The sequence below is a fragment of the Sturnira hondurensis genome, unplaced genomic scaffold, assembly GCF_014824575.4.
Source record: "Sturnira hondurensis isolate 20B ecotype Veracruz unplaced genomic scaffold, ASM1482457v3 Scaffold0014854, whole genome shotgun sequence".
Classification (NCBI taxonomy): Eukaryota; Metazoa; Chordata; class Mammalia; order Chiroptera; family Phyllostomidae; genus Sturnira; species Sturnira hondurensis.
The window spans coordinates 5,185,872-5,330,050 of NW_028087485.1; the positions used below are offsets into that span (position 1 = coordinate 5,185,872).

At 45.4% G+C, this 144,179-nt stretch overlaps 1 protein-coding gene and 1 non-coding gene across 2 annotated transcripts; one reads left to right on the forward strand and one right to left on the reverse strand.

Moving 5' to 3' along the window:
• Positions 1-378: 378 nt before the first annotated feature.
• Positions 379-51,963, forward strand: XPNPEP1 (X-prolyl aminopeptidase 1). Its single transcript, XM_037063974.1, has 21 exons — positions 379-522; positions 6,304-6,392; positions 12,607-12,731; positions 25,123-25,186; positions 26,369-26,473; positions 29,494-29,586; positions 29,901-30,044; positions 31,694-31,789; positions 33,984-34,065; positions 35,518-35,728; positions 37,282-37,371; positions 37,971-38,021; positions 39,185-39,243; positions 39,367-39,444; positions 41,282-41,353; positions 43,119-43,179; positions 44,885-44,954; positions 45,884-46,057; positions 46,705-46,781; positions 47,984-48,082; positions 51,406-51,963. Exons 1-21 carry the CDS (start codon positions 491-493, stop codon positions 51,532-51,534), a joined length of 2,001 nt encoding a protein of 666 aa, XP_036919869.1. The 5' UTR covers positions 379-490; the 3' UTR covers positions 51,535-51,963.
• Positions 51,964-100,764: 48,801 nt separating this feature from the next.
• Positions 100,765-100,868, reverse strand: LOC118999555 (U6 spliceosomal RNA). The gene has a single exon (XR_005069134.1). It is a non-coding gene; the product is annotated as a U6 spliceosomal RNA (small nuclear RNA).
• Between the last annotated feature and the right edge of the window lie 43,311 nt (positions 100,869-144,179).

The following is a 144,179-nucleotide window of genomic DNA, read 5'->3' on the forward strand; positions in this document are numbered from 1 at the left end:
CATTAAGTTTGGAGTGCCTAGGAGCCATTCAAGTGGCGTGGGCAGCTGGATTTTAAAGCTGTCTAGAGAAGTAATTTGGGTACAACTCTAAAACCCCCGGAAGTAAGACCCTGCAGAGATGGCTCCACAACTGGCCACGTGCCCCTCCTCTTGTTCCTCCTTGGAGGGCGGCTCTTCCCTGCCGCAGCTATTTCAGCTGACAAAGCCCCTTTTTTTCTTCCTTGGGGAATGGTGGGAAAAAACGAGCAGAAATGACGCACGACAACGTGATGTCCACCACCTACTTCTTAGCGCTGATAGAAACACCCGCGTAATGGGCGGGGCCAGGGCTGGGAGGGGCCACGGCACTCACGCACGCTACAGACAGGGGCGTGGCCAGCCCGCGCACGCCTACTGCTGGCTCAGTCGAGGCCTCCCTCCTTCCATCCCTTCCGCGGGTGATCAGCTGGTCTGTGCACCCCTTACGTGGATTGGGGCACGTCACCGCCGAATGGCAGCCTCCAGAAAGGCACCGCGAGTAAGGTGAGGAGACTGCCAGGGACCCGGCGTCCGGGCAGCGCGCGGGCCCCCCCGGGCCCGAGTGCACGTGTGTCAGTCCAGAGGGCCGGGACGAGCTGGTCTAGAGCGGTGGGCGGCCAGCTACCATAAGACTAAGGCCGGGGCTTGCTGGAGCCCCCGCTGGGGGAGGGAGCTGTGCAGCGGACAAGTTCCGGTTTGTTTCTACCTGGCGGAGGGCTACCCTAGGCTTTCAGAGCCGGAGTCCGGTACCGGGAAGAGTGTGTCCGCTGAGCTGCTGTGTTCGGCCAGGGGGCGGTGGCTGTCCTTGCCTCTGGCCCTGCAGGAAGGCCACGCTATTGCTGGAAGTTGATGTCCCCTGCCTCCTCCAGTGAGCCTCTGTCCTAGCCCCTGTACCCTGGGAAAATAATCCTCAAATTACGATCCTAACAGTACTGACACATACAATTCGTTTTACCGATGTTTCACCGTAACAAAGATAGGAAAACTCAAGGCCTCTCTAACCCAAATGGTTTCAGAGGCAACACTTTGGCATAATCTCTAGGAAACTCCCATCAGTAACCTGTCCTATCTTCTCCTGGTATGTATAGCAAGGCTAGAAGGATAATCCTCCAGTTTCACGTTAAATTCATTTCCGCCTGTTCTGTCCCCTCCCCCACAACAGCCCGGGTATACTCATCTAACAAAATGGGAGACTGAGAGACACATTCAGAGTTCACAAGGGCCAGAAGCCAAATTCCCTGGAGATCCACAGGCAGTCAGCTATCTTCCATTTGAAATTTGAATGAACATGCTTGGTAGACAGTATGGACAGGCTCACTTGCCGAACACACACTATGGTTTGTGTTCTTGTTTGTAAATGGACAGATCCCAAGCCGACCTTGATTTGGACTTGGCCTTGGCCTTGCTACAGCACATTAGGTATGAGAACCATGCCTGCCTTGTGGAAGGGTGAGGTGTGGCAAACCTGCATGTGGAAGGAGCTGCTTGTATGTTAAATGCTGGAAATGGGATCAGGCAAGTGAATAATGATGAGTTAGGTCCAAGGCAGAGAAGTAGCCTTTGAAGACCAAGGTGGTCTTTGCTGGGTTCATAGAATCCCAACATTTTAGGACACAGGTGTCCTTCAGCATCAGCTGATAGAGCCTCTTTACTTTACACAAGAGGCCACTGAGAGGCTGAGAGAAGGGTGTCTCCGTGGCAGAATTTGAGTTCCACGCAATGTAAAAACGACTCGGTTTAGATGATGAAAATTGAACTCAAATTGACTTAGGTAAAAAGGGGTTGAGCTGGCTTCTAGTGCAGCCGAGTCCAGTAGACTAACCCTGGCATCAGACTTCCCTCTCTTTCGAATCTCTTGGCTCTGATTTCTTAGTGTTGGCTGCATTGATAGGCAGCTTTCCTTACGGCAGGTAAGAACAATTCTAGGCTGACAGCCCCAGCAGAAATAGAGCCTTTTTACTTAATGGTGGGAGAGAAATCTCAGATCTGATTCTCCCTGGGTTGATTTGATCCTTTTGACCATCCCTGAACCAGTGATTGTGGCTGGAGGGATGGGTTGATTAGGCCTGAGTCCCAGAACTTTGAGGGTGATTCATCTCAACTCAGGGCTGAAAATGGAGAAGAGATAGTCTCAAAAGAAAAACCAAGGTGTTCTCTTCAAAAGAGAAAGAGATGGATTCTGGGTAGGCAAAGACAAGTCTGCCACTAATCCACCCTTGAACTTGTTTCATTCCATCCTTACCTCACCTTACAAGGGGTGATTGAGCATCTCAGTGGTCTTTGTTTTGCCTCCTCCTGAGCGGTAGATTTCTCATCTTGGGCTGGGGGAAGAGGGAACGTAAGAAGTACCTTGTAGGGGCCATGTGCCATGGCCACCTTATGCAGAGACTGAACAGGAAGATCTCTACATGCTTCCTTCCCCTTAACCCACCTCTGGTACTGGTGTTGAGAAGGTGTCCCCTGAAGAAGTCCTGGGAACAGGAAGGGCACTGAGTTTACTCGGGAACTCTGGATTCTAGTTCTAGACTAGTCCTGTGATGAAATAGCTGTGAGGCCTTAAGCATGTTATTTGATCTCATTTTTGGATATTATGAACAATATTGTTAAGAACATTTGCATACAAGGTTTCATGTGGACTTATGTTTTCCATTTCCACACTTAAGAGTGGAATTGCTGGGTCATAGGGTAACTCTGTGTTTAACTGTTTGAACTCCGGGCCACATCCCCACCTGCAATGTCCGAGGGTTCTAATTTTTCCATGTCCTTGCCCTTACTTGTCATTGTTTTTTTCCTTCCAAGTGGATATGAAGTATCTCATTGTAGTTTTGACTTGCATTTCCCAAATGTATAACGTTGTTGAAAGTCTTTTCATGTGCTTACTGGCCATTTCTATATCTTAGACATTTAGAGCCTTTGACCATTTGTCTTTTTTAAAAATTGAGTTGTAATAGATCTTCATATATACTGTATACTAGACTCTTACCAGATATATGAGTTGCAATTTTTTTCTCATTTTATGGATTGTCTTTCACTTTCTGTTTTTTAAAAATGTTTTTTTTATTGTTGTTCAGGTACAGTTGTCCCCATTACTCTCCCCAGCCCAACCCACCCCCCACCTCCTGTATTCGCTCTCTCAGTGGTATGCTTTGAACTGTAAAATGGTATGCTTTCATTTAGTGACATCTAGTACATCTGTTTCTTCTGTTGCTTGTGCTTTTCATGTCATATCTAAGAAATCATTGCGTAATCCAAGATCAGACAGATTTATGCCTGTTTTCTTCTAAGAAAACATTTTTGGGATTTTTTTGAGTTAATTTTTGTGTGTGGTGTAAGGGCATAGATTATAATCTTCCTAGTGGATGTGAAGTGGTGTCTTTATTTTTTTGCATAAGTATGTCCAGTTGTCCCAGCCTCATTTGTTTTTCTCCATTGAGTGGTTTTGGCATTGTTGTCAAAAATTCATTGACAGGACGCATGGGCATGGACAACAGTTGTGATTGTGGTAGGGGTAGAAGGGGACTAAACGATAGTGGGAAAAAATTCAGTACAAAATTTAACAAATAAAAATTAAAGCAATGAAAAAATTGACAGTAAATGTGAGGGTCTGTTTCTGAACTCTCAATTCCACTTCGTTTGTCTGTAAGTCTGTCTTTGTGCCAGAACTACCCTGTCTTGATGACTACAGTTTTATTACAGGTTGGAAATCAGGAAGGGTGACTCATCCAAGTTTGCTCTTTTTCAAGATTGTTTTGACTTCTGGATTCCTCGCATATCCATATGAATTTTAGGGTCTGCTTGTTAATTTCTGCATAGAAACTAACTAGAAACCTAGATTACTATGGGAAGTTTTGCCATTTTAACAATATTAAGTCTTCCAATCCATGAACATAGAATGGCTTTCCATCTATTAAGGTCTTCTTTAATTTCTTTCAGCAATGTTTTGTAGAATGTTTCTTTCAGAATGTAAGTTTTGCGTGTCTTTTATTATATTTATTCCTAGGTATTTATTTTTTATTCTATTGTAAATGAAGTTTTCTTAATTTCATTTTTGGAGTGTATATTTCAAGTATATATAAATACATTGGAATTTTGTATGTTGGTTTTGTATCCTGCATTCTTGATGAACTTACTAGCTCTAATTGGTTTTTGTGGGTTCTTTAGGGATTACCTATATCCAACATAATGCCATTTGCAAATAGGTAGTTTTACTTCCTCTTTTCTAAGATAGGTGCTTTTTTATAACGTAGACTAGTACAACGTAGACCAGAAGTGGCAAGAATGGACACATCCGTCTTGTTTCTGATCTTAGGGAGAAAGCATTCAGACTAACATTAGGGATGGTGTTAGCCATGGGTTTTGTAATGTTTTTGACCAGGTTGAGGAATTTCTCTTCTGGTTTATTGAGTACTTTTATCATGAGAGGGTGTTGGATTTTGTCGTACTTTTTCTGTCTCTATGGAGGTTATCATGTTTTTCTTTATTTTTTTGAGACTTTGTATTATATTATTATTATTTTTTTGTATGTTGAACTGATCTTGTGTTTCTGGAATAAACTCCGCTTGGTGATGGTGTCAGGTCTTTTTTTCTATGTCACTGGATGCGCTTTGCTAATATTTTTGAGGGTGTTTGCATTTATATTTATAAGAAATATCGAGGTGTCTTATTTTGAAATGAAAGAATATGTGGTTCCCCCAGGAAAGAACACCTCATTGTTTCCAATGCAATTAGAGAGCAGCAATCTGAGAGCAGGCCTGGAGTGGCCGGTGAAGATGTCTGGGGTTCTGGTTCTGGCTGTGTGGTGGACTGAGCTAATGCGGACCCCTTTCCCTCCATCAACACATAAAAATGGGGTAAAATTATAACAAAACTACCTTTAAGCTCATAGCTGAATAAGATATAAATGTATAAAGATATAGGCTCCTTTCCGTAGCCTATAAAAGGCTCCTTGTTGCTTCTCTGATCTTGTCTCCCAACCACTTACTTCCATGTTTCCAACACACTGGCCTCCTTGCTTTCCCTCCAGTACACCAGGCGCACTCCTGCCTTAGGGCTTTTCTTTGTACGTGCTGTTTCACTTCTGAAATGTTCCTGCCCTAGACATCCACATGGCTTGAGCCCTCACTTTTTTTTTTAGTTCTCTGATAAAATGTCATCTGTTAGCAAAGAGGCCTTGCCTGGCAACCGCATATCCAATAACCTTTCCCCTTACCTCTGTGACCCTTTGTTCTCTTTGTCCCATTTTAGTTTTTCTCATAGAACACATACTTACTACCTGATAAACTTGATTCTTGTTTTATGTCTGTTGCCTTTCCTTTCCTATCCTTCCTCCCAATAACTTCTCTCCCTCCCCACCCCCATGTAAACTTCTCAAGGTGAGAAACGTTGTTGTATATTTTGTTTGCTGTAGTGTCTAGAATAGGGCCTAGATTATAGAAGATTCTCAGTAAATATTTGACTGAATGGACTTGAAAAAGAAACCCTCAGGTACCAGAAATAACAGTGGAGCTTAAAGCCTGAAGTTTTGGGGAGCTAAACTGTTCAGCTTTGGAGAGCTCAGCTAAGCTGAGCCTTGGGGAGTTTATCAGACACTACAGGCCTTCATATTGGGGTCCAGGGTGTCAGACTGCCCCCCATATGGGGGCATGAGGTAGTGTGCAGATCTCCTAGCTAAGAAGTTAAAATGAACGTTAGTCTCAGAAGAAAACAACAGTGACAATAATGCTTGTGCAATCCAGGACATATTTCATTCTCATCGATAAAATAGTCTCTACTGAAGATAAGCTCCTACTGAAAGATTGCAAAATCCACAAGGAATGACCCTCCAGGAGGGAGCCAGTAGACTCAGCAAACTTGAGGATTACTGTCCCCAGACCTTCTAGTGGTAATTCTGGAATGAATTATAAAATTAAGGCCCCCAAATAATTAAAGCTAAGAGAAGGAAAAGAAACCATAGTGAAAGAATAGGACACCATGAAGAAAGAACGGGCACATTTGAAAAAGAACCAAGAATTTGTGCACGTGACAAAGTCATTGCAAATCTTTTTATCCTAGTTAAACAGAAGGTGAGACATAGCTGAAGAATATTCATGAACTACAGGCTAGGTGTGAGAAGGCCTACCTGTCATGGTAATGCTTTGTCTGCAGGTTTTATGTGAGGCTTTTGTTTACTTCGTTATTGCTGCCAGGGCAGGGGTTCTTTGGACGCACTAAGGGAAGTTGCTCACTGAGTCTTGCCACGTTTACTGAGGTCAAAGTCTGTAATCCCCTGTTCTTTCTCTTCCTAAGGGCAAGTCACCGGGATTTTCAGCTGAAAAATTTAAGAATAATCGAACCTAACGAGGTGACATACTCAGGAGACACAGGTGTGGAAACAGGTAATGATTTTGCCTATTCTTGGATGGAGCATCTCAAAAGGGTTTAGGTCCTCTTGCCTCACCCTCAGGGCGGAAGAAAAGAGAAGGTAAGGCGTAGGTAATTGATCACGGCTGGCAGTAGGAGGGCACACGTCTGGGAATTAAAAACCATTTCATCTCTTGGGTTCCTGGGTAGTTAAGTATTTAGTACTTTTTTTTAGGGTAGTTAAGTTAGAGAGTTAAAGTTACTGCAGTTACCTTTTTGGGGGTAGTTATGGTGGTGATAGGTTATTATCGAAAAAGTCCTACTCTGGTTTTTGTCATCTCTAATGTAATCCTTTACTGACTGCCCTAGAGGTTAAGTTTTCAGTTTTTATCATATGATTATGAAATGAGAAAGTTTGTAATATACAGGGTGGGACAAAAGCAGGCTTACAGTTGTGAGTATGTGAAATGCAGAGTTTATTCTTGTATTATTTACTAATTATTGTATTATTTTCCATATGAACAATTGTAAACCGCCTTTTACCCCAGTCTGTATTATTATGCTTCATAAATTGAATGTACATTCAGGGAAATCTTTTTTAGGAAGATTTCTGGAACTGTATCTTCTCCCCAGAACTGGTTAGTTGTGTTGTTAGGTCGCCAGAAACCTGAATTCTGAAAAGTGATGCATTTCTGTATTTTTAGCCCTTGTCAGCCAGTGCTTTTCCACGGCCTACCCGGGAGAACCACAGTGTTTCCGTTTAGCTGAGTGAAAAATCAGTCCCTTGAAGCACGCAAGATACCATGACTAATCTCTCTTTGGAAGATCAGTGCTATAATTGTACTGATCCTGTATGCAACACATTTTGGGCCATATTAGGAGGGAGGAGATGAAGAAAGAAGGAATGTGAAAACGGGAGGGAAAGAGAGGGAAAAAGTGACAGAGCCATCAGGGTCAGAGGTTGAAGAGAGCTGCTCGTTCTTTTTATTATAGAAGAAGAAACAGAGGTTCAGGGAGTTCAGTAGTCTGAGGTTGCAGATTCCCGCTGGAAACCAGAACCCCCTTGTTTTGATGCCATTGGTCTTAGACTGCTTTAAGAGAGACTCTGTTACGGTCCCCCGGATGATATGCTGTAATAGAATGTGAACTTGGGGATTAGGTAGACCTGGGTCGTGGTTCCTAATATCCCGGTGACTTGGGCACGTCTGGTGTTGTAACTCTCATACCTTTACCTGAAAAATGGGAATAGTGAAACCTCCCTTGGAGGATCATTGTGAGAATTAACCACTAATGTGTGTAAAACCCTTGGCCCTTGCTTAGTGGTGAGACAGAGAAGCAGCCAACCACCTCTAAAGCTGTTGAGGCTGGAGGAGGAGCGTCTCATCTGTGCACGTGTTAAGATGCTGAAATTGGAGAAAACCAGCCCCTTCTATTCTTAGGACAAAGCGTGTAGGAATCCCAGCTGGTGCAGATCCAGATCCAGATTCAAATCGCATTTCTTGAGCTCCTCCAGTGTACCGTATGCTGTGCATGTTGCTTTCATACGTGTTGTCATGGTACGTTCTTCTAGCCACCCAGTGAGGTGAAGGTGAAGAGGGTGTGCTTTTCATGTACTTTCAAGGAGTGAAAAGCCTTGTTTGTGGTCGAGGTTGAAGGTTTAGGAACTGATTTTTAAAAGCAGACCCATATATGCAAGAGACTTTTAAATGAGTCATTCACTTTAAAGCATGATTTAAAAATACCTGGCAGTGCATGGGCTAATGTTACATCATGGACTAGGTTTGTTGCTCTTGGCTTTCCACTTCCCCGCACACCCTGATTAGCTCTTGGCAGCTTCTGACATTTCTGAAAAGTAATGGGGTGTGGAATGAACAGATGCTCTAATACAGCGTCTTCTAAGGTCCTAGCTGTCTTTCACTGAAGGTTAATTGCTGTTAATTATACGGAGTCTAAAAGATCATGGACACAAAGTTGCGATATTCACTTAAACATCTTTGAGTGAGCATACGGATGTGTCAGGTGCTGGGCCAGATAATGGATTCAGAGGTGAGGATGACACAGGCCCTCTTTGAGGAGAAGCAGTAGGTTCACCTGTCACACCATTTATCACCTTGCTGTCATAGTTAGTTCATTGTGCATCTAACTCTAATAATTGTAAGCAGATAACATTGACTATGTGCCAGGCACTGTTTGTAAGTGCTTTATATATAGTAACCCATTTAATCCTTATACAAATTGTGCTGTGAAGATCACCAGCCATGCCTTTCATCTTCCCCTCCTTGATTACCTTTTCAGCTGCTGCCACCTCAGTGGCTGGGTCGTATAATTGCATCAGCTTTGTCCCTTCCTCATCTAGCTGCTCATCCACTCAAGTTATGTCCAAGACCTGTGGTCCTTGTGGCCACAGCTGTGTCGACACCTTGCTCATTGTATCTGTTTCAGGGGTAGGTGCTTGCATTGCCCCAGCACATTGTTTCAGCCACTGCCTGTTGCTGTTGCCTCTGATGGTTTGCAGTTTGTAATCGAGGGTTTTGTACTTGTCCCTGGTTCTGTTGACTTTATTGATGGAATTAATGACTGATAATGTTGACATGTTCTTTAGTCAACATGACAAACACCCAGTCAGTGCCATCAAAGTCCTTAAGCCAGAATGTGCTCGAATAGAAAGCAGATTCTATAAAGAAATTAATGATCTTAAAAGAAAATATACTGGCTTCTCTCATGTATTTGCTTTTTAGAATTCCAGATGCCCAGGCTGTACGCCAGACCAATTAAATCAGAAGTTCCCCAGGTAGTTCTAATATGCAGTCAAAGGTTGAAATACTGCTCCAGAGGCAGTCTACATTTGTACTGGAGTCTAAGAATGTTCAGTTACTCAGAAAGATGGTTCGGAAACAAGTTAAGTCTATTTTGAAGCTCCGGAAAGGTGTCATAATGTGGTTTTCAGATGCTGGCAAGCTTAGGAAGTCGCAACAGGCTTCGTCTGGGACTCAGTGGAGGTGCTGACACACAAACTTTGATCAGGCCAGATACTTCTGCTCCCTCCTTTTCAGGTAGGCGAGGAATTATTGGCTCAGGACATCAGATCAAAGGGAAGGATGCCCCCTGAAGAGCGTTAGAAACAGTTTATAATATAATGAAAGGGACTGGCCGTGTTTGAATGTAAACAGGCCCGTCTGCAGGGACTCTCTCTTCGAGTGCTGTCGTCCTTCTGAGACTCCTTTGGTGGAGCCCCTAGGCCTGTGGCTAAAGCTGCCCCCTCGCCGCAGATTGGGAATGAGGCACTTCTCCAGTGAGTCCCATCCGTGTGGTACCTTAGAGAGGATTCTTTTGGTGATGATATATTGACTAATATATGGACACCCAGGTGCTGCTGACGAAGGAAAAAAAGCAGGTGAAAAAGTTAAAAAAAAATAAAAAGGATGTACCCCTAGTGGGTACAAGCCACGGTGAGTCAGGGTGTTCGTTTTTGAAGGTAACCTGGGGTATAATTGCTTCAGTGTAACACTGTTACTTGGAGCATTGCGCGCCAAACAGTGGTTGGTTGTTAAGTAAAACATGGTTTATCTGTTTAAAAAATGGGTTGGCAAAACCCAAAACACTGACAACACCAAACACTGGCAAGGATGTGGAAAAATGGGAATTTTTATTTATTAACAGTGGGGCTGCAAAACGGTATGGCCAGGTAGGAAGACAATTTGATGGTTTCTTATAAAACCAAGTATACTCTTTATAGCGATCATGCTCCTTGGTGTTTACCCAAAGAAGCTGAAAACTTATGTCCACACGAAACCTGCACACAGATGTTTATGGCAGCTTTATTCATAATGGCCAAAACTTGGAAGCAACCAGGATGCCTACAGTAGGTGAATTGATAAACTGGGGCATAGATGAGACCGTGGATTATCATTTAGCACTGAAAGGAAACGAGCTATTGAGCCATGAGGAGGCATGGAGGAACCTTGAGCGCTATTACTGCTCAGCGAAAGGAGCCAACCTGAAAAGGTTATCTGCTGCATGATTCCAGCTGCGTGACTTCCTGGGGAAGGTAAAACTGTGGAGGGAGTGAAGAGATGTGTTGCCAGGGGCTGCGGGAGGCAGGGATGGAGAGACTGAGCGGAGTGCACTTTTAGGGCAGTGGAAGCTATTCAGCCATTCTGTATGACTCTGTAAATATGGGTATATGTCACTATACATTTGTCAGACCCCATAGCATGTACCACGAGTGAACTGGGTCAAGTCAAGTCAAGGGTCAAGTCAAGGAACATGTGTGAAGGACCCATGGACAAAGACAATGGGGGGAGGACTGAATGTGGGAGGTGGGGGTGGGCAGGGCAGGGGAGAGTAATGGGAGAAAATGGGGACAACTGTAATTGAATACCAATGAAAAATTATTAAAAAATTGTGAACTTTGGGGGATAATGGTGTGCTAGTGTAGGTTAACCAGCTGTATGAAATGTGCCACTCTGGTGGAGACCTTGTTAGTGGGGAGGCTGTGTGTGTGTGGGGGGGCAGGGTGTTTGTGGGAACTCTTTGCCTTCTGCTCAGTGTTGCTAAGAATCTGTACCCACCCTGGCTGGTGTAGCTCAGTGGATTGAGTGCGGGCCTGTGAACCACACGATCGAGGTTCAATTCCCAGTTAGGGCACATGCCTGGGTTGCAGGCCAGTTCCCGGTTCTCAGCAGGGGACACATGAGAGGCAACCATACATTGATATTTCTCTCCTTCTCTCCTTCCCTTCCCCTCTAAAGATAAACAAATTTTAAAAAATCTTAAAAAAAAAGAATCTGTGCCCGTGCTAAAAAAATAAAATTTATTTAGAAATGAGTTGGAAAACTTATTCTACTTTGAATTCTAATAGTATATATAGCTTTATGCCAGTATATGGCATGTAGTAAAATATGTATGATTATTGTTCTATAATTGGCTTTTTGTGAAGTTGTTTCGTTATTTTAGCCATGGGACTGCAGCTATGATACAGTTACCTATATATCTAGTCATATATCCATAGCTGTCACATAGTATGATTTATCAGAACTGTTTACGGACAGCAATATTTGTAGAGAAAAGGTTTTCAGAAGCACCAACTACAGTACTTTTTAAGTCAGCTTGCATCACCTGTGCCCTCGTCGCATAGTTTCTCACACTCACCAGGAGGAAAGCTCTTTGGATTTTGACTGCTTAGAAATTAGTAAAAGTTTAAGGATTTCTAGTAGGACTCCATTTAATGTCTCTGACTTTTTAAAGAACGATTTTTGTGTTTCTGTTTCTGTTTTGTATTTTTCAGAGCTGGGTGACTCCAGCTCTAGTTTTGGGGGGATGGTAGGCTCCTCAGGACCCCTGAGAGGTGCAGCTTGCAAACCCTGGGCCTCCTCTGCTCCCACCACATTTTACAGAGGAGAACACAGGGTCCTGAGGCCCCGTTCTCCTTCCCCCGGGCTGGACACCAAGTTGGTAGCAGGTGTTCACTAGAACACACAGCTTCAGTCTTTCGACTTCTGGTGGACCGACCTTCCTCTTCCACGTCTGTGGTTAGCTACCTAACAAATAATAAACGATACCTCTTCTAAGCAAACTTAAGCAGTAAAATACAAGAAGAAGAAAATAAAAATCCCCTTACCCAAAGGTAACCACTATCCACATGTTGGCTAGTGGCCCTATATAATCTTTGCATATATACATACAGAATTTTAAATAAGTAAGAACAATCTGTACATGTTCTTTTGTAATTTGTTTATAATCACCCACCAGTGTTATTAGTATCTCTGCAAATTAAAAAATACAGGGTCTATATCATTTTTTTTTGATATATGTGATTTTTGTTTCATAGTGTACTGTTGTATGTATGGTAATTCATTGAACTGATCATGCATCCCCCACATTTTTTTTCTGTAAACAAGGAGAAAGATCTACATCTTGGTGGACTTGTTCATTATCTCCCTAGTGTAAAATCCTAGAAGTAAAAGGGGTAACCAATTAATTTGGAAATTAGTATTAGTAGTAGTTCAAGTTTTCTAGCCACAAATGGCTGTTCGGAAGTGATATTTAATAAGTGTAAACCTCAGAGTTTTTGGCAGCCTTGGTTTCGGTTTAATGGTGGGGTGGTCAGTGTGAAGGTGCTCCGGGGGTGGGACGTCCATAGTGAGCGCTTCTCCGGGGCCCTGTGTGAGTTGTCGTTGAGTAGTCATTGAGTAGTCATTGAGTTGCGTGCGCAGGCTGGTTTCAGAGCAAACTCTCCTGTCGTTGCAGGCGGCAGGATGCCTCCAAAGGTGACTTCAGAGCTGCTGCGGCAGCTGAGACAAGCCATGAGGAACCTGGAGTACGTGATGGAACCGATCCAGGCCTACATCATCCCATCGGGAGATGCCCACCAGGTACTGAGTGGAGACGGGCTGGTGATGGAACTCACCAGTCCCTCCTCTCCTTTCATTCTTTTTCTCCCTTAGACCCAGTGTATTGATCAGATTGTAGTTGGAAAAGCACTGGAAAAGTTAGTGCTTTTCAGAAACTGTGGCAAGTTCCCTAGCAAAAGCCCAGGAAAATGAAAAGCAATAGTGGGCAATATGGGTGGTGTTTTGAAAGTCTTTAGTTGCAGGTAACTGAAACCAACTTGACATACTTGAGCAGTAAACATGCTTTGTAGGAGTTCAGGGTCAGGGCCGCTGCACTGGCACAGCTCCAGGTTGTGAATGATGCTCTCAGTCGTACAATGTCAAGGGTTCAGGTTTGGCATCTTGTGGACCTGAGGGTGGGAATGTAGCTGTCCCTCAAGGAGAACTGGGATGGAAGGGGTTCAACTGTTGCTGCAGATCAGTTTCTTTCTTATGCAACAAGGTAGATAGTAAAAATATGTTGCCACCCAAGTTCCCACACTTGTATCTTTTTATCTTTTACTTTCAAGATACCAGGTTGAGCTAGAGCTTGGTGTTTATCCTTGGTCCGTGTGTGTGTGTGTGTGTGTGTGTGTGTGTGTGTGTGTGTAAGAGAGAGAGAGAGAGTGTGTGATGGCATATGGCACAGATGTGACTGATGAGGCCCACTGGGATGGTGGGCGTGGCAGGTAAGAGTATTTCTGTATTTGAGCAAAGTTCCCGAAGATGCCCACGTTAGCTGGCCTCCTTTCTGCCGCTCCCCAAAGTTGCCGGACCAAATGGTTGGCACAGTATCAGGCCAGTACTAACGTGGGCACAACATCCAGACTGGATCCTTGCCTGGAGACTTGACCTTTCTTGGCTTAACGTTGTTCACCTCTTTAATTTTTTAAGTGTACAGTACAGTAGGGTTAACGCTCTGCACGTGGTTGTGCAATAGACTTCTAGAACTTCTTTCTCAAAACTCTGTACCCGTTGAACAACTTCCACCTCCCCCACAATCATATTCTAGGCTCTGAGAGTTTGACTGCTTACCTCATAGAAGTGGAATCACGAAGTACTGGTTTTGTGTGTGTGTGTGTGTGTGTGAGAGAGAGACCAGCTTACTTCACTTAGCATAATGTCTTCAGCTTTTATCCTGGTTGTAGCTGATGACAGGATTTGCTTCTTTTTTAAGGCTGAATAATATTACATTGTATTTATGTATACAGTATTACATTTTCTTTATCCATTCATCTGTTACTGAACATATAGGTGGCTCTTACCTCTTGGCTCTTGGGAATAATTCTGCAATGAACATGGGTATGTTCTCTCCAAGATCCTGTCTTTAATTCTTTTGGTTATATACCCAGAAGTGGGATTGCTGGATTATATAGTAATTCTAATTTTAGTTTTTTTGAGGAACCCGCATACTGTGTACATTTTACATTCCTACCAACATTCTTAGCATTTTCTCCACTCTTAGCAACACTTGTGATTTGCTGGGATCTTTTTGGATACTGACATCTTAACGGGTCCGAGGTGATATCTCATTGTGGTTTTGACTTGCATTTTCCTGATGATTAATGATGTTGGGCATGTTTTCATGTGCTTGTTTGCCATTTGTGTATCTTCTGTAGAGATATGTGTATTCAAGTCCTTTGCCCATTTGAATAGTTTCTTAACTGCAGGATTCTCAGGGACTTCAATATATTCTTGTGCATTATGTAACTCTAAGGATGGGATGAAGTATTCAGCATTTTTCAGACTTCAGTGTCTGTGGAATTCCCGCAGCTGTCTCACGGGTGGCCTTAGCAGGCTCTTGTTCCACGTTGACCCACAATAGCACTTCTCCTATCATGATGGGCTGGAACTTGCTTCTCAAAGAGGTGAGAGGAAGAGGAGGTCAGTGTGTGGAGAGGCCACAGAAGTGGAGGGTTTTGCACGTAAGAGTAGATGAGGGGGGGAGGTGAGAGAATACGAGGTATGAGTACAGGAGAAGTAGAAGACTGAGCTGGAAAGGGGTTGGTGCCAGGGGAGGAAGCTGGGTACATTAGTGTTAAATTTAGTAGACACTGGGGAGGTGAGGAGAGACTGGTGAGGTTTAGGGTGGGGTTGGTTGTGGAGTTCTTCCATTTACCTCTGTTCTCTGGAGTAGATGAGTAAGATTCACCATCTTTGTAGGAACCAAAGTCTTATCTTTTTTGTCTCTTTTTAAAGATTTTATTTATGTATTTTAGAGAGGGAAAGGGAGGAAGAGAGAGAGAAATATCAGTGTGTGGTAGCTTCTCTCAAGGCCTCCATGGGGGACCTGGCCCACAACCCAGGAATGTGTCCTAGACTGGGAATAGAACTGGCAACCCTTTGGCTTGCAGGCCAGCACTCAATCCACTGAGCCACACCAGCCAGGGCCCAAAGTCTCATCTTGACCAAGGACTGGGAGAATAAGTAGGTTGGCCAGCACAGCTTGGGCCTGAGGCCTCGGAGGAGGTGTAAGTAGTAGAGGAGCCAGGTACCCCACTGTTTAAGAAGGGCGGGCCTGGGCTTTGTCCTCAAGGGATCTCAGCCCCCCTGGATGGGCTCTTTTCCACCTCCTGTCAGTCCCAGGCCTTAGCCTTTGGACTTGTGCTTCATGGCACATGGCTTCTCTGCTGAATTCACAAGTGGTGTTTTTTATTTTCTGCCTTTCAAGCATTAGGACATTGCCCTGGGCTGATTTGACTGCCACCGTCTCAGGAGGATGGTGGTTCCTGTGGCTGGAGCGCTTCATGTAGCAGTTGCTTTGGGGTCTGCTGGAAGTTCCCCTATCAGGCAGGTTCTTGGAGAGACCCAGTAGGATATATACAGATACCTGTACCAGTATGTAGAGAGATTTGTTTTGTGAGGGCCTGGCTCACACAACGTCAGCTCCCCTGGTTCTCAGATCTTCAGGTTGGGACTGGAACCATACCACTGGCTTGCCTGGTCTTCTGGCTTGCAGGTGGTACCAGTGGTGTGGGTCCCTATCTGAGTTGAAGATCTGAGAGCCTGGGATGCTGATGTCCAAGGGCAGGAGCAGATGAATGTCTCAGTGTAAACAGGAGAAATCAAGCTTGCCCTTCCTCCACCTCTCTGTTCTATTCAGACCCTCCATGGATGGGATGCTGCCCACCCGCCGTGGTTGGTGAGGCCCATCTTTATTCAGTCTCCTGTTTTGAGTGTTAATCTCTTCCAGAAGCAGTGTCACAGATACCTCCAGAAATAATGTTCTACCAGCTAGCTTTCTGGGAATCCCTTGGCCCAGTCAAGTTGACACACGAAATTAACCGCGACAGTCCACTAGTACACTGTTGCCTGAAATTGGGTCTCTCCTTCGAAAGGGGTCTTGCAGGCTGTCGTCAAGCTGCCTCCAAAGATGCCTTCTTTACTTATGAACCTTCCCCTCCAGGGAGAACTCACTGTATGGAAAGACTGGACCTGTGAGCTGTACTTGAGTTAAAAAGTAAAGGCTTCAGGGAGGGGTGTGTTAGAAGTTTGGTAGTATTGGTATTTCAGTTTCAGTATTTTGCTTTGCCTGGGCCACGATGCAAATCTGTGTTTACTAGTAGAGGAGGCTCCTGTAGTCAAGGCAAGTTTATCTTGATATTCTTGGTTCTGGACGCTGTTTCTGAGCCAGCTTTGTTGTCATCAGAAAGATGGTATTGGTCCAATATCCTTACTGATTTAAAAAATTCTCTTTGACAGTAGATGAGGGCCTACTACATACCCAGATCCGTTCCTTGTTAGACTTTGGGAATGGCAGTGAGTCTGGCCGGACCACAGGTGATATTCCAGGCCATGCCCCATTCCTTAGTGATCCTGGAGTATCAGAGTTGGGTGGTTCCTGCCTCGATTACAGCATTGGGGTTCTGATGCTAGAAAAACGTCTTTTTCAGCAATATCCTAAAAACACAAAAAATAAAGCTTGCTCGCTGTTAGCTGGCACTTATCACAGAGTCGATGTCTAAGCTTTGCACTTATATTCTTGCACTGCCACTGTCCTCTGCCCCCTCCCCTCTGTCCCCGCCACTTTTCTCTTATGACCTTTAACTGCTGTAGCTGATGTCTGCCCTGAAAGGGGGGAACCTGTGTTGTGTTTATTTGCTGCATGTTTTCTGACAGCCTGCTCAGGACTGAGTGTCGGGGCAAGAACAGAGGACAGGTAGTTAACGGAAGGGTGAGCGTGTGGGCTCTGTGGACTACACGGGTGCAGGTGCCGCACGTGACACTCTCCTGGCTGCTTGACCTCAGGCAGGTTTCCTCAGACTCCTGAATATGGTTAAACTCTTTGGGTCTCAGTTTCCCCATCTGCAAAAGGGGGGTCACGACAGTTCCATCCCATAGGATTGTTGTCAGGATTAAGTGAGTTAATAGACGTAAACACTCAAAGCAGGTCTGTCACCTGGTAAGTCTGGTCATATTGCTACTGTTGTCACTATTACTGTGACAGAGACGAGTGACGGAAAATGACCCCCACGGAGACTTTAAGGGTAGATAAGCCAGTCACAAATGCTCACACAAAGCGCTGGGACAGCACTGGATCGGCACTACCAGTCAAAGAGAAGTAGAAATATGTAAAGTCCACGAGTAATTTTAGATACTCGCCATGTTGAAAAAAGTAAAAAACAGTGAAATTCATCTTAACATATTTTATTTATCCCATTATGTCCAAAATGCTATCATTTTAACACATCACCAATATAAAAGATTATTAATGAACTATTATACATTTGTTTTATATTGATAACACTATGTCTACTAGTTAATTCAGTGTGTACTTTACATTTACAAAATGTATCAATTTGAATGTGATACATTCACTGAAAATATTTGGTCTGTGTTTAGATTTCATAAAATTTGCAGTTGGAAAAGGAGGCTTACGGACCCAAGTTGTCCCAGACATACTTGAAAGTTTTCTGGTGACTGAACCTTGAATCTTACAATTTGTATTTGAATTCATTTAAATGAAGCAAAATGAAGCATTCAGTTCCTCAGTCACATTCGTCACGTTTCAAGCCCTCAGCAGCCACATGTGGCTGGTGGCGACAGTAAGGGACAGCACAGATTTCTATCAAGTGTAGACTGAGCACGTAGGCGAGAGACAATATGCTGAGCTGGCGGGGTCCAGGAAGGCTTCAGGGCACAAGCGCATTTAACTGGAATGTGAACAGATAGGATTGAAATGCTTGAGCTAGAGAGGTACAAGAAATACCATGAGCAAATCCATGGAGGTAGGAGAACATGAATAATGATGGCCTTGAAAAAGGGAAAAAAATAGGGGCCTGGTCAAGGCCACTCAGTGAGCCACCTATGACTGCTTATGGGTGTCCTTGACCACCAGAGTCAGGAGTGGAGGCCTTTGTTAGGTAGTAGGGATGCACTGAGAGTCTTTGGATGAGCGAGTGACGTGATCTACCGGAGGCGGTGGTGTTTAGTGTGGACTGGAGAAGGGAACACTGGGAACAGAGAAGCCTGTTAGGGGCTGTTGTGGGGTCCCAGAGGACTTGGACTTGGGTGCTGGCTTTGGGAGCAGAGGAGCTGGGAGGGGTTCAGAGGCGGAGAGGCAGACCAGCGACGGCGTGTGGACCGTACGGGCAGATGGCCGAGGGTATTGGAAAGTTTGGAACCAGGGTGTTTCAGGTGCCATCCACAGAAAGGAACCAGAAGTCCTGAGCTCCTTGCTTCGGTTTCTGTGGAGAGGTGGGGCCGAGTTGGGGAGACTGTTCGGTGGAATTCTGCGTCCCTGCCGGGACCGGGAGGACGAGGAGGGTAGGTTGGCTTAGTGTGACCTGCCGCATCAGCCTCCGTAAGAGAGAGGTGGCTGTTCTTTGTGGCTCTTGTTCCTGATTGTTTCATTTCAGGCTAGATTCAGGGTGATGGAATTTCTCCTCCGGGTAGGGAAGGGCGTGTGTTGTTGGAGAAGGAAGGGGAATCTTGAATTCTGTCTTTTGTGTACTTTCCGAAAGACAAATACAGACACCCACACACTGTTCTGTGTTGGAGAGAAAATGTACCCCAAACGCCTAATTATGCAAGGACTTGGCAGGCCAGGGGTCCACTTCCCTGCAGCTGTGGGGCTTTTGCCTTGTCAGCTCTGAACAAGACTTGTGGTATTGATGAATTTGGGTACAGGGGGACTTCCACAGTGGGGAATTGTCCACCGGCAATCTGATAATCTGGGTGCTTTCATGGACCCTCTAAGTCAAACATTGAGATTGGTGGGCACCACTGGCCCCAAACCAGGAGAGGCATTGATTGGGGCTGAACCTGCACCATCAGGTTCAAGGCAATAGGAATTCTTTTAGAAATCCAAATTCTTTGTCCTCCCTGTCTGTAAGGCCCCCTAATCCCCTCTTGGGGTCAACTTTGTCAAAGGTTCCCATTCTGTTAGAGGCGACCCTGCCGACTGCGTTTTTGCCGACTAACCTTTCCACAAGGTTCCTCCTTGTGGAAGACATGAATCAGATTTTCCTAAACTCTTTGGATCTTACTCTCATTCCTCTTGGAGAAGGCTTCCTGTTTTGTTTAGTGTTTCTTAAACAGACTCTGTCCTGAGGTGAGGGTGGTGATTTTTATCCCAGAGTGAGTATATCCACTCTATTAATCAGAGTAATTCGAGGTGTGGTGATACATCTTGAAGTCTTGTGATTCTTTGGAGCTTCATTTCTTGTTCATGTTGTGGTCTAGAGTGTGTGTTCCTGGTTGGTAGGTGACTTTCTTCCACCAGGAAGAAGAGTGACTTAGGGTTCTAGGCTCATGCCATCCTGTGACACCACCATTCTAGCTGGTGGAAAGGGAAGGAGTATGGTGAAGACATTTATCCTGTCCTGACCCAGACATCATTTCCACCCACACTTCATTGGTGAGAACTAGTCATGTGACCCCCAATGCGAGGGGGCCTGGGAAATGAAGTCCTGAATGGAAAACCTCTTTTCAGCAACTGTACACTAAGGAAAGGGTGTGCATCATTGGACGACTGTTTTCCCCATATATCTTGAGTTGGTTTCATTTAAGAGAGAAGAAAGTGCCAAGACCAGAAGTTACCTTAGTCTTGGGGACAAGTAGCCCTTGTCTCCATTCACAATCCAACCTGTGGGACTTCTTGTGGACACAGCCGTTCATTCATTCAGTTTTAGAACCTAATATGTCTGAGGCACTATGTCAGAGTTATGGCTTACGAGGGTGGAGGGTAGGGGAGGGGCAAAGGTGCCACCCCAGCTCGGGCCCTAATAACTCTAGTAACCTTGTATCACCACTCAGCTGTCAGCCTTGTTTACCCCATGTCATCTGCATGTGGCCATGTTGACTTTTCTTCTTAAAACTCAGCTCTGATCGCCCTGGCCAGTCCTATGGTGATCGTAGGAGCGTTGTCCTATAACCGGAAGGTTGTGGGTTTGATTCCTGGTCAGGGCACCTACAGGGTTGCGGGTTTTATCCTTGGTTCTTGGCGAGTCTTATCCCTGCTCCTGGCATGTACGGGAGGTAACCGATGGATGTTTCCCTCCGTTGATGTTCCTCTCTCTCCCTCCCTCTCTCTCTAAAAGCAATGAAAAAGGCGTGATATTCGAGGTCCTGGACTATTCCTTCCGCCTCCCTTTTCAGGATTCTCGGCTGCCGCTCCCTTGAACTTTCTGCCCTAGCAGTCAGTCTCTCTCTGTCTCTGTCTGTCTCTCACCTCTTCCTCCTGGGCCTCCTCGCATCTTTCCCCTTCCCTGGATGGCTTTCTGCTTCTCCTCACCTGTCCACAGTGGCCCTAGTCAAGCCTCTGATCTCAGCCTGTGGATTTATAGCAGATCTGAGTGTCCATGAAACCAGAGCAAATACCATGTTGCATATCCAGCACAGTTCATGTGGCTATTTATTAGGGCTAATATTTCATGCGTATCTGCCTTATTTTGCTGGCCAGATTGTCCACTCTTAGAAGATACTTTATTATATTTCCTATAGAGTCTAATGCCTCACCTGTTGAGCAGTTAAAAGTTCTTAGCATGTGCCGATTGCTTTATGTGACCCCTCAACCCTCCAGTGCAGATAAGACTGAGCCCAAGGTTTACCCAGTTCCTAAGTTGGGGAACCAGGCTCGGACATAGGTGACTCCTGGGTGTGGGGGCATCCGAACATGGTTGACGAAGGTGGAGTTAGACGCAGCGCAGGCCATGCCCTTCGTTTCCTCAGAGTTTGTGACCCAGTTGTGTGGCCCAGGTGTGCGGTCTGCACACGGTGAAGAGGTGGCTCGGCAGCGTGGCAGGGGCTTCCGAAAGTCAGGCCTGAGCTCAGCTCTCCGCGCTGCCCCTTAGGGCAGTGGTTCCTTGGAGAAATAACTTATTTCTCTGAACTTTGAATTTTAAAAAATCTGTATGTGGGGAGGGTGATACCTTCCAGAGCTGTTTTGGGGATTAGAATTAGAGGTAATGAATATAGTTTTTGGCAACTAGTAGGTATGTAGTAAACCTTAGTATTATGAGGGGGGACCCAAAAACCTCTGGAATTGATTTATAAAAAATTGTGTATGTATTCTTACATGTTTAAACTTCAGTCACCTTCAAAGTGCTCTCCATTTGATGCAGTGCACCTGCTGAGATGTTTTCCACTGCTCAACAACCGTTTTTGAGCTTGTCGATTTTGATGGCTTTTAGTACTTCTGCCCTTTTGTTTGTTTGTTTCACCTCTTTCATATTGGCAAAATGTTTCCCTTTGAGGGCTTTTTTTCATCTGGGAAAACAAAAAACAGTGGCTCAGAGTGAGACCAGGTGGGTAGGAAGGGTCATCGTCATTCAAGGCAGAGCATGGGTAATGCCCCCATGGATGGGCCTGTGGAATTCTCTCATGATCTCTCATGAACACACACGTCTTTATCTTCTCGTGCAGTATTGGCAGTTGGCGGTGTGTGGCCCGTGTCCCTGCACGACAGGACTCGGAGCTGGGTAGGAGCTGCCCTCTCTAGAAGACACAGGCCCTTGTCCTGCTTTACCACTGTGTTGTGTTGTGTAAAATGTGCTCCTGGGTCTAGTGCACACTCATGATTTTGGCCTAGAATTTCAGGGAAAAAAATCTTTTGTTTAAATTTTTAAATTCAATTATTTATTTATTTATATTTAGAAGCAAAACGGATTATCATATTTTGCATACGGATATTGTTATTGCTTTCTAGAGTTACCCTTTTAATGCATAAGCATAAATAAAAGGAGGAGAAGGGTGAAGTCAAGGGACAAGTATAAAGGACCCATGGACAAGGACAACGGGTATTCAATGTGGGAGGGGGTGGGCAGGGCAGGAGATAGTAATGGGGGGAAAGTGGGGGCAACTGTAATTGAACAACAGTTAAAAAATAAAAGAATTAGCCCCCCTGGCTGGTGTGGCTCAGTGGATTGAGCACTGGCCTGTGAACTCCAGAGGGTTGCAGTTCAATTCCCAGTCTAGGGCACATGCCTGGGTTGTAGGCCAGGTCCCTAGTGGGGTGTGTGTGAGAGGCAACCACACATTGATGTTTCTCTCCCTCTCTTTCTTCTTTCCCCTCTCTAAAAAAGTAAATAAACAAAATCTTCTGAAAAAAAGAATTAAAAACATTTATATAGATACAGAATTAGTACTACCCATGTATAATGCACATCCTTATTTTTCCCTCAAAAATTTGGGCAGAAAAATAAGCATTGTACACGGCAACATATCGGTAGTTTGGTTTACCTGCGTATAGTCTAAGGCATTTGAGTTTGAAGCTCCAGTTATAATCCCTTCTGGTCTTTTTCTTACTGGATAAAGCACAGTGGCAAACACAAGGCCGAATGGGGGCCGAATCCGGCCTCCACCGTGTTTTATCCAGCCCGGCACCTTGTTTCCACCCGGTGGCAGCGCCGAGCTCCTTGCCCCCAGCTAAGGAGCAGTTCCATGTATACAGTCCAGAATTACGTTCGGCCCTTTGAAGGCAACCATGAGGCGGATGTGGCCCCCGGTGAAAATGGGTTTGACACCCCTGGAAAGTATCAGTTTCCTATTGCTGCTGTAACAAATTACCACAGACTTAGTGGATTGCAGCATCACCGATTTATTATCTTACGGTTCTGTAGGTCTGAAGTCTAAAGGGTTCAGCATTTTGAAAAGCTCACTCTGAGCGTGTGAACAGTAGATTATAAAGACAGTGGTCCGGGTAGGATGGTGGAGCCTTGGACTGAGTACTGGAATTAGAGATAGAGAGAATTGGATGGTTTTGGAGAAGCCAGCAGCTGTGCTTCTGTGCCTTTTTCCTTGCATGCTATATTTTGGCTTATTTTAGACCCTTTGCTGCTCTCGAGGGAGAATGTTCCCGGGCTTTGACAGCTTCCTGGTTGGGAGAAGAGTAGGAGGCCCAGCCCAGCGCTGGTCTGGCCTCTGTTTAGCCTGTTGGTGTGGAGGCGACAGCTTCAGTAAGCGATGTCTTTCTGGCGTGTTGACCACTTAGGTCATGTCTAGACGTTCTTGCCCCAGACCTCATCTCAGTCCGAAACCCAGCATTTCCACCTGTTGTTAAAATATCACTTTCCTTCAGAGAAACCTTCCGTCTGCCTTTGCTGATGAGTAAGTACCTCTGGGTAGCCCCCGTGGGTGCCTCGCCCCTGCCCTGAGGCTTGCCCAGATCGTCCTCACTGTGTGTCACAGGCAGAAGAGCCCTGAGCCAGGGGAGCCTCCTCTCTGTCTTCCTGCACTGTGGTTTTTGGTGTAAGTTATCTTTGTTAACTTAGTTTTCTAGCCTCTTAGATACTTTTTCACCATTCAGGAAGCAGAAATGAGCGATACTCGTTTTACTGCGTGTATACAGCACTCCTAGTAACACTGTTTCAGCAAACAGTGTTACTGTCCCTCACAGTAGGCCTAGGTGGAGGGTGAGACGCCCTCTCCACCCATTTTTGCCCTTTTTTCCCATCTCGCACCATGATTACTGGGTTAATGAAGCAAATGAGGATTCTATGATTGATACTGTCGACAGCCGTTTCTTTCTGTGTCTGTAGTACCGTCTCCGAGGTGTTACTTTACATTTTGGGGATAAAGCATGTACCTGCTGTTGCATTTTGCCATCTGAAGCGATCCTTTTCAAAGTGAGGAACTGAGGCCAGGAGAGGCGATGAGACTTGTTGCAGACCATGTAGCTGGGCTGGCAGGGAGGTGTGGCTCAGAGCTTCTTTCTCCGCTGGCTTTTCCAGCGTCTCCGTCACAGGCATTGGTCTTGCGGCTGGTTTGAGAAAGTGACTTCAGCTGCCTTGGTTAAAAGAGAAGCTCTCACCTTCGCAGCAGGAGTGGAACATGGGTGCCTTCCCCCTGCATCCTGTGGACCACCTCGGGGTCCAGCCTGAAGCCCCGTTTTCTATCCTAAGCATTCTTAGCCCTGCCAGCTACTTCAGCTCAGAGCAACCTGCTAACAGAAGGAGCAGCAGCTCTGGTCTCAAGCAGATCTTGGCCCTGCTGTTGACCTGGCAGTGGGCGAGTTACTTAAAGATTATGTGTTTGAACCTCCCTTTCCTCTTTTGATGTTGGGCTTATCCTGGAGAGTCGTCAAGAGGATGAGGTAGTGTGCCACATGGGGCACCATGGCATGAGGTGCCAGAGTCTGGGATCTGGAGCTGACTGCCCAGGTTCAAATCCTGCCTCTGCTGCTTACTAGCTGCTGGCTTCAGGCAAGTTACTTTAACTCCTGGTGCCCCATTGACTGTTACCGGAGACTGCGTACTGTGTGGTCTCGTACCCTCTTCCCGGGAGTGAGGACCTCTCACTTTCTTCAGTCCCTAACCCCCTCCCATTGAGAGGCTGGGGGATTCTCGTCTGGGGATGACCCGGATTTGGACAGGACATTTTGTTTCGCTAAAGCCTCCTGCATCGGAGGACGTGCTTCCCCTCTTTCCCTAACAGGAAGGGACAGGGTCTGTGTGCACGGGAGTGGTTGGTGATGCTACCTTAGAAAGGGACACCAATGGGAAATTCAGAAACAAGCTAATACCTAAAGAGATTCAAGTTACAGAATTATTGGCACTTAAAATGGAAATTCAGCCTTACTTTTCAAAAAATAACAGATGCCTAAATGTCAGTGGGAAGGAAGAGGTAAGGCTATGGGTTTGTTTTTTTGGGTGAGATCTTAGTGAGGAAAGAGCAGTTTTGATCTGTTTCTCTTGACTTGCTTTTGTTCTCCAGATGAGGAAATAGAAGCTAATGGGAAAAGCTCTTTAAGCCCTTAATTAATTAGGGTCTTATGCGCTGTGAGCTAATTTTTTTTTAATGTTCAGTTTGCCTTTAAGTAGACTGTTCCTTGAAGGCAGGTGCCAAGGATTTGCCAGCCCTCGTGCTCTCCGCTGGGGCCCAGCACAGGGCTGAGCGCGCAGGTGCGGGCATGTGGCTGCTTGGGGTCCAGTTCCTTGTCCCTTGTGTTTTCCAGAGTGAGTACATTGCCCCGTGTGACTGTCGGCGGGCCTTCATCTCTGGATTCGACGGCTCTGCGGGTGAGTCGCTAAATTCTCTCTCTGTTCTTTCTGTACTTTTGTTCGCCGCCCAAAAATAACTGGAACGAGTTTCAGCCTGTGATACAGCACCAAAAAGAAAATGCAAACCAGACGTTCCCCATCAAACCCCCGCAGCAAAGTGGGAGTTTCCAGAATCTTCCGCCTCCCGACAGTCCCCTTGTAGTGACCCTGTTCTCTGTGCCTGTGCTTTTAAAGTTTTAAAAAGTCTTTACTTAAAAAGTGATTTTGAACTTTCTATTGACTATAACATAAATATGGAAAATCATCGATTAAACGGAATGTACCTGTGCAACTAGCACTGTGGGTCGTTAATAGGACCCTAATACCTCCCAGCACCCCCACCTTAGCTACTGGTCCTGCTTAATTCTCTGAGGGGTTGGCTTTGATTTCTGACTTTTCACTTTTGCCGTAAGTAATGTTTATTGTGTTTAGCTACATTGGGGCCCTGCCCTGACTTTTTCCAGAGCTGTTGTGCACTTGATATTTAGGGTGTGTTTCCCGCTTGAGACTTGCCCTCCTTAAGCTTGCTAGATTTGGCGAGAGCCCCTCTCTCCGCATAGTTAGCCTCCTGCTTCCCTTGATGTAAGTGCTTGTGTTGGTTGGCTCTTAGGGTCGGTTTTGGCTGACACCTCTGCCGAAGTTCCGCCAGGTCTGTGGGAACTGAGGCAGGTGGAGGTGGAAGGCACACACCCCTGCTGCGCCATCAGGAACACGCAGAGTTCCTGGGAGAGGTGACACCGTCCTTTGGGGTGTCCAGTAGAGCAGATCACGGTGATCACTGCCCGGGAACCATTTCCACCGCCCTCTTGATCATGAAGCCATTGGGCTGGAGATCCACAGGCCCCCATTCTCGGGCCTTGATGCGTGCCGCACAGGTCGGGGCCTTTCCGTTTAGGGACCAGTGTCCAGGCAGCCCGGGCTGCCTCAGGACTGGTTTCTTCAGAGGGTGGCCCTCAGCTGGTGCTCGGTTGCTGTGTCTTCTCTTGCCCAGGCGCTGCCCTGGAGTCAGAGGCCCGCCTGCCCCACTCAGGGTGCCGGTGGGCGGCGGGGCCTCCCCACAGGGGCTGGCGCTCTCACCCGACTTGTTCATCTGCGGTCAGCTTGTGCAGCTCTTGGGTGGTGGTCAGAAACCTGTCTCATTTCTTTGTCCCCTTGCTGCAGGCACAGCCATTGTCACAGAAGAGCATGCGGCCATGTGGACGGACGGGCGCTACTTTTTGCAGGCTGCCAAGCAGATGGACAGCAACTGGACGCTCATGAAGATGGGTGTGTAGAGGGAGGCCCACCCCAGCCTTAGTTGGCCAGCTCTGGGAAGGGACCCCAGAGCTCCTCAGGCCTCTTGGATCTTAACCCTCTTATGGGTCATGGGCACTTTGTAGCCTATTTGGGTTGCCATACAAAATGCCACAGACTATGTGGCCTCAACAACGGAAGTTTATTTTGCCTGGAAGCTGGAAGTCTAAGATCAGGGTGCCAGCGTGGTCAGGGTCCGATGAGAGCTCTCTTTCTGGCTTGCAGACTTCTCACTGTGTCCTTAAGTGGCTGGATCTCTTTTTTCCTTTTCCTGTTAGAAGGCCACCAATCCTGTTGGATTAGAGCTCCACCCGTATGACTTCATGTAACCTTAATTACTTCCTAAACCCCCTGTCTCCACGTACAGCCACATTGGGGGCTAGAATGCCAATGTATGCATTTTGCGGGGGCACAGTCTAGCTCATGGCACAAGGAAAACCAAGAATATAGCATTCTTGTATGTGCATAGCATTGTGCATTCGATTGTGGAAGGTCCTGGTTCAGGATTCTCATTTTTGTGACCGGAAACTGAGGGCCAGAGAGGACAGCCGATTTGCTGCAGATTGCAGAGCTCACCGTGCACTTGACTCATGCACCTGGGGCCTCTTGTCTTCCCTTCACTGCCTCATGATTCAGAGTAAGGTGAAGGTCAGGGCTGTTGACAGCAGAGGCTAGGAAGCTGTTGCCTGGAGGATCCTGAACTCACTTTTGGCAACTCTGCCATGGAGAAGAACACAGGGCAGGGGCATGGGTCTGAAACTTTCTCAGACAAGTTACTCCACTTTCAGTGCTTCGGTTTCCTCATCTGTAAAACAGGATGAAAATAATAGTGAGTACCACGTAAAATGGTGAGAATGAAAGAAATGATACACAGAAAGCATTGACTTCAGTGTTTATCCAATATTACATGTGCATGTGTACTCTGGTTTTTCATGTAATTTTGTGCTATGTGTGTTTTTCCTTGTCACTAAGACACCCTTTAGGAACATGGTTTTAGTGGTTGTACAAAGGTCTCTTTCTCCTGAATTTTGAATCTAGAGAGATAAGCAGGGGAAAGGAGCTACCAGGGCTGAGTGAGGAAGAGAAGATGATGAAACATCTGATATTTCTTGTGTGTTGTAGAAAGTAAAGAGGAAAGCAAGTTGTCACCAGACTCACAGTTCTGGGAACAGAGAGAGGCTGTTGTCAGTGAGTTGACTTGAGATGACACTGAGATCCAAGCAGCTAGCCTCCTGAGGGTCTGCGTGCATGCCCGTTCGTGTGCTCAGGCCTGGGGTCCATGCTGTCCACATGTGTGTGTGCTCATGGTTTATCCTAGGGAGGCTTAGGAACATTTTTGTCCTGGCAGTGGATTTATTGCTGAGACTATTCTCTCCACCTGCCCCCGCCCCTTCACACACACGCAGGCATTTGGGGCTGTGGCACTGTGATGAATGGACAGGCCACTAGCCCTGGGCACTTTTAACTGTATGCCGTAGTGGCTCATGCACCCTTAACACATATGTACATTTATTTATATGTTGTATATATGTGCTAGTGTCCATCCGTATTTCACACATGAGCAAAGATTAATTTCTTTATTTTTTAGAAAGATAAACACAAGTAGAAATTCTATTTGCCCCCGTGGATCACTTAGTATGCCCCTGCGGCGTGGGCATCTCTCTCTGGGGCCCAGAACTCCAGCTCTTGGGTCTGTGAGCACTTTGAGGGGCAGAGGGGCAGAGGAGCTGCACTGTCTGCCCCTTAAAGTAGGTGTGTGGCGGCCCAGGGAGTGAGTCCTTGTTCCTTCCAAGCCCCTCTCTGGTTGCTTCTCTGAGATGCCTCTCTCCTAAGCCCACCCTTCCTCAGGCTTGTCTCCTGTGTCGGGAGATTCCAGTGGGTTTGCTTGGTGAGTGATTCGTCCCTGGGGCTTTGCCAAATACCTGTCTGGTAGGAGATGACAGGACTTCATCCTGTGGAAGTTATACAAGGGCATTAAAGAAATTGCATTAGTAACTGGCTTGTTCAGCCGTTTGAAAAAACTGGGAAAGACTCAAATAGCAAAGTAACAACTCAGTGCCAGCTTCCAGGCAGTTTTTGTAGAACTGAGATTCATGAGCTCATTGCCTTTTAAACCTTTGAACTTCCTTTCGGTGGTTATGAGGTTATTGGTTCTCAGTAGGGAACACAGTAAAGGTAAGCACTGTTTTCGAATATGTGAACTTTCACTCTAAATATGCATATATTTTACCAAGATGTCAATTGTTTCACAAAAATATAATTTAAAAAGTATACATCTCAAATGTAGATGGCTTTCATTAAAGAAAAACAAGGGTATCAAGAACAATGGCATTTCCTTTCTTGAAGCTTGTTTAGTGTCCCAGGACTAGTGTCTTGAGACGGAAAGGGCTGTTTTCCCTCAGGAGCTGGGAAGCCCAGGGAGCCATGGTAAGGTGGCCATGGCGGTTCTTCTGTGCCTCTCTTGAAATCTCTGGAAAGATTGTTTTGTTTCCGAGACTTGTGTTCAGTCCCCTTACCCGGTCTGTTTGTGGGACTAGGGTCTCCGTTCTTTGATGCTTCCCTTCCCAACGGTGGGGGGGGGGGCCTGTGGCCCGTGTTCCCCTTCCCTGGTGTGGGTGTAAGGGAAGCTGCCAGCTCCCAGCCTTGACCACGTCACCACCCAGGGGACAGAAGGCTGGTGAGGTGATCTTTGCGATGACAGTGCACCTGTGATGCACTGAGTCCTGGGATGCCATTTTGACTAGTGCAAATCCCACTTTTCCTCTCTCTCACCCTTATCTTATATACCTGCTTTCCTTACATACCATCTTAGACTTCTCGCGGCCTTCCAGAAGTGAGGGAGGGTCAGATTTTCCACACATCCTGCCAACCCACTTTAAGAAGATGCTTAATAACAGCCCTGCTGTCCTGCTGTTGGCAAATTCCATTCTTCTGGTAGGACAGTGAACTTGGGCACACTGGGAATTGTTTCTCATCAGTTCTTCCCTCTGTAGGTCTGAAGGACACGCCAACGCAGGAAGACTGGCTGGTGAGTGTACTTCCTGAAGGATCCAGGGTTGGCGTGGACCCGCTGATTATTTCTACAGGTGAGTGAGCTTGGGCCCTTCCATCTTGGGTGAGGAAGTGGGTTCTAGGTGCCTTCTCTCTCTCCTGTTGGCTTGTGGGTTGTGTTAACGTTTGTGGGCTCACTGTGACTTGATATCACTGTAGAGGTCAAGGTGAGGAGATAGAGGCAGGGGAAAGCCATTGGTGGTGAAGGTGCCCTTGTACAATTTCTCACCCTGCGCATCCAGCCCAGGGTCATGGAAGGCTCGCCTTTCAGAAGCTGCCAGGCTCCCAGAGCCCTGCTGCCTGTTACAGGTATTCATTTCACAGCTGGGCCGTGTGTGCTTCTCTTCAGATTACTGGAAGAAGATGGCCAAGGTTCTCAGAAGTGCCGGTCACCACCTTCTTCCTGTCAAGGAGAACCTTGTGGACAAGATCTGGACAGACCGTCCTGAGCGCCCGTGCAAGCCCCTCCTCGCTCTGGGTCTGGATTACACAGGTCAGAACCATGACGTGTGCCGTGGTCCCCTGCACACGTCACTGTTGTCTCCATCTCAGTCCTCCGAGTCAAAGTGAAGCTTGACCTGATGGAAGGTTTTGCCCCACCCTGGTACAGTGGGGCATTTGGTGAAAGCAGGAGCTTTATTTATTTCCACTGTCGCCACCTACTTACCACTTATCCAGAATAGGTTACTCTTGCAGAGCTTTTCTGGGCAGACTTTGGGTGCTGCTAAAACACATGTATTTTTAACCATGCAGCTGCTGACTGCCCGTTCGTGTGTCTGTGATACTGGGGAAAGAGCCTAGAGGTTTCTAGGTGCCGTTTCCTTTTCTTCTGGCATTTGTAGGCTACCTTCCTAGCCCCCTGCTCTCATATACCTCCTGCTTTAGAGGCGTCTGGGTGTGGGTAGGTTTCTTTGGCCTGTGTGATAGTGGGGGGTGAGGAGCAGGGTCTGTGGGCAGTGAGGGGTGCAGAGAGAGAGGCCTGGGAGGAAGGGCTGCAGGGGAGGGAGCCTGGTGTAGAAAGAGGAGAGGAGAGGTGGGTGGGGGGTGTCTGGAATGCAGGCAGATTGCCCGAGGGGTCCTGGGAAGAAAGCATTGCAGCCCAGACTCTCAGCCAAGTTTTAAATAGCATTCCTGTGCGGCGCTTCAAAGCAGCTTTTGGTTGTGGGGGCAGCCCCAGCTCACTCTCCTTGTGACACCCTCACCCAGGGTATTGTAGATGTGGAGGAGGGGGTAGGGGGTGGGGGATGGGTCCAGTGAGTGGCCCAGGTTAGCTACACATTTTCCATCTGTGTGTTTTGAAGTTAAAAAACAAAACAAAACTGTAGTAGAGGCTCTGACCTATTGCTTGTAGGAGAGGGGAGAGAAAATGCCACTGGTAAGACTTTTGTTCAGCGAACTCGTGAGTGCAGGACATTGTGCGAGGTGCTGGGGGAGTAGGACAGTGTCTTCCCTGGTCTCAGTTGGCTGCAGCCAGAGTTACAAGTGCTACTTGATGGCAGGTGACGGTGGTGGTGGTGTGAGCTCCTCTAGGGCCACGATGTCGTCCTGGGTAGCAGCGGGGAGGCCCTGGCTGTATCTGACAGGGTGAGTGTGATTTGGAAAGGAGAGTCACAGCGAGTCAGATTGCAGGGAATTCCCGTGACTTTGGCACTGAAAGGCGAGTCTTGCTGCTCCAGGAATGTGGAGTGGTGGGCGATACTCCCCCACCTCTGAGACCTGATCGGTTCTCTCTGCAGGGCTCCCTGTGCTTCCCTGTTGTGTGGATTTTTGTACGACAGTATAACTAATTGCTGGGTTCAGTGCCTGTCTTTCCTCAGAGATTCGTAAGCCCAGTGGGGGCAGGGATTGGGTGCAGCTCAGAGCTGTGACAGCGGTGAGCAGCACGGTGCCTGGCAGGTGTCTGAGTCTGGATGCTCCACAGACATTTGTCGAACAAGGGAATTTATTTTGCTGGTGAGGTAGCCAGGCCCCTCGACAGTCAGCTGACTGGCTCGGACAGTCTCACCTCTTGTACACGGCTTGATTCCAGGTTTCCTCTCTGCTCACACGCCACGTTCCCTGGGGTGCAGTGCTGGTTGAGAATGCTGGGGACGCAGGTCCTCAGCACCGGGGCTGGAGTTGCGAGCATGCTTGTTTTTGCAGGCATCTCCTGGAAGGACAAGGTTGCGGACCTCCGGATGAAAATGTCTGAGAGGAACGTCGTGTGGTTTGTGGTCACTGCCCTGGATGAGATTGCATGTGAGTGCTCTGGTTTCACTGTTCGGGCGTGTTACCTAATCTCTCCTTTGGTTCTCTGGGAATCCGTGTTCTCAAGCCACTCAGCTTTCTGCGTAGCCAGGGAGTACTGAAGAGACTTGTGTCACCGAATGGTCATGCGCATGCCCAGTAGGGTGGGGAGAGGATTACAAGGATTGGGGGTGGGGGGGGGTGGCGGTGGCCTGGCCCTGAGTGGTATTTCAGCCAGGGCTGATGTTAATTAAATCTGTGGTGATGTCCACCTCCGGCCCGTCTCTCCCCAATTATGACACCTACAGGGAAGGACATTTTTTCTCTATACATTGTGTGCCTGTCAACATTCATGTCTCTCTACAGGTATACAAGTGGGGTCATTAGAGGCATTTTTTTCTTTATATACTTTTTCTATGGTTCACTAAGTTCTGTACTGTAAGAATATTCTAGAAACATTTCTACCTCAGAAAAATTAGAAACTGAGGGTTTATTACAAAGCTTTTCAACACAAGAGCTGTTTCTTAAAGTTTAAACCTTAAGTGACCCTCATGTAATTACTCAGTACCTTTTGTTACCTTCTAGAGCCTGAAGGAATCAGGTTGAGCCTTCCTGTGCTGTCTGCTGTTTTCCGACTAGATTTGACCAGGACAACTGAGAAGGGGCTCTGCCTTAACTTTTGGTTTCTTTTCACTAGTGAAAGAGACGCTGAAGTGCCCTGCGTCTCCAGCCCCCAGCCCCAAACTTTGTCAGGTGTATCAGTGACTTGCATCCCTAATTAACTTAATAACCTGAACATCTGAGAAAATGACATATAAATCTAATTTCTCCCTTTGGTTACTAACAAAACCCAAAAAACAACAACCACACACCGCCACTGTGTAAGACCTTGAAAATGCAGAGAAAGAAGAAAAAAGTTACCAGGATTCGTGTTACCCAGAGATCATCACTTTTAACATTCTATGCATATATAATTTTGTAGCTTGATTTTTTCAGTGTATCAGTGTACTCTAAGCATGTATAAATGTGATTTTAACTGACTGTTAGACGTCCTAGCATATGGTTATACCACAATGTACCTAACCTTTCCCCTGAGGATGACCTTTGGTTAATTCCACTATTGCCACGATTTTATTATGATACCGCCATCAAAATCTTGCTGCATCAGAATTTGTGACTTAGTTGGTGATCACTTTCTTCCTGTTTCCGGTCAGCTTTTAGCCGTGGTGTTGCAACTTAGGGAGTACGTGCGTGGCCGGGCCTTGTCTGGCCATTTACCTGCCAGGGACGTTCCAGGGGCCATGGAGTCGGCTCACCTTGTCACACCCTTGCCAGCCCCAGGCACTGTCTTTTTTTTTAAGTGCTAGTTTTGTCTGATAAGCAAAAAAAAAAAAAAAAATGGCCTCACTGCTTTACTTTGAGAAGCCATTATTTTAAAATAGAGGCAGTCTTTTTTAACAATTCCCCCCGCCCGTCCCCAGCCTTTTGGCACCCTGATCTTTAGGAGAGAAACCTTTAGGCAGCTGGAAGCCCAGGAACCTGAACTGTGCTCTGGGCTGGTCCCTCTAGTTTCTCAGACAGGCAGTGACCTCACCAGACCCCCTGACGCTGGCTGTAGGCGGGGCCCTCTACCCAGCCAGCAGCAGCACTGCTAACCCACGGGTGGGCTGCGGGCTCAAGTTTCATATGTGGGCCCCTCTGACTCACTGCTTTTGTTCCTTTGCCGGGAAGCTCCGCCTCCACGGGGCCCATTGACCCTCGGAGGGAGGGCCTCAGTTGGCCTGGGTCCTGGTGGGTCTCAGTTTTTCTGCCCTAGGTTGTTTGCCTCAGAAGGGAGGCAGTGCTTGGCTCCTTCCCCATTATTTGGGAGTGCCAGAGGCTTTTCTGCGGCAAGGCCTGGCAGGTCACCACCAGGCAGACCATTTCAACTCTTTGTTTGGAGGGCATTTCTTGTGTGTTCTGACTAATAACTCCTCCATTCCCGCCTTGGGACAGTAGGGGGCTGCATAGGAAACAGTTCTGGTGCCATCATTTGGTGGCTGTGAGCAACTGCAGCTCAGAGGTGCTTGCAGGAAATACGGGACCCTGCCTTTCTGAGAGAAGCTGCTGCCTCCTTCCCCGGGCAAGTGAAGCTCTCACCTCCCCCTACAGGCCACCCCTTAAAATCTCAAGTCAGGCAGTTGACAGGGACCTTGGTTTCTTTTAGGGCTGTTCAATCTCCGAGGATCAGATGTGGAGCACAATCCAGTATTTTTCTCCTATGCAATCATCGGACTAGAGACGATCATGTGAGTTTGCCCCACACCTGCAGTCCGTCCCCACAGCAGCCGCGGCCCCAGTGTGCCCCTTTCTGGTCGGAGCCGCCAGCCACTGCCTCGAGTTCTGCTGATTCGCTGCTTTTCTCCCGGTCTTCCCCTCCTGCCTCCGTTTTCCTCTCCCTTCCTGTCTTCGTTGACAGTAGGTATTTATGTACATCCTGCCTTTAGCCCAAATGATTGAAATCTGTGAACGTCTCTATAGTCCTGCGAGATAAAAGAATAACTAGGCAGCAAAATTCCTGCTGCAAAGTCCCGTTCAGGCCACGCATTTGACCCCACATGCTCCAGCAGCCAGAGCCTTGGGTGTGCTGGCTTAGTTAACACAGCTCACAGTGCAGACAGACCCGGTCATTGTACGGTCAGGATGACCCAGGAAGACTCCCCTGAGTCGCACCTCCCCAAATCATAGTTTATCTTTTAATTGTGTTGTCTGTGTCCTTCCTGCCATTGCTCTTCCACTTAGGTGGCTTATTGCATTCAGGCAACATAGGTATTGAGCGTCTGCTATGTGCTAGGGTCTCTACTGGCTGCTGGGCTGAATGAGACAGACAGGGAGGGTCCTTGGTGAGAGTTGGGCAGATGAGAGTCTCCCTGGGAGATTTGGGTGCATAAGGGGGCACCAGATGGTCAGTGGGATGGGTGCAGGTGTATAGGAGGGGCCTGAGCTAGACTTGGGGTCAGAGTAGACTCTTGGGGAAAGCAATACTGAAGCAGAGATTAGGGTGTGTGTGAGTTGGCTAGGTGAATGGAGGGAGGGTGGCTAAGCATAGGGCAGGGTGCTTCAGAGGCTTGGGCAGGAGAGAGCACAGTGCATGTGGAGGACCCGGAGGGGCCAGTGTGGGTGAGACGTAGTGCGTGAGATGAGCAGAGGCCACATAAGGAAAGGCCTTGACAGCCACGTTCAGGAGCTTTGGCTCTTACCCCGAGGACAGTGGGGTGCTATTGAATGGGATTTTCATAGGGAACCACGTGATCAATCAGCCTTGTAAGTCCTAAAAAATATTTTGGCTGTGAAAAGCAAGATGGGTAAGACTGGAGGTAGGGAAACCAGGTTGGAGGCTGTGGCACTAAATGGCTGAGAGATGGCAGTGGCCTGAACCAGGGCAGTGACTGGGCCAGGCAGTGGCTAAAGCTGGACAGATTTGATAGGCGTTTAGGTTGTTGAGCTAAAGATCTTAAGGAGAGGGTAGATGCATCAAGGGCGACCGTGCCCAGGCCCTGACTTGGGGAGTTGGGTGAATGGGGACAGTATACATGGGGACAGTGTACAGGGTGCAGAGCAGGATTTGGGAAGGGCCTGGGGAGGAGGGCAGGGCTGCTTGGTGTGGATTACCAGAGAGCGGGGCCTGTCGTACGAGTGGGTCTGTGCTCTCATTCACCAGCCCTCCTTCTTCTGTCACCTCCCCTGTGGCCCCTCTGCAGGCTCTTCATTGACGGTGACCGCATAGATGCCCCCAGTGTGAAGGAGCACCTGCTTCTGGACTTGAGCCTGGAAGCCGAATACAGAATCCAGGTGCTTCCCTATAAGTCCATCTTGAGCGAGCTCAAGGTCCTGTGCACCAGCCTGTCCCCGAAGGAGAAGGTGTGGGTCAGCGACAAGGCCAGCTATGCTGTGAGCGAGGCCATCCCCAAGGTTGGTAGCCACACCAGAACCCATCTGAACCCTGCCACACTCCAACTGCTGTCCCTCGCCCAGTACTGGCATCGCGTAGCTTTGTCTTTGAAGCAGAGGCTGGTCAGGCAGCTCCCCAAGACCGGCTGTTGGGTCAGAGGCATTGTCTCCCTGGGCGGGCCCTCTGGGCTGGAGCCATTTCGAGAGTCTGAGGGGAGTCCTGTGTTTTCCAGGGTGTGGCGTGAGAGGTGATTTTAGGTGGTATACGTTAGTACTTTGGTTTATTTAAAAGTGTCTGTTTTAAAAGTGTTTTAGTGTATACTAGAAAAAATATACCTAGCATATGAGACCATGGCATAAAAATTATTTTCTAAGATAAAGTTTAGTTTAAACTAAGTTGACTTAAAGATAGTTTAAAGAAAAGCATTAAGTAAGAGTCCAGGGGTTAGGCAGCTAGGGTAGGAGCCGTGCAAGTGGTAGGAGACTACTTGAAGTTTGGGGAACATAACTTCATCCCCAATCCCCAACATTTTGTAGATAAGGAGATCAGAGGCCCAGAGAAGCTTGGGGAGTTGGAGATTTGTCGAAGGTCGAATAATAGTAGTAGCCTTGCCCTTGACTGAACTGCTGAGCAATACCTGTCCCTTCACTTTAATTGGGTCCCAGGCAGGCCTGGAATCCAGGCCAACTTAGATGTCACCATTTTGACTGTCCTGCCCTGGGTCTCTGGCTTCCAGGTGGCCATTGACAAGCCCAGTGATGTCCCTTTTCTCAATCAAGCTGTGGGCCACCTGGGGAGAGCCCAGACCTTGCCCCTTAGACCTGGCTTGTCATCACACCCCTGTGACTGTCACAGGGTGAGACACTCAGTTGCTCAGAGCTTTTCTTCCTTGACTTACGTGGGGATCCTGTCTGCCTTCTCTGTTTCATGCAGGGGTGTATGTGAGTGAGAGAATAAGGAGAGTGGAGGGAGCAAAGGCCCTTTGAGAAGCTGGTGTGCAAGTGTGAGGCAGTGCTGAGTCCCGCTGCCCTGTAACACAGGCTGGATCCTAACTTGTTCTCCAGTTGGGAAGTGTTTTCCCAGTCCTTTAAAATCAGACCGTGAATAGTAATTGAGGTGCGATCCCTGAGCGAGAAGGAGGATGGGCAGGGGCCCTCCTTCCTTATGTGCATGTGTCCCCAGATGCTGGGAAAGTCTCCTTTGGGCAGAAATGAAGGGGTTGTTCTGGTCAAGCTCTGAGCCCTTGGTGGACTCTGACCACAACTACAGAGGCTTGAAAAGCAGTATCTTGCTGACCGCAGCAGACACCAGTCTCAGAGAGCCAAGGGGGTAGGGGATTGAAAAGAAATACTTGGTAGATGTCCATCTTTTTTTTGATGACCACTAGCCCCTTTTGCTAGGCTCAGAGGCATGAACCAAAAGAAGCAGGTCTTTGGGTCTCCCGGTTCGGCCAGCTTGGCTAGGCCCAGGGTGGGGACTCTTCAAGTGATTTGTCTTATGTGGTATGCTGGGCAAAGAGGTGATCACCTTGACCTTGGGCTCAGTTTCCCATCCTGTTGCCCTTTGCCTCTAGGGACATCGCTGCTATATGCCTTACACACCCATCTGCATTGCCAAAGCTGTGAAGAATTCTGCCGAATCAGAGGGCATGCGGCGAGCTCATGTGAGTAAAGCAGTCTGTGCAGAAGAGGGGATAGGTGGTGCTCAGAAGGCCCAGCTCCTCACCTGCTCTGTGGCCTTGAGCTTGGCCCAAGGTTGGAACCTCTCTGAGCCTTCTAGATTTAATGAGAGAATGAAATAAGATGCTTGATGGGCTAGATCTTCACAGACCATAACCCACAACACAAGAAGATGTTGATGGTAGTATAGAATGTGGTGGTGATGATGAAGATGAAGGTGAAGAAGGCGAAGCCTGTTAAAAGGCTCAGACTGTGTTTCAAACCCCATGGAATGAGACCCAGGGAGGGTCTAGAAAGATCTGGGGCCCAGAGATGGCTTTGGATGGTGGCCTGTCTTTCCTGGCCCTGGTGGGGCCTGATGGGGAACCGAAGGGGACCTTCTCAGGGAGCTGCGTGTGCTCTGCGGAGGGCCCCTCCGCACTGAGCCTGGACTGCTGAACAGCGGACGAGCCCTGTCCCTGGGCGGGGGGGCCTGTCCAGCCCCTGTTGCTGATGGTTTGTGTCATCATGCAAGGGCTGGGCTTCATGTATGCTCACCTGAATTTCAGCAATAACTTTAAAGATGTCTCCATTGTTTTCACAGATAAAAGATGCTGTTGCCCTCTGTGAACTCTTTAACTGGCTGGAGAAAGAGGTTGGTTCTTTGGTCTCTGTTTAATATGTGGCCATAGACCATCCAGGAATGAATGTGTGTGGTTCCAACCGGGGCGCCTTCTGTGCCCCGCTGACCGTGGTGTCTCAGATCCTCGTCCGATTTTAGTACTCTCTTTCAGTAGTTGTTTTCTGGAAATTTTGTGTGCGTGTATTTAAAAATTCTTTAATTACGGAAAATAGTAACAAGGATGAAGACATTCCTCAACAGAGTGGATCCTTTTGGGGTTAGGGGATTGTCTTGTAACTAGGTGGAATTTCATTGTAAGGAAAATGACTCTCATGATAATATTATAAGGAAACAGACTGTATTCAGAGAAAACATCTTTCTGTACATTTTGAACATCAATTTAAGCCGTTAAACTTTTTATATTACATCGACTCTTACCCACTAGTTTCCTGCCAGTTCACTCTCTAGAGCTGACAGGAGGGTGATTCTTTGTGTTATTATTATGTGATATCATGTTCTTTTTAAATATTAAACAACTCTTTAAAAGTAGCTTAAATTTGAGAAATATCACCCATATTGCCACCAGTATAACTCTTTCTGGCTGTCGTTCATCTGTGTGAATAATTTTTACTCATATCTTGGTGCACAAACATGACTTTGTTTTGTTTGTCTGAGTTACTTGGTATTGTAGTGTGAGCGTTTCCATGTGCTTTAAGACTTTTAAAAAATGATCCAGACAGAGACTGCATTTGGTGGCCAGGCTGATTTATTTACCCATTCCTCTTATTTTCAGATGTTTAGCCTGTTTTTAAATGTTTCTTGCTATTTTCAGTAACTCTGTAACAATATCATTGCATTTATCTTTATTATTTATTTAGGATGACTTTCTTAGGAGGGGATGGATGCATTTGTGTTTTCAAACTTAGGTGTATTAAGTTTTGGGAGGTTTCAGGATGTAATACCAAGGTCTAAAATAGTTGAGGAGAAATTCAGGTCGAGAAGCCTTCCCCTTAGATGGCTTTGGTGAGAGCCTTTGGAAATCCCCTCCTTAAGATGAGACATAAGCTGTGTCCTGTACATGGGACAGTGGAGACATGGGAACTGAGGGGGAAGTAAGCTTCCAAGGTACCCTCACCAATAAGTAGGAGATACATGAATTATCATACCTGGTGATTTATAAGCCTCTTCCTTGGTAGGTGCCCAAAGGTGGCGTGACAGAGATCTCAGCTGCTGACAAAGCTGAGGAATTTCGCAGGTAAGGGTCTGTCTGGGGTCCCGTGAACCTTGTGCTATTTCCTCAACGAGTTCAGTGAGGCTGGGAGGGCCCTGATTCTCGGCAGACTTTCCAGTCACTCTGCTCTGTGTGTCTTTGTTTCAGGCAGCAGGCTGACTTTGTGGACCTGAGCTTCCCAACGATTTCCAGTACGGGGCCCAACGGGGCCATCATTCACTACGCGTAAGGCCTGCTGAGGAGGAGCACGCTGCCTGGCTTGGCTGCTGCTTCTGCACAGGAGCCCGAGCAGGGGAGAGGCGTTATTTAGCAGAGGCCCCAGTGCCCACCGCGTGTGTCTGCTGACACTGTTCTGATGTGGGAATGAAGACCTGTACGGTCTTACTTGCTCTCAATCCCCAAGCCTCTGCATTTGGGAGCCTCCTCTTAGGCTCAGATGTGTGGCATTGACATTCTCCATGAGGCAGTCCACTGGTCGTTCCTCCCTCCTTCCCGAGGCTGCAGAAGCTGTAGGCATAGCCCTTCAGTCATAATGATTAGAATTTTTTAGTGTGTATGTGTGTGTATGTGTTTCGGATAATATCAGCTTTCTTGATGCGCTAGTTCTAAGAAACTCCATACTAAAAAAACACATCACTGCATTGTGGAATACCCTGTTATAGGTAGGGAGGTAATCAGCCCCTTCTCTTCCCTCCCTGTGGGCTTGAAGCCTGGCTCCCCAGCCTGTGGGGATTTTTACCAGGTGATCTGCATGAGCCCAGGGACCAGAGCTGAGCACCCCTGCACTGTGAGACAGGAAGGGCGCTGCTGGCTCTGCCTGTGGAGATGGTGGGAGACGGAACTGCCTTGGCCATGGGGCTCCAGCTTCAGCTTTGCCCAGTCGGGTGGCTGTGCCTGGTGTTGAGCATTTCGAGCTCTTGGCTCCCCGTCTGGTGCGCAGTCAGTGAGAGCACTTGGTCTGTCTCACTGTTCTGTACTCCGGCCCAGGTTCTCACCCCACTTTGATCAGTGCTTTTCAGGTTTTTAGCCTTGGAGCTCATTCTGAAGCCGCCTGTGCAAGATAGTCACAAATGTGACTCCACCATTGTCTCACATTAATGCTTCTGTTCCAATGTTAAAATGTCAAAAGGCCTTCAGCTTTTGTCTGTGTTTAGGTTATGTGATGAATTTCCTGGCTGGACACTCTCCTAGAATTTCCAGATAATTAACACATTAAAACAATTTCAGAGCAAGGAGGAGACATTTGCTTCTTGTTTGATGTTTCTTCACTGGAGGCTGTTGAGAGCAGGGTTCTGGATCTGGTTCCACGTCTGGTTGGAGTAGCTGCTGACGCCTGAGCGATGAGGGTCAGGGTGCCTGGAACCGAAGGAGCACCGCTCCTGGCTGTGGGCCAGGGCCTTGGGCTGCTCTCATCCCTTGTAGCGTTTCCCAGTGCACCGATACTGTGTGGGAAAGGCATAGGAAATGAGGTCACTTTTTGAAAATACCTCCTGTTCATTGGAAAAGGGACTCTGGCGTAAGAGCATCATGAAAGGAAGCTCCCTCCCCAGCAAAAGTCCCTGGTGGTTTTACTCCCACGTTGGGACACTCGCCTGCCTGTCTGCGAGTCTGAGAAGCAAGTGGGGAGGCACCTGATCAGGTCAGGACTGAGTGGGGGACCCAGAGGCTGAGGCCGGGGCCTGGGACCCCGCACACAGAGACAAGTGACTCCAGGCTGCTCTCTCCCTGGTTTACAAGACTCTGGCTTGGTCTCGTTGTGTCTGTTGATTATTATTTTTGTAGCTTTTACAATTATCTCATGAATACCTATTTTATTTCATACATAGATGGAGACAGGTATAAAGAAGCATGTTATTCTTCCTAAACTCTTTAGTTGGAGAGATAGATTGGCTGGGTCTTTAAATAGTGGGAGTTCAATATTAGTTGGAATAATTGAGTTATTGGGTAACTTTGTATTTTGATATAACTTCAGACTTACATAGGTTGTAAGAATAGTATTACATGTACCCTTCCTCTAAATACAGCATTTGTGGAATAATCAATGTTTAATTACATTTCCTAGGCCGGTCCCTGAGACGAATAGGACCTTGTCGCTGGACGAGGTGTACCTCATCGACTCGGGTGCTCAATACAAGTAAGTGAATGGGGCTGCTGCAGAACTCACCTCCGTCGGGTCGAGGCAGGTGAGAAGGGGCACGAGCCAGGCTCCAGCCGGGAGTGCTCAGCTGGTAATCTCGTTCTGCACTGGCCGCTGATGAAACCGTTCCTGTGTCTTGTCCTTTTTTTCACCCCTAGTTGAAATAGCCCAGATATGACTGTCTTCCCACAGAAGACTGTTTGATAGAAACATGAAGTCCTTGGCTGGAGGTTATGAACAACTAAATAAATAACTGAAAGCAAGCTTTCAGAACCATTGGAAAGTCTCCCGCCCCAGCCCATAAACTGCCTGCTGTCTCCCTGGATTTGCAGCAAGCGGCCCGGGGCCTTTGTGAAGCAAGGGCTTTATTTTGAATGAGTGAATGAGACATGACGGTTGCCTCTGAATTTATGAATTTCCTTCTGCATGTCTTGCTGCTTTCACAGTCCTCCTCTAGAAGTTTCTCAGAGGAGAACCCAAGATTTGGTTGGGCCTGGATGTGGAACCGTGAGAAGGAGCTGGAATAGGTGGTGTCTGTACTAAGCACAGCAAGGCCTTTTAATGGTCCATTCCCCACTACTGCTGGGTTCCGGGCAGACGGAGACCCTAGGTATTGAATGAGCTCAGCCAAGTCCATGGAGACTGCAACCTAGCCTGGGGATAGGCGTTCCTTGGGTCATGGGTAAGCTTTGGCTCACTTCTAAACTTTAGCAGAATTCAGGAAGTTATCCTTTCTGTGTCAGGAATGTGGATTAGGGTGTCAAAGAGATGCATTTGGGTATTTTTAGGATCCAGTAAACTCCTTGCCGTCCTGATGGGAGGAATTGGGATTTGACTCTTGTTGACCTTGTCCTCCTGCCTTTTCCCATAATCCCCGAGGCGGTGTCTCCCATGAAGCGGTCCTCATGTCGTGGACCGAGAGTGTGTGCGCCAGGGCCTGACCGAGTCTACTCCCACTGCATTGGGCCACCCTCTCATGCACACGTCGTGTCATTTTATTTTGTATGACAACTTTATTGAGATACAGTGCACATACCTTACAATTCACTCCTTCAAGTGTGCAATTCATGGTTTTAGTGTATTCACAGGCTTGGGCAGCCATCACCTCGGTCAGTTTTAGAGCATCCTCATCACCCTCCCCCCACAGGAAACCCCATTTGTTACCGGTCCCGTTCCCCCTACCCAGGCAGCCATCGCTGTGTGTTCCGTCTCTGAATTTACCGCTTGTGGCCACTTCATAGGAGTGGACTTGTATGATCACATTATGTTATATTATGTTATATTCTGGACATTTCATGTACGTGGCATTACATGGACTTCTGTGTCTGGCTTCTGTCAATCAGCATAACGTCTTCAGGGCTCGTCCACGTCCTGGCATGTGTCAGTGCTTCATTCTCTTTAATGACTCAGTAATAGTCCGTTGTAGGGCTAGACCCCATTTTGTTTGTCCTTCCATCATTGGTGAGCACTGGGCTGTTTCTACTTTTTGGACATGGACAGTGCTGCCGTGAACATCTGTGTACAGGGTTTTGTGTGGACATGTGTTTTCTGTTCTTTCGGGTATTTACTTCCTTAGGTGTGGAATTGCTGGGTCATAGGGTGACTCTGTGTTTAACCTTTTAAGGGACTGGAAACTGTTTTCCAAAGTGGCTGTACTATGTACAAGCTCAGCGACGATATACAAGGGTTCCAATTTCTCCATATCCTTGCCTGTCTCATATCATTTTGACTGAAAACGAACTTGTCCTTTTCTTTTGGAAAGGGATGGAACCACCGATGTGACCCGGACCATGCATTTTGGGACCCCGACGGCGTATGAGAAGGTCAGATGGGACAGAAAACCCGGGAGCCCCTCCCTGCATTCTTAAGAAGAGCATTGTTTTTATGAAGAGATGGTATAAATCAGTAAAAATCACGTGTGGGATAGTAAAATGGTCCATTACTGTGGAGTCAGGCTTATCTGCTTTATGACATTCGTTGAATTAATTGTTGGAGAACATTCAAAAGCATTCTGTCTGCTCAGGTCAAAGCAGCTCAGATTAGAATTTAAACGGCCTTGGCCCTCTCTTGAATCAGGAAGTCTTTTGGGGGATGGGAGTGGGATGTTGAAATAACATGCTTTTTATGAAAAGTATCCGGATTTTTTTCAAGTTCAGCATTTCTGTTTACAGGCTCATCTCTCCAGGAGCCCTCTGCAGGGCTGTGCAATGCTCAGTTTCTGGTCTGGCTAGCAAGGAAAGGAGGAGACAGCTCTGGGGTAGAGAGGGCTGTGCCAGGAGTCTGGAGACTGGGCTTCTCTGCTGTCTGTTGGCTCCCTGACCTTGAATGAAACCCTTGGACCATCCATAAAAATGAGGGTGGAAGTACCCACCTCCAAGGCTGGCTGTGAAGGTTCCATGGGCCAAGCAAGTTCCCGGGTCGTAGTCACTGCCCAGCGGATGCCAGCTGAGTCTCTGAGTGCCACTCAGGGAGCTCCTTCGGGAAGTTTGTCTAGGGAAGGAGAGTTTTATGTGATGTGGTAGACAGATTTCATTGTTTTGGTCCCTTGCCTTATTTCTTTGTAGGCACCAGCATCTTGTAAGAGTTTGACCTTGGGTCCAGACACCTTTGGTGTGACTATTTTTGTGCTGTGGGGCGAGCCCCAGACTGGATTGAGGAGTGTGGGGTTTAGTTCTGACTTTGCACTTTACTGGCAAGCCAGCAACTTTCTATTTTATTGTATTTTAATTTTAATTTATTTTATTATTTTATTTTATTTTTAAAAAATTTTATTTTATTTTATTTTTAGTTTTGAGAGAGAGAGAGAAACATTACTTCGTTGTTCTAATCATTCATGCAGTCATTGGTTGATTGTTGGCCCTGACCAGGGATCAAACCCACAGCCGTGGTGTACTGTGACAACACTGTAACCAACTGACCTACCTGGCCAGGGCTCGCAAGCCACTGACTTCCCAGACAGCGCCCTTCTTGTCTGGGCACGAGGGATAACCCTGAGTACGGCGTGTTGGTGGGGAGCACGGATGTAGAGGCAGGATCGCCTGGCTCTGAGGTCGGAGGCTGCCCCTTTGGAACCGTGTGCCCTGGCATGCCGCTTCTCCACCTGTCAGGTGACAGCAGTGCCTGGTCACGGAGTGTGGGACGGACACGCTGTGGTCAGCAGCCTGCCCGTCCGTCGCCCAGGAGCAGCTGAGTGATGTGAGCTGGTGTCCTCAGCACGGATGATTGCTTTTCCCAGTCTTTCCGCGGCCTGCGTAGAGTAGACTGCATCAGAAGGCTCATTATAAGGGAAAGGCCTGTGGGGTCATCTCTCTGACCGTTCTCTTTTACTAAATTTAATTTTGAGGTTTTCTGGATAATTGGTCCCAAGGCCATCCTTTTTTCCACCAGATTTTTACATTTTTTACTTTGATTTTCCATGTGGTACTGCTAAAACAGCTTCAGAGGCAAGGTTTCTGAACTGCCAGGAAACTGCAGGATCAGAGTGCCCCCGCCCGTTCTGTAACATGCCCCCTGGGTTTTCATTGGCAGGAATGCTTCACGTATGTCCTCAAGGGCCACATAGCTGTGAGTGCAGCCGTTTTCCCAGCTGGAACCAAAGGTAGGTGGTTCCTCCTGTCACGTGGCAGGCTCTGTCTCATTCAGGCATCAGAAATGCCTGAGTTGGAGTGGAAGAACATGTCCTTCCCTCTGGGTGTCGGCCCCCAGCCCACTTCAGGCCCAGCCAGGGCAAGGGTGGCATGCTGCACAGAGTGAGTCTTCTGGACCCGTAGACTGAGCTCAGAGGGCCTCCCAGGGAGCTGGGCTTACGGTTTGGCCTTGCGTCAGCTGTGTGCGCCACTCCTGCCCCCCGACAGTTTTAGATGACACAGGTTGGTGCCTCCCAGGAGAGGGCAGTGGGGCATGAGAGCCTCAGGGTCCTGGTGGATGCTGGTGTAGCCTCCTTCAGCCCTGGGCCAGTGCCTCCTTTCAGGGTCCTTGTTGGGATTTATTTTACCGGGCACCTGACTTTAGATATATACTGCCTTGCTTATGGACTGATGGTGGGGCATTGAATGGGGAGTCGACAAGACCTGGGCCTTGAATCAGTCTGCTTAGGTTGGGCCTACACTCGTCTCTCTGGGTGTTGCCTTCCTCACCTGCTGTGCCCGCCTGCTTGCTTGCATTCTGCTTGGAACCTCATCTTTGTAATTCTGAAACCTCAGGGTCCTGGGGCTGGGAAAGGATGTCCATGTTATCCCATGCAGCCCTTACCATCTGCAGGTGACCATTCCCTCACCAGCATCCTGGACAGATGGCCCTCCAGTGCCAGACTGAGCTGCCTGTCCACGGAGCTGCCCCACTCAGGAGCTCTGAGTGTTGGCAAGTTTCGTCTTGTGCTGGGCTGCAATCTGAACCCTCTAGTAACTTTTACCCCCAGTTTCTGTTCCACCTTCGGAGCTAGACGTAATAAGTCTAATCTCTAAAGTGCTTAGCAAGTTGAAAAGGACTGTACAAATATCAGCAAATGGTTCTTAATTTGTCTTTCAGGCCACCTTCTCGACTCCTTTGCCCGCTCAGCATTATGGGATTCTGGCTTGGATTACCTGCACGGAACAGGACACGGGGTTGGGTCCTTTCTGAATGTCCACGAGGGTCCTTGTGGCATCAGTTACAAAACCTTCTCTGACGAACCCCTGGAGGCGGGCATGGTTGTCACTGATGGTGGGTGCCCTCCCGCAGTGTGTGCGTGGATCCTCAGTCTCTTTGAAAGCTCTGTGTCGTGTCTTATACTTCAGTTATTTTAAAGTAAATTGGAAATAATTTCCCCTTGTCACCTTGAATTAAAGAGCCTTTTATGACCATGAAAGTGATAGGTATTCATCATAGAAAAAGTGAGACATTGGAGCAGTATAAAGAAAAATGGTTATTTGTAATCTGATCACCCAAGGGAAACATGACTTAATATTTTGATATGCTAGCTTTTGGTCTTTTGTATATGTATATATCTTTTTAAATTGAGATTATATTGGACATACCATCTATATTCTGCTTTCTTAATACATTGCTTTTCCCCATATCATTACCAAGGTCTCATGAATGTATTTGAATGCCTGCCTCGTCATGTCTGTCGGATATGCGTCATGAGTTACTTGGCGGGTCCCCTGTCACTGTCCTCACTACCCTGCCGTAGTTTTCAGGAACCTCGCATTCTTTCTTCCTGTATCTCAAGTGGCCGCTTGGGAGAAGGGGCATCTGGGCCCCTGTTTCTGTCCCCTCTGTGGGGCGGGCTGTCATCCCAGGAGGGAGAGCTGCTCTGTGTGTGCCCTTCATCGTGGTCCGCTTCTCACCCGGGGTTTGGTTTGTTTCAGAGCCGGGGTACTACGAAGATGGGGCTTTTGGAATTCGCATTGAGAATGTGGTCCTGGTGGTTCCTGTGAAGACCAAGGTGAGTCGCTGATGTATTCTCCTTATTCCTTACTGGGGGGAGGTAAGGACTTTTACGTATGGAGCCAAGACTGTGCCGTTCCTGGGCCAAAATGGCGTCTCCTTTCCCTGATATCAGGGACTTCCCTGGGACTGACTCTCCTCTGCAAAGTCAGAAGGAAAATCCGTAGTGAGCTGGGACCCAGAAATGGAATATGTACTCGACACGATTTGGGCTCTGAGTTTATTAGAGGCTATATCTTGTCACAAAGTCTCCTCTGCTTGGGGTGCCTGTTCAAAGGCCCCTGCCAGACCCTGAATCAGTTTCCAGGCCTGGAAACTGTATTTTTAACAAGTGCCCCAGGTGGTTTTTCTCAGGTGAAGCTGAGGAGCACATGCGTTAGGCCCACGAGCAGGCAGTGGGACCAGCGTGCCGCCCTTTGGAAGACAGGCATTTCACCTTCTCCCCCATCAGTACCACCAGGCGGTCACAGGGCTTTTGGTGCAGAGCTTTCCCTAAACGATGTGTCTGCTCCTCCTCTGTCAGTGACTGTGGAAGTGGGACAGGTGGGGGGAGATGGCGTTCTACACCCCCAGTGAGGTTGATGGCAAGGGTCTGCTCTCTGCTTCCATGGTGAAGTCACCGCTCTCCAAAGTGGCCTCTCACCTCCCCCTCCAAGACCCTGCCGGGAGCAGCCCCAGTGTGCTGTTGCATGCCCAGGCTGATGCATATCGCTCAGTGTGACATCACACCTTTTATCTGTCACCTGGTGAGGCTGGGTCGGAGCTGGCCACTTATGTGACTGTTTAAAAAGTGATTTTGGGTATTATACCCAAGCAGAGTCTTGAGAACCCAAACCAGAGAAACCCATGAGCTCAGACACCCCCATACCCTGCCCCTGCTTCCTCACCATCACCGTGGACAGGGGTCTCATGGCCCTGCTGTTGGGAGACCCTCAGCTCCCTTGGTGTGGCTTTTCCTGGTGGCACAGGCTTTGCCTGCAACTCAGAGCAACTCCTGGAGAGCGGCCTGAGCCATGTTCGTTGCGCCTCCTGTGCCTGTCACAGCACTGACCAGCTAGTTGGCCCTGGAGAGCCAGTTACCCCTGGCTCCGAGGGCTGGCTATGTCCAGTGGGACTGACCGTGTCCAGTGGGACTGACCTCGTGGTGGTGCATGGTGGTGAAGAGGAGTCAGAACTTCTGTTTTCTTTCTTCTCTCACAGTATAACTTCAGTAACCGGGGAAGCCTGACCTTTGAACCTCTAACTTTGGTTCCCATACAGACCAAAATGATAGATGTGGAGTCTCTTACAGACAAAGAGGTAACAGGGAGTCTCGGGCAAGGGCGGCAGTGGGGGCGGGGAGGAGAGCTACCTTGTGTTGTCCACTGCAACTGTGTAAGCCAGAGGTCTAGGCCAGCTGAGTCCGCTGATCTAGGTCTCCTGAACACTACAGGTACTTTTCCTATATCCCTTGGGCCTCCAGGTAGAGATGGTCCTGCTCGCCCCAACCATGGTGGGGCTGCAGGGTTTTGTGGGTGGAAGCGTGTGCCCTTGCTTTCCCGGAGGGCAGGAGCCTTAGCTTCTCGGAGGAGGGCTCGGCACACAGGGACCACGTATCTTCCCTGCAAAAACCAGGCAGGGTGGGGTCTGTTGGCTGTTGCACATAGCAGGTTGTTTTCTTGTGTGAAACAGGAAGGAAATGAGAAGCAAGTCTGTTGCCATATGCCTGGTTTTCATGCAGAGAGCGGTGGTGCCTACTATTCTGGTCACTCTGGGCTGTGATACCCTTCACAAAGCAGGAGCACAATCGTGCTCACCTGGGTTGGCTTACAAGCTCACAGGGTCACAGGTCTTGAACCCTTCCCATCCCAGGGTGGCTCCCCAAGCTCAAGAGGCCAGGGAGGTGGCAGGCCCAGGACCCTGGAGAAGGCTTGAGGGATGGGGCAGGTGATCAAGGTCAGAGCAGAGACAAGGGTCAGAAAAGGGACAGGAGCAGTCAGCACTGGACAGACAAAACAGTTCCCAGGCCAGGGAGACAGAAGCCATGACACACATTCCAGAGCAAGACAGGTGGTCAGAAGTGCTATCAAAAAGCACGTGACTGGTGGGAGCCAAAGACAAGCATGGTGATTACTCGAGAAATAAGAAGTTTTTGTTACTGGAGGCAACCACGGGCCTCATCCCAGGGGCCTTTGAGTGCCTCTTGAGGCTGGAACATATCATTGGGCGGCCTGCTTAGGCCCGGCGAGTGGCACTGAGTCCCTCTGAGGCCCAAGGAGCCCCCTCCTACAGGGCTGCGGCATGGGTTCCCAGCTGGAAGCCTCTTCTGCCATACTTGGCTCACAGATGGGTGACAGAGGAAGGTCACCCACTTTCCGCTGAGCTTCTCTCTATGCTTGGGTACCTCTGTGTGACCATCAGTGTCCTTGGTTCAGCCACACATTGCCACTCTCAGGACTGACACAGGCCCTGAGGACGCAGAACAGGAACCTTTGCCTGTCAGCAGCACGGGGTCAGGTGACTCTTCCGCTGGACGCGCCCCTGCAGTGGTCTAGCGGCCTTTCTCCAGCCCCGTGGGGGATGCCTTAGGCGAGAGGGGCGAGAACACAGCGGGCACAGGAGCCACCCTGCTTAGACGCCTCTGCCCCATCGGGAACAGAATCATGTAATGGCCCTTGGGCACAGCCTCCAGGGTCTCAGCTAGGGACTCTCCAGGAGTGCGTCTTGGTGTTCCGTTGGAAGCCCAAGGTGCTGGCTTCCTGCCGAGTAGTTCTCTCGGCCGGGCAGTCCTTGCGGCCCAGGTACAGTGTATTAATCTGGAGGTGCTTCTCCCACATGGTACCCCAGTTCTTCCAGGGAAGCTGTGTGTGAGAGATGTTCAGGGAGGCCACTTTTCCTTGAAGGGGAGAGTTGTTAACTCATGACTCACAATCTGCCCTTTGACGCTGGACACAGGGCCACCAGACGTCTGTGTCTCATCCGGTGCTCATCACTGTACCTTGAACACCCCGACACTGAACTACTCTTTGTCCATTTAGTTTTTACAGGACAGATACCTTCTTACCCTGGGGTCATAAGCGTTTTCCAAAGATGACCATAGACAACAGTATTTAGCGCATCACGCAGAGTACTGTAACGCCCCACAATAAGATTCTGTTCACTGGGCTGTTAAAACACCTGGTCATGGCCCTTCACTGTCTCCCAAACTGTCTGTCTTGGCTGTCACTTTTGGGAGTTTGGGGTTGGGTCCGCACTCGCACCCATTGTCACCAGATGGCAGCAGAGGACTTTGGTTGGATGTGAACACAGCTGCAGACGGTCAGCCTTTGGGAGGTTGCTCAGGCGCCCTGAGGCTGCCCTCCTTCACCCTTTTCCTCCTCTCCGTTCAAAGGGGCCTTGGGACTTTTGTTGTGGTCCTTGGTTGGCTCATGCTGTGGCCTTCACTGTGGAGCTGCTTTGGGCAGCAGGTGCCTTGCAGCGCAGCTTGGCCTTGCTGCAGACCCCTTGGCTTCCTTTGACACAGTCCCCTCCCCCAACTGCCAGCAGGGGCTAGTAGGCTCTTTATCAGTGGGGATTTGAGGCCTAGGTGGGCCAACACTAGGTGGCATCATCACCCCATTTGTCTGCCCTCATGTCTTGACCCCTTAGCTGGGCTTTGGTCTCTGGTCCGGACAGTGGCCCCCAGAGCCCATGATTTTATAACAACACCACCTTCCTAAATGGCGTTGACTCATTGCAACCACCCCCATGGTGGGGCAGTTTGCCAGCCTTACTGTAACTGGGTGCTCAGTCAGGCCCACCTCGTGAAGGGCGTGGGCTGTTGTGCTCTGGGTAGAAACTGACTTCACTCCAGCGCTCATCCCCTAACCCCCACCCCCACCAGGGGTTGATCTCACCCTTTTACAGCCAGCTGTAGGACTTGAACCAGCAGATCCAGTGGATCCGCCTGCACTCAGGCACCATGTCCCGTGGGATGTCCTTCCTTTTTACCTCTTTGATCTCCTGATGTGGCCATATTCAGTTGAGGGTCTGACAATCAAGCTTACTCCCCACCCCACCCTGCAGTACCACGGTCCTTGGCCACACACGCAAGACCCACATCCTGGTTTATTCAGCTGGGTCCGTGGAAACAGGATAGGAACTCGGTGTGTTTGCAGGCCAGCTTCAGGTGTGTCTCTAAGCAGGAGCCTTCAGAGCAGTCCAGGGGCTATTTTTCAGGCCCTCTCCCCCCACCACCCCAGATAGCTCTGGTGTAAGGGACTGAGGCCCCTGTGTGGGGGTGTGGGAGCTACAAGATCCCCTGCCCCGTCCCTCTTCTAATGGCCTGTCAGCGGAACACCTTGTCATAAGTTACACTGCTCTCAGGGAAGCCTGAGGCCATGGCTGCCATTGGGTATTTATGGTTCCCTAGTCCCCATACAGTAGACTATTTCTGGAGCATTTCAACCGTAAGCAACGTGACCTCATCCCACCTGTGTCCAGGAAAATAGAACACAAGGAAGCCCCTCATCCATGAGCAGGTGAAGGAGTTTGACTCATCGGGTGCTCTCGGCGTGTGGGGCCCTCCCTGTCTGCCCGCACAGCCCTTGGTAGAGGTGTGGTGGTGAACACGCTGCGTCTGTTTGTCTTTCTCCCTCTCGTAGTGTGACTGGCTCAACAACTACCACCAGACCTGCAGGGACGTGATCGGGAAGGAGCTGCAGAGGCAGGGTCGCCAGGAAGCTCTCGAGTGGCTCATCAGAGAGACGCAGCCCATCTCCAGACGGCACTAACACCCCCGGTGTCTGTTTCTGTAAAGTGCTCCGGGGAGAGGAGAAGCCTGGCAGACCCCTGACATCTCCCCCTTCCTGTCCTCCTTTCCTACCTCCCCTTTTTACTTTGAGACTCTAAGAAGAACTGAAAATCTTCTTATTCTCTTTGATATTTTCTTGCAAACACTTGATCTTCTATGATTTTTTTAAAAATTGTTGAGAACGAGCCAAGAATAAACATGCTGCACCGGAGGCCGGGTCCCCACGAGGCTGAGCACTCTTGTCGTGGAGCCGCCTGTGCAGCCGCAGTGCGTGGGTTCCTGGCTGGCGGTGGTGAGACTGTGAGTGCCCCGTGGCTGTCGGGTTCCAGGTGCTAGTACATTATCGTGGTCGCCTTGCTGCTCACGAGATGGCGTTTATGACCAGTGAATAAAATGTCCAAAGGTGCTTTGTCTTGGCTGTCTCCTTCCTCACGGCACTGACCTCCCTGCCTGTAGGGGGTGCCTGTTTCCAGGGCTGGTGGCCTCCAGGGCAGACGTTTTCTGGGCGGGAGGCCCGTTTGAGGAGAGCTTTCTGGCCTCTCTGTAGATTGTCTGGCTTAGTGGTAAGCCTCTTTTTCTTTAGAAAACCAAATATTTTGGTATTTTTATGATCAGTTTCCCCCCTGATTTTAAAATATCGTTGATATGCGAAAAACAGTGAAAAAGTTACAATGTCGAAAGTGAGTCTGCCACAACCCACCCCGTGGCAGACGTGGCAGACGTCTCCCCCGTAGCAACACGGCTCTCATGGTCTTACCACTTGTGGACCGTGGGCTTTGCACACGGGGGGGCCAGCCCAGCTGATGGCAGACTTCAAGCCATCATGGCTGGGGACGGGAGAGTGTCTGCTCACCCCTTGGCTGGGACGTCTGAGGCGTGGTCGACGCTGTCTCCTGAGGTTTCCCCATGGGACGGAGCCCTAGTGGTCCGTTACCGTGGGAAGCCATGGTAACTCATTTAATAACATACCCTTTAATTTCTTCCTCTTTTTCTGTATCTCACTGTCCTTCCTCCCACCATTGTTTCCTAGGCCGTCCCCCAGTCAATTATTCACACGCACATCCTTGTTCTAGGGTGTGCTTCTTTAGGACCCAGCCCGGGACGTACCCATAAACCACTATTATTTATTATATAGATATTTAATGCAGATGCTATATATTAAATTTATAAATATATGAGTATATATATTTAATATATGCTATGTATTTTTGCTGATTCTTTGTATTCAGTGTTCAGTTACCTATAGAATGAGTATGTGTGTACATATGAAGGAATTCAGACATACACACCTATATCCCTGGTACAAAAATGGGGTCATTCTGTATATATCCAATTTGCTTTACTAACTTGGCAATGTGGCCAGGTTACTCTTCCACATTGGTACGTGTAGATCTAACCATTTTTAATGACCGTAGACTGTTGTACTCTATGGCTATGTTTTTAAAAAAGCTAGTCTTAAATCTTAAACCATCTCTTTGATTTGGGTGACTTTTCATTTTTTTTTTAAAGATTTTATTTATTTATTTATCTTTAGAGGGGAAGGAGAGAGGGAGAGAAACATCATTGTATGGTTGCCTTTCGTGCGCCCCCTGCTGGTAGTTAGCCTGCAAGGAACCAGCCTGCAACCCAGGCATGTGCCCTGACTGGGAATCGAACCGCGATCATCTAGTTCGCAGGCCCGCGCTCAATCCACTGAGCTACGCCAGCCAGGGCGACTTTTCATTTTTTAAGGAAATGATTTGGATGGCTTTGGAAGATGAATAAATAGAAGCATAATTTTGCCATTCCCCAAAGCGTGGTTGGCAATGTCTTCCTTTCTCTGGCTAGCCGAGCAGGAAATGAAAGGAACTAATCTGTATTTACCATTCGGAACCAGGGTGGCAGCAAACAAAATTTCACAGGTAGGGCGAGCCTCGAATGACACTGTGCTGAAAGACCATCTTCCCAACGTTCACCACCCCTCCCCTGTGCGTTTCTCTCGGGGACCGTCGATGCCAACTTGCTCTGTGGGAAGAAGTGAGACAGCATGGCCGGTTCTCAGGTTGCATTCGTCACGTGGCCTCACACAACAGGATATATTTTGACACACCGAAGATCGGTTCTTGAATGCCTTTGGTTCCCACTTCCTTGTAATTATAATATGTTCCATTGGGTCTGACTTAGAAGTTTCTCCTCAAATGATAGGATGTATTCATCATGTATTCATCTGTCATTTCTTTAAAAGTCAGGAGGCCTCCCCTTTAGGACTCTGTTGTCTCTGATACCCAGAAGATTCCCCTCCCTCAGAAAATAGGGGTTGTGAATTGTAGTTGATTTTGGAATTTAAACAGAATGTAACTCAACTGCCATGGCACCTCCACTGTTGGTTCATCGGGCCGTTAAGCCTGTCACTTCCCGAGGCAGCCTTGGAGCAAAGTTGATTTAATTGGCTCAAGCCCAAGAGGCAAAGTTTCCTAGAGCTCTCTGCCTCGACCTGCCTGTCTTGGCATTTAAGTCCAAGAGACATAAACTGGGGAGGTGGCCCAGAAAGATTGAGGACAAGGCTAAACCTGTGCTGCGCAGGAGCTCAGAGGGAAGGGGAGAGAAAAATGTGGACTGAAAGACTCACTCTTCTTTACTTTTAAGTAAATGATTTAAAAAGAGGTTGGGTGAAAAAACGAACATTATGCTAAATTTATAGACTAATTCCAGGGAAGCCGATCTTATTTCTTTGTCTTGCTCACTTCATACCCTTGAGAAGTTTTATGGTCAAGACACTGAGGACTCAAAGAAAGTGTCTGCTGTCAGCATGCAAGACCTGACTTCCAGAAGCTGTTCACCCTTTGGTGAGAAAAAAAATCCATCTGTGTGGCCTGTCCTCAGAGGGGGCCCACCCTGGCATCCAGCTGCCTGGCACTGAGAGCGGTCAGGCATTCTCATCAGGTGGGAGCTGGCAGTGGCGAAAGGAGCCCAGGTGGCACTCACACCGTAAGGGAGGTCCTGCCCTTGGTATCTCTGCAGCGGGGGGTTTACCCCAGCACTGGCATGACACAACATGCAATAACAGGAGGCCTGGAGCAAGGCATGGGGGCCGGGGAGGGGGGTGCCTTACAATTTCAAAGTCCATGCTGTGGTTGGTAATTGCTGAAAGTTGTACAGAGAGTAAGAATTTACAATGGCCAAGTGTTGGAAGCAACCTAGGTGCCCATCAGTAAATGGGTGGATCAAAAAACTATGGTACATTTACACAATGGAATTCTATGCTGCAGAAAGGAAGAAGGAGCTCCTACCCTTTGCGACAGCATGGGTGGAACTGGAGAGTATGATGCTAAGCGAAATAAGCCAGGCGGTGAAAGACAATACCATATGATCTCACCTTTAACAGGAAGCTAAACAACAAAACAAACAAACAAGCAAATATATAGCCAAAGACACTGAAATAGAGAACAGGCTGACAGTGATCAGAGGGGAGAGGGGAGGGAATTTCAGGGGAAAGGGGGAAGGATTTGCAGGAACAAGTATAATGGACACATGGACAAAAACAAAGGTGGGGTGGAAATGGGAGGGAGGTGAGGTGGGCTGGGGAGGTGAGCTGGGATGGGAGTAAAAGACAGAAAACTGTACATGAACAACAATTACAATAACATTTAAAAAATATTTAAAAAAATGCAAAAGCAAAAATGCAGATTCTGGCTAAGTGGTGGCAGTTCTATCAGTGTTTGAATTTCTGAAGATCACTCCATGGGAACACAAACAGGGAGAGCAAATGATGAGACTACACCCAATGCAGGTGGTAAGTATCCCCACAAACCCCTAACATGAGCAGCTGAAGACCAAGGAGCTTGCTCTCAGGGTCCACTCCAGAGGAAGCTGAAGGAAGTGACTGGGGTGGGAGTGGGGGAGGGTCTGATGGGCGTGGGAGAACCACGTGATCCCACGTGCTGTTCTCTGTGCCACTTGGACAAGAGCAAGGAAACTGGGAGCTGTTTGCACACTCCAGCCGGTGAGTGTGAGGGTTCGTGAACTACCTACCAGCGCAGAGTCCTGCACTGATGAGAAGCTGCTGGAAATGCAGCCCAAACTGGAGCCAGGGGGGTGCAGGAGAGACAAAGGAAGAAGTTCCGTCAGGGAAAAAGTCAGGAAGGCAAGCATGGTGTCAAGAAGGTCATGAATCAACCACAGGAGTGGGGGGAAAAGGGTCTAAGAGCCCTAAATAAAAACTATTCATGAACTCTCCCAGAACTTCAGAAAGATTAATTTCACATCAAAAAGAACAGAAAACAGACTGAGGTAAAATGCTATGCAAACTTGAAAAGGTGCAGAATGACGTTCAGTGAAACCACATCAGAAAGCCTTGTCCATAAAACAGATGGAAATGATGATATTTGAAAAAACATTTACAGATTTAAAGATACTATATGCATGAAAAACATAAAGCAATTAGAACAGCTGGAGAATTTAGTGAGAACCCCAGAAGGAATTAGAAAAAACATTTTAAAAGGAACACATAGACAAACATGACAGTGTCTTAAGTACAAGGTGATTAACAGGAAATCCTTAAAAATTCAGAGTAAAATGAATGAAAAGGATTGAAGAGAAAATGACAAATGTAAAAGATGGGCAAAAAGTCAATATAACATGAAAAATACTTTATTTGAAGAAGATACAAGGAACATTGTACTTAGGACAATGATGTCTCAGTCCCCTTTAAAGAAGGCACCTTGGGACCTCACACAGTTCTCCCAATCATCACCAGCTGCCCTGTTATATTTTCCTGAATTTCATCAATGGTCTGAAATCTCTTCCCTCTGAAAGGTGATTTTAGTTTTGGGAAAAGCCAGAAGTCAAACCTGGGCTGAGGAGCTGAGTCACCTGGATGATTTGATTTCACCAAAAATCTCTGCATAAGACATGATGCATGTGTGGGTGCATTGTTGTGATGAAGCTGCCAATCACCAGTTGCCCATAGCTGTGGCCTTCTGAATCATCCCAATAGTTTCTGGGGAGGAATGTTCAAGCTTAAGGCGAACTGTGATGCAGATTTGTTGCTCTACTGGCTAAGTTGTTCTGAACGTGATGGCCACACAGTACACATGCTCACTCAACAGCATCTACTGACCCCACTGATTAGGACAGTGAAGTTTTCATTGTCCACATGTGCACATTCTAGTCCACTCTCCTTTGCTGCCAGGTTACGTTGATGTCGCACAAACCATTTTCATTATATTAACAATGGCTGGAGTTCTGGACAGACCTTGTATAATAAATAGGTTTCCCCAAAGAAGAAAACAAAGCAAGGAAATAGAACAAACATCGAAAAGTATAATTTCTGGAAAAAACATTTCTGATGTTTGAATACCTAAAAGTTTGAAACTACACACGGAAATGGAACACTTTAAAACTAAATAACTAGACCTCGAATGGCCAATAGAACAGATTATGATAGAATTATTATACTTTAAAGAAAAATAAAAAAATCCTCTAGTATTCAGACAAATGATCCAGTAAGTTACAGTAGAAAAAGTGGGCTATTGCCATCAGAAATTTTCAGAGTAAAACTTCAAGTCAGAAGAAGGAGGAACATGGCCATGTGGCTACAGTCCAGTCCTAATAGCCCATGAAGCCTCACATGGGCCCAGTGCTACCCTTACGTGCAGTTGCGTGTGCTTCGGCTCTCCACACTCCACCCACCCCCAAGTTACTCAAGTCAGCACCCTTTCCTCCCACTCCCTTCAGTGCGGTTGCTTCATCCACTTTAATACAGTGAACTTCTTTGTCACATTCTTCCTCCTACCCTGGGATTCCCCTCACTCCCTAAATGATTTTTTCCGATTTGCATACATTAAGGTTTGCTTTCTGTGCTGTAAATTTCAGTGGGTTTTGATAAATTCATAGTGTCATGTATCCACAGTCATAGTGTCACATAGAATAGTGTCCCCACTTAAAAATTACCTTGTGCTTTACTTATTCAGACCTCCCTCCTCTCCCCCAAGCTCCTGGGAAATGCATCTTTTTACTGTCTCTATACTTTTGGCTTTTCTACAATGGCATATAATCGGAATCAAACAGCATGTAGACTTTTCAGACTGTCTTCTCGAACCTAACAATATGTATTTAAGATTTATCTATGTCTTTTTGTGGTTTGATAGCTTGTTTCTCTTTATCACTGAATAATATTCCCTTGACTAAATACATCCATTTGTGTTCAATTCACTTATGGAAAGCCATCTTGGTTGCTTCTTATCATAATTGTATTAAATCGAGGGGGAAGTTTGTGTTTTTTTAAGGAAAGTTTTACTTCACTTTTCCATTGTGGAAGGAGCGTGTGAAAGGCTGCAGTGAGGAGGAGCACGGTTGTAGAGCAGACGGCGCCAGGCACCGGCTGTGAGTCCTCGGGCGAGAACACAACCTCTCTAAGCCCGTGTCTGACTCTGTGAAGTGAGGTTTGTGGAGGCATCTGCCTGTTACAGGTTGGGAGGACCGAGTGAGGAAGCCCCTGCACTGTCCCTGAGAGTTAGCTCGGCCTGCAGGCCTGTGTCTTCCAACCCAACCTGAGATACTTTTTTTTTAATTGCACCTTTATTGAGATATAATTCACATACTGTACAATCCACCAGTTCAGAGTGAGGCACTTTCTTGATCTCACCAGAAGGCGTCATGCTGTCTTTATACAGCATGTGTTGCATCTGTGACACAGCATTTATTTGGTCACGATTGGCAGATGGTCTGTTTTTCCCACCAGGCCATGAAGTCCACGGCGTAAGAGGCCACATTTGTTCTCACAATGTCATCTCTGGCACTGAGCACTACCTCACATGTGGTAACAAAGGTTCACAAGGAATCTTCTGTTTGCTCAACAAATATTTATGGAGCACCCATGAACTAATTCTAGCGACTATTGTACAAAGCAAGAAAAGAAAAGAAAAAAAAAAGATCCCAAAGGTTGATTGATGGTGGTGGAATCACTGGAGAGAGGCAAGTTGCAGTGGCAACATGATTTAAAGAGGCCAGTGAATAAAATGGAGAAGTTAATCAAACAGTTTCACAGTCTCTGACAAAGAAAGGTTCTTGGCAAGTCGCACTTTGAGTGCTGTCTACCTCCAGGTACTTGTGGTTGCCCAGGATTACAAACTCACTGATGTAGCCAGCACCTCCTGTGAGGCACCCAAACGGTAGTGAGGAGTGGTTCAGAACTCTGGGAAATTCAACGGAGGTTTTTTATTTCATTTAGCAAATACGGACTTAGATGTAGCCTTTTATGTGGTAGCTCTAACATGTTAGGAATGGCAGAAAGAGTGTCACCTGCTCAGATATGATTCGGTCACAAGGCGGAATGTACATCGATGGCTGTAGGAAAGAGCTATAGCTTCGATTTAGTTACATCATCATATCTAGAGAACACCATCTTTCAGAATGAAAATCAAATCCTTGAGATAAACTTTTTTTTTAAGGAAAGTTTTTTTGCACTGACACAAAAACTTGAGAGCATCCAGTTGAGTCTCTATATTCAGAACTTACTTAGCTGTGGAATGAATAAACTATACATCACCTGCCTTAGGCATTGCACTGTAAATATTTTATGACTTTAAATATGTGCCATGATTAGGTATGTGCATTAGTAGCCAATTGAATAGGGTCAAAAGCAAAAGAATGAAGATGTTTTCTTTCAGTTTAGCATGTTTCCACCTGGGGGATTTAAAAATCTGTCGCAAAGAAAATCCTGTCTCATAGGTGAAGGTTCTCCTGGTGATGGCAGAACTGAGCAATGGGGAAGAGATCCTGAGTCTTGGTCTTCAGTGCCTCCCCGTTTTTTTCTAGGAGAAAATTCCCGTAAAAATGCTTATGGGCGTCCTTGGCTATTTCACAAGTTTGCTTTGGCATGAAATGTTACTACTCCAAAAGCCAGTTTTTAAATAAACCAGGGGCTAAAGATCAAAAAAGAGTTTCAATATTGCAGTGGTCTTGAAATCAAATGAATAAATAACATTCCACAAACATTTTGTGCACTTACTCTGTATTGAGCTGTTTAATATCAAATTTGAGGTAAAAATGACTGGCCCCTGGCACCCTAGGAGATCAGGATAAGAGTGGTCTGAATCCATAAACCCATGTTCTGTGTCTGTCCATATTCCTCTTAAAGGAATGTACCACTGAAGGGCAAGTTCAGGAATAGTTACAATGTCAGAGAAAAGTAAGGTAGACAGAGAAGAAAGAGGAAAGTGTTTAGAGGAGAAGGAGGGAGGAGCACTTCCAGCTCGAAGAATGAGAGAATGCTTTTTAGAACTGGAGATGTGTTTCCGTGAAGGAAGAGGATACAATTATCGACCAAGGAGTGGTGGATACTGACCAAGCAATGACACAGTGGCGGGGAAATTCGCAGGTGCCGTGGAAGAATTGGACAGCGCGGTGCCCCAGGAGGAGTGGTGAGGATTCGACTGGAAAGGCAAGAGAAGGGTAGATGTTTGGGGACTTGGGCAGTTCAGGATTTTGCCTTTAAACAATTGTCCGTGAAGAAATCCAGGTGGCCGGTAACATAAAGACTCATTCATTCTCCCAACACTAGTGATATGCATGTACAATGATTTGTTTCAGGACCTGTTTTCAACTCATCTGAGTATATACCCAGACAGAGGGCAAACTCCGTTCTCAATCCTGACCAGACAGACCACTCCAGTCCATTTTTATCGTTCAGTCCCAGATCCCAATCCTTCCCGAAGAACCCCAAAGCGGCATTTCTCCACTTTGTGTGAACGTTCCCTGCTGAGTAGGGTTATTCTCCTTGGTGAAAGGCAGCGAGGAGTAAAGGATACACGACCAGAAGCCGGAAGCCACGCAACCTAGACCAGAGGTAGCAATTGATGAGCTGGTTGTGTGTTTTTCAGCTTAATCAAATCTCGGCTTCCTCAACTGTCCCCTTCCTTCCTTTCAAGCTTGTCATTAGCCTCAAGAAAACTGGTGTTTTAGAAAGTATTTTTCAAATATTAATGATTGCTTCATGTGGGTCCTTCACATTTCAGGCCAGAAAGAACTTTTGGAGATTAATTGCTGTGCAGATCTAACGGAGGCCCGCAAAAGTGGGCTGGATTTGGGATAAACTCCCAATTTCTGATTCTGAGGTCTGGGCTCTTCAATCTCAACCACATCAGACTCTCTCCCGAGGTTCAATCAAATCTGTGTCCTCTCTCCTCTTACTGGGAGAAAAAAACCAACAGCAGAAACTGGGCCCCTGAATCGTTCATTGAGTCAGCTGAGCTCAAATTTGCCTCCAAAGTCTGGCCGCTTTGTGACCTTTCCTGAGTTTTTTTTCCCCTGGTGTGGGAGGGAAATGAGCCCTTCCCCGGGCCTCCCTGCTTAGTATCGCTGGGAAATCTCTTATTTGTATCCCCACCAGTGCCACATTGAATGCACCAAGGCCTGCGTCTGAAGTAATAACCAGCCTGCTGTTTATGAAATAAAAGATTGATATCAGCTTCATGAAACTCGGGCAAAAGCAATATCTTTCCTATATCTTGCTCTGCCTTTGACTCCGGGAACCTTCTTCATGCTCGGTGGCCGCTGAAAAATGAAATTACAATAATAATAAGGACAATAATAAAATAAAAGACAAGATCGTCTAAGGACCACACTTCTGAGTAATGTGGCATTTAATTTATTTTTATTGATTTAATGACAAGGGGAGATTAGACTTAACTGCTTTCTTCAGTTTCCAAATGCAGTTTCATTTTTACAGGAAAGATCACAGTACGTAGCTTACAGGTCGTTCTTTTTGTCTCCTGGCTTGTTTATGCACTGTTGGCTTGGGCAGCTGGGAGGGATGACCGTGGCCACCCCGCTTCCTCTCAAGGAAAATGAAAACCAGGAGATGGGCTAAAGAGTCACTTTCTTATTAAATAAAATATTCTGAAAAGTAAGACAGCTTTAGACCTGTTCTTCCAGATGGCCATCCCCTCAGTGTGGACTATGTATTTGCACACAGAGAGCACAAGTGCCTGTAGTAAGCACAGGGTTTGACATCTACGAACCAACAGAATTTGGCTTCAGTCACACTTCCCGGTCTTCTCTCCTGTTACTTCACTTACTGATCCTGGTGAAGAGGTCACACTGGACATTTGCCATTTCCCAGGTGGTTATTTTCTATTCTTACTTTTATCCAGTCAAACAACCTCTGTCCTTCATTGGAGGGTTTAACCTATTTACCTTTAATTGGGTTACCGTTTACCATCTTGCACGCCAATTAAGGCCACGTGTTCTTTGTCCCTTTCCCGTCCTTCCCAGCATCTTTAAAAGTAAATGAGACTTTTTTGAAAAGTATATTTTATCTCCTCTAAAGGCCGTTTGAAACCCCTTTCTGATAATTCCATTACCCTGTTCATTTTTGTATCTGTTTCTATTGACTGATTTCTCTCTTGGATATGGGTCCCACTTTCCCACATAACCTGAAAGTTTTGATCGTATGCTGGATGCCGTGGTGTGATTACCTGTATTTCATCATCTTTTCTTGATAGAAGTGTTAAGTTTTTCAAATTTATTAAAAATATATTTGATTGATTATGCTATTATAGTTGTCCAATTTTTTCCTCCCCTTTATTCCCCTCCGCCCTTTACCCCACATCCAACCATCATTCCCCAACCTTAGTTCGTGTCCATGGGTCATACATATAAGTTCTTTGGCTTCTCCATTTCCCATACTATTCTTAAGCTCCCCCTATTTTGTACCTACCATTTATGCTTCTTATTCCCTGTACTTTCCCCCCTTCAGCTCCCTCTCCCTCCCTGCTGATAACCCTCCATGTGATCTCTATTTCTGTGAATCTGTTCCTGTTCTGGTTATTTCCTTAGGGTTTTTTTTTTTTTTTTTAATGTTTGGTTGTTGATAGTTGTGAGTTTGTTGTCATTTTGCTGTTTGTATTTTTGATCTTCTTTTAAGACCCTTTAACATTTCATATAATAAGGGCTTGGTGATGATGAACTCCTTTAACTTGGTCTTATCTGGGAAGGACTTTATCTGCCTTCCCATTCTAAATGATAGCTTTGCTATGATAGAGGCATTTTGGATGTAGATCCTTGCCTTTCCTGATGTGGAATACTTCTTTCCCGCCCCTTCTTGCCTGCCAGTTTTCTTTTGAGAAATCAGCTGATAGTCTTATGGGAACTCCTTTGTGGATAACTGTGTCCTTTTGTCTTGCTGCTTTTAAGATTCTCTCCTTATCTTTAATCTTGGGTAATATAATTATGATGTGCCTCTGTGTGTGCTTCTTTGGATTCAACTTTTTTGGGACTCTCTGAGCTTCCTGGACTTCCTGGAAGTCTATTTCCTTTGCCAGATTAGGGAAGTTCGCCTTCACCATGTTTTCAAATAAGTTTCCCATTTCTTGCTCTTCCTCTTCTGGCCCATATATGATTCAGATGTTGGAATGTCTGAAGTTGTCTTGAAGGTTCCTGAGCCTCCCCTCATTTTTTCTGAATTCTTATATCTTCATTGTTCTGATTGAATGTTTATTTCTTCCTTCTGCTCCAAACCGTTGATTTGAGTCCTGGTTTCCTTCCCTTCACTGTTGGTTTCCTTTTTCTTTATTTCAATTTTCATAGTTTTCACTTTTTTCCCTCTATTTTGTGACTAAACCAGTTCTGGGAGCATCCTGATTACCAGTGTTTTGAACTGTGCATCTGACGGGTTGTCTATCTCTTTATCACTTAGTTGTATTTTTTTCTGGAGCTTTGATCTATTCTTTCATTTGGGCCATTTTTTGGGGGGGAGTCTTGGCATGCCTATTACATAGTAAAAGGTGGAGCCTTAGGTATTCACCAGGGCAAGGCAAGCACGTCATGCAGTGTGGCACTGTATGTGGGGGAGGGGTCTGAGAGGGAACAGTGCTGCTTGCTCAGCTCTCAGCCACTTTCAGTCACTTCCTCTGTTATCCACAAGCAAATTGGGCCCTTCTGGTGCTGATTCCAGGGTAGATGGTGTTGTGAACATTCTAGAGACCTGTGGGTCTCTCCAACGAACTCTGCTGTGAGGCTGGGAGTTTCTCCTGCTGCAAGCCCCACAGGTGTTTTCAGTCAGAGGTTTTGAGGCTTTAGTTCCCTGGGCTGGAACCCTGGGTGGACAATTTGTTTTGCTCCCCAGTCATTCTTCCAAGTTTATCTGCACACGCACGTGGGACTGCCTGCTCTGTTAGCTGCCACCTCGCCTGCCGGGTCCTCTAGCTGCCGCCTTGTGAGTCCTCTCTGCCCTGGCTGCCTGTGTCTGCGCCTCCTACCAATCCAGATAAATGTTTCTTCTTTAACTCCTTGGTTGCTGGGCTTCAATGCAGCTCAATTTTCTGGCAGGGCTGGTTATTTCTTGATTTTACATTTGTCGTACTTCTTTTGGCACAAGGATTTTAAACTTGTTGTATTTCTTTTGTTGTACAAGGAGGCAAAATGCATCTGTCTATGCCTCCATCTTGGCTGGAAGTCAGAAGTAGTTTTGTTTTGGCAGGCAGTTAATTTGCTTGTGGACCAATTTAAGGCTTGTTTCATGCACATAGTGAAAAAGGGTAAGAAAAATACGATGGTTTAAGGTTATAAAAATACATAGGGGCCAAATCACTCCAAATATAGGAGTCTGGATTATACTATAAACAAACATTGGAACATTTTCAGTTAAAGAATGATATAATTTGATTTATTCTTTAAGAAGCTTGCTTAATTTTCTTGTTTCAGTTAAAAATATGCTTTGTAGAACCCATTAGGAGCCAGGGCATGTGAAAGGTGTAGGAAACAAGACCATGAATGAGTATACAGGACATCCTCCGCCTTGAAGAGTTCACAGCATGACTGGGGTTATTATGCGTGAATGTCATGATGGAGCCTAGCGAAGTGTCGGGGGACAGATGTGGTGTCTCAGTGATGGTGTCATAGAGGAAGTTACTCTCAGCTGACTCTTAAAGAGTGACAGGACTTGTCCAGGTGAAAAGAGGATGGGCAGACGTGTGATTAAAAGAATGTAGATGTAGAAGAGTATGGGTAGAGAAGCAAAGGGTTGAGTTTTGCTGAGTGTGAAGTGCAAAGCTTTACTTGCCCTCTTCTTCCTGCCTTAAATGTGCTTTCCACCTCCAGCCTGAGTTCATGTGTATATGACTTCACCCATTCTTCAAGGTTTAATTCAAACACCAGCTCCTCCATGAAGCATTTCCTTGTGTCCACAGAGAAGTGATTCATGTCTTCATTGATAGTGTTTTTGTTATGTTCATGCCTAATCACCCACATCCAACTTACCTGTGTTTCCACTATAGAGTCCAACAGGGATTTACTCGTGTATAGTAAGTGCTTCACAAATATTTATTGATGACTAAGTTCAGGAAATCTCATGGGATTCTTATGTCTGTTACCAATCCCATCATCTTTATTCAGACTCATGTCTTTTTCCACGTTGGACTTAGCCAGTCAAATCGTTCCCGCAGATCAGAAGGCAGACATTCCTCTGTGTGCAGCATGCCGTGTTCACTGACCTGTTTCAGTTTAAACAACGGGGTATTTATTTACCTTTTCTTCATCTTGTTGTCGCAATATCTGGTACTTTGAGTAGTAAACCTGAAAGAGCTCTTAAAAATCATGTAGCTTGCTGGGTTTCAAAATTGGCTGCACATTATAGTCACGTGGGAGAATTGAGGAAAAAAATCCATGTTAGAGGCCCGCACTCCAGAGATTCTGGTTGAATTGGCTTCATCAGAAGCCTGGACACCCTATTTCTATAAAACTCTCCTCAGGTGATTCTAATGTGTGGCCAGGAACTAGAATCATTGATCTAAGGTCAGTTCCTTTTATTATATATGACAAAACATTATCTGTTACGAGGGAAGAAATGTAAGTCTAGAGAGGCCAGGTGACTTGTCTGAGGGTCACAGAAAAGACCTAATACAACAATTAAAAATATGTAAAATATAATAAAGCAAATGTGCATTCAGGATCAAAGTCTCCTTTCCATATTACTCTTTGACTAGCCCTGTTGCTTTCTTCTCCCATTTTTCAACTTACCAGCAATCAATGGTCTTTGAACCCTGAACCGCTTTCCCACACCACTTTGCATGAGAATAAACCCAATTTTCTGAATCCTGATGGGCTTAGGTTTGAGGGAGAACATTTGTTTTTATGGCTGTGTCCAACTCCACAACAGAGAAGTTCTTATTCAAATCTGATAATCATTTGATCATAAACTCACTGGAACAGTTTAACAGGGGCAGACTTTCACTGGATTGTCTCCCTCTCAGGGTTGGCGTGAGTACAGAATGAGGTGACGCAGAAAAACCATCCAACAGTGTGCTTCTGACTCAGAGTATGCTCAGTAATCAGAAAAAATCAGCAATGCTATTACCATCATTATTACCAATCAGTGCTGTGTTACAAGCCTAATTAACAGTGATGCTGATTTACAATACGTGTGGGGGTAATGGCACACATTTTAGTGTCTTTGAGTGACTGTAGAAGGCACTTTACATATAGTTTCATTTAGCCTTTATACTACCTCTGCTGTGGGTATAATGACCTCTAGTTTACACTAGAATAGACTGAAGCTTGGGGTGTCTGCGTATATTGCTCAGTCTTACTTATAAATGATGGAGGTAGGTTTGAGTCCCAGTCTGGCTGATCCCACATTTAGGTGCCTTTGTCCTCAACTGACCGCCTCACTTTGTCACAGTAATTTGCAGATGAGTTAATGGAAAGTTAAGGCTGTTGTGTAGCATTCCTTGCCTTTCTAGGATAGCCTTCCAAGAAGCAATTGTCATGACCGTCCTCAAAATAAGCATTTCTGATGTTCCTGCTCCACCTGTCATGGCCTCCTAACATAAGCGTGCCTTGTTGCTCAGGTTGGTCCTGCGGTCTTTCCCTGAACATCCCATCTCTTTGGCTTTGGCCACGCTCCTCTCACCATCTATAACATTTTCTTTTTTTCCTCTGTCTTCCTCTCCAAATATTTCTCATTTCTTAAGGTCCACTTCAAGGTCTCTCTTCTGGACAGTTTCCTCTGGCTGCTCCAGGCTGCATAGACCTCTTCTTTCTCTAAATTCCTATTGCAAGCAGGGCAGGTGAATACTTGTATTAGCCCATCTCCTAAAAGCAGCAGGCAGCATTCGAATTAGCTTATGCAGGTGCCCGAAGGACACAAAGGTTGCTCCTGAAGCCCAGGGACAGTTCACATAGCCAGGCCTCATGAGGGCTTGAACCAGGATCTGGAAGCCTTCAGGAACCTAGGCTGCTACTCTCAGGACTCGGGTCTGCTTCACTCTGTTCTGCTTCCTTCTTTTCTTATGCAGCAGTTTCTGGGTTATTCCGTGTCCATGGCCTGGACAACCCCCTCCTATCCCTTACATATTATTTTACATAGTCTCATAACGAACATTTAAAACTTCTACTTATTAAAAATAAAAATGCAAGCAATAGATGAGGAGAAAATATATTGATTACATTTGAAAAGTTGTAGAGTTTTTTTACTTACAAAAATAATAAGATAATACCTAATAGTAATTGGCAAATATTTGAGCAGGAACTTCACACAAAAAAAGGTATATGAATGGCCAATAAGCTTATAAAAAGATGTTTAACATTATCAGTCACTAGGAAAATGCAAATAAAACTGCATGCAGATACCACTCCAAATAGACCAAAATAAATACAATGTGGGCTGGCAAGACCATATGCCAGTGGAGCTATGGAACAGCTGGAACTCTCACAAGTTGCTAATGGAAATGTAAAATAGTGCAATCGCTTTAGGGACCATTGGCCAGTTTGTTAATAATTTAAGTCTACACTTAACATGCGATCCAGCAGCCCTACTTGTACGTTCTTACCTAAGAAAAATGACAATGCATGTCTACAACAAAGACTCTTGTTCGTAGGAACTTTATGTATAATAGCCTTCAAATTAAACCAACCCAAAGGTCCATCAACAGGTAAATGGATAAATAAATTGTGATATATTTATACAAGGAAATGCTACTCAGAAACAGAAAGAACTACTGATACACATTGCAATGTGGATGAATCTCAGAAACCACGTACCAAGCAAAAGAAGCCATAAACAGAGTGTATACCATGTCATTCCATTCACTCAAAATTCCTGAAGAGGCAAAACTAATCTCCAGTGACAAAAAGCGGTGGGTGTCTGGAGCTGGGGTGGGGGGCATTGAGTGCAAAGGCACTGTATCTTTTGGAGGGTGACAAAAATATTTAACATCTTGATTGTGGCAATGATTACTAAGGTATATATATTTGCCAAAACATTTAACTGTACACTGAAAAGGAGTGCATTTCACTGTACATTAAATTTGGTTTAAAAAATAAAGAGTCGGCTGCAAGGACAATAATTCCTTTCCCCCTTTCCGATTAGTCCCCATTTCTCATGCAATATGGTTCCTCCCAAAAGTCAACGTGCTGAATGTGCCGAGAAGCCCATGTTCTGAGCTGGCAGTTTCCTGTTAGTGACATCCAGCTGTCACAAGCAGTGCCTGAGAGATGTCCTCGAGAGGGTCCTTTAAATGGGTCCTAAGTCCTTGTTGGAAGGATGGCAGCGCCTGCCTCAGGTCCGGGGGTGGGGGGGGGGGGGAGATAGCGTCCTGCCTTAAAGACAAAGTAATTTCCTTGTCAGCATAAGCAATGTGTTCTCCCAGTGGCTGCAGCGGCGGGAGCCTTGCCCCTAGCAGTGAGTGCATCTCTACGTGTGTTGGGGCTGTGTGGGGGAAGGTGGCAGGTTAGGCTCAGGACACCAGAGGCCATACAGATTGTCGCCGCCACACAGTTCCAGCACCCGTCAACATCTGGTCATCCTCCAACAGTCAGGCCTGCTCCCCAAACAGCAATGTTTACCGGAGCCAACAAGGTCTAGTAATTATGGAACTTATTACTAGGAACCCCCTCCCTGCAAAAAGGAAATAATGAGCGAGCCTTCTCCCTGAATTTTCCTCACCAACTTGTTAATAGAAGCAAGAGGCTTAGCTGTCTTCACTAAGAGGGTTATAGCATGCTTTTAGAGTAGAGACCTAGGGGGGAAGGAATTTTTTCCTGAATATTGCCATCTTAATTAATTCATTGATTAATTGACTTACACAACAGAAATTTATTTCTCGCAGTTCTGGAGGCTGGGAGTCTAGGATTGTGGTGTTGGCAGGGCTGGTTCCTTCAGAGGCCTGGTTCCTTGGCTTGCAGGTGGACGCCTTCTCAGAGTTTCCTTACTTGGTCTTTGTGCACATGCATCTCTGGTGTCTCAGCCAGTGTTCCTCTTTTCATTTTATTTTTTTATTTTTAGAGTATGTTTATTAAACCTGGGGATAGTGAAACAAGAAAGGGTTTAGGATAGAAGAAGCTACAGGAGAGAGTCTAGGCAGGGCTGCTTTAGCTCACTGGAAAGTCAGAGAAAAGGGACTTTGGAGACAGATTTGGGGGTTAGCCTGGTGCCCGCTGCCACTGCCCATTGCTCCCCTGGTTGCAAGTCTTGTAGGAACCTTTAGAATTTAGGAGATTCACACCTGAGAGGGAAGGAAGGTGTGGGCTCCACTTAAGTGTATCAGGGTGGCCAGGGAGAAATAAATCAGTGAAAGATTCGGGTGCCCACTGCCCATTGCTCCCCTGGTTGCAAGCCTTGTAGGAACCTTTAGAGTTTAGGACATTCACACCTGAGAGGGAAGGAAGGTGTGGGCTCCACTTAAATGTATCAGGGTGGCCAGGGAGAAATAAATCAGTGAAAGATTCAGGTGCTATCACTGTGCAGTGGATAGAAAGTTGAGCGAACATTGCCTCCTGTTTTTAAGACACTTTGAATCTGCTGGGCAGGTAATATAGTTCTAATACTCAGTGATAATGAGCGTCCCTACCACCATACTACCTCATACACAGGGAGTTAATAAATGTTGAGGGCTCTCCTTAGTCATCTGCTCTTCCTGGAGAGACCAGGGGAGGATCTGATGAAGGGATGCTCTGGCCGAACTTGAAGGGAGACAATTTATCATGTGGACAGACCTTTGAGGGAAAGAGGGCCTTCTCCCCAGAGGAAACAGGCTGTGCAAAGATCTGGCAGCATTGATTGTATGAGTTTAACAAGCTCTCTATTGGGGGTGGGGGTGAAATGACTATCCACGGTCATGCTGCTGTTTAACAACAGCAGGGCTTGGGTGTAAGGATAGTTCTCTTCCACAGCATCTTTCTCGGGGTGAGTGGCCAGGCTCTCCCTAACACGCTGAGCTCTCTACACGGAGTGCTGCTTGACCATTTGCCCTCCCCATGGGTGCTTACAGCACATCATCTCTGTTATTCTTGATTTCAAGCTGCATCTCTTTGGACAAGCCATCTGGATACACTGGCAAATTGCAACAGTTATGATCATAGTCATAACACAACAAGAATAATCAAATATTATTGAAACAAAAATGCACCAATTGAGGCTAGGCTTCAGCTACTGCAATGTGCATGTAAGTTTATGCACATTTATTATTTATGATGAAGGCGATGCCCTTTGTGATTCCCCAGAAACTGTGGAAACCTGGTTCTATCTGGCAATTATCTCCCTTTCCCCCAACCTCAATTTTGAAAGGGAGGGAAACCACCCCACTTGCTGCAATCTGAGCCTATGCATACTAAGGCAAGGCAAGCATCATGAAGAACTAGTAACTGATCATTCCTTTCAATCCACTTTCACTGGCAGGATCACCTTGGGTTTGTGCAAATAACCTTCATGCAGCAACAGCATCCCTTTATTCCTTTCCTGAGGCTGGCTGGACATTATCTACCCTGGCCCGTGTCAGCTGGTTTCATCCAGGCTGCTCTGGTAATTTTCAGACTCTTGAAAGCAGCCAGTGTTTGCCACTGATCTTCTCCACAGAAAGAAGCAATCTGGTTGGTAGAGGGGGCCAGAAGACTTTCTTTGAAGTGATCATATTTGAAGCATATAAGAACATTGGGTTTACTTCAATTGTGTGGTAGGAAATGGCTTGAGGCAAGTTGTTGCAGGTGTGTTTGGAACTGTCTCTGCTCACCCCACAGTACCTCCAGTAGGGGACCACACGTTGGGAAGATGGCTTTGCTTTTCCATACCCATTTTAAATTCTGTATTCCCCGGGTAGAGTTCTTTGCTCCATCTCCACAGTTCTCTTGGCACCCTTGATGGATCTGAGCGCTTACTACAGCCTGCCAGGTATTACTAAGATTCTTTTCTCTATTCCATGTTGAACCCTTAGAAGAGAAAGAGTGTCATAGTTATCCCATGCATGTGTGTTAGAGGTTCAATAAAACCTGGGCCAATTGTCAAAGGCAAAAAGCAGTCGATTATATCTCAATAAAGCTGGGAGGGAAAAAGCAAACACCAGAGCAGAAGATTGATTGTGTTCAGGCTATTGCAATAAAAAGAGTGCCCCGTATCTGGAGATCAGATGTGTCTGTAGGGTGCTTTTGCCTGAAACTTTTATGGGAAAAGAAGGGGGGGGTAAATAAATTGGGGCTGTTTTACAAGCAGGACAAGTCTCTGTCAGTTGTCAGACCTGAAATGTTTCTCTCTGTGGTTAGCTAGTTTCAGGGGGACAAATCATTCCCATCTCAGCTAATCGGTCATGAGACAAAGAAGAGGAAGTTGGAGGGCTGTGTCCAGCCTTGTTAACAGGTTCAGAGAGAAGGGGAAATGTCTGTGTTTGGCTTTCTTGCAGGTAAATAAGGGAGCCACCCCCATGTCTCATGAGAGTCATGAAAAAGGGTGGACTTTGACTCTTACCTAAGTCATATGAGAAGAGTAGTTTTGTGTGCGTGTGAGTGTGTGTGTGTGTGTGGTAGACTGTTTAATGAAACACAAAATGCTGGGGGAATTTAACTGTCACTGTTCTATGGGATCACAGGGCTTAGGTAAAGTTCAATTTTGTCAAACTGAGTGAAAGCACACGTAGAACAGTCTTCTCAAGGGTGAGTAGCCTGCTCTCTGTGCCCCCTCGCCGAGCCTCTCTCTTCCTCTACACATACAATCTCTCTCTCCCTCTGAGACACACACACACACACGCACACACACACACACACACTCTTAAACTCAATGGATTCTTTTCCATATCTAAAAAAAAATACTGTAACTCTGATCGGTCTATGTTGCTGTGGAGAACAACCTGGGAAACTAGACTTTTCATCTGAGTTTGCTGGCGGTGGTGTATTAGGGAAATTTCTGCTGCAAGTAACAGAAAACAAGACAAAACAAAACCTCATCCCAATCATCTCAAGACAGAAGGGAACGTACGGGCTCTTGGAACTGTGAAGTCTAGGGCTGCTGTTGGCTTCAGGGCAGCTTGGGACACTGTCCCCAGGGTGCCCCTTTCTTCATCCCCTTGCTCAGTGTGTGCTCTCCGATGCGTTGGTTCCCTTCTCATGCTTCTCAGGGTCACAGCGCCTCCCAGTCTCATGTTATTTTAGCTTCAACACTGGCTGGGAAGAGAGAGCTTTGTGCCCTTCTCTTCCTACCTCCACACAAGTGTTTAAGGTCTGGGTCTCGGTGTACTAGGTATGGCTGAATTCCTATCTCCGAGAAAATCACTATAGCCCGGAGGATAGAACACACTGATGAGGTCCTTCACTGGTTCTGCATTCTGGCTTCAGAGGAGAGTTGCCTAGAATTGTTAAGAATTATTCATGTTGTGGCCACACCCTAGAGTTATGACAGAAAATCTGAGGATAGAATGCAAGCATTAGTATTTTCTGAAAACTCACCAGGCAATTTTACTGTGCACTCAGGTTCAAAAACAGTGACATAGACGCTTCAGTACCCACCTCTGGAAGGGTGATGGGGGCCAACTCTACCTAAAACCCACAGACTGTGAGTTTGGGAAGGGTGACCTTTCAATGGGAATTTTAATCACTGTTCTACCAAAAGAAGGGTGAAGGGATCCCGATGCTGGAAAAATGTCCTCTCCTTTGAACTAAACAAAACTTGGCTCTTCTTTCTTCTCTGTTTGCTTCCATGTAAGTAGTAGCTGAGATGCTCTTAGGCTCCCATGGCCTCAGCTATTTTCATGAAATAGTCTGAGGGTCAGAAGCTCAAACCCAATTGAGTTTCAACTGGGCAGTCACATTTTCCTTTCTCTCAAGAAGTGACCATCCTATTGAGGTCATCAGAGGGAAGTGTGTGGCCCTTTCCCCTGGGGGGGGGGAGGGGTGCCACTGAGACCTGGCCCTCTTCTACAGATATCCTTGCCTGTGAATTTCATTCTTGAATTCATATAATTTCCATTTTCTCTTGACTCATAATACTTTTCATGGCCAGCCAACCTGTTTTTCCCTGAGGAAAATGCATTCCCCAGCTTCATGAAAATATAGGACATTAACTCCCGGATTCATAACCTGGTCGTATTCCCAGGCAGTAAAACACGTGAAACATAAAGCACCAGGAAAAATAAGATGAACCTAAAATTATCCCCAGAGCACCGACTGTAGCCTCCAGGATACAGGGCCGCTCTCCAAGACGGCCCCCGCCGACCTCTCTCAAAGTCTCAGGGGTTCTCTAGTCGCCATTAGTTCTGCACTGATTCCTGGTGAGTTGGAAGCTGAGGGCTTTCGGTTCTCTTTTTAGCTGCAGACCAGTAAATTCCTGCATGGCCTGAATGTCTTAGAACCGAGACAATGGCTAGGCCCTGCCTCCCAGGTGTCCTCCATCTCTAATTACAGTGGCTGCCCCTCATCTGAGGTTTCACTTTCTGCATTTTCAATTACTCGTGGTCGACCATGGTTGAAAAATATTAAATGGAAGATTTCAGCTATTTGCAGAGAAGGAGAGAGACCACACTCACATAACTTTTATTACAGCACATCGTTATAAATGCTAAACTCTAAATTATAGTTGTTATAGTTGTTCATCTCTCACTGTGCTAAATTTACAAATTAAATAGGTATGTTTGTATCATAGGAAAATGTACCTTTATCATAGGTATGTATGTATAAGAAGAAAATCATGGTACATATAGGGCTTGGCACAGCCTGTGTTTTTAAGCATCCCCTGGGCATTTTGGAGCATCTCCACAGATGAAGGGGGGGCCACTGTGTGTCTGTTCTCAATGTTGCCATTTCATTGCCCTCCTCTCTCTCAGAATCTTCAGTGACAAAGGCCTGTGATTAGGGACAGAAAATTAACCCTGTGCTAGGCACTGTGCCAAATGCTTTGCGTATCTGACCCTCTCAGTGTTCCAAGAAAGTGGGTGGTATTGTTGTCCTCAGAGGGTGAGGTGACCTAATCGTTCTCAAGTCAGGAAGTTGGTTAATCACTGAGCTAGGACTGGTTTCTCAGACTGACTGTGCCAGGGCCTCGCTCCGAGGGTCTGCCCGCAGCGGTAAGAGAACCTCCCCTCAATGGCTCCAAAACAGGGATGTTTGCTTTCTGTAAAAACCCATCCAAGAAGGTGTACAGTAAGTCTGCAGAAATATTTTAAATCTTGGAATCACAGAATATTCGAGGGTAACATTACAGTAAAGTTGATTTAGTTTATTTCCCTTATTTTGTGACCTTCTCAAATCGTAAAAGCACCTGGCTGGTGCTCTATGACTAGTTATTACCATCCCCCAGCTTTTTTGAAGTATAACTAAGTGACAAATAAAATAGTAAGATATTTAAAGTAAACAATGTGATGATTTCAGATACATGTACATTGTGGAAGTATTTCCCTCATGGAGTTAATTAACACATCCATCACCTCACCCCTTATTATTTTTGGTGGGAGCATTTAAGTTCTACTCTCTTGGCAAATATGAATTATGTATTACAGTGCTATCAGCCATAGTTACCATGTTATTTATTAGATCCTCAGACTTTAATCACCTTATAATTGAAGTCTGTACTTTTCACCAGCCTTTCCCTATTGCCACTCCCCCCCACCCCCCCCCCCCCCCCCCCCCCCCCCCCCGTAAGGCCCTGGCAACTACTTTTTCCTGCTGTTACCATGAATTCGACCTTTCCCCCCCCTTTTTAAAGATTCCACTTAAAAGTGATATTAGGTATGCGGCATTTGTCTTTCTCTGTTCTTCCTACTACTTTTAGATAGAGGACAGACCCCTCCTCTTATTGTCTGGTAGGCGGATCAGGAGTTAAAGCCACTGGGTGTGTCTAAAACACTTAACTATTTAACCCAAAGAGATTGAAGTTAAGGTGAAAATGAAGAAAGAAGGCTGAGAGAGTCCCACTGTCACTTCTGGTCCCTTGATCTCATCATGACCAGTGAGAGGTCCCTTGGCTGTCCCACACTCGGCACGGGAGAATTGGACACCAGAGGGGTGCTGGCAAGGAGGGTTGGGGGAAAACACTACTCGGGACCAAGTTAGTGCAGTTTCTTAGGAGCCTCAAATTTCTCTTAGGCATAGTGGTGGCAGAACCTAAGATTCGCCTCTTATAAGATTAAGTGACACTTGAACATTGTGAGACTTAGCAGCCAGAGGACTACAAGATCCTTTTGGTTCCCCTATAAATTGGAGTTTATGTATTTTGGGGTTTATGTATTAAATAAGGACAGAAATCATTATGTACCGAGGTGTAACCTAATTAGGATGCTGACCCCTAGTAGAGAATGATATGTATAAGGTATAGAGCCTTGTCATCAGGATAATAAAAATTGCTACAATAGTAATGGCCAAGTGAAAGTTCTTAAAGTTAATGGGAGCTGGTGAAATAATATGGCTAAGTGAAAGCACTTCCTGACCTTGACCAAGAAGTTTGGTCTGCACCCTGCCTGTACTGGACACAGCCTACGGTGAACCCAATGAGCCATCCCCTTGTGCTCTTGTCCTCTGTTCGGTGGCAGGGAACTGTGATTTGCTTCGAGTCAATAGAATATGACAAAATAAAGGGATTTCTGAAGATGTGATTAAGACCCCGTATCAGTTGATTTTGAGTAAATCAAAAGGGGTGTTATTTTGTGTGGTTCTGACTTAGCAAGGTAAAAAGCCTTAAAAGTGGGAATGGGGTTCTCCCTGTGGTCAGAAACTCCCTCTCTGGCTCGTCCTGAAGAAGCAAGCTGCCAGGAGTTCTACAAGGATTTGGGCTCTGCCAGCAACCCGAGCGAGCTCCGCCAGGTCTTTCCCAGTGTGGCCGGCACCTCAAACACAGCCTCGTGAGACTCCGTGTAGGGGACCCAACTAAGCCATGCCTGACTCCTGCCCTACGACACTGTGAGAAAATAAACAAGTGTTTTAAATTCTAAATTGGTGTAGTTTGTCATGCAGCCACAGAAAACCCACACACTTCCCCTCCCTTGTGAAACTGACTTCTTATGGGATAATAATGGCTATTCTATTTTGGGTTGTGGGAGGGGACATGTACAGTGCTGGTGCTTTCTGACACTCTCCTATGTCTGGTTGCTGGGGCAGAGGCCCATGCAGCATACGCTTGGTCCACAAGGATTTTACTTGGAAATCTGATCATTACTGACCTTTGGTGAGGGGTGACATCGCTGGCTTTAAAACACAAAGAAAAGAAGCAAGAACATCCAAGCTGTAGGGGTACCTATGTGATTTATACAGGGGCAGGCGAATGTAGGTTTACAGTTATAATACTGTATAACACAGCAACTGAAGGGCATGGCAATCAAAATATAGAGAAACAAAGTCATTTAACCAGGGCCATTCAGCTCTTAAGAAAAGGGCCGTGTACCCTTTAAATGTCTAACTGGCCTACTCAAGTATTATTTCATTCTCTAGGTAAGGATATCTTCGTATGGTGTATTATTTTTCTATTGCTGAGTTGACAGAATTAATTTCCTTGTGGTTTTAGGACCGAAGGCCCCAGCTTCTTGCTGGCAGTTGGTTAGAGTCGTTCTCGGCTCCTAGAGGCTGCCTGCAGGTCTTGCAGTCCACCTACAGTTGATCACATGGGTGTTCTCAACATGCCTGTTCGTTTCATCAAGCCAACCAGACAGGAGTGACATCCAATCACATTTGTCATATTTTATTGGTTAGAAGCTAGTGTTAGGTCTTGCCTACCCTCAAGGGGGGCAGGTAGGTATTATTAAGGTCTTGATTGAGGCTCCCTTTAACAGGGCATTAATTCTATGTTCATGAGCTGGCTTCCTTTACTCTTTGCCATCCTTCAGGTCAAGTTTTTGATGGTTCCTTGGAATTGGTGGAGAACCAGTCAACTGCAGAAAAGAGAGAGCTCCTGCTCAAGAGATTGTGTAGGTTTACACTGCTTGATCTTCCTGTTAAACCTAACCAACCGGAACTACTGATACTCCAACACAGTGCTTCCTAAAAGCCGGTGGAAAACCTGTGGGCATCCTGGCTTGGAGGAGTGAAGGCAGGTCGACTAGGGAGAACAGCAGAAGAGGGTTCTGTAAAGAGGGCAGGCATACCCTGACCGGTGCGGCTCAGTTGGTTGGGCGTTGTCCCGCAAAGGGAAATGGTGCTGGTACGATTCCTGGTCAGGACACATGCTTTGGGTTGCGGGTCAGGTCCCCAGCTGGGGGTGTGTGAGAGGCAACTGATGGATATTTCTCTCTCACATTGATGTTTCTCTCCCTCCCTTCCCAGCTTTCTAAAAATAAATAAATAAAATCTCTGTTTTTTTTTTTAAGAGGGCAGGCAGACTGGATCCAATGTTGGGTCATCAGGTGAATTCCTTCAACCTAAAATATAACATCCAAATTAATTTGCATAATTGTTTGGGTGTGAATGAAAAATGTTTGAAAGTAGACGAGCAGCGATTTTATTTAGGCCACGTAGTAAAACGCCATTTTTAGTAATGCGTCATGTCTATTTGAATGTGTAGTTGTTCAGTCTGGCATATGTCGAGGGTATACTCAGCACCTAAAACACATCGTTTGTTTCCAGGTTGAGCCTCCCAAAAGCCCTGAGGAGGGCAGGGTGGTAGAGTGAGAAGAAGCCAGGGTTTTGGAGACAGACCTGGCATCGCGGTCCAGCCTGCCTTTGCTCTCTCTGTGTCATTCACGGAGCAGCTCATTTCCCCCCTTTGAGCTTCAGATCCTTTGTTTGGAAACAGGAATTGGTACCCAAATTGAAGACCAAAAGACTGGATACTTGTGAAAAGCTTACAGAATACAAGTGCTCTATGTGTGAAGTTCTTTTGAATTATTAAATCCTGGTAGATGTTTTCATTGACATTTGGGTAAAGTCAAGGGATCTGATCATCCCTTGACTTTGTAAAAAGTTAACATAAAAAACTACAACACTTCTTTTCCTGGGACCCAAGGGTGCTAGGTGGTAAGGACGTTGATATTCCCCACTATAGTAATGCTTATATTTAATATATTTTGAGTTTGAAAAAATTTTTGCAATGCTCTGCAAAGTTGTCACAGGAAAAGCAGTATTAAATAGATCTCAGAGAAATTACCATAAACATGTAATGGGGAAACAGATGCTATTGAGAGGATAAAAACTTACTTGTGGATGGACAAAAATGATAGGCAGACACTGCAGAAAGCTAGGTCTAACAGAGCAGTTTTCACCAGGAAATGTTAGCAGAACTTACTTTCCTGTTTCCAGGGAATTTCTCCTTTGATCACAGAATCAAGAGCAGGCTGAGAATGAGAAGGCTGCACGCATTTTTTCCCCCGTGGGCCCAGGGTGTTCCTTGATAGCTGGAGAAGGGAATCTGCAGTACCCCACCCCCCCCCTCCTGCTTTTCTTCTGGTGTCTGACGAATTTGGCCGCAGGAATCTGTCTATGGATATAACTGAATTCAGGACGAGTCAGAGAATTTGGCCTAGAGAAAAAGCAAGACGAGCAGAGAAAAATCCTTCTAGGATCCTTTCCTTCATGCCAGGGTGGCTAACACTGGGCCCTTCCACCACCATATCCTCGGTGACTTTGTCCAGTCGAGTTTTAAATGACTCAGGTGACTGGTGTCTTATTGCCCTGGGAAAGTCAGTCTACCATGTAATGGAGCTGAGCCTTACAAGTTCTTGGCATATTATTGTGTACGCTTTCTTCCTATATTTTCCTTTATTTGGTTGTATTCCATAAAGAAATCAATTAGAATTAAAAAAGAGAAAAGAGTTAGGAGATAGACGGGGTGGAGAATAGTTATTGGCTGGTAGGAGGAGGGACAGGAAGTGGACTGAGCCCGGATGCACGCTCAAAGAAAGGACTAGGCATGGGGAAAACACCCCCCCGAGTGGATCTGCGGGGGCAGCGATGGCCCGGGATCAACAGGGAACCGCCCTTCTTCATTTTGTTCACTCATTTCCTTCTTTCTTTCCCTCTAAGTTGAAGTGTGTCATCAAGATATTTCAATCATCTCTGAGGATTTGATCAATTTTTAGGTTGTTCACTTCAAACTGATGTTTAATCCAGTTCGAAACTCCTTAGCTGTCCCTGTTAACCCGCATCACCCCAGTTTTAAACACCAGTCGTGGGAGGACTGGGGCACGGGGGCGAGGAAGGCAGCTTCACTCTCCACCACATTGTGACTTGGCTCTCCGGGGTCCACACTCCCCTGTCGCTCCATGGTTGAACTTGGGTTTACAAAGTAGATTTCTGGAGGAAACACAAGAGGGCAGACACATAGCTCACAGAAAACAGGAGGGCTGTACTACCTCCAGGGCCAGAACGGAACCAGATGCACCCCCACTTTACCTCCCATGGGGGCAGTCAAGGGCAGAGACCCCAGATGAATGTGGAGAGGCCCCCTGACATTCTGTAAAAAGACATACACAAATTGGAAAGATTCAAAGAACTATTTCTTTATATCAGCCGAAGGTCAGCATGATTTAAACACTCAGCTTTTCATAGTTATGGAACCACAAATCCAACAGTTTATGGTACCCCAATGACTTGTCACTGTTCTTGGAATAAAATTCAAAATTGTCCATTAAGCCACAAATGCCTGCCTGGCCTGGTCCTGCTTGGCTCTCAGGCCCCGTCCCTGGCCTGGCCTGCCCTTGCTGTAGCCACAGTGACCACTGTCCATTTGCTCACAGGCATCGCCCCGCTGTGCTAACGGGCTTTCGGATGCCCCCAACCCCTCAGTCTCCTCCCCTTCCTCCAGTTAATCCCCGCTCACGTCTCACAGCACTGCCTAGTCGCCCCATCTTCAGGGACAACTTCTCAGTCCACCCTCACTCCCAGACAGGTGGGGTCCCTGTCATGACTTCTCATATGTGGGACTTCACCTCCAGAGCAGGGAGAATTAGACACACAATCACACAGGTACACACGTAAGTGTGTCCACTCCACGGGACTGTATGCTTCATGAGGACCCAGGCCCTGTCTTCGTTGCTCCCCACTCTGTCCTCGAAACCTGTAGGGCTTTGTGCACCCCGGCAACTTCGTCCTTTCTGCAGGAAGAATGACAGTGCAGGTCCCAACCCGCTCTCAGGGACAAGCCTATGGAGAGCAAGGTGTGAGACCCACCTGGGGATGGCCCAAGAGTAACCTCCAAAAATTCAAGACCTGTGGGTGGGTGTTCAAAGTGAGTAGAACGATAACAACACCTGTTTAAACTGAGTAACGGAAACCTCTTCCAACTGGACACTAGTCTGTTGCCAGTTTAAATCATGGAAGCAGCCCTCTGAGGGTCTCACTAGTATCCTCTGGTTGGTTCCCAGGTGTGTGAAACACACACCCTCCACGCACCTCACACTCTCTTACAAAGTAATTAATTGCCAATCCCCTTAGTGCTTTGTTTCCTTCCCTGGTGTGCTTTCTCTGACTTTCGTTGATTTTTTTCTGATTTAACTTGTTAACTCACTGAGAAGGAAACAAATCTTTCTTTCTTCACGGCAGCCAGTGCGCTGTTAAATAACACGTAATAAAATACTTAAGGATAACAACTGCAGTATAACAACCACAGCATGTCTTGGGAAAATTAGAAGGCTCTTAAGAGAACCTTTCCATTCTTACATTGTGGGTAGCTCACTGGGATATTTAAGTCCACGTTAAATGGGCATCAGAAGAGTGGAGGCATTCACGGGTGGTACATAGATAAACACAAACCATCAGCCATCCAGGAGCTGCACCATCCAGAGACACGAGTAAAGGGAACTGGTGGGTAGAAAGCCCAGTGGTTGTAGGAGTCACTGCAGCATGTGAGTAAACTAGTCGTTTCGGGACAAAGGAGACTGCTCCAGAGTCCTCATTAGGAGATGTGATTATGAAGGAATGAGAGTGAACAGTGCTCCCCGAGAGGAAGATGGGGGCCCCCTGAAAGTGTGTAAGCAGAGCCTGAGTTGAGACTGACTGAGTTGGTGAAGAGCTTCCCACACAGCCTTGGCCAGTGCTGGAAACACGAGGCCATGGCTGAGAAGCAGGGGCTTGGTTCCCCATGTTTCCATAAATCCTTAGTTGGAACACAGAGAGGTCAGTGGTAGGTGATACTCTAGTGACCCAAACTGAACTGTGAAGGTCAAGACCCACTGGTCCAAGAGGAGGTGACCAGGAAGGGGGAGAAGGCCAGGACTCCATCTCCTGAGTCCTCCTTCACCTCCAAGCCCAGGTGTCTCTGCTCAGCTGGACTGACTCCTGCTCTCACGGCTGCTTCAGCCACATGGCTTTGAGGTTTGGTGTTTCTGGTGTCTGTAGTCTTAGTGTGGAGGGGCCTTGTCTGTCCAGTTAGATCAAGGAGACCAGGGTTCCCCTCCTGCCACTGTCATGGCCACCTCAGTGCATGGTACAGGTATGGTTGTTGTAAAGTCCTGCATTCGAAAGCAGTCTTGTTCTGTATCTGAGTCACACATGGAGAAACCACTGGTCCAGCCTACCAGCCTCTCATGGTATTGTTTGGTCCTAATGCAAACATCCCAACTGGACAGCGCTGTGCTTTCAGGGTTTCTTGTTGCAACATGCTCTGGTGAAACATTAAAAAAAAAACAAAACTCAGCATGCCTCTCTTGGATTCAACTACAATAGTGGCATTTTCTTTACCTTTTCTTCTCTCAATGCTCCAGTTGTTTGAACAAACACTGGGTATTGATGATTCAGGTGGCTTTAATTAGCCTCCTTCTGGGTATTGTTGTTGGCCTCCTGCTGGGTGTTCCTGAAAGCAGGACCACATGGGTGGTCTGGGAGGGCTTTTATGTTTCCTTGCTGAACTCCACAGAGATTGTTGCTTTTCCTATATTTAAACTCTATAGAATAGTTTAGCTCTTGTTGCTCTCTGAAAGACATCCATAATTGTGCCTCTTACATTATTCTCTGGATTTAAAATTTTAGGTGCGTTATCTAGAGCCAAGATAAAGTGGAGGAGTATCGGATTCTTTCCCCATTTCTTTTAACAGTTAAAAATGTAGCAGGAAACTAACCAAGAAAAAAATTGTGATGTCTTCAGTTTGATCTGTTAGGCATGACAACAGAGTGGAAGATGGACTAGAATAGTCCATCTGTGTTTTAATCTGTGCTTTGTACTAACCATGACCTTGAACTGGTCATCTTAACTTTTGTCGTCCTTGCTTTTATCTATAAAATGAAAGGATTACATTAAACAGACCGACTTGGAGGCCCTTTCTGGTTCTGACACTCCGGGGAGAGGTGGTACACAAACCTCAAAGGACTTGAGAGGAATGGGGCTGTTTCTCGTCCAGTGGTGGGTTTGGACAGGTCTGATACAAGGATCATTAAACACTGGAGGGTCACGAGGTGACGCCCCTCATTTTTCCTGTGAAAAGGGCTTCACCCACGGGGTTTCTGTGTACAATGCTTTAACACGAGGCAAGTGAAAATAACAGGCGAGGCAGAAAGGGGTCTAACTCTGTGGAGTAAGCACGAACTATTCTATTATAATTTTCATAATAATTCTATAAGGTAGACATTATTATCTCCACTAGACAAATGAGGAAACTGAGGCCTAGGTCAACTGCCTAAGATTACATGATATACAATAAGTAAGTTGTGTTAAAACAAAACAAAATACTATAAGAACAAATGCTATCTCTCCAACTTGAATTTATTACAAACATCAACGCAAATGATTCTACAAGAAATTCTGAGTCGTGGACATGAGAAGTTGCCTCAGTTTTGTATTAGGGAGGATTCCTGAAAGAGATGGTCTTTTAAAAGCCTGCTCCAAGTCTCCATGGGCCATACATCTCATCTGCTGTAGAACACATCTATCTCATGGGACCATCACCGTCATTGTCATCGTCAAACATGAAGTGGGTGTATGAGCGCAGTTGCCCGCTATCCAGAAGATTGCCCTTCCTTGCTGCGTAAGCAAATGCAGATATACTGGCTGGGGCTGGAGCCAGAGCTAGGGTTGGGGCGCTGGACCACATGAAGATTGATGCATAATTTTTGTCTCAGAAATATCATGTTCTTCTTAATTAGCTGAGACTATTTGATTTCAAGTAACAGGAAACCACTTAAGCTAGTGCAAAACAAAAACAGGAATTCATCCTACAGATGGAGACAGGGGGACCCATAGAAGCAAGGGAACACAGCTGAGCCCCTGCAAAGAGGTGGGAAGAAGAATGTGCAAAGAGATGGGAATCCAGGGAAACTTCTCTGTGTCTCTCACATGCGTGCTTTGTTCTGTTCATCTGCTCCATGTCTGCAGACAGACTCTCTTTGCAGCGAGTCCCATGGCAGAAAGGATCTGGATCAGATCCACTGGAGCAGAACTTCTCTTCTCCATCTCCATGAAAAGAATTCTCCTTGCCCCAGCTTGGGGCAAATGCTGTATTAATTATAATATTGGTCCCAATTCTTTACTAACCTTCGAAGACTTATCTAAAATCATTGCATGGCCTCTTGGAGGACAGATGGCATCGAGGGGACTGTTATAGGGTGCTGGAAGAATGGCAACTCATGTGTGCTAGTAAGCCTTTTACAAAATGATCACCTGTGGTAATCTGGAAAACAGAATATTCTTTAGCATTGGGTTAACCAGTTTCAAAGTAGAATTGGAAATGTGCTGGTTGCTGTTAGCTTTATTTGATGAAGTAGTACATGAAAGAGATGAGCTCAGGAAAGAAGGTTTGCAAGCAGATTCAGATAGACAGTGAGAGCCTAGATTTTCTGGGTCTTTCAGGGTTGAAAAAATGAAACTGCTTTTAACCATTTCGAAGTGTGGCAGGGCTTAGGACTGAGACCATATCCAGAGCAGTGTCACTAAGATCAAATGTCAGAGTAAGTAAATGTCACAGCCTTTAGCATTTTTGGAAAGTCTAAGATATTATTGAATAGATCCCTTTATCCAAAATGTTGTTAGAAATATTAAAAATGTGGTCCTACCTAAGCCCAGGTAGTAGATGTGACTGGTGCCCCACCCGGATTACCTTGGCCAGGTGGCACACTCATCCCTCAGCAGGTGCAGGTGTTGGCTGCTAATGGCTCAAACCTGCACTCATCTCCACGAAACTGACCTTAGCTGACCAGAGCTATGCTGAACTCCCCGTGGCCTGTGCCTTACATCCTATCACCTGGTGCCTTTCCACAAATAATTCCCAATGATTCCAAACTTAAAATAAGAAGGCAGAGTTTAACATTGAAACCTAGATCCGTTCTAGCAATTCAATCAGCAATGACTAAGAAAGTGACTCTGCTTTATATATTTATTGAATATATGATATCCAAGAAAGACCGTTCCAGGCCGTTTAAGCAGCTTTCCTTTCTGTAATCTAGAGAATGATAATACCCGAATCACAGGCATTCTCCTTTCTTCCATTTTTCCCCTGACACTTTTGCTGAAGTTAGAATGAGAATGGGAAAGCGCCAACTATTACATTATATAGAAGACTTATTACAAAGCTGGCTCACAAAGCCTCAGTGACTGTAACAAAAGGCAACTGATATGAATAGCAAGAAAGGAGAGTCATCATTATCTGAACTGTCCAGACAGGTGAACGTGGCTGACCTTCTGACGCAGAGCCCTGAACACTGTAAGAGGAGATGCAGCCTCTTGAAAAACTGTGCTGCTCTATTCGGTCTAAGGCAGTGGCTCTCTTTAGCTGCAATTGTGTCACAGGTTCGGTGGCTCTGTCACCACTTTCCTCCCAGGAGCAACTGACGTGAAGAAAGGCCCGTGGCTCCCGGGAGCTCACTGAGCGAGGGCTGTGCAGGGCCTTCTCAATCTGGTCCCTCCTTCCTCAGGACTCTCCCCCTCTCTAGGTTCTATTTTTACTCCTACCTCGGTTCACTTCTTCATGGGCAATGAATGCACCACATCACGCCATTCATTCGTCTTCTCTGTGGTCAAATCATTGTTCACAGCCAAAGGTACCCAACTTAGTTCTTTAAGTGGAGGACCGAAAGGATCAATCCTTCTTCCCAGCTCTGTTAGAAGGTTGCACACAATGTTCAGCTTTTTTGATGACTTTGAATTGCCTATAGGATAAAATCCATAATCTCTTCTGTGGCTTGCAGTGTCCTGAATCATCTACGTTGGCTTCTTTCGCATGCATCGTTTCAGGATATTGACTCATGTCTCACACGTAAGTGTCCAGTCTCACTGGCTTCTACTAATTCCTCAGAAGCAGGAAGACTCAGGACCTCTGTCTGTCACATACTTTCAGCCAAGAACAGGTTCCTTCCTATTGCTCATTTGTTCTATTCATCTTCCTGATAGTTTAACGACAAGATGGAAACACCCCGCCAACTTCCCCCAATCTGTAGTGGACATCTACAAAAAAAGCCAGTTGACTCTGAATATAAATAGGTGGGGACAAACCACCACACCGCATGCAAGTCCCAAAGTGGGAAGGGAAGGAACAGGGAGGGGAGGGGAGGGAAGAATAGGAAAGGAAAACAAACAACGGGGCTCTGATGTAGCCGCAGTCCCTCAAACAAGCGGACGGGACTCCACTGGAACCTCAGAGAACAGGTCAGGAGCAGTTCCTGAAACTGGGAGTTTTTCAGACTCCGCTGGCCCGTCAGCAAGCGGTGAGTTCAGAAGGGGCCTGGGTGGTGGTCAGGGCCCCACAAACTCTCAAAACTAACCAGACAAAACTCCCTGCCAAGACAAAGCCCCACAGCCAGTAGAAACTGCTGGGAATAGGATCTAAAGTGAGCCACGTGGGGTCAGCAGAGACAAAGAAAGTCCAGGAGAAAGGAGTGTTCTGAGTTTTAGAAAGGGGGCAACATTTTGTGAATGTTTCACAAAAGCAGCAGAAGAGGGCGCTCCAGAGCTGTGAAGTTAGGCAGGAAAACATTCCAGGTAAAAGTGAACAAAAAAGATGGAGACCAAATTCCACACAAAAAAGTTAAAAAAAAAAAGTGAATAAGGAGCAGAATAACATCCCTACGGATAATTAAATATGCAAGGAGGAACCCGCTTATAAAGCTGTTGAGACCATATTCTCAAGGGTGGAGGGAAAACGGGAGGTGGATGTTCTACCTGGAGACGGCCTCTGCTACAGAAGGGCCTCCTGGGAGGGGATGGCGGAGGCAGTCTGCGGGTTGCCTAATCCTCTCTCTCACGGAGAACCTGTCAGAGCCAGCTGGGTGTCTGCCGTGCCAGCCGGAGGCTCAGCTCCTTGGAAATAAGCAGTGATTACCACCCGAGGGAATCCAGAGCAGAAGGCGTGATTTTTGCATGGATCAGAGACCCACGACTCTGGACTAAGGCAGAGAGTACAAGAGCCAGGCAGAGCCCAGCTGGGTGAGAAGTCATGCAGAGCAGCAAGCAGCAGGGGGAAGTGATGTGGGATGTTCATAAATGGCTCTGGAGCCTTTCTGGGGCCCGTTTAATGGTCAGTGTGTAGGCAGCCCACAGGCACATCAAGCTGGTTTAAAGTTACAGAGTGTGCGCAACAGCAGCCACGCACGGATCGGCCGGTGCCTAAAAAGGAAGGTGGCATTTTGGAGCACTGCAACATCATCAGCATAACAAAGGCATGGGGTGCGGCTGGCCCAACCAGGTGTGTCAGGAGTGGAGGTCTCTGCCTCCTCAAATCCACTCTCTCACCACCGTGGCCTCTCTTTCCATCTCCCCTCCCTCACGTCTCCCACTCTGTCAGTTGCACAACTTCGTTGTGACTTTCAATCCTCTGACGGTACCAACTTTCCCCTTATCCTCACTGTCTCAGATATGTCTTTCCCTTCTCACTCAGTTAGCTTCCATAGGTTCACTCACATGCAAACATCAATGTCAGCCCCTGTCTCCACTGTACGCAGCTAGCAACCTTGACTCTGTAGGTCAATAATTGCCCAATATCTTTCCCCAGCTCTGACCTTTTCTTAGCAATTCCATCTGCTCTCTTGACACGTCCACTTGGGTATCCAAGAGACTTTAAATTTGACTCACTGAATCAACACCAGCTTCCCTCACTTAACTGCTACTCCTCTCCGGTCTTCCTCATGTCAATAACTAATGCCGCATTTACTCGTTTGGGGGAGAAAACAATTTCTGCTCTTTCCCCCAAACACCCTATTCAACCTATGAATGTATCACTGGTGTCTTCTTCCCAAACATGCACTAAACCCATTTACTCCTCTGCACCTCCACGAAATACCCCGAGCACAGCCCCACTCTGCTTCACTGCTCCAGTTGATCTCCCCGCTTCTGAGGTTGCCTCCTACCTCATCCGTGTCCAGCAGTAGCTGGAGGAATCGTAGGCAATATAAATCAGATCTTACCACTTCATTGCTTAAAACCCTCAAGAGTTTTTTGATTGCCTCTGAATTAAGCTTTCACGGGCCTAACTAATTGGCCTCTCCGACTTACTCATGTCCTCTTCCCACTCCGTCCCACCCACACTGGTCCTCTTTAGGAAGCTGTCAAGCTCGGTGTAACCTGAGGGCCTTCAGGACGAAGGAGGAATGAATCATGCTGTGGAGGAATGATGCATGGATGAGCTCCCTAAAGAAGGGACAGTTGTGCTGTGATATAAAGGCTAAGTTGGAGTAATAGCTACATGAAGAGCTGGAGAAGAGAGTTCCAGATAAAAAGAAGAATGTGTTCAAAGGCCCTGGGGCTGATGATCCGCTAGGTGTTAGAAGGGGGAAACAAGTGTCACAAGTGGTAGGATGTAATTCAAAGACCCGAGCAGACGCTTGGTCCTTCAGTGTCTAATGGGCCATATCACGGCTGATTCACTGGGGCCCAGTCTACTCATGAGGCTGGCTCTTAACTAAAATCCCACTGTTGGCAGTTCATTCTTTTAGACTTAGGGCTGGATCCCAGTTAAAATGTGAGGATCCCCGTTAAAATGTGAAAACACAGAGTGGGGAGAAATTCTACTGGCGTCTTGGTGTAAAAGACGTCTCTGCAGCAGATTGTCTTAGGGGAGGAGTGGACACTTTCCCCTGTGGGAGCCTGGCGTGAAAGAAACGAGAATGCTGGGGACACGGCTCACTTCGGTCCACAGAGGCCCTTAGAGCAATGCCTCAGTGGGAGCAGGAGGGGGGAACAGCTCCAGTTTCTCCTCTTGGCCAAAGCCTTTCTCCTCTTGGAAGGCAAGGGGCTCACGGACAGGACCTGGGGGTCAGGAAGCCATGGTCCCAGGGCTGCCTCTGTGTGGTCAGAAGACCCAGCGGGAGCTCAGGCCAGTGTGACATGGAAGGTCTGCCAAGCTGCCCTGGTGTCTGGGCTTTTCCATTTTTCATAAGTTACAGGAGACGGGGAACATATCCCTCACAGCTCCTGTGCATTTGCTAAGAATGACGTTAAATCCGGGCCAAGGTGGCTGCAGTGCTGAGCATTACAGACACGTTATGATTCCAGGTTTCAGCTTCCTCTGTCTCCCTCTGGTTCTTGGATTAGTACATACCCACTTTCTTTTTCCTTTTTTGGGTTACTTCTGTGCTTCACTTGCTCTCGTTCTCCCTTCAGTCTCTGTCTTGCCTTTTCTTCTTATCTTGCAAGTGGGTTACACAAGTCATTGCTCACTGTGTGTCTCCATACCCCCAGCTTGACCCCCAATCTTCAATCTCAAATCTTATTTGGCCAGATGTCTAAGACCTGCTGACTCATGCACACTTTCCCATCCCCTGCAGAAATAGCCAAGAGCTGCTCCCTTTGGGATGGACCTGGTGAAGTTTGGACCCTTCTTTCTCTCCTATTTCCTCCTGTTATAAAAGCTATTTTCCAAACCCCGGCTCCTTTCTAGGATTTGAAGGTTCTCAGGCAAGGATGACATTCTTGCCTGTGCCCTGAAAACCAATGGAGAGAAAGGCAGTACCAGGTGCCCTTGGCCCACGCCCTCCAGTTCTGTGGGACGGGCTGACAGGAGCCTGGAGACCAATGGCTCACTTTAATGGGCAGGACGTATTTTCTAGTGATTGATCGCTTTCTCCATAAATTATGGATATGCATCTCTGCTGAGGCCAGTGACTTATTGAGGAGCCTTTTAAGCAGTAAATCCCCTCTCTCTCCGTTCTCTGGGCAGTAATGACATTGTTCAAGTCACAGAGAAATATGAGGCTGCCCTTTGCAGGGATGGCACTTTGTTAAAAAGCAAAATTTCACCTGTTCAAGCCTCAGCAGGAAAACTTTGGGAGGAGGATCAGCAGCTTCAGCCTGGGCAGCCTTGCTCCCCTCAGATCTTATTTCTCAGGGAGGCCCAGCTGGCAGCGTGGCCACCAATGGGTAGGACTTGAAATGCATGGCTTGTTGTTGTTATTGTCTTTCGGTAAACGGATATTTATTTGTGGGCTGACATATACACACACAGAGAGGATCAGAGGGAAAGGAATGCCTTCACCCCCACCTCCACCCAGAGAAGGGACCATGGAAGAGAAAGGCCAAGAAGGTCCTTGTCCCCATCTGCAGAGCAATCTGCATGTTTTCCCTTAAAGACCCGTAGCCCAACCTCATTCATTTCCTTTATCAAGTCAACCTCTCCCTCTGGGCCAGTCTAGATTGCAGATGAAAGATGTGCAGATGCCCACAGCTGGTCATTTAAGATCTCCCCTGCATATGTGACCAGACCTCACACTTGGGCACAGTCCTCCATCTCTCCAGGCCAGGCCCCCTGAAGTCCATCAGTTCCTCTCACTACTCCAATCTGCCTTCACAGAGGCTACCTTCCCTCTCCTTACTACTGTGCTGCTCTACGTTCTCTCCCTGACTCATGCCTCATCTACTTGATTCAGCTCCACAGACTTTCAAACTGGACACATTTTCTGTGGACCTCATTTTTCTACCTCTTCCCATGACCTATTCTCTATTAGTTTTCTTATGTAAGTAAATAAGGTTTTTCGACAGAAGAAGTATGCAGACACCACTCCAAATGAAGTCAGGATATATGAATAAGGAAAAAATCCTCAGGATAAAGAATTAACTCGCCACCACGGACTCTATAATGTGACTTTCTCCTAGGAAAGGAGATCAACCAGAATATTGAAGGAGATGCTCCCAGAATTTATCATGCAAAGCAAGGGAATCCCATCATCTCAAAGGGGTGGACTGTAGTGATGCTGTGGTGCACCCCCAGCACCGCCCTCCTCCCCTTTGGGGCTGAGATTCTCATTCTCCCAGTTTCTGAGGGGGTTGGCAGCTGAGTCCCTGTCTGAGCATTTTCCTCAGCTGAAGGGAGTTGCTTCCCCCAGGTTCACACTCCCTTTCTGTAGGAATCAGCTGAGGACATTGTGGTGACCGTGTGTGGCATGGTTTGATTTCTCCTTCACAATTCTATTGATGATACTTCTTTTCCCCTGCACACAATGACTCTGGAAAACATTCTCTGAATTAATATCCTGCATACAAATGTCCATTTCAGAGTCTATTTCCCAGGACACACAATATCTATGAAAGCATTCTGTAGTTTTCACCGCATTGCTTGGTCACTGTCACATGCTCTGTGAGAACTGCTTATTGCCTTGACAGCATTCTCTTATGTTCTCGAAGGGCAACATTCTTTCAAGACTCAACTTTTTCTTCAGTTTGATGTTAAGCTCCCCTTTGACTTCTTATTCATTATCCGAATAATGTGACTGTTCAGCTGTTGTAAAAACAGATTGACAGTATACATGGAGTACACTTTGGTTGTACATCTGGGAAGAACGCTCACCAGTAAACCCCAGAGCCCTTGTTGGGAGCTGCTGTTATCAGTCACAAACGGATGTTATCCTGCTCTCATTGGCTCATTGTGCAAGTAGGGAGCTATTTTCCCTAGACATGTTAGAGCTGGGAAAAACGGAGGTAGGGGGATAAGAACAAACATTTATTGGCTACCTGTTAATGTGTTCGCTAGGCCAGGACTTTTATATATGTTCTTTTATTATATTCCCCCAATCACTCTCATTTACAAAGTACAATGAAGTCCATTTTATAAGTGATGGTTTTTGAGGCTCAGGACAGCTATGAAATTCCTAGGTAAAATACTGAGAATATGGAGGATTTAAAATTCCAACCAGAATTTACTAGACTCTAAAGACCATTTGGTTATTCCCCTGAAAATATGCTTTTATTCTGGAGTATAAGATGAATAGTGGTGTGTGTGTGCCTTTTACTAAAAAATTGTGCCTCAATAGATGATTTAGGCACAAAGGTGGTTGTGTGGCTGTGTGGATTAGAGTGATAATTCTGGCTTCAGATTGCCCGGCTAGTTCTCTTCCACTAGGCACATTTCTTAGTTTCTTTATGTCTCAGTTTCCTCGTCTGTAAAAAAGAAATGATGGTAGTGCCTAACTCATGGGTTTACTTACGCAATCTGAGATGGAGAGTTAGGGCAGGGCCTGGTATGTCATTAGCATTCAACAACAAGAAGCTGTTTTAAAAGTTATGATTAGATAAATGTTGGGCTGGATAAGTGGTTCAAAAGTCAGAGTGTGCACCTAAGTCTCTTGGATTTAAAAATGTTATGCAGGCCATGGTACACAGAGTCTCACAGTCTGTCTTTTTTTTAATGGAATTTTTCTTTTTTAAATTTATTGATTATGCCATTACAGTTGTCCTATTTCCCCCCTTCATTCCCCTCCACCCTGCACACCCCTCCCCCACCATTCCCCCTTTTCATTCATGTCCACGTGTCCCAAGTTCTTTAGATTCTATATTTCCCACACTATTCTTGCCCTTCCCCCTGTCTATTTTCTACCAACTGTCTATGCTACTTATTCTCTGTACCTTCTCCCCCCTTCTCCTCTTCCCACTCCCCTGTTGCTAACCCTCCATGTGATCTTCATTTCTATGGTCCCACTCCTGATCTAGCTGTCCTCTTAGTTTGCTTTTGTTTTAGGTGTGGTTGTTAGTAACTGTGAGTTTTCTGTCCTTTCACTGTTCATATTTTTTATTTTCTTTTTCTTAGATAAGTTCTTTTAACATTTCTTATAATAAGGGCTTGGTGATGATGAACTCCTTGAATTTGATCGTATCTGAGAAGCACTTTATTTGCCCTTCCATTCTAAATGAAATCTTTGCTAGATAAAGCAATCTTGGCTGTAGGTCTTTGGATTTCATGACTTGGAATACTTCTTTCCAGCCCCTTCTTGCCTGTAAGGTCTCTTTTGAGAAATCTGCTGACAGTCTGATGGGAACTCCTTTGTAGGTGACTGTCCCCTTATCTCTTGCTGCTTCTAGGATTCTCTCTTTCATTTTAATCTTGGGCAATGTAATTATGATGTGCCTTGGTGTGTTCCTTCTTGGGTCCAACTTCTTTGGGACTCTCTGAGCTTCCTGGATTTCCTGGAAGTCTATTTCCTTTGCCAGACTGGGGAAGTTCTCCTTTATTATTTATTCAAATAAGTTCTCCACTTGTGGCTGTTCTTCTTCCCCTTCAGGTACCTCTATAATTGGGATGTTGGAACATTTAAAGATGTCCTGGAGGTTCCTAAGCCTCTCCTCATTTTTTTGAATTCTTATTTCTTCATTCTTTTCTGTTTGGTCATTTTTTCTTCCCTCTGGTCCACTCCCTGATCTGAGTCCCAGTTTCCTTTCCATCACTATTGGTTTCCTGTGCATTTCCCTTCATTTCACTTAGTTTAGCCTTCATTTGTTCCTCTAATTTGTGACTAAAATCAACCAGTTCTGTGAGCATCCTGATCACCAGTATTTTGAACTGTGCATCTGATAGATTGGCTATGTCTTCTTGGTTACTTAGAAGTATTGGCTCTGGGGCTTTGAGTTCTTCTTGAGCCATGATGTTTTGGTCTGTTCGTGCTTGCTATGTATAAGGGGCAGAGCCCTAGGTGTTCACCAGGGCGGGGTGGCCCAGTTGCTGGGTTGTGACGCTGTATGTGGGGGCGGGGTCAAAGAAGAGCAATGGGGGTCAAAGAAGAGCAATGGCGGTCCCCTCTGCTCCTTCCCACAAGCCGCTGGGGCCTGCTCATTCTGTCTCACTGTTCACTCCTTCACCTGGTTTATCGGTCTGGCTGAATGGTTCGTTGTTGTCAGACTTCCGTATAGTTCAATTTTCTGTGTTTGGTTGCATTTTTGTTATTAAAACTTTGTTGTTTTTAAACTTCGTTGTGTGAGGAGGCACAGTGTTTCCATCTATGCCTCCATCTTGGCCAGAAGTCCCAGAGAGTCTGTCTTAGATCCAGGCCCAACACTTGTATTTTAAGAGTCTTCCAAGGTGAGTCTACTACTAATCAATGTGTAAGAACAATTCAGTTAGTGCAACGATAAGTTTCCTTTTATTTTTTGAGATTCTGTGATGCTAAAGGTGAGCATGGATGGGTTGTTGAGAGAAAACATTGTAGATCATTCTCAGTAGGGGTGATACTGCCCTCAAGCGGCAGACCCTGGTTCTCACAGGAGGGGAATTGTGAAGAAATGTGTTCTTTTAATATATAGCTATGAATACTGTACATAGAGAGATATACAGTACATCTGTCATATTAAACTTTCATCGGAGGAGGGTCATTAGAAAAATTGTCTAAAAGCCTTTGGGGGATGATGATGAAAAAGAGGTTCAGAAACACTTGTAAAAGATTGGGTCTGATCTTGACATTAAAGATACAAATTTTCCACCTTCATTTTTATGTGGCTAACTCATACTGATGCTACTCTTGAGTTGTGAGTAGAAAAAACAAAGTTAACTGGTAGTGCAGAGATACAAGAAAAGGAACTTTTTCAGTAGACATTTCATATTTGAGAGTTCTTTCTTTGTTTTCCTTGCCTTTTTAAGCCTGATAATTGTTTTATTCTTTTCACCAACATGATGGCTGTCTATGGTGCTTAGAAAACAATGATGGAGGTAGGCAAAGAGATCGCAAAGCCAGAGAAAATAGTGTTTCCTCTGGGACCACGCATTGGAGTTCGCAGAAGTAAGTGGCAGAAAGGTTGGGCACAAGGGGTGTGGGAAATGCTCATTAATCAGGGCTCGATGGCCTATTTTCCAAACAGCTTAGTGACAGTATAGCTGGCATTTTCTATATTCACCAAAGTCTCTCACACTCAGCATCTTGAACGAGACATTATGGGTTTTTCCCTCCTGCAGATTTATTGCTTTTCATGCGAGAACACCTACTGCCTTAAATGCTGGGCAGAGGGAACCTAGACTGTGAAACAGGTGTGCCTGCCTGGCAAGGATCGTAGCAAAGATAAAGAGTCAACGCCAGATGTGCTATTCTCAGGCAACCATTCCTGCAAGAGTGTGCTTGATGTCAATACGTGAACTTTGAATTTTCACATTGCACAGATTTATCTAGAAAGGAAGGTTCCACCCCTCTCTTCTCACTCCTAAAATAAATATACATGCAGATACATCACTTTTAACTAAAGTAACAGGTAAATAATGAATGAAAAAATACTTTCAACATATATGAGAGGAAATAGTTATTATTAACAATATTAAGAAATTTTCTGTGTTCAAAGCTATGTATGCATCAGTCACGAATAAGGAAATGGCAAGACCCAGAAATATGTTCTAAATGTTATTCCTCATTAATAATTTATGACACATAAATTTAAAAATTAAAATGTGTTCCTATATTTATTTCCTCTAAAGTTTCCAAAATTGGTTAAGTAAATAATGATGCATTCTTACTGTGGAGCACTATGCATTCATTAATATTATTTATGTGAATATTTAAAGGGAAAAGTTGCCAAGATATAAGTTAGTAATCAAGTCTGTATACAACTATGAAACTATAGTAACCTCCATTTATTTTGTTAAAAAGCAGCTGGTTAGCTAGGTAGAAAAACATTATTCTATATCATCACGTATTATTATCTACTGTAACATGCATATGCGAAGAGACAGAAAGATTTAAAGAAAATGTATTTCTCCCTTGTGGCAGGAATGTGGGTCATTGTTATTTTCATCTGAGTGCTTTTCCTCCCTGTAGTTTCTAAGTAGTCTGCCCTAAATATCTATTGCCTTGCTAATCATAATAAAGTAATAAGAGTTATTAAACGTAAAAATACATTTTCTAGGCCATTTTTCTGACCCCTCATTTTGCAGTTTCTGTCTTTGGTCAAGGTAGAAGGCATAGCATAGTCGACGTTTAGGTTGGGATAAACAGAGGCACTTCCAAAAGCTTTGAGGTTACTCTGGGCTCCACAATGACTGGTCTGGGCAGAAGGGCACTGTGGCACGTGCTAGGTCCCTGCCTGGGAAGCAAGATGGTGTAAGGAAAACACAGCTGCCAGGGGCTCTGGGAGCCCTCGGTCCTCCCAGTTCTACCAGTGACTCAAGGACGGCCCCGGGAAAGGCACTTCACAGTTTGGGACCTCATGGTTCCCATTATAAGACAAATTTGGGCCTACTCATCTTCAAGGCCTTCCTGCTCCATTGCTTTGCGATTTGATATCGTGTGTATTGTTTGAAGCTGATGGGTGTCCTGGCTGGGAAAGGATGAAATACAAGTGTTGGGCCTGGATCTAAGACAGACTCTCTGGGACTATTTTGTATCACCAAGCTGGAACATTATTGCCTTCCATCCTTTTATTAAGAAAATGGGGCAGGTTGAGGGTTTTTTTTTCCTCTTGGGTAGGAAGACTTTTCATGATACAAAACCAACAATTCCTAACATGTGGCTTCAAGTATGGACCACTTATTTATTGATGAACTCTGCAATGGAGAAACCTGGCAGGCCCCAGGTCAAGTGATAAGAGGTCACAGAGCCTGTGAAAGGCTCATATGTTTAGTGTGTCTCCTGATATGATTCACTGAAAAGAGTATGGTATTGCTTCCAGGGATTCCTGCTAAAAAGGCAAAAGCATGAGAGGACAATAGGAAAACTGAAAACAAAGAACTTTCTATAATGTAACTAGCTTGTACTCTTAAGAAATGGTAAGGTTGCAATATGAGAACCTGCAGCAGCAAATATCTCAGTACTTTCTATCTGGAAATTTTGCCCACCCTTCTCTGAAGGTGGCATCTACAGATTCCACCACAGCCCCACTGGGTGGAAATTGCTTTACCTCCTAGAAACATGTAGTTTGGGGTGTACCTCCTCCTCTGTGCAAGCCAGAAAACCGAAGTCCTGATGGTAGCCCAGGATGGCCAGCAAACCATAGTATTTTCCTTTCATTAAACTTGTTTGGCTCCACCCACCCTTGCCTTTTCCATCATCACTCTGCTTAAGTAGTTTATGTAGCCATTTCATACTACATCTAATTCCTAGGAAAGATTTGCATGATTCAGCTGGTGCTGGGTAGTCAGGCACACAGAGAGAACAAAAGATAAGATTCTGCCCTGATGTTTTTAGGTGGTAAAACCTCAACTTGACACTTATGGATCTTGCATTGAATTTCATCTCATATTGCACTTCACTCTCGGAGGTGGGGAGAGAAGAAGAGGTGATCTAAAAGTTGAGAGCAGAACTCTGAGACGGCAGTGTCAGCAATTTGGGCCAAGATATAATCAGCACTTTTGCCTCCTAATTCACGGCCAAGGAAGCTGTCGGCAGCCAGACACTGACAGCCCTCAAGGAGGCCACCAGACTGAGAGAAAGAATGCTAAGGCTGCTTAATGGTCCAACAGAACAATGGCAAATAGAATAATGAAGCCTGAGAGCAGCTTCTTGGCTTTTTGCTGAGTGAGCCAATGGAGATGCATTTTATCATTACGATAATTTTGCAGCTGTACTCTGGATGCCTTCACAATACTGTTCTGTACCCCTAGAAATATCCTTGCACTTTCTGGGTATCTTTCAGTCTCTGGATTGTTGTATGGTATGCCAAAGGAGAAGAGGGGCTCAGACATCAGTTCTAAGGATGACTCATGCTTAAAAGTTTAATTTCCAGTGCTATATCTCTCCAACATAAATCATGGCATTCCGGTGACGGGACTAGTTGTATGTCCTTTCAAGTATGTTTTCCCAACTAATGATCCTATGTGGCTTAAAATTATACTGACAGAGAACAGTGGCTTTTAAACTAATGATACAGTCTGAGGATTATTTCCTCTAAATAGCTCAGAGATGTGAATGAATGAGTCGTACATCATTGCAGGAAGTAATTTCCCTCAATGGATTCGACCTGATGAAATCTCAGTGCATTTCAGATCAAGTAAAAGCTTTCCGTTGAAATAAGACTCTGAAACCGGCTCTGAAGCAAATCCTAAACCCCGAGGGGAGACAGCTGTGAATGTATTTGGTACTTTCCACCTTCCAGGAGCCCTTGTCTTGCAAATGTCTCTGCTGCACAGCAACTTATTTTGTAAAGAAATGGAATGGCATAGGTGGCTCTCAGTAATTCTCTCAAAGTTTCATCTTCCTTAACGTGGGTTGGCTTTCTTACTGGGTCGCCGTATTGCAATGTGGTACCCACGTTCCCCCAGACGTTTATTTCTTTCTGATCTAGACTGTGCCATAGCCATGCAGGTGTTCATCAGGAAACCAAGGCACTTTAACAAACCCAATGGGGTCTTGTAATGGGAAGTAAAAAAATGCATCCCAGACCAGACAAATTTGAAACTTCCCTTCCTCTTCTGCCAATACTAGATCTTTTCCCCCAACCTGGGCTGGATCTGCAGCAGGCAATCCTTTGTATCTTTGTTTTCCTAACTGTTCATTTTGCTTGTCTTGTTTCCAGGTCATCTCTAGAAGAAGAAAAATAAAAAATCTTCTGTGAGTAACTTGAAACTGAAGGATATGAATGAATTGACAAAATCAAGCACCTAATCTACATGGAGTCAGATTCTAGTGCAGTCTTCTAATGCCTTTTATACTGTGGCGATGACATTGTACCTGGTCTCATGCTGCTCTCCTCATGATGGTCACACTGTCCCTCCAGAGAGACCACAGGCACCTATGGACAGAGATATGTCAGGTCACCACTGTCCTTTCCACAGGGGTCAGTACACTGATAGTTTATACACTGCAGAATGGCTTTCTTTAATCAAAACTTAGGGCCGATGAAAGGGTGACATGGCTGCTTTTAACATTCCAATTCACAGGTTTTGAGGGGCTTGGAGCAGGTGATAGACTCAGCCTGTAATACGGAACCAGAGTAAGAGATTGTATGATTTGGCCTCTGGTTTCCTTGCTGACACTTAAGTAAAGGTTAGAGGATCTAACCTCAGCTGAAAAAGGATAACGCCTGTTCAAATGCCCACCTTGGGTGTTGGAAGGAAGCAAGAGATGAAAACTGTCAACACTGTTTGGTGCCACACCAATGCCTAAGCATCATTACTGACACTGCGTCCTGGTTCTCCTGGGACCCCGGACAAACCATAGCGATAATTACTTGGCACAGGGAAGAAAAGAGTCGGTGAAAAGATTGATGGGCACCCGATTCTCTATAAATCTGCAAAGAGATTTAAAAAGGCCATGAATAATCCGCATCCTTCCACCAACACTTGTTTGGCAGCTACTATATTCCAGGAATTTTCATATGTTTTATTAGTCAGGATGATACCGATAAGCCAGTCTTTATTAAAGGCTTATCATGTGCCTGGCTCCACACCAAGAACTATAATAAGTATAATTGTCTGTGAACGGAGTTAGTGTTATTATTTCCGTGTTATAAATGATGAACTTAAGGCTCAAAGAAGTGAAATGGCCATCCCGAGGCCACCCAGCTAATGGGGGCAGAAAGAGCAAAAAGACTTGAAGGGTGGAATCTGGGATCAGTGCCTGCCTTTGCTACCTCTCAGCTTCCTCCCTGTTCTGGTGGCTTCATGTTCAATGGCACCAGGGGCGATCTCCACATTAAACTGTGTGATTCTTTATAGGCTGTGGCATTGTGGGCACCAGGTCAGCCACCCTGCTGGTGCCGAGGACAGCGTGTTGGATCAGGGCAGGTTTAGATTCTGCAGCTAGTTCTCTGGCGGTTGCCTGGCTAGTCTGGGGCTGACCCCTGGTAAGGCTGTGAAGTGCGAGATCAATGCCACATTTCATCCACTCCTAAGAGACTGTAAATAACAGATGGTGAGGTGACTGGGTCCAGAAAACCAAGACGAAGGAAAATGCCATACACCAATCTTAGCCATCCAAACAGGAGGATTTGGAGTCTGTGGATCAGTGCATTGGGAAAACAAGCACTGCTCAGTCAACAGGGGACACCAGCTAAACCCAGGGCCATCTGGAGAGACTGTTGAGGCAGCCCTTTGATTTACTAACAGCTGGGTAGAATGACCTCTTCTTAGGGCCCGTCAGAGGCATGCAGGTAAGGTGACCCCCTACCCCTGAGTTGGACTAGGCTGGATGCCCCAAAAGCCGTCTCAGGGAGAAGAACTTGGGTTAAATATGCAGGTGACAGAGCAATTCAGGCATCAGCACTACTGCTCAGCCCCAAAGGAACGGATGGAAGCATAAATGAATGACCTGCTTCCAGCACAACTGACAGGGTGCCAGAGACTTTGTAGGGCCACCAAGCCTGCCTGCAGACACACGGTCCAGGCCTGAGGACCAGCAGTCTTAGCTTTTCCTTTTCTCTACAGTGAAAACAAACAAACAAACAAACAAACCTACATCCCAGGGATTCAGCTTATTGTATATTTCAAGGGAAGTTAAAGTGCTTGCTTCTTTATTTTGAGTTTTATATGCCTCATGTTTATTGCGCTCACTACTCTGACTTCTTTGCAGCGTAGATATCACCGTTGAGAGAGGATAGGCATGGTTTTTGTGAAGTATTCCTGAGCAAGGGGGACTCATGGTTAATGAATCCTGCTGAGTGCAGGCAGCGACTGCCCACCTCTTCCCCTGCTTGGAGGGGAAAGCGACGATCCTTTTATTTCCCCAGCCCCTGGTTGCTCATGAATGGAAAATTAGATTATTTTTGCATCATCCCTAAACTTCAAGCCCAAATGGAAGTTTAAGTGAGAGCCACTGCCTCTATGAGTTATTGCCAATGATTTAGCACTGTTATGTTCACTGATGGAAGATTAAAAGCTCTGTGCTGGGGGAATAAGGAGAGCTCTTTCACAAACTGTTAAACTTTGCTACCTAACCCATCTGGGGTCTCAGAGTACTCATCTGGACAATGTCAGGGTTAGATTCAATCCTCCCGTCACAGGCTGTGAAGCTATAAAGCATAAATTAACACACATGTGACTTTTATTAAAGCATTCAGAATCATAGATCTTAAATGTTAGTAATGGTAGTAATGTTTAGCTGCTATGTTTTGGGTTCCAGATGTCTAATAGGTATTTAATGCAAGAGCAGTGCTAATTCTACCATAAACTACTTCTGGGCTTTCTGTATGCCATTTAATGATAATGGACATCTTTGGAATTATGACTCAAATAATATGTGTGTATATCTGTTCCTATTTAGTTGACTGGTTATTGCTGTCATTAGCATCATGCAGGCTGTGAAAAATATTGCAAGTTATTCCCTCTCTCGGTTACGCTAGAATACTGTCCCATCCATTTTCCCTGCTCAGTTTCTGGTGTCACGCATTGACCAGTAACCCACCCCACCAAGTGCCCACAGGTGATTGGTAACAAGGACAACTGAGCCTTCCTACAATGCACATCGTGGTTCTTTTGTGAAGGAGAGCATGGGCTCTAGTCTAAACCAACATGTTCTTATATAAATTACTCTGGGGGAAATAGAGCTTCAAACACAAGGCCATCAAATGACTGACGACAAGTGTAGCCCCTGTCATTGTTACACCTCTAGGTGAAGAGTGGTGACACTTACATTGAAAAAGATATACAACACAGCATGAAATGACCCTTTGTGCAGAATTTCAGCCACTGCAAAAGGTGTGTGAAACAGCCCAGGCTGAGTGGGAGCACTTGGCTGGATAACGGACTGCAGTGCATCCTGGAAGAAGAGCGAGGAGGCCAGCGCCGGACTGATGTCCTGGGCTCTGGTGGAGCTGGGTCTGCTCATTTCCATGGTCCCTCTCATCGTTGGCCACATGCCTGAGAGACAGGATCCGTGTGCACTTTCGCCTTCAGCTGTGTCTTCCTTTTATGTACAGATTCCTTCACTGTGAAATGTTTATGCTGTTGTCTGTATTTCCCTGTGTGTCACTTCATGCTGTCTAGACTGTAAACCTTTGAGGTCACCGACTACCCCCTTTTTTAATGGAATGCTTCACAAATGACATCTTTATGTCATCTTTGAGCAGGGGCCCTGCTAATCTGTGTGTCATTCCAATTTTAGTATATGTGCTATTGCAATGAACACAGTGACCACCCTTTTTACTTTTCTCATTTACCTCTTTAGTTCAAAAAGGGTGCCTAGCCCAAAGTAGCCCATAAATACTTGTTGAATGAATAAACATATGGATGGATGCACAAGTGAATCCTGATCTTATTTTTTTATGTATGTATGAATCCCTAACAAAACTACATTATTTTCTGGCCCGTTTTTAAAATTTGCAAAATAATACCATATTGCATTCTTCTGAAACTGGCATTCGTAGTGAAAGGCACATTGGTGGGATAAATGCATGTTGATACACGTCATTCTTGTTTGTGCAGCTCTGCTGAGCAGTATTTCATTGTATGAACATGTCAGCACTCATTTACCTAGTTTCATGTGGATAGGATTACAAACATTGCTGCTAGGAAGAGTCTTAAGCATGTCTCCATGGGTATCTGTGGACAGGATTCTACTGGCACATACCAAGAAGCGGAATTGCTGGGTCACAGAGGATGCATATCTCCGCCGTTACTACAATGGCCTGATAATGATCCAAATAGGTTGTACCAATTTATGCTTCCGTAGATCTACATGTGTTAAACTTCAGTTGTCAAGCACACGCGCTTGCCTCTTCCGGTGCTGACTTCCACAGGGAGATGCTCTTTATTGGCAAGCTTGCCCAAGGGCCTGGAAGGTAGGCTGGTGCTTGTTCAGGATTCTCATCATTCCCCTGCTGATTCCTGAACTGAAACCACTATTCTCCTCAGTGTCTGAAGAAGTATCAGAGTTCCTCGCTGCCAACCCTCAACAGCCCATCCATTGGAAACGCAGGTTCTACCATAATGGAAGGGTCACCTTTAATAGCAAAGAAGGAGTTACCTTTATCTAAATGTGACCAATGTTAGTGGGTCTGACTATAATCCCCTCCCTATACGCCTGGTCTCCCCATGTCCTGACACCCCTAATATCCCATTACGCTGTAGGGCAGGGTCACAGCACCACAGGGTGGCAATGCTGCTAGAGTTCTGTGATTTTGGTAAGAGTAGGTTTCAGCTTAATGCCTCCTAAATGCAATTTATTAAATGCCATAACTCTTCAGCATATAAGGTATTAAAACAAAGCAGACTCTTCAGTATTCACGCCATATTTCAAAAGGGAAATCTGTGTTAGGTGGTTATGTAAACAAGGATTTGTCCCCAAGGCATCCTGCCATGATTTGGAACGGAAGTATTTTTCCTTCTAATAGTTACCATTCCCTTCAAATAAGGTGCAGATTCACAGGGGGGTTAGGCACTTAAAAAAGCCATTTTTCTATGTTTAGACTTGGCCTTTTTTTCCAATTAGGATTTGGAATGGCTAGTATATTTTTTGGTTTGTTTGTTTCTAGTGGAAACTTTCTTCTTGAAGAAAAAAATACATATCGAATGTGCACCAATGATATGCTTACAGGTTAATGACATTTCACGAAGTAAACACCTTCTTGTAACAGCAGTCATGTCAAGAAACAGAACTATCAGAACCCCTCTCACTCCTCACTGTCTTGCAGTCACTAACGAGCCCCTCATTCCCAGGATAATCACTATCTGTTTATTTTTTCCTTCAATACATGTTATCCCAATCTCAAAGGTCAGATGACCCTTTAGTGACATTTGTATAATTCAAGTAAGAGGGTAAATTACAGTATAAAATAAGAACTGTGATAAAGAGGGGACAGGATGTTCTGATAGCCCAGAAGATGTTGCTTAATGTAATTTGGAGACTGGGAGGCTGAAGATGGGTGGATGGGAAGACTTTCTAAAAGAAATAATATTAATCTATTCTTGAAGATAGTAGGAGTAAGCCAAGAACAAGTGCATGAGACATGTAAATAAGCCCGAAGAAGGAGAGAAGGAAGGAGAGAAAAAGGGAGAGAAAAGGAGGAAAGGGCACAAAGGGGAGAAAGAAGGGAGGGGGATGGAGGAAGGGAGGGAGAGAGAGAGAGAGAGAAAGCAAAGTCCCAACCCTTAATCTTTGGATTATATCCTAGTCCAAAGGGTGTAGTAGGGTTTCTCCATTCATAAAAGTCCAGTTTCCCAAGGGGGCATAAGGGTTTGAAGATTATCTGATAATTTTCTAAAAAATGCCAAATCTGTTCCTAATAAGGAAGACAGCCCAGGATCTGACTGTATGCTTGAGACAGAAGAAAGAAAAATTCCGGTATAGTGAAGAGAGTCAAGCTAATCCTTGAAGACTATCCATGTGAGCAAAAATCATGCCTGATTTTAATGTATCAGTTAGAAAATAAAACTGGTCCCCAGAAACTTGTGGAGTTTATTGATTAATTAACCAAGTTGGTCTTTGGTTACCTGTACTCCAGTTACTACCTCACAGCGTTCACGGCTCTTTCTTTGTGCTTCACGTGCCCTGAAGATCCCAGGTCCCAACTGATTATTCCAACTTGCCCTACAGCAAAGTTCCCTGTACTCATGGGATCTATTCTTACTTGTTGGAAAATACAGAGGACTTGATAATTATGTTCCCACTAAGTCATTAACAACTAACCGAAGTATCCTCTACCACCTGTCTGGGGAGTTAGTAGAGACGGTATTTTGACAGGGGTGGAAGAGGGTATGCTCCCTAGTCGCTTATTTCAACTTGTGGCCATTGAGATTAAAAATGAGTCTCTTGTTTAAATACACTTCCTCTTTTATGATAATCTATGAATATATATGTATGCATTGGCACACATAATGCACACGTGTGAACACACACTCACACCTTAGCCACAAAGACACATCAATCCTGCTAATTTGATAGTAACCAATTCTGCTTAATTTCTGCCAGGGAAGGAAAGTCTAAAGTTACACCTCAGAGCTTTCAACCCTGATGAAACTCAGAGAAGACAACTAGTTTTCTTTCTAATTGCTAGGTAATTAATTACTTAAGAGAAACTTATAATACACATTAAATAAATAATTGTCTAGCTAAATCTCAGACTTAAAACGTTTTTAAGTTGGTAATTTTAAGAAAATGAATGTGGAATGAGGGAGATGTTCTTTCATAAGTAATTGTTTTCCTTAGAACATATAAAAATATATTGTAAAAGAGGGAAGTTAAAAAAGAGGTTGTTAGGAGTTTTACTGGATCAGATGGAAGGTTTCAGATTTTGTCCAAGAAGAGGAATGAGACCCTGATAGGAGCTGGTTTTCTGTGCCTGTGTGTCCATTTGATACTGAGTTTGTGGGCCAAGCCTCATCTGATTGGATTCTCAGATACCACCTCTGCAACCTTCAGCTGGGCTTTGCCTGCCTTTCAACAGTAAACGGGGTGACTTATAGTTGTATCAATGTTTGAGAAACATTGTGCCAAATAGCTCTTTGTACCAGGATGACTCATGCCCTTTCCTTAAGCTGCCAATGGCCTCCTCCGACTTCTGCCTGTGAAGTTCTATGTGTTATGTAACAAGAAGAAAAGAGAGAAGACTATTATGGCTCTCCTCCTCTATGAAGGCTTTTTAAATCAGTCATCTCCCTTCTCGGAAGCACATATTTGCAGACAATTTGGGGAGTACTGACCAGAAGGTGTGGTCATACCTGTTATCTGTCATATCCCACAGAAGAGGTGACCAATGCAGTGGTCAGTCTCATGAGCACTAAAGCCAGATCACTGGGGTTCAAGTCTCAGCAACTCTACTCACTGGCCAGTGACCTTGAGCCAGGTACTTAACCTCTCCGTGTCTCAGCTTCCTCATGTGTGAAGTAGTGATTGACAATGATAGTGCCTATCTCTTGAATTGCTATAAGGGTCTTTCACAATGGTACCTGCACAGAGTGACACTCAGAGATACCTCCTTGGTATCACTGAAGGCAGAAAGTATATTATTCCCCTAAAATCCCACCCAGCGAGTACCTGGCACACAGAAAATTATCGTTAACAAAATGAATGACTGTGACACCAACTAGTCAGTTCACCAGCTACAAAATGTTATTTTATTTCCACCAATGACCAATAAAACTGTACATTTATAGAGCCTGCCCATGCTCTATTTGGGGGTTGTTAATGAGTGTTAGTGTTGGAGAAACTTCCGGTTATTAGATTGCAGGTATTTCCTTTAGAGATGGAAAACGAAGGGAACAGCAACAAAAAAGCCAGGGTCTATTTAGTTCCTGCACCTGGGAGCCAACACGTTAAATCTTTTCTTTGTGGACACATCAGTCCAGCAGCAGTTGGACAAAGGCATGCGATCGATCCTCTGGTTCTTTAAATAACTGCCATGTTATTCCCTCCTTGTCCCCTGATCAACCCCGGCATCCTTTGAAATACCCACAAATGGAGTGAAATGTGCATTTTGTTATCTTTTTATTCACAGGGTTTGCAACTCCAGCCAGCACCTTCATCCTGGCACGGGGAATTACATAAGAAGGAAAGGATACAATTTCACTGCCTTCCCTACAGGATACAAAGGGAAAGACTCTCTTTCCATGGGTCGGTTGAGGCCCTGCAGGAGGCAACCATGTGATCTTCCGACCTACCGATCCCCTGAGGCTCGGAGATAATTCTACTTCCTGTCCTGGAGTCCCGACAGAGTGGTACGTGGAGAGGGCCGAAAGGCATTGATATTTTGCTTGAAAATTGTGAATAATGTGGTGAACTAACGTGCCACCATACTGGTGTCAGGAGGATTCACTGCAAGTCTGGGGATGTGCACCCTAACCCCAGACTGTCTCCTTTCTGCTCTAGGATCTGAATCAAGTCACTCTAGCCCCTGGCCTTTAGGTGAGTGCCCTGAAAAGGTAGGAGGTTAGATAAAAGTATTTCTAAGTTGCATCCCCTCTCCTCCCGTCTTATCATTTGAGGCTCAGGAAAAACACACTGAGTGTGTCAGGGGCATTCATCTTCTGTTTTGAGTCAATGCCCAGCAGAATTTAGAAAAGTGGGGGAAGAATGGAAAGGAAGCCAGAGTCCCCTGGTGAAACCACCCCAGTGATTTTTAGGTGCATCTGCATTGCAGACAAGCATGGCTGCCAAACAGCAGGTCATATGTGGTTGGAGTCCACAAGAAACAGAATTATAGACCTCAGAGAGTCTAAAGTTCAGATGAGAAACCCGAGGCTCAGAGAGCGAGAGAGTTTTCCATGTTCCCTCAGTGAAACAGAGACAGAGCTGGTGACTGTATTCACTGCCCTCCTAGGACAACTTGTTACAATCTGAAGTTCAGTCTTGGTCCACTACTGGGTCTCATCTTCTTGAGACAAGGACCAGGGCTCTTGTGTTTGCTACTCTATCCTCAGTCTCCAGCACAGGGCCCAACACTGGTGGGCACTCAGGAAGTAGCCGTTGAATACTTAAAGAAACTGGTGAAAAATGATTGAACAGAAGGATGCGCATTTTAGATCATTCTTCCTGCTACATGGCTGCAGAAAGCCTCCAGTTCATCCCCTGTCCCAGCCTCTTCATAGAGACATCGATGCCGAGGTGATCCAGGGGAAAAACTGTGGCTAGGTCTAGAGGAATCCATTCCTGTCATTAGAAAACAAACCCATAAAGCCAGGGGAGTGCCCCAAATTACTAGAGACCTCATTCTCATAATATAAACACAACCCATTTCCGGGGCAGTGGGCTGGGCGAAGACAAGCCTTGGAGAAGCCTGTCCAAATGGGCAGAAATAAAGCCCATTTTAATATATGGTTTGGTTAGGAGTCATGCTGATCTCTGCAAAGTTGTGAAATCAGAAATATGGTCTTTGGTTACTATTCCCCCAGCCAACAGCCTAGTAGTACCCGGTGCCTAGATACTAAAAGCGTGATGTCTGGAAGTGCCGGTTCCAGTTTATGATTTCCATGCTCCTCCATCAAAGCTCTGATGGGCCTGCTACTTTATTCTCAGCTGTTGGAGATGATGGATCTTATATGTATGTTTCCACTGAGTCATTTATAGCTGATCAAAGCTTTCTGTTTCACCTCTCTGAAGAGTATTTATTTGCCTTTGATATTTTGGGGTTTCTGGTAAAGAGACTTCAGAGGAATTTCCTAGTGAGGGGGATGGGAGAGAATTCACATAGCGTAGGAATTTCTTATCTTTCCTTGCAAACTGCCCTGTATACCCACATGTGCTCACATGTGCACACACGTGCACAAACATCCATGTGCAAAGACAGGAATCTTGGCACTAAAACCTGGTGTGTCCCGCCTCATCTCATGCCACTCATTTCTGCCTCCTTCGTGCCAGGAAGGTCAAGTATTTCAGCCCAACTCCTATAAATAAAATAATTTCTTTCTTTGGCAGGCCTCAGACTTTCAACATTTTAAAGCTGATAATATATATTAAAGTAATTGTTTAAGTAGAAATTATTTATCACTACTAAATAGTTATTATATTTAGACTATGTAAAATAGGTTTTGAAGAGGGAAATAAAAGGTGTTGTTAAGAACTGGACTGGATCAAATGAAAGTTTTAAGTATTATCGGAGCAAAATGAAGGGCCCTAACAGGATTTGTTTTATGGGTCTCTAAGTCTGTTTGAATGAAGGCCAGGCAGTGAATTTGAGGGAAACAATAATCTGGCTGCGTTTTCCCTCACTGCCCTTGTATAGCTCTAAGTGGGATTTGGGTTAATATAGATCCGGGGCCTGTTTTACCTCCTGCCCCCTCTTTCCAAGTCACCCCCATCTTCGGCTTATCATTGACAGTTTGCTTATGTCCACCTCCATGTCAGTCCTACTCGGCACCACCCTGGTCCCCTGCCTGCGCTAGTTGGGCAGTTTCCACNTCCTTGGAGAAGCCTGTCCAAATGGGAAGAAATAAAGCCCATTTTAATATATGGTTTGGTTAGGAGTCATGCTGATCTCTGCAAAGTTGTGAAATCAGAAATATGGTCTTTGGTTACTATTCCCCCAGCCAACAGCCTAGTAGTACCCGGTGCCTAGATACTAAAAGCGTGATGTCTGGAAGTGCCGGTTCCAGTTTATGATTTCCATGTTCCTCCATCAAAGCTCTGATGGGCCTGCTACTTTATTCTCAGCTGTTGGAGATGATGGATCTGATATGTATGTTTCCACTGAGTCATTTATAGCTGATCAAAGCTTTCTGTTTCACCTCTCTGAAGAGTATTTATTTGCCTTTGATATTTTGGGGTTTCTGGTAAAGAGACTTCAGAGGAATTTCTTAGTGAGGGGGATGGGAGAGAATTCATATAGCGTAGGAATTTCTTATCTTTCCTTGCAAACTGCCCTGTATACACACATGTGCTCACATGTGCACACATGTGCACAAACATCCATGTGCAAAGACAGGAATCTTGGCACTAGAACCTGGTGTGTCCCACCTCATCTCATGCCACTCATTTCTGCCTCCTTCGAGCCAGGAAGGTTAAGTATTTCAGCCCAACTCCTATAAATAAAATAATTTCTTTCTTTGGCAGGCCTCAGACTTTCAACATTTTAAAGCTGATAATATATAATAAAGTAATTGTTTAAGTCGAAATTATTTATCACTACTAAATAGTTATTATATTTAGACTATGTAAAATAGGTTTTGAAGAGGGAAATTAAAAGGTGTTGTTAAGAATTGGACTGGATCAAATGAAAGTTTTAAGTATTATGTGAGCAAAATGAAGGGCCCTAACAGGATTTGTTTTATGGGTCTCTGCCAGAAGGCCAGGCAGTGAATTTGAGGGAAACACTAATCTGGCTGCATTTTCCCTCACTGCCCTTGTATAGCTCTAAGTGGGATTTGGGTTAATATAGATCCGGTGCCTGTTTTACCTCCTGCCCCCTCTTTCCAAGTCACCCCCATCTTCGGCTTGTCATTGACAGTTTGCTTATGTCCACCTCCATGTCAGTCCTACTCAGCACCACCCTGGTCCCCTGCCTGCACTAGTTGGGCAGTTTCCACCTCTGCTCTTGTCCTCCAACCCCGTCTCCATGTGTGGCCACATCAGAGGAAGAGCTCCTCCAAGGTCCCTCGATGGCTCTCTGAGGTTTTTAGACAAAATCCCGCGTCATTACCATGGCAGTGAGTGGGACATGGTTCCTATCCACACTTTCTTGAGAACAATTTGTCTTCCTTGCCTAATGGCCATGGCCAGAGCACATGCCAGGGCAAAACCGCTCTCTGAGCCCCCAGTCTCTCTCTCAAAATGCAAATGGAAAAGCTTAATACATGCAGAGCATCAGGCCTAACCTTAAAGGTTGATGTGCGTCAAGGCAGTGTGTCTAGGCGAATGTTAATTCCACCACTCAGTCCTTCAAGGTGCGTACAGCGCGGGCTGGTGCCCCACTGCCAGCCAGCCCAGGTTAGTGATGAAAGTGAGGGCAGATGCCCTCCGGGGATGTTCTCCTGAAAACACTTGTTTTGTAGTTTATGCACAGATGACCTAGTCATTTCTTGAGCATTCCTAGAATCTGTTACAGGTGTCACGGGTTCTGTAAAAACACATTACTCTGAGCAAGAGCAAGGTGATCTCCAATCAAGCAATACTGCCCCAGAAATGGCATGCATTAAACCAAGAAAACTTTGACCATTCTTATTGTAGGTGCCTTTTATAATTCACTGTTGCTATTACTGCAATTTTTAAAAAAAGATTTTGTGTATTTGTCTTTAGAGGGGAAGGGAAGGAGGGGGAGAGAAATATCAATGTATGGTTGCCTCTCGTGGGTCCCCTGCTGGGAACTGGCCTGCAACCGAGGCATGTGCCCTGACTGGGAATCGAACCGCGATCCTTTGGTTCACAGGCCCACGCTCAATCCACTGAGCTACACCAGCCAGGGCACTACTATTTTTGCCAATAACAGTGATTTTTAGAATGTGGGCATAGCACCTTGTAGTTTAAAAGAGCCTATGCATAGACTATTAAACTGTATTAGATTCATACAATTATATATATATTCAATATTTTTTCCTATAAGGGCCAAAAAGTAAATATTTTGGCCTTGTGGGTCGTATGTTCTCTGTGTTAGCTGCTACACATCCCCACCATTGTAGCCTGAAACAAGCCATTGGCAACGAGTAAATGATTGGGTTTGCCATTAAGACTTCATGTACAAAGCCGGGGGGACCTAGATTTGGCTTGTGGGCTGTAGTTAAATCATGCATTGTTTGTCATCCTTCCTTTTGTGGCTGTGGAGTCTCGGGCCAAAGGTTAAATGACTTTTCCAGGGCCATATAGTAAATTAGTGAAAGAACAAGGTCGTGACCCCGTGGCAGCTGACTGTCAGTCTGGTTGTCCCCGTTCTGAACCGTGAGGGAAAACTTACAAGCAGAGTGTAACCCTGGGCAGCAGGCCGTGTTCCAGGAAGGGCGGTGTTCTGCACGTATGTGGATCTGGGCTCTGGCCCCAGACCGGCTCCTGTTTAGCTATGTGATCTTAATCACCTCAATTCCTTTAGCTTCAGTCAATCTAAACAATGAGGAATTTCCCCTCTGGTTTTAAAATGCCATGTTCTTTGGATGAGAGATGGAGCAGGAATATTTTATTGTGAAGTATTCAAATTGATGGGTTATTACAAAATTTGCAGTATTTACACAGAAGTTATTATTAACCAACCAACAAATATTTACTGAGCCTATTATGCTGTGAAAAGGTAGAAGGAGCATATGACATAGTCTTTGTCTTCATTTTTATTTTATTTTTTAAAAATATATTTTATCAAGTATGCCATTACAGTTGTCCCATTCCCCCTCTTCACTCCCCTCCACCCTGAAAACCCCCTCCCCCACCATTACCCCCCTTTAGTTTATGTCCATGTGTCACAAGTTCTTTAGATTCTGTATTTCCCATAGTATTCTTGCCCTCCCCCCTGTCTATTTTGTACCCACTGCCTATGCTACTTATTCTCTGTACCTCCTCCCCCCTTCTCCTCTTCCCACTCCCCTGTTGCTAACCCTCCATGTGATCTCCATTTCTATGGTTCTGCTCCTGATCTAGCTGTCCTCTTGGTTTGCTTTTGTTTTAGGTGTGGTTGTTAGTAACTGTGAGTTTTCTGTCCTTTCACTGTTCATATTTTTTATTTTCTTTTTCTTAGATAAGTCCCTTTAACATTTCATATAATAAGGGCTTGGTGATGATGAATTTCTTGAATTTGACCTTATCTGAGAAGCACTGTATTTGCCCTTTCATTCTAAATGAAAGCTTTGCATTTTTTAATAAAACTTTGTTGTCTTTAAACCTGGTTGTGCGAGGAGGCATAGTATTTCCACCTACACCTCCATCTTGGCCAGAAGTCTGTCTTTAAATAATAATTAGGTAGAAAAGCAATTTCTAGCACTTGTAGAAAATGAGAAATCACCATGTGAGAAACATTGCTTGGTAGAGTCGGCCAGTTCCTTTGGGTTTCTGAGAGCAGGCGCTGTCTGAACACCACATGGAAGCGCTGGTTGATGCTCTGGGTTTGGAGGATGGATAAAGGACTGTGGTGAAGAGAAGCATTCCCAGGCTGACGGAGGGGTGGGGGGTGTGAGGACCTATGTGCAGAAGTTGCTCCTGTGTGTTGTGGTAGGTCATTCAGTTTGATCAGGACAGATGGTGTGCCTTGGGGAAACATAGGAAGTATTCATTCTGTGTAGCTTTGTCATTGGTTGGAATATACCACCGCTGAAAAAAAAAACACAGCACAAAACTTTCAGCTTTGCGTTGTTTTACAGACTGGGCTTTGCTCCCACGAGTGAGGGATTTCATCCTGTTTGAGCGTCACACTGAGGCGCCTCTCGTGGAGCAGCTGAACATTCGTGAACGTGGACTCGGGTCTCTCATCTCAAATTCCCCAGAAGAAAACTGGGCAGTGGAGTGGTGAGGTGGGCTTCATTGCTTCTACTCCTACAAACCTCATGAAGATAGGGAAGAGGTGGAGTTCTTTTCAAACCCTTCAACTCATTTTCTCAAGCAGGGAGGCACTTTAGAAGGGTGCTTTGGCAGTTTAAACCAATTCTCTTCAGTCTCCAGGGGTACTTGGGTGCAAGGTACGGAGTTGGCTGGCTCACTAACCTATGTGCTTCACCACAAGGGTCTCTACTCTGTACATCCCCTAATTTTCCCCACCAGGCTTCTGAGGTGACCCACAGAGAATCAACTGGAAAACAGAATGGGAGTGTCACACCGAAGGGTGCGATCATTGTCTCCCAAACGCAAAGGGGTTGGGAGCCTGTGAGGGTAAAGCCTGGGACACGTGTGCCATGTCCACTGAATCAGCACATTGCACAGCTAAAGGGACGCAGAGTGGCCGGGTGCTCCCCGAGGGCACGACCAACATTTGCTGAGCACGTTCTAAAGGCCAATCATCACTGTAGCTTTTCTTTTTCAGTACTTATCCCTTTCAATCCTGATAATCTTTTTATATTTCTGTCCTTATTGTTTCAATGAGGAATAAGCTTGGTTTTACTGAGGTTAACTTGCTCAAGTTCACACACAGGTGATAAGCTGCATAGTATGGGTGTGAAAAAGGGCAGTCTAATGTCTGGAACTTCAGGATTCACCACTGACGTATTTCAAACGTGTGCTGGAAACCTTCAGGTTACAACACACCTCTGTGAGCAGATCTAACTCTGAGGCAGGCAGAAAGGCTGAGAACCATGCCCTTGAGGTCTTGGACGCATTCCTGGTTGCTATGAGATAATGCGAAAGTGAGAGATGTATTGGTGGAGAGAGGTGGGGTATTTCACAGGGTTATCACTCTGAGGCTCAGGAAACAAAGGCTTTGCTGATTGTGTCGGGACACTCAGTCTTCTCTCCCTCTACTGCACAGCTCTGACTGGGGGCGGCATGGAGAGCCAGAGGCCTGGCGAAGCCACCCCCAGCGCCACAGTCTCACCTAGCCTCTGCACCCCCTGGGGGTGTTTCTCAAGATTTCACCAATGTCTCCTTTTCAGAGACACCCGGTTACCCATTGGCAGGTCACGTGTGGTTGGGTCCTGAGCTGGAAGACTGACTTCCTCTAGGGTCCAATAAGACCCTCTAATTGCAAAGGCTCCGTGTGCTGAGAAAAATTGAGAATGCGGTTCCATGGGCAGAAACAAGAAAAGTTTAAACCCAGGAAAGGATCAAGATTACATACCTTTTAATGTATTAATACATATTTCAATGTAGAGTTACAAATTAGGTAATGGGAACAATCTACTTACAGATAAGCTGCTGATCTCTATAACCCTCAGTTACCTCATTTGTAAAATGAGAATACAAAAGAGCTACCTCTCTTTTTTTAGAGGATCAAATGAGAAAATGCTTAGCATGTGGCCCATTAGCATGAACTTAATGCACTTAATTGGTAGCTGTTGCCGGGAGCCAGTAAAGTGTAGTAGTTACAGTAGCTATGACTCCTACTAGCTGTATGAGTTACTTAGTTTGTGCTTCAGTTCTCATTTCTGTAAACTGATAGCGCCCACCATGTGGTACTTGGGGGGTTCAGCTAGGCAGCACGTGTAAGGCACCAAGGACAGAGCCTGCCGCATGGCGAGCACTCCGTCAGCTCCATTGCCACCATGGGGTCAACAATGCATTTCCCTTATCAACGAGCTTCAGCCTGCAGACTGAAGTCTTTGCAATAAAAAGGTGTTTTATTTAAATGTAAAAGTGAAGGACGAGACTATTGCTGAATGGAAAAAGTCTCTTTTCCAAGTAAAAGGCACAGTATGCCCCTAAACCATTCCAGGGTTGCTGCTGAGTCTCTGGCCTCCCGGTTCTCAGGAGCATCTCTTTAGTGCCTGCCCTGCTCTCAGAGGCCCTGTGCTGGTGACGCCAACTGAGGCAACCGCCCAAATTCCCCAGGTGAGAGGGGTCTCTGTTTATGGCATTTCATGTATTTATTGTATTAGTCTTTTAAAAAGCATATAAAAGTTGCTAAATTATTAACTCTTTCCAAAGTGATATTTGATGGCAAAAGTAATAGCTGTGTGAAACATCGAGTACATTTTAAGAGAAAGCTAAAAAAGCTGACAGTGTTACAGTTACGCTGTCAAAGTTTCCATTTTCTCAGCACCACTTATATCCTGGCTATAGACTGTGTCATGAGAATGGTGAGATTTAGTTTTCCTCTAATTGCAACTTGGTAACCACTGTTATTAGGAACTATAGCTGTGACACCTGCTTTTCAGAAGGGTGTAGACTCCTTAGTGTTGCTCAGACATGCGAAAGTATGTGACTAGGAGAATGGCTTGCAGCAAAAAGATCAGAGAAAAACAGACTTTATGGATCTCAGGGGTGCTGCTTCGGTGTTTAAAAATATATAATAACCAGTGATTCATTTATTGCTGAGAAGACAGAAGGCAGCCTCCTTGCAGGGAATGGAAGTTTGACCTCTTCTGTGCAATTATCTGCGTTTGCATTCTCATGCATTAAATATAAGACATGCATTATTCACCCCTTAAAGCTCTTTTACCATCTGTATGTGGCTTCTCCTTATAACCTCAGAGATTTCACACATAATTCACTAGAGGCAGATAATGAGTTAGAGTCAGGAGGTAGAGTCAGTCCTGGCTTTTCTCCTTCAATCTGTTACCTGTGTGCTATAAGGCAGTGTGGTCAATCTGCATTTATTTTGGCTCCTCCAATGCTCATTGATGTTCAATATCATGTTCTGAATGATTTACTTGTCTCTCACTAGGTCCCATACTCAGAAAACATAAGCTATTGCTCAGGATACCTTAGAAGGAATTGGAGAATCAGGCTTGCATTTATGAAAAGTTAGAGGACAAAACAAACAACGTACTATTAGGTGTCAAAGGAATATAACTAGATGCATCAGTGAGTGGCCAGCAGCCCTGAGCGATAGAGGGTGCAGACTTCTGCACCAGCTCCACCACTAACTAGCAGTGTGACCTTGGCAGCTATGGGTGATGATACCAAGGACAGCGAATGTGGTCTGTGTTCAAGGAGGGCCTCTGTAAGGAAGTCACGTTTCAGTTGGAACTTCATAGATAAATAGGCATTTTCCTGTTATAAATGATGCTGCATGGCTTATTTCTCAAGTTGCAAGTATACCTGGTCTAACTTAAAAAATGTTACTATAATTTTTAACTGGCACCACTGACTCTTTACTATGAACGATGGTGGAGATCAGCATACTTCATCTTCCTTTCACTTTGCCTCGTTCCCATCTATTTCCTTGTTGTAATGGATTATAAATTCCCTATCTTTAAACCTTTAAGTACTTTTATATGGTTGAGTGACAATAAATATCTACAGGTCTCTTGTGTTTCTTCACATTTTGTATCAGCTTTTGTTTGAAACAGTCTTTTCAAAGATGTTTAGATAAGAAACAACCTTGGAATGTATGGGGTCACCCTCCAGATCAAAGGGAAGATTTGTTTGCTGCCCAAGATGATAAAGATAATGCCTCTCTGTGGAGCAAAGTTTGGGCAGGGTTGCTCATAGAGTCCTTATAAAAGCCTGGGGTTTCCCCAGGACTCAAATCAGTGATTTGGAGCAGAAAGAAGAAATAAACATTCAGCCAGAATAGAGTGAAGAAACAAGAATTCAAAAAAAATGAGGAGAGGCTTAGGAACTTCTAGGATAATTAAATGTTCCAACATCTGAATCATAGTGGTTCCAGAAGGAGAAGAGCAGAGCAAGGAATGGAAAACTTAGTTGAACAAATAATGAAGGAGAACTTCCCCAATCTGGCAAAGGAAATAGACTTTCAGGAAGTCCAGGAAACCCAGAAAGTCCCAAAGAAGTTGGACCCAAGGAGGAATACACCAAGGCACATCATAATTACATTACCCAAGATTAAAGCTAAGGAGAGAATCGTAGAAGCAGCAAGAGAAAAGGAGATGGTTACCTACAAAGGTATTCTCATAAGACTGTCAGCTGATTTCTCGAAAGAGACCTTACAGGCAAGAAGGGGCTGGAAAGAAGTATTCCAAGTCATGAAATCCAAAGGCCTACAGCCAAGATTGCTTCATCTAGCAAAGCTTTCATTTAGAATGGAAGGGCAGATAAAGTGCTTCCCAGATAAGGTCAAGTTCAAGGAGCTCATCATCACGAAGCCCTTATTATAGGAAATGATAAAGGGACTTATCTAAGAAAAAGAAGATCTAAACTATGAACAGTAAAATGATAACAAACTCACAACCATCAATGACTGAACCTAAAAAAAATCCGAAAACGAACTAAGCAAACAACTAGAACAGGAACAGAATCACAGAAATGGAGATCACATGGAGGGTTATCAGCAGGGAGGGGGAAGAATGGTGGAAAAGGTACAGGGAATATGAATTATAAATGGTAGATGCAAAACAGACAGAGGGAGGCTAAGAATAGTATGGGACATGGAGAACTTAGACGTATGACCTATGGACATGAACTAAGTGGGAGGGGGTGCCATGCAGAGGGGAATAAAGAGGAGAAAGAAAATGGGACAACTCTAATAGCATAATCAGTAAAATATATTTGAAACAAGATTGGGGTTCCCCAGATTCTGGGTTCCTCAGCTGTTCTGCAGACTCACTGCACATACAGCATCAACCCAGCCGCTCTGCGTTGTCCCTGTGGCCCTGGGGGGCGAAGGGACCTGAAGCGAGCATAAAACTCACACTACCTTGCCTGTGACCCAGGAATCTTGATTTTTCTGTGTTTATGAAACTTTGGCAGAATCACATATCAGTGATCACTTGCAAACAGGGAGTAAGCAATGAGGAAAACCTCAGACTCTTCACAGTTCTTGACATACTTGTATATTTCTATTACTTGATTTATTTGGCTCTTGTTTTTCATGTTCTGTTCGCAGTTGGCTTGAGTTGAGAGGAGAGGTTTATAAAGGTGTGACTAATACAGCCACAACTTCAGAAAGGTTTACTAGGCCTTTCGACTTCATGATGATTGTGGCACAAACTGCATTTTCTATTCTTGGAATAGCAAGGACCATCTCTTAAAATAATCCGTTCTATTACTGGAGGGTTTTTTTTTCTACTAAAAACCACAGCTGAAGAAATGTGTAGGGAGGAAGGCAAGTGAGAATGGCAGGGTTAATTCTGGGGTGGGGGGGAGAGAATTCCCTTCTCCAGTCTCCTCATTTTATAGTTGGGAAAATCGGAAAAAAGTTCCTTTACCTTTCTGGTCCCGAGCCACATAGTTCATTTGTTGCCACATGTAAGAAAAACACCAGATCTCTTCATTTCTAGTCCAGTCTTTGGCATAATTGTTAAAAGCCTTATTCTTAGGAGTCGGATGCACCTGGGTTTAAAATTTATCTCTAACACTTGAAGTTAGCTTTGTGACCTTCGTAGTCATTGTAATTTCCATTTTGAAGATTTATCAACTAGAGTTCAGAGCAGTGGGATCATTTGAACCATCCATAACACTGCTGTAACGAACAAATGAGCTCATCGTGCAGAACCCTTGGCCCAGTGCGTGGGACACAGTACGTGGCACTTGATGAGTGGGGACTGCCATCACTGTTATGATTAGCACTTTATTCTTACTACTACCGTGGCATCAGCTGCCCTTCTGCCGTCTAATGTGCATTAATAACCTGCCTTGAACAGTCCTTCCTCATATTTCCTTCGCAAGCACACTCAGGAGCCTGTTTTCTCGGCCTTATTTCTGTGTCTGAGTCACATTTATAAAGTCTCTTCCATTTCACCCCCAGCATTAGCTCCTGAGCTTCTGCACTGCCTGGGGGGTGGAGTGAGTTTTGCTCATTAGAGGCTAAATTACCGCCATCGAAAAGCGACAAACAATAGTTTGCAACTTTTTACCACCGTAAAGTTTAAGCACTAACAGAAAAAGGAGCTATAGGGAAAGCAGGGTTTGTGGGATAATGATATGCCTGCTCCTGGCAGGATTCGAAGTGGCAGGATTCAGTGAGTTGATAAGGAAGGAGACAGCTTTGGTTAATGAAATGAAGTATTTAGTAGCACAGCTCTGTCTCCATCGCTTGTCATGTGGAACGGTGGATTAGTTACTTGTGGATGCACCTGCATTAACAGAAACATTTGCTCATATTGAAACGTTACCCAGAGTAGCGATTTTGTTAATGAAGATATCAGTTGTCAAACGTTTTCCTCTCACCCAAGCAGCTTCCTGACTGGGGGCCATGGCCTTCCTGTAAGCTTGCTGGTTCCCTGAGATGATTCGGCAGTTGCAGCACATCCACCTGTATTTCGGAGCCAGGGTGGATGCTCTGAGCTGAGCCCTAGGGATCCCCTGAGACACCTGGAGGTCTGAGTGCCTGCCCTTGTTGTGAAGCAGGAAATGGAGATGTGGAAGCCCTGGACTGTCAGAGTCAAAGCGAACCTGGCCACTGCGAGGGGAAGGTTGTCCACATGCTCACCCTGCATCTTCCCCTCCTCTTCACGGCCAAGGTCCTTTAGAGTTGCCTCTCCTTTCTCCCCTCTCCCTCGCTTCTCTTCCTACGCTGCTTCAGCTACCGTCCCTCCACTCGATCCCTCCACTCGACTCTGATAGTTCACTCACGATCCCTATGTTAGGGACGAAATGAATATTTTTCAGTCTTCCACTCCCTTGACTCATGAGCAGAATTTTCTACTATCGACTAGTTCCTGCTGTTCTTGGTCCATGACTTCACACTGCTCTGCTTCCCTTTGATCTCTCTTGCTACCCTTTTTTGGAGGGGGACATTCTTCTCTGGTTCATCTGTCTCTAACCTCAGCCCTTTACTTCTGCTTATCTTTTGAGGATTAGACCTAAGTAAGGCTCATTATTTTCTCATACTTTTCACACATTTGCCCCAATGGATCTCTCAACACCTGTGGCTTCCACAACCATCTGTATGCTGGCGACTCACCCACCCGCCCTCTGAGTCGTGGACTCCCTTACCCTGCCTTCCCACTGATATTTCTACCTGATGTCATAGAGGCTGTGCAAACTCAACATGCCCAGATCCCACTGCTTGATCTTCTCCCCCAGCCACGGCCCCCCTCCAGCTCCATTATCAATGTTGTATTCGGTGAGTCAGGGATTTAGAGATTATTTTCAACAGCTGTCTCTTCTTAGACTCCATGTCCAATTTATTGGCATGTCTTGTTTATTTGATCTCTCAACTATTGCTCAAATCTTTCTACCTCGATCCATCTCCAGGCCTTGGCACAGGGCCAGGCATTATAAGGCACTCAATGAATATTTGATGAATAAATGAATCCCCACCAATAACACTCTAGTCCAGGTTATTATGGTGTCTGGCCAGGACAGCTGCCAGAGCTCCCTGTATGGGTTTTACTAATGTATGTCCCCCCCCAATCTGCATCTGAACAGTGTTCCATTATTATGACCAGAGGGATCTAGCAAAAAAAAAGAAAAAAGAAAAAAAGAAAAAAAAAAGGAAATCTGATTACATCATCTTCTATCCCTGCTTAAAACACTTCAATGATTTCTTTTTAAAAATTTTAAAGAGATTTTATTTATCTTATTTTTAGACACTAGAGAAAGGAGGAAGAAAGAGAAGGAGAAAAACATTGATGTATGGTTGCTTCTTGTGTGCCCTCTACTAGGGACCTGACCCTCAATCCAGTCCCTGAATGGGAATCAAACCCGTGACCCTTTGGTTCCTAGGCTGGCACTCAATCCACTAAGTGACACCAGCCAGGGCCTTTAAATTTTTTTTTTATCATTGTTCAATTATAGTTGTTCCCATTTTCCCTCCTCTATTACTCTCCCCTGCCCTACCCAGCCCCACTTTCCACTTTTAATCCTCCATCCCTCCCCCCACCCCTGTTGTCTTTGTCCATGGATCCTTTTTATGTTCCTTGACTTGCCCTTTCCCTTCTTTCCCCGTTATCCCCCTTGCCCCTCCCCTCTGGTTACTGTCAGTTTGTTCTTCATTTCAGTGTCTCTGGTTATATTTTACTTGCTTGTTTGTTTTGTTGATAGGTTCCACTTATAGGTGAGATCATATGGTAATTGTCTTTCACCGCCTGGCTTATTTCACTTAGCAGGCTGCTTTCTAGTTCCATCCACGTTGTTGCAAAGGGTAGGAGCTCCTTCTTTCTCTCTACTGTGTCGTATCATTCCATTGTGTAAATGTACCACAGTTTTTTTGTCCACTCATTTACTGATGGGCACATAGGCTATTTCCTGTACTTGGCTATTGTAAAAAATGCTGCTATGAACATTGGGCTGCATAGGTTTTTTTGAATTGGTGTTTCTGGATTCTTAGGGTATAATCCCAGCAGTGGAATTGCTGGGTCAAAAGACAGCTCCGTTTTTATTTTTTTTAGGAAATTCCAAACTGTTTTCCATAGTTGTTGCACCAGTCTGCATTCCCACCAACAGTGCAATAGAGTTCCCTTCTCTCTGCAACCTTGCCAGCAATTGTTTGTTGATTTGTTTATGATGGCCATTCTGACCAGTGTGAAGTGGTATCTCATTGTGGTTTTAATTTGCATCTCTCTGATGGCTAGTGATGCTGAGCATCCTTTCACATGTCTCTGGATCCTCTGTATGTCCTCCTTGGAGAAGTGTCTGTTTAGGTCTGTTGCCCACTTTTTATTTTATTTTATTTATTTATTTTTAGAGAGAGGGGGCAGGAAGGAGAAAGAGTGGAGAGAAACATCAATGTGTGGTTGCCTCTCACGAGTCCCCCAGTGGGGACCTGGCCTGCAACCCAGGCATGTGCCCTGACTGGGACTCGAACCAGCGACGCTTTGCCTCACAGGCCCATGCTCAGTCCACTGAGCTACTCCAGCCAGGGCTGTTGCCCACTTTTTTATTGGATTGTTATCTTCCTGGAGTGAAGTTGTATGAGTTCTTTATATTTTGGAGATCAACCCTTGTCTGAGGTATCACTGACAAATGTACTTTCCCATATAGTTGGTTTTCTTTTCAATTTGCTGATGTTTTCTTTGGCCGGACAGAAGCTTTTTTTTTTTGGTTCTTTTTTTTATTTTTATTTTTAAATATAATTTTTATTTAATTCTTGTTCAAGAAGCTTTTTAATTTGATGTAGTCCCATTTGTTTTTTCCTTCCTTTATATACCTGCTCTAAGGGGACATATCGATTAAAATATTGCTACATGGAATATCTGAAACTTTCTTGCATATGTTCTCCTCTAGGACTTTTTTGGTGTTGTGACTTGTACTTAGTCATTTATCCATCTTGAGTTTATTTTTGTGTATGGTGTACTTTGGTAGTTGAGTTTCGTTATTTTGCATGTAGCTGTCCAGATCTCCCAATACCATTTGTTGAAGAGGCTATTTTTACTCCATTTTATGCTTCTGCCCCCCTTGTTGAATATCAATTGACCATAGAGACATGGGTTTATTTCTGGGCTCTCTAAGCTGTTCCACTGGTCTGTGTGTCTGTTATCCTAGGATAAAAATAATATATAACATGACTCATAAGTCATGCTTATACATTGCTTTCCCACTTCCTGTCTCTCCGGATTTACCTCACCTTCTCTCTCTGCACACCAATCACACTGCTTTCTGTCCCTCACACTTGCTGTGCTCCCTCCCAACATGGGAACTTCTACCAGATCCACTGTTTCCTAACCTCCCCAATCATTTCTTAGCTAAAGATACACATCCTCCAGATCCTAACTCTCATGTCACTTACATCCTCAGGGCCACCCACCTCATCCCCCACCACACCATCTATATATTCTGACGGTAATGATTTCCTTTTTAAAAATGTGAATAACTATTTGATTAATATCTGTCTCCTTCAAGAGTATAAGCTCCATGGCAACAGGAACCGTATGTGGCTGTGCTTTTATATTCTTGGACCCCAGCACAGCTGGCGCTCAGTGCTATTTGTTAGACATGCTGAACAATCGTAAACCAGGAGGTGTGGGCCGAGTCCTCGTCCTGCCTGGGATGACTGCATGGCCTTGGAGACAAAGAACTTGCATGGATCAAAGAAATTCTGTCCTTCATTATTGAAATTTACCTGTACAAAGCAAAAATCCTGTCCACTGGGGGATCCAATCCATTCACGGATCAATCCTTTAAGCAGAGGTCACAGTTTTTAGAAGCCTGAGTCCAGGCAAGTGACAGCACTCAATTGCCTCAATCTAATTTCTGAAATTCCCTCCGTCAGCACCATAAATGCCCCAGGGTGTAGACTTTCCCTGACTGAGCTCTGTGTTAGCAACCTGTTCAGATAGGGAGGCCAGCTTGTGTTCTTCTGAGGCTGCAGAGACTCAGAACAGTGCACCTGGCCACACCCGGGGATGCCCACATCTTGCCCTGGTTGCTCTATGGACTGAAGCATCATGGGGGCCTGTTGTCTCCTTCTTTTGAGTCCATCTGTAACACTTCCAGAAACAGTGGGTCCAGAAGTTAATAGAAATGAGGACTGCTAATAACAACACATTTTCATATGCTTGGTCACATTTTACCTTTATGTTAACTCTGACTTATAAACATTGTTTTTATTCTCCTTTTTTATTTTAGAAACAAATGAGAGAAGGTAAGTGGTCTGCATTCTGTGACCCTTCTAGTGGGCTTGGATTCAAACTTAGCTCTTCTCACTCCAAAACTAGTGATTTTTCTACTATTGTATTTAAACTGTGCTGTGTTTCTGTGTTGTTATGGACTGAATTGTGTTCCTCCTAAATGCGTTTGTTGAAGCCTCAACCCTTAATGTGACTGTATTTAGACACAGGGTTTTTAAAGGCGATAATGAAGGTGGATGAGGTCATAAGGTTGGGACCTTAATGCAGTATGGCTGGTGCTCTTATTAGAGGAAGAGACACCAGAGATCTCTCTTTTTCTCTCTCCACTCAAGATCAGAGGAAAGGCCACGTGAGGACACAGTAAGAAGAGGCCATCTGCAAGTGAGGAAGAGAGCCTTCATCAGTTACAAACCTTGATGGCACCTTGATCTTGGACTGTCAGCTTCCAGAGGTATGAGAACATAAATGTCTGTTAAGTCACACGGCCTGCAGCATTTTGTTACTGTAACCTGAGCAGACTGACACGTGTCAAGTCAGACTGACACATAAGAGGGTTAGGTGGGTTTAGGGCGGGCAACAAGACGAAGCCCCCATGTCAAAGAAGACACGACCCAGATAGAGGCCTCCGAGGTTGTAGAATATGGCACTACCTCTCATTCCAGGCAGAGGTGGTTGGTTTTATTCACCCCTGAGTGCAGGGGCTCGGGGCCCAAAGGAGTCAACTGGAGTCCAGGATTCTGCAGATCTTCTGAGTCTCCAAGGTTCCTTGCATTCTGTATCCCCACAATCCATCGTGTGGCCATTCTAAATAAAATGTGGCCCATCATTAAGTTAGAATCATAATACAGTGGTAACCCTAACATGAGCTATTTTAAATCATAGCACTACCTGAAATTAAACATTCCTTATAAACACAGCAGAAAGATCTAATGACCCTTTATCTGCATTAAATGAGATAAGAAGATGGACTGCCGGATGCACAGGTTTAAGCTTCTATAAGCAGCAGCAGGCCAGCTGTGAGAGCATCTCTCTTCCCTGACCTCCTTCAGCCTGGCTCCCCAAGGAGAAGCATGTTGTCTTTGCAGAGGGTCGGTGTCCTGGTCTGAATGCTGCAGTCTTTGATGGGCCAAACCCTCCTTTGTTGTCAGGGAATGGCAACCACACAGAGAAAACAAATCTCAAGAAGCCTGAGAGAACACACTCAGGGGCGGAAGGTCTTTCCTGGCTGCAGGGCTGCTTTTCACTGTATTTGTCTGCTCATTACCTTTCCCGGGGTAAGAGCCATTACAGGTGAAACAGCAGTCACCCAAGGTGGGCTCCCAGGGAGGTCGTTGGAAGACATATTTCTGGGGCTGCACATTAGCCTCACACCACAGAGGCTCGTGGACAGAACAGTGCTCACAGATCTGTGGGAATTCTCCTGCAGAAGAGACCTCCCTGGGCCGCAGGTGGCACTGAAATCCCTGCTTCTCTCTGGCTTACACAAGGGGCATCAGCCACATTGCTGCAAAGTCACCGGTGCTTATGTTTTTTTTTTTAAATACACAATGCAATGTACACAGATCGCGTGTCATGGAAATGCACACTTGAAACCTATGTAATCTTAGCAACCAACATCACCCTGATACATTTCATAAAAAGAGGAAAAATACACTTTATTTTTAAGAATAGTTTTAGACTTAGAGAAAAATTGCAAAGATAGTGCAGTTAGTTTCAACTACCCCACACCCAATGTCCCATATTAATAACACTTTACGTCGGCATGGCACATTTGTTGCAGTTAATGAACCGATATTGATACTGTTATTAACCAGATACCATACCTTATTCAGATTGCCTTCGTTTTTTATCTAAACGTCCTATTTTCTCTTTCATCCCTTGAGGATGTCACATTACGTTCAGTCGTCACGTCTCCATAGGCTCCTCTTGGCTGGGCAGTTTCTCAGACTTTCTCAGACTTCGGTGCCCTTGACAGCTTTGAGGACTACTGGCCAGAAATTTTGTAGAATGAGCCACGGTGGGAACGTATCTGAAGTTTCTCCTGTGATTGGCAGGTTTCTCTACGGTGCAGTCCCTCCCCATCCCTTTCCATCCGTACTCTCTGGAAGAGAATCACTTTGCCCAGCCCACGGTAAAGCAGGGAGGAACCCATTCAGCCTGAGGAGGGTGGAGTGGTTTTGTGTTTATATGATGAATGCCACTTTAATCCAGGACAATTCTCTACTGGAGAGAAACCTGGAGTGAATCCTCCAGAAACTGAAAAGACCCCCCTTATTCCACTGAGAGCTGTGGCTCTCAGAGAAGTGCTGCGTTAGTGACCCAAGTCAGGCTTTGGTTTTGGAGTGGCTCACACTTCGCTTTCAAAGGGTTGGACAGTTGGCTCCTTCTTCTGCTTGTGGTTCTTCATTTTAAGTGGCGAGTGTTGGTTTTTTGGGGGGGTTCAACACGCTTTTCTCCCCCTGAAATGCAGTCTTTGTGTTGGCTTCTTTATTAGGAGGTTAAAGACTGGATGTGGTAAGATTTGTTTCCCAGACCCTGTCCGGGGAGAATGGAGGCTCAGCGAAGCCAGTTGGACAGACACCTGCTGTCTTCTTTCCTGACAACCGAGCTCAGTGCTGCTCCAATTCTGTCATCGGAAATTCGTCATCACCTGCCAGGACTCACATCAGAGACGCTAGGGGTGAGTTACAAACAAACTGGGCAGAGTGGGATCGTTTTCTTAGTAACAGGAGTTGTGTTTTTCATCACATTTGTTTGTGGTGGAAGAAAGGTAGCTGTGAAAAGAAAGACTTGAACAACATGATCATTTCTGAGTGGTCGTGCTTGTGCCTAAAATCTAAATATATCTGCAGAGCATTTGCAAGAATATTTTACAAGAGAAGAGTATTTGTTTTCTCTCTTTTTAAACACTGCTGCCATGCAAACAGTGTGTCTATGAAAACCAGCCCCCTTTTTGTAGGTGCCGGGTGGGAAGTGAAGGGCGCATTCCAGAAATCTCCAGTGGTCTTAGTGATCACGTCAAGTCTGCTCTGCTTCTTCCCACAGTCAATTCATCCAGTCCCCGAGTCTTTCCTTGCCTTTATTTTTAAGAATGTTGCAGTGTGGACATTTGTCAGCATAGGCTAAACAAAAGAAAATACTGCCTGTCCTTCCAAAAGTCATAAAGGGGTCAGTACGTTATTTGTCTAAAAATAAAGTAAATTTCTTGCCTCATGAAGAGAGAGTGAAGTTGTGGCCACTTGGTGGGGGGGTCTGGGTTGGTTGCCAGGGGTACCCTGCTTTCCTTCTCTGCCAAGTGATCCCCATTATTGTCTCCTTTGGGCAGGAGCCTTTTTGTCTGTTCCATGTGGCAGTAGGTGGTACTGAACTGGCTGGTTTGAAGCTGCTTCTGCTTCTTGTATTGGTTGAGAGCCTGCTTCACTCATTAGCTTGGGTGAGATTCTCCTTTTATAGCTCCTAAAACACTCTGAACTTCCTTATAACACTCAGCAACTGCGGCTCTGTACTCAATGATATGAGCATTTGATGATTCTAGCTCCTCTATTGGGCTATAAGCTCCATGAGAGCAGGGACCATGCCTTTCCATCAGTGAGCATTTCAGAAATTCCCGGACTGCAAGGGCAGATACCAGGAGAGGCAGTGTTAGCAAACCCAAAAGGAGTCTGAGCTCTGGGAGCTCCCCCAAAGGCGGGAGGTCAGAGTGGAGCAGAGGGTCACCTGAGTCCTCCATCAGGAGAGCACACTAGCCTTCTAGGTTGGGCCTAAGAGAGCCAACCTCAGGCAGGAGGGCTTTGATGTTGTCCCAGGAGACAATGACCTAATCTGGGCCTCTGGTGGCCAAGGGTCTAAACAAGTACAAGGTTTGCAGGATTCAAGGCAGTGATTCAAGGCTCATTCCAGTTCGAATGCTCTGTACCTGCACCGTCCAATGTTGTAACACCAGCCACATGTGGCTCTTTGAATTAAAGTTACACAAAACATATCTGACAGTTCTGTTGTGTTCCTCATCAGCTGCATGACCTCTCAAAGCCTCAATTTCCTCTTGTGAGAATTCACACACGCTACATAGGGATGGTGAGAATGTAATGAGATAAGCACACTGGAAAGAAATTACTGAGTGCCCGCAGGCAGGCGACAACAATGACATCACTTGAGGTTGCTCGATAATAATAGAGATTCCCAGGCTGTCTCCTGACCTGGTGAATCAGAATCTCTCCACTTAACCCACGTGAATTAACTTCCTAGGTGGTTTCAATGGGCAGTCAGAAGTGGAATCTGGATGGACTTGAATAAAGCTGAAGGTTTCCTCAATCATCTTACCTCCAACTTCTAATGTTCAAATCCCTCCTGCAGCATTTTACCTCTAGCACCCATTTAAATACCTCCAGAGACAGCAAACTCACTATCACTACCAGCAGCCTTGTCCGTATGTGGCAGCTTTCAGAATGCTTCTGGGACTCACCCAAAAGCTGTCTCTAGTATTTTTTCCCAGCCGACACTAATTGTCCTCCTGGGGGGATAGGCAGTGTAGATTCACCCCTCTTCCTATTTGACAGCCCTTCGGATGTTTGAGGTCACTTCTCATGTCCCCCAGAGTACTCACTTTCCTAAACAAATACATCCTGTACCAAAGCTCCAGTCCCCACGTTTCAACCTCTGCTTATGTCTCCCTTGACAAATGCATCTGCATCAGTGTTATATCCCAACTGTTACACCTGCCCTGTTCCCAGCAGGGAACCCATCCCAACTGTTATACCTGCATCTCCATCCCAACCGTTATACCTGCATCTCCACGCCAACTGTTACACCTGCCCTGTTCTCTGAGAGCTGACCTGCCTTTGGTGTTCAGCATTCCCTTCTTCTAACCACTCTTGCCTTGGCAAATATGGTAAAAGAAATGCTCTTTTCTATAAGGTGCATCAAAAAAGAACTCCCATCTTGTAATGTTTTCCATCCCTTCAAGCTGCCCCAAGCCAAGACTTTGTGATAGGAGAATGCAACATTTTTGGTTGTAGGACAGAGGTGAGGGTGAGGGGCCGGGACAACACCTAGCCCAATTTCCTTCAGTCAGACTCGTTCTAAAGCTAGATTGGGGTGGCTGCTGTGGAAAACGATATGCAGGGCCCTCGGAAAGGTAAAAACAGAACTACCATACGATTCAGCAGTTCCGCTTTGAGGAATACATCTGAGGGAAATGAAACATTCCCTCAAAGTGACATAACAGAATATTATTGAGTCATAAGATCCTACCTTTTGTGACAGAATGAACAGCTCATGAGGGCATTATGCTAAGTGAAATAAGTGACCCAGAGAAAGATAAACACTTTATGATCTTACATGTGTGGGGCCTAAAAAACCTTGAACTCCTAGAAACAGAGAACAGATTGGTGGTTGTCGGGGGCCGGGGGTGGAAGGTGGGGGTAATGAGTGAAGGTGGTCAGAAGCACAAACTTCTGGTTGTAAAGGGAACGGTGCTCGGGGTCTGAGATACAGTATGGTGACCGTAGTTCAAGATTCTGCATCGTACATTGGAAAGTTGCTAAGAGAGCAGGTCTTAAAAAGCTCCCTCCACACAAAAAGATTGTAACTCTGTGAGGTGATGGATGTGTTAACTGAACTTATTGTGGTATAATCATTTTGCTATATATAACCATTTCAAATCATTACATTATATACCTTAGCGTCATATGCCAATTATATCTCAATGAAACTGGAATAATTAAAGATTAGAAAATAAAGGCAGTAGGAGTTTAACTGAATTACCCAAGTACTTATACATAGCATCAACCTTGTACCATCTAGTACAAGGCATCCTTTTAACATTAGACTTTTTACTTTATATATGCATATGTCTCAAGCCAGGGTCCTCTTGACCTTTTACTGACCTGCAAAGGATTTTCTTTTTCTTTTTTTTAAAAAAAATATGGATCATTACTTAAAAAGTCAAGAGATTTTATAAAACTATGGATTTATGGCTTCTCTTGAAATACTATACCTCTTGCTCTTCTTGGCCTGCAGAGCAACAATGGGGTTGATCTCCCTGCACCATTAGACGGGGCTCACACTCTCCACATCGCTTGCTTGACCTCTATAAGATGCTAAACTGAGCTCAAAGTGAACGTAGCCTTTGTGAGAGCAAGCGAAACCCTGAACAAAGAGAAGGAAGAAAAGTAGGGAAGGTAAAAGCCAGAGATCTACTGTCTCTACCTACCTGTCTAACCTGGCCTTAAGAAAGCACTCACCTGCCCTGCAGACCTAGGCCTTCTTCTGCAGGACTCCATGCACGCTGCAGGGTCCACCCATAAAGCTTAGCGTCTGGAAACACTGCTGCCGACCTACGAGCTGGCAGCCTCACTCATTTCAAAGAAGACTAAAGCAGAGAATCACACTATTTTTTTCTTGGCTGCATTGAATTATTGAATTGTTCTTATGTTAAATCCCAGGTCACAAGGAAAATCCATACAAGACTAACTTAAGTTCTTGTTTTCCTCTCCATCTTAGAATGTTAGAAAAATCAGGTTTTTCCGTCCTCTTTCCATCTCTTCACCAGGTTCGGGTGGTTCATTTGCTTTACAACAAACTAACACAGGAAGTTCAGGTTCATGCTGAGCCTCATGAACCCTTTCTTGTTATTTTTATTTATTCCTTTCTTTTGGCTACCCACTTTCATTTTCCCCTCCCTTTAGTAAAGAACACCTCCACTTTTCTTGGGAGATCTCCAGCTGCCCTACTTACAGAAAGAATGTGTTTCTTTTCTTTTAATTTTAATTAAAAAAATAAGATATAATTGACATATAACATTGTATTAGTTTTAGGTATAAAATATAATGATTTATGTTTACATTGCAAAATTATAACCACATATGCTTGATTAACATTCCTCACAACACAGTCAGAAAATCTTTTTCTTATGATGAGAACTTTAAATATCTACTCTCTTAGCAACTCTCAAATACATAATATAGTATTGTTAACTATAGGGACCATGCTGTATATCACATCCCCAAATTTACTCGCCTTCCTGGAAGTTTGTGTCTTTCGACCTTCTTCACCATTTCCCCTATGCCCCACCCCTTGGCAACCACCAATCTATTTTATGTATCTGTGAGCTCAGTTATTTTTTTAAGGATTCCACATATAAGTAAGGTTATACTGTATTTGTCTTTCTGTGTGACTTATTTCACTTAGCACGATGGTCTCAAGATCCAACCATGTTGTCATAATGACAGGGTTTCATATACAAACAACTTCTTTATCCGTTCATCTTTCGATGGGCACTTACGTTGTTTCCACGTGCTAGCTATTGTGAATGATACTGCAATGAACAGGGCAGTGGGCGGGGTGGGGGGGTGCAGATATGTTTTTGAGATAATGATTTTTTTCCTTTGAAAAAAAATAGCTAGAAGTGAAATTACTAGATCATATGATAGTTCTTTTTTTAATTTTTGAGGAATCTCTATACTATTTTCCATATTGGCTACACCAACTTACATTTCTATCAACAGCACCTAAGGGCTACTTTCCCTGCACATCACCAGCAATCATTATTTCTTGCCTTTTAAAAAAAATATTTTATTTATTTATTTTTTTAGAGCGAGGGGAAAGGAGGGAGAAAGAGAGGAAGAGAAGCATCAATGTGTGGTTGCCTCTCACGTGTCCCCACTGGGGACCTGGCCCTCAACCCAGGCATGTGCTCTGACTGGGAATCGAACTGGTGACCCTTTGGTTTGTAGTGCGGTGCTCAGTGCGGTGCTCAGTCCACTGAGCCATGCCAGCCAGGGCTGTTTCTTGTCTTTTTGATAATAGTCACTCTAATAGGTATAAGGAGATATCTCATTGTGGTTTCGATTTACATTTCACTGATTTGTGATGCTGAGCACATGTCCCTAGTGGTCATTTGTGCATCTTCTTTGGAATAGTGTCTATTCAGATCCTCTGCCTCTTTTTATATTAGATTGTTTTTTTCCTGTTAAGTTGTATGAATTCTTTATATATTTTAGACATAAATCCTTTATCAGATACATAATTTGTAAACATTGTCTCCCATTTGGTAGGTTGTCTTTTCATTTTGTGGATGGTTCCCTTTGCTGCGCAGAAGCCTTTTAGTTTGATGGAGTCCCACTTGTTCATTTTTGCTTCAGTTGCCTTTCCTTTCAGAGTTAACTCTGAGAGTGAGCTATGGATGAGGCTGAGCCTGCCTGGTGCTCCCGAGGTGGGCGTGTGACCTTAGGCCTGAGCCAGGGAGCACACGCCATTCCCTCGGCCACAAACTTGAGTGCAGGCATAGTCACAGAACCAATCTGAACCAATGAGAACTAATCTTTGTATTTGCGTGGTGTGACCAGGAAAGAGAAATACTATTTTTTTTTTTCTCTTGGAGTAAGCGGAAGCTCTGGCAGCCATCTTGTCACAACAAGATGGAAAGGGGCCAACACAGCGAAGAGAGACGCGAGGATGTCGTTTGACTCCTGAGTCAAGCCACATGGGGAGATAGATATTACCCTTGGACTTAAAAAAAAGATTTTATTTATTTATTTTTAGAGAGGGTAGGGGAGGGAGAAAGAGAGGAAGAAAAACATCAATGTGTGCTTGCCTCTCGAGCTCCCCCTACTGGGGACCTGGCCCACAACCCAGGCATGTGCCCTGACTGGGAATTGAATGAGCCACCCTTTGGTTTGTAGTTTGGTGCTCAATCCCCTGATCCACACCAGCCAGAGCTAACCTTGGACTTTTTGTTTTATGAGAAAATAAAGTCTTATTATCTTTAAGTCACTGGTGTTTTGGTTGCAGGCTGAATTCTTGTAAGTCAAAAACATTTGCATCTTCTGATGTTAACTACCACTTTAGAAATACTACCTGTTTGTTTTATATTGATTCTTGGTGGATCAATGTAATTACACTTTAGTTCTCAGCTCTTTTAAGCTCCCTCAGATTCTTTTCTACCTAACATACTATTAATAAACACTTAGCGACATGAGGATACCGGCTCATTTAAAGAACCTCACAGTTAGATCCCTTTATACATCAGAGCATCCTCTTGTAAATTGTTAACCACCCTGTAATGTAACAGTTTTGGAGGTTTCTCTTTTCATCTGTGTGAACAGGAGCTGCTCCCAGCACTGGCCTGTGTCTGAGCTCCGCTGGGCTACGGTTTCCTCCTTTAGTTCATTCCCTCTGCTTTTCAGCTTGTTAAGATGCCTAGTGGTTCCTCACCCACTGAGATCCCCTTTTTCTTATTTTCAAGAATTGTATTTTTATAAACATAATTTTGGGAATACTTAGGGCCTTGAAATAGAAGAGAGGGTGTAATTTATTTTTCTGACTAAATAAAAAAATCTTAAATGACTTTATCAATGGCTCCATCTCTTTTACCTTGAATTTCTAAGATTGCGATTTTACTTAGTTAGTGTTTGCCTCTGTAATGACTTAATCGCTTTCTTGTAAAAAGCCCAGCGATCACTGGAAATTTGTTTAAATTTTATTAAGTATATACAGAAATAGTAATCTACCTATTCCAGAGAATTGTTATATGACTCAATTAAGATGGTTAATGAAAAAACACTTTAACACAGAAAAAGGATTGTTAACTGATGTGAAGAATGTCAACAATATAGATTTTAATTACTTCATGTAAAAAAAATCCTAGTGTATTTTTTTTGGCTGTCAATTTCCTCCACTACTTGAAACAGACCATCATTTTTTAAATTATGACCCAGTGTTCTGGATCATAATAAGCCAGAAATAACTGGATGGAAAAGAAGAAATGAGATCCACAATAAGTTATAAACACAAATGAGTTCCATAAAATACTTACCTGTAGTGCAGGGGGATTTGATGCTATCTTGACATAAAAACAGGTTTAGCTCACCACTCCGTCTCGATTTCCTTTAGCATGTCACAGTTGTGCATTTTCAATAAAAGGTCCCCTCATGGGAACGAATAGGGATCTCTGTGTTTTTTTTCTGCTTGTCTCTGTTATGTTCTTTTCCATGTATCGATCCAAATGCAGTGGTAAGAGTTACTTGGCACTGATAGCCCCTTGGAGCTTACGTCTACAGCAGTCTCAGTTTTGACCCCTTGCTGCAACCCTGCAGGCGCGTGTTTAGAATAATCACAGCAATCTCACAGAATTTTTGTGGAACTGCAATAAGGCAGTGCATGGGAAGGGCCTCCCAGAACCGAGTCAAGTTAGCCGTGAGCCCATTACGCAGCTGGTGAGTGTCCCTACCTGACTGCCTGGCACCTGCATTTCTGTTCATGGTAGTCCCCTACCCTCTGGAGCCCGGACAGTGCAGGGGTGAAGAGCACCGACTCAGACTGCCTGACCTGGATTGCCAGTTCCTTCCCCCCACCGGGGCTGTAATCATGGACATGTTACTTCACTTCTCTACATCTGTTTCCTCTTCTATAAAAAAGAGATAATAATAGTGCTTATCTCATAGGACTATTGTGAAAATCACAAAGAAAAATACATGTAAAGTGCTTAGAGTAGTGCCTGGCTCACTGTTTGTACTGAAATACTAACATTAATTTCAAGATTGTGGGTTTGCAAAATTCTAAAATTGTATGTCTCAAGAATATCAAGGCTGCTCCACATTTCACGTAGTTTAAAGCCGGTGGGGTAGCAGCAGGACTGTCCCTACACCAGGCTGCATGAGATGTGATCTCAGTGTTGTGGTATCAATGCATATGTGCACCTTGGACTCTTTTGAAAGATGCAGGGATAGGAACTATCTGGACTGTGTGCCGATATGCTTCCTTCCTTTACCCGTGGCAGTGATCATGAATCCACTCCAGCACTCTCTTCAACTGGGCCCAGGCCAGCCCTCAGAATCAACGCAGGGCCTGGGCAGCACTGTGAACTAGAGTCAGCTCATGAGAGGTAGCCTATGGTCATCCTTATTTAGAAACTGAATGTGATGCTATTCCCTCCTTTCAGGAAGGAAATCAAATGGAGGGGGGGAGGCTAAGGCAGTCAGGGAGAGGGCACGGGTGACAGATGTTCCCTGTAGCATCTGCTAAGCCATTCCCTGCCTTGAACACTCATTCTTCATTACCCCAGCGTGATGGTTTGTAAGAACATAAAACGAGCTCATTTTGGAAATTTGTCAACGCAAAATCTCAAATAATAAAATACCCAGATTTATACAAGAGCTGCTGTACATGGGGCAGCAGACTTTATCTGTGTGACTGGGTGGGGGTGGGGGGTGAGGGGTGGATACTGCAGGGAGCATCAGCTGGCAGTTTGCTTTATGGGTGGGGGAATATTCTTGCATTCATCATTTCAGTTATGGGAAAGCTGATAAACTCATTGCAGAAATTATGGAGAGAGAAGTTTATTAATGAATACATTATTTACTTTTATAGCATTGTAGTTTGGGTCAAGATATTTATGCACGATCTTTGATTAGGAAAATTCTGACTCAAATTAAAAATAGAAAGCTTTGAGCGGTGAAAAGGAAGTAGGGAATGAGTGATTTGCGAGAATCACCATTGGCCGAGTGGTTAGTGGAACATGGTGAGTGGTGTCATTTCTTTAACTGCTTCCAGTTTAGCTTTGTCTGTGTCCAGCACTGCCACCCTGATCCCATTTCACTTGACCTGAACATCTGTGGGAGGGAGGCACTGACCGTCCTTTGAATAGTGGAGATGGTGCGTGGGCCAGCTGCAGTTTGGGGCCTGTTTGTAGCTCCGGTTTCACTACCTTTTATTGGGTCTCCTCACTGGCATTGGCTCATGGGTGCAGAGGAGTGGGCCAGTGACTGTTTGGGACCCTGATCTTCTGGCTACAGTGGACTGGCTGCTCCTTGACTCAAGTTGAGTCAACCGCTTTTCTTCCCCTAGCAATGTAGAGCTGGAATTTAGGGATTTGTATGGAGCATATTTGCCTGTGAAGATAACTTGTAAAATAATGTGAGAGTTGGGGGATCACTGTCTTCTGCCAACATATGGACTCAGTAGCATTTGAGAGATATTGAGAGAGAGAAATAATAATAAGAAGAAGAAGAAGGAGGAGGAGGAGGAGGAGGAGGAGGGAGATGGAAACAGAGAGAAATAGAAGTGAAAAACAGAGAAACGCTATAGCCTGTGTTTCTCCATGTTTTTGTTTGCCAGACCCAGTGATGGCTGCGCCCTGGGTCAGCAAGGTGGGTTAGGGAAAGCTGGCTAGAGGGAACCACAGCCTACTAAGGCCATTATTTGCTAGTTTTTATCAGGTTCATCTCACCTTTTCATGAGCACGCTGTTGGTAGATCTTGAAACACCCCACCATCTCTAGCCTCCAGATCATGATTGCATTCCCCAGGGAGAGGTGTCCCTGGCATGTGCCACCTGTCATTCTTCTCTCTGGACCATTCATTCCTGCTCTTGCTATCTCTCAGCACCCTCTTCCTTACGCATCCCAGTTTGTGTCTTTCTCCAAATGGCATACCTCAAAACCCTATCATCTGGGAAGAGAAGAAATCTCGTGGTTTCCCTGGAGGGAATGGTACCCCATGTGAGAATGTTTCTGAGCAGATAGAGCATCACCACCTTTCTGAAGTCGTGCTGGTCTGAAAGGAGGCTTCCCTGCTACAGCCTTCCGCCTCTCCGGTGCACGGCTCAGACTGGAGATTCAGGACAGCTGACCGCCACCGACTCTTCACCAGAGTCATTCCCATTTTGTCATCTCCGCCATGTTTCCTCCTCTCTAGACTTGAACTGGCCCAGATAGTTCCAGTGTCTATGGCTCTTCTTGGGGATTCATTCTAGCCCCACTCAGAGAGCTTGGATGTTGCTCCAAGTCCTCTCCATTTTTGTGTCCCTACCTGGGGACAGAGCTGCCGTCGAGAGGAACCCTACTGTGGTTCACCCCATTTTTCCCACCTGGCGATTTCTGAAACACTCCATAGTGAAGCCTATAGGGGTACTCTCAGCTCAGTCCAGACTATAATAAAAAGTCCTACAGATTTTAAGTAAGGAATCTTATTTATGTTTTATGGTTTCTGAAGCTCTTCTTTAATAATGGCCTACATAGAGCACAAGATCCGTCATGAAGATAAAGGGCCATTCTCATTATTACCTTAAATTTACTTCCCTTCCATGCAATACATTAACCTGTATTACTCTAAGTTATGGCCATTAGAAGCCAGAGCTAAAGAATCAAGTTTCCTTCCATTTGAGGTGTGAAGGCAAGCAAGTCACTGGATGAGGGACAGAGAGAGCGTGTCATTTGGTGGATGTATAAAAAACGCATTATGTTCTTTTTAGAAGATAATTTTCTAGGAGTCGTTTGCCAGGTTTAGTTAGAAGTTTCTTTCTGAGGTAGCAAATAAGGGGAAAGAAAAAAGGGAGAAAAGTGGACTGGCTGACGGATGATGCAGGGAGGAAGAAGTAGGAGATGTGAGGGGCTAATGAACCAGGAAGGCAGCAGGCCTCTCAGAGCGGAAGGATGGGAAATGTCTTCTGCAAAGGAAAAAGGAAACAGATGGTTGGAGTTCAATACATGATGTTCGGTTACTGCTAAGTGCATTTCTCCAATGTCTCCATGTTAAAAAAAAACAGTGCTCATTTTGGATGCTTACTAATAGAAGTTCTTTACCTTTTGCAAAGATCTCAAAGTCCTTTTCTCAGCTTAGTAAGATTTTTAAAGAAGATGTCATAGGATTAAAGATAACTTTGTTTTACTAATTGGGTTGTAAAGTCAAAGGAGTTTCCCCTCAAAAATGATGCAGGAACAAGAGACTACTTCTCAGTACTTTTTCCAGTCCCTTTATTGGAGGGCCCCAACCATGACTTGTGATTTCACATTTTGTTCCATTCATTCTTCCCATTCTGTGTTAATCAGGATTGTGTTGGTTAGAAGTATCAGAGACCTGAGTCTGACTTATCTAATCTAAGCAAGGAAGCACAGAAACAAAACTGGGAAGCCCAGCTACTGCCTTCAGGTTCCGCTGGATCCAGGCATTGTACCAACACCATCAGGTCAGTCTGTCTCTGACCATTGGCTATGTGAACCTTGCGTGGATTATTTTCTGCCAAGCTCTCTCTCCTGCCAGTGGAAAGCTGGTCTCCAGAGCTGCGGCCCTACATGGTCCTTAAAATCCCCAGTGCTCCAGAAGGAAGGTCCCTGTCTGTCTCTAAGAAGAATTCTGTTTGGCTGACTTGCGTGTATTCTCACTTATTTCTCAAGTACTTGAATCACATGGAGAGTGGGCAGAAGTTTCCAGCAGGAAGGAATGAAACCAAAATATAACATATGCCAGCAAGGCCTTCTGCTCTGTGGAAAGTGTCCACAGATTAGACACTTTGCTTCCCACCTTATCCCCCTAATGCCCACATCTGATATAGAGTGCTAATTGGAGTATTTGCAATGGGGTGTTTGTTTCCTGCATGAAGTGCCTGTTCTTATGTTGTTCTCCTGCCGGAAAAGCCCACCCCTCAGCTTGCCCGTATGCTACCTGATGTTCTCTCTCTGATCTACTCTTAGCCTCCCACAATCATTCAGCAATTTACACCACCCAAGCTGGCACTTCCAAGAGGTCATTCTTGTGGGAGAGAAATTTCTGAAACTCCCTGTGTGTTAGTCTCCGTTTCCCATCCAGGTTGTACAGTCCCATAAAGAACACAGCTGGTGTCATGTAGTACCCATCCCCCCTTGTCTGGCACTAGGTGCATCCTCCCTACTGTGATTGGATATTCAAGATTATATACAGTTTGTACTTATTGTCTAGTTCAGTCATTTGTAAAATGGAGATGATAATACCAACCACGTAGGGCCTGTATGAAAAATAAGATATCTCTGAGGTGTTCATCACATTGTAAGGATACAATAAATAACATATACCTACATACATGTATACATACAGATACACATGCACAATTAAGGTGATAAACTCCTGAGGACCGACCCTGCCTCTTTTTCCTTCCCCTGTAAGTCAGAGGCAACATACTGCAGGCACTCATTGTGACTCTGCAACCGTCAGACTGATCCTCAGATTCTTGTTTTGCCATCTCCCACGTGAGGTCAGGGTAAGGAAAACAGCTGCTGCCCTCAAGATACCCTTTCAGAACTTCCTTCCTCAAACAGGACCAAGGTTGTAGGAGAACATCTGAAAGCACAAACATATGCAAGCAGCCAGGCACATGCAAATTCTTCCCGGAAGACCTTATTCTTCTGGGGTGGAAAGTCTTTGTAAACTAGTACATAGATCAAAAAAGGGGGGCGGGGTTGGAGTGGAGCAGGGAGTCTAGCATCCTCTGGCAATTCTCTGATAGACAATTCTCCTTCTCCTCCCTCAGTGGTGCTTGCAGAAATGGCCATCTCCAGTTTTGTTAAAGAAATACAACAAAAGTTACTATGTCCCATTTCACTTCAAGTTTTCAAACTAAGGACATTGGCACACTGGTGATTAGGCTTCTAGTTATGGATAAGTCTGTTGATATATTTTCACACTTTTATGAGTTACTGGGACATTCAGAGTCTGGGAAATCAATAGGAATTGAGATTAGCATGATAAAAATATTTCCAGCATAGACAAGGAAGACAGATTACTTATTAATGAGAGGTGATAACACACAGGCATATAAAAAAGCACTATGATTGAAAACTGAAGATTGACACCTTGGAAATGGGAATGCTCCTGTGGACAGGTCTCTGGGCACAGTCTCCGTGAGTGGGTGAGAGAGTCTGGGTTGCTTTAATGAGACAGAAGATGTGTCTTGTGGGGACAAGAAGACACATAAAGGCCTCAGAGAGGCCTCTGGATCTCATAAAGGCCTCAGAGAGGTCCAAAGAATTTACTGCCCTTTGGTGCCCATCTGGTAGTAACTATAGCACTCTGGTAAAGATTGTTTATTGGCTTTGAATCAGATTGGAGTTTGACACCTGGCTCTACCATCTCATGTTCTAGTCTCAGTTTTCCCATCTTTATAGATCTGGGTAAAAGTAGTCGTGTCATAGCGACGTATCTGAGTCCTCACTGAGCGAGTGCACGGTCAGGGATCTGCCCAGTGTCTAGACCAAGTGAACGCTCAGGGTGCTGGTGCTGATGGTAATCCCCTACATTGCACACATTTTATGGCCCACACCTCAGATATATGTTTTTGGGACAGCCCATTTCATAGACACTCTTTGAAATCTGGAAACCAAATTTTATAAAAGCTGCAAAAATAAAAACAACCACAACTCATACGGAGCTGTGTGTGTGCACAGAGTCCTGTGAGCAGCCATTAGAGTTTCATTTTTCAGGCATGACATCTGAGACATGAGCTAGGTGGCAGCAGAGCCAGGCTAGTTTCTGTAGCTCTGTACCCCTAGTCGCGTTGTCTGTGAAGAGTGTAACTCCCTGTTTACTTCCCCCCCCCCCCGCCAAACTTGGCCACAGCAAACCCACTGAGAGACCTTCTCAGCAGAGTTGTCTCATGAGAACATCAGCAGAGCCAGTCCTGACAGAAATAGCTGAGGAGGGGAGACCAGCCACATATGAACAGGTGACAAGCTGTTCACCACTCTCTGTCCTGTGTAAAGAGCGAGGAACTCTCAGCGGCATACTTCCCGTGAGTCTGGAGAAACGAACATTTTATTTTAGAGTTCAGCTCAGTTGTTTCTGATCCAGAAAATATATTTTATGGGCTACTAAACACTTTATATATAAAAAACATAAGAAAATTTCAGAACATGCCGTTTGTAAAATTTGCCTTCTCGAGGAAAAGCTTCTTTTTACTGAAGAATGTTAGCTAAAAGAGATACAAGAAATTGCAGAATTAGAAAATCACCATTTTGCAATTATCAATATAGTAATTATTAAGGCAAGAATCACTGAATGTTGCCAAAACCATTAGCAAAGGCTTATTGGGGAATGGCATGTTCATGTAATCTCAATGTATCAGCCCATAGATTACTTATTAATTTCAAGGGGAGAAATTCTTACAATAAAGAATTCTGGCCTGCATGAATTTAAATCAGCTGAGGCTCAGAGATGGTAAGTAACTTCCTAATCTCACATATATAGGAGCTGCAGGGGCTAAGGCGAGAGTTCAGATCTCCAATCCGAGCGTTTGCCATTTTGTCTATGTTTAATGTGTAGAATTATCTGTCCAAGGTTAATTTTAGGAAGGTCAATCGCTGCAAGAAAAGTTTGGAAACCGTGAGAATAAATTGTATCTGAAGCCCCTGGGAGACTTGCGCCCTTCTCTGGCCAACCCAAGAGCAGGTCTTGCTAGTTTTGCCGAGGCCTGAAGCGTGCGTTATTTGGAGTCAAAATATGGCTTATCCTGCAATTCTACCCCGAAATCAACAGTATTTCCAAAGTCCAATATCAGAGGCAACTGGGAAATTACGTAATAATACACCATGGGAGAGAAGATTGCTTTCTGATCCTTGAGGCATTTGTTTTACGTGATGACACAAAACATTTGATTCCTCTCTTAGCTGTCTTATGGGGAATGGAAATAAATGCTACTAAGCATTGGGGAATTACCTGGTCTTACTCTAACTGTGGGAACAAGCTCTGCGTGATCCTGGCCCGCAGGGCAAGCATTCTGTGTCACCGCAGTACACCATGGCATTGGTGTCCACGCTGTTGAACCCACGAAGAACCTTAGGTCAAAATTTATGAGTTGAGGTCTCTCCACAGAGTCTCAGTTTACTCCCAAAATTGCACACTTAAATTTCTTGGCAGACAGAAATGATTCTAAATGTTTTTTTTTTTTTCTTATAAGAGGAAAAATATTCTGGAAGGCAAAAAATCTTAAAATTTAATGGGGCAGCCTAAGGAAATCATTCAGTGAGTTTTTGGGGTCTCCTTAGCTTGTCATAGCAAAGGCAAAGTCATGTTGAGAAAGATCTTTGCTTATCAAAGCTGAGACTTGATTATTCGATGAATATTTATCTGCACCTGCCTTAAGTCTGGCACTGTGCTAGACGCTTTCCAAGAATTATCTCCAATCTTTACATTCAGTCTGTGATGCAATTACTTTGAGTGGCTCATGTCAGTCCTTCCACAAGGCAGTTGCTTTTTGAGACATTGTAACATTTTCCTTTGCTTATTGGTTTATTTATGTACCATTGCTTTTTCTCCAAATTGCAAAGTAAATTCGGAGTCAGTATAGTATTGTGGAAAGAGCAGTGGTTGCAGAATGGGGAGACTATTGTCAGTAGGAGGGAGATCAGAGGTGAAGATAAAAATGATGCTGAAACTGAGAGAGAGAAAAGCCACTGAATTTAGGGCAGAAAGAAGTACAGGGGATCGTCAGGACCCTTCCTACCTGTACCAGCCTCTAGTGTTACAGAATAACTGAGAATGATCAGATCTGCAGCTGTTCAAGGCCCAGTGTTATCTGGGCAGGAGCTGCAAGGGTGGCCAAGTAGGTGTTTAACAACTGCCTATTATCTTGAGTGAGAGACTAGTATAGGACACAGAGCTGAGAAGGAAAACTAATATCAATATTCAAGCAAGCAAGACGAAATTGGGCAGCACGAAGTCATGTTTCTAGGTTATTTAACATAAGACACAACTTCTGCTTGGGGCCGAGGGGTAGTACACTGGCACCAGGTTAGTTTTCCTGCCTTAAAAAAGCAAACACAATCTCCCACCCTTCCAGAAAAAAAAAAGTGAACAAAAACAGAACAAACCATGGGGTGGCTGTGTTGGGCAGCAGTCCCGGGGTGAAGGGACCGGGGATGGAGCTAGCCAGGCCAGAGTCAAGAGGCTGACTGAACACCTAGGCATGCTGCTGAGAACAGGGAAGGCCATGCCTTCCTTGTGAGAAGTCTGCCCTGAAGAGCAAAAGTGAGGCTCAGAGGGAGGGAGAGGGTAGGGCACAAAGTTGGGTGGAAACCGTGACGTTGCCAGTGTTGGTTCAGGCACGACGGCCAGATGATCTGCTTTCACTCCCATGAAAATGATGGTGCCCGTAAGTTTCGAACCTCATGCCCCAAGTGAGGTGGGGTTTTTAAACAAAAGGACCAACGCTTCAATATGTAGCTACTTTTAAATGGACATAATTGAATCAATAAGTAAACAATTTTATTTGGACATTTCCTTGAAAAATGTAAGACCCAAAGAGAAGTTTATATCTTGGCTCATCAGCACAGAGATCCCAAAGCAATGAGAAATCGCACCCTCCTCCCCCCCGCCCCCCACACACGCAGAATCCATCCACACTGAGCTAAGGTTCCTGCCACACTTCCTCAGGTTTGATTCATCTGCAAGAGAAGTTCGCAAAACTCAGGAAAATATTTTATTAGATTATGCATGGGACAAGGTATGTGGGCAGGAGTAAGAGCTTTCCTGGCCCCCTCTGAGTGCTCCATTCTCCCAGTACCTCCCCAAAGCCACCAGTCAAGAAGCTCCCTGACCCTGTGCTTGTGGATTTTTAATGGACGTTCCATCACATAGGCTCAGCTGACTTATTCATTGGCCCTTGGTATTTAACCTCAACCTTCCTTTCCCTGAGGTTCGGGGGCTGGGACTGAAAGTGCCAACCCTCTAGTCACCTGGCCACACTGTCTAGGCCCCAGGCACCCTTCACCTTAATAGCATCAACCCAAGTGTGGTTGAAAGATGCTGGTTTTGAATAACAAAAGACTTTTTTTTATTGCTCCTACCACTCAGGAAATGTCAAGGGTTTAGGAGCTTAGTGCCGGGAACCAGGAGGACATGAAGATCGGATCTGTATTTCTTATTATAAATCACAACGATCGTATTTTCTGGCCAATCAGCAATCACCCCTTGTAAAGTCAAGCATGGCGCTGACACTCAAGCCGCACGGGGACACGCCGACAAGCTACACTTTAACAAAACACGCCAGGTGACTCCTATGCTCGGTAAAGTGTGGGGAGCACTGGCTGAGATTAATTTACTAGTTAACTTCTTGCTCTTTCTTCAACAGGTGTCTAGTAACCAGAAATCCATTGCAGAATGTTAACTGCGGGAGTGTTGTCATAGAGATAATGCTGACACAAACATAAAGCATGGATTTGTTAACATAAGTATTGCTAGTCGCAAATTACTTGCAACCCGCCCCTTCAGTGATCAACAAATAGGAGGTTGTAGATTCTTGAGAGTCAAGGTCAGACTCTGGGGCAGGGTCTTCTTACCAACTGCGTAGCTTTGGGCAGGCTCTTTGGGTCTTAGTTTCCTCATTTGGAAAGCAGGTTTGTTAATAAGATTCCTGCTGTATAGGTCGGCTGGGAGGACTACATACATTCACGTGAGTAAAGTTTTTAGAAGAACTCCCTTGTACACCCTCTCTGTACCTTACCTGGAACCCATCATCATGCTAGATCCGTTCCCATCTGGTCCCCTGTCTTCCTGGCAGAGAGATACCTGTCCTCTTGCCTTTTTATGGGGGTGTGGGGTGGGGACATACTGAGTAGTGAAGCTTGCATGAAGAAGTACATGGGATGAGGGAAATAACCTTCGCCAAGTCCCCTGTGAGCAGCTTGTCCTGGAGCAGCGTCTCATCGTTGCTTTCTGCAGTGCGGCGGGTAGACCAGAGCACCCACAGATGCCCATGCCTTAGCTCCGGACCCCGTGAATGTGTTCCCTTAGGTGGCAAAGGGATTTTCCAGATGTGATTAGGAGCCTTGAGATGGGGAGAGTGTCTTGGGCTGACCAGGTGGGCCCGATGCAATCACGAGGCCTCAGACGTGGAGGACCTTCCCCAGGCGAGGTCAGATGGAGCCGCAGCACTGCAGGCTTTGAGGGTGGAGGAAGGGCCCGTGAGGCAGAGTGGGCGCAGGCAGCCTACGGAAGCTGAAAAAGTCGGGGAAACGACTCCTCCCCTGGAACCTCCAGAGGGAATACGGCCCTGCCGACACCTTGATTTTCGACTGGTGACATCCATGTGGTAATCTGACTCGCGGAACTGCAAGGTAACAAATGTGTTTTGTTTCAGTGAGGCCACTGACTACTTCAACACAGTAGTAATCTTTAGAGACCTCTGGTTTTTTTTTTCCATTAGAATAATATATATCTGACTCTTCGTTTTTATCTTTCGTGCCCAGAAAATAATTTCTTCCTGCCCTAGTGACACCCTTCAAAACGAAGTCATTGGAAGTGAGGGTTTGCCTTGGCTGTGAGAATTTGAAGGCTGGTATTTGATTTCGGTGGCTCACCCATCCTCCAGTGCTACCTAGGTCAGGATTTCTCCCGCTCTCCTGTACGTCACATCCCGACTTTCTCTTATTTNCTGGAACCTCCAGAGGGAATACGGCCCTGCCGACACCTTGATTTTCGACTGGTGACATCCATGTGGTAATCTGACTCGCGGAACTGCAAGGTAACAAATGTGTTTTGTTTCAGTGAGGCCACTGACTACTTCAACACAGTAGTAATCTTTAGAGACCTCTGGTTTTTTTTTTCATTAGAATAATATATATCTGACTCTTCGTTTTTATCTTTTGTGCCCAGAAAATAATTTCTTCCTGCCCTAGTGACACCCTTCAAAACAAAGTCATTGGAAGTGAGGGTTTGCCTTGGCTGTGAGAATTTGAAGGCTGGTATTTGATTTCGGTGGCTTACCCATCCTCCAGTGCTACCTAGGTCAGGATTTCTCCTGCTCTCCTGTACGTCACATCCCGACTTTCTCGTATTTAATTTTATTTACCTCTCTTCCTTTAACCTTCAGAAGTTTGTGTCTACGGAATTTTCACCAGGTGATTTCTTAAAGACTTATTTTTGTAAAACTCCCTGTTACTTTATATATTCTTCTGATAATGTGCCTGGAAATAGGGCCTGGTTAATTGTCAGTCACCTCGTATGTCCCACCACCGTAAAACTCCATGAAATAACAGTGCAGCCGACTGAACCTAAAAGAAATAATTCAAGGGGAGTATTTAAAGACCCCGGCTAAGAGATTTTAGAAATGTATTTGAAAAATATGACATTACTTTAAACTTGGAGATAATTTTTAAAGCTGTGATTAAAAATAAATTTAAATTACAGAATAGTTAAAAGGTAGAACAGAGCCACTAATAAAATCTCATTGGACTCAAAAACTGCTGTGGAAGTAAATGTCTTCTGCACACTTAGATATGGTTTATGGTGCC

What these genes read in the sequence shown, in the direction of transcription:
- XPNPEP1 (XM_037063974.1), top strand. Translation starts at nt 491, where the DNA reads ATGGCAGCCTCCAGAAAGGCACCGCGAGTAAG. An exon ending in AGACACAGGTGTGGAAACAG is followed by an intron (nt 6,393 to 12,606) that starts GTAATGATTTTG and finishes CTGTCGTTGCAG; the next exon opens with GCGGCAGGATGCCTCCAAAG. An exon ending in GACTCGGGTGCTCAATACAA is followed by an intron (nt 41,354 to 43,118) that starts GTAAGTGAATGG and finishes TCTTTTGGAAAG; the next exon opens with GGATGGAACCACCGATGTGA.